The following is a 144,179-nucleotide window of genomic DNA, read 5'->3' as shown; positions in this document are numbered from 1 at the left end:
CAAAGGACGGCAAAAAGAAGAAGGTTAAATCTAAATCCTCCACTAGATATGAGTCTTCTAGTGATGAAAATGCTAGTGATGAGGAAGATAACTTACGCATTCTTTTTGCCAACCTCAACATGCAACAAAAAGAGAAACTTAATGAATTGGTTAGTGCTATTCATGAGAAGGATGATCTCTTGGACACCCAAGAGGACTTCCTTATTAAAGAAAATAAGAAGCATGTTAAGGTCAAAAATGCTTACGCTCTAGAATTAGAAAAATGTGAAAAACTTTCTAGTGAGCTAAGCTCTTGCCATGAAACTATTGACAACCTTAGAAATGAAAATGCTAATTTGTTTGCTAAGGTTGATTCTCATGTTTGCAATGTTTCAACTTCCAATCCTAGAAATGATAATGTTGATTTACTTGCTAGGATTGATGAGTTGAATGTTTCTCTTGCTAGCCTTAGGATTGAAAATGAGAAATTGCTTGCTAAGGCTAAAGATTTTGATGTTTGCAATATTACTATTTCTAACCTTAGAAGTGAAAATGATATATTACATGCTAAGGTTGTAGAATTAAAATCTTGCAAACCCTCTACAGCTACCGTTGAGCACACTTCTATTTGTACTAGATGTAGAGATGTTGATGTTAATGCTATTCATGATCACATGTCTTTAATCAAACAACAAAATAATCATATAGCAAAATTAGATGCTAAAATTGCCGAGCATAACTTAGAGAATGAAAAATTTAAATTTGCTCGTAGTATGCTTTATAATGGGAGACGCCCTGGCATCAAGGATGGCATTGGCTTCCAACAGGGAGGCAATGTCAAACTTAGTGCCCCTCCTAAGAAATTGTCCAACTTTGTTAAGGGCAAGGCTCCCATGCCTCAGGATAACGAAGGTTACATTTTATACCCTGCCGGTTATCCCGAGGACAAAATTAGGAGAATTCATTCTAGGAAGTCTCACTCTAGCCCTAACCATGCTTTTATGTATAAGGGTGAGACATCTAGCTATAGGCAACCAACCCGTGCTAAGTTGCCTAAGAAGAAAACTCCTAGTGCATCAAATGAACATAGCTTTTCATTTAAAACCTTTGATGCATCTTATGTTTTGACTAACAAATCCGGCAAGGTAGTTGCCAAATATGTTGGGGGCAAGCACAAGGGGTCAAAGACTTGTGTTTGGGTACCCAAAGTTCTTGTTTCTAATGCCAAAGGATCCAAAACCATTTGGGTACCTAAAGTGAAGAACTAAACTTGTTTTGTAGGTTTATGCATCTGGGGGCTCAAGTTGGATACTCGACAGCGGGTGCACAAACCACATGACAGGGGAGAAAAAGATGTTCTCCTCATATAAGAAAAACCAAGATCCCCAACGAGCTATCACATTCGGGGATGGAAATCAAGGTTTGGTCATAGGATTGGGTAAAATTGCTATATCACCTGACCATTCTATTTCCAATGTTTTTCTTGTAGATTCATTAGACTACAATTTGCTTTCTGTTTCTCAATTATGCAAAATGGGCTACAACTGTCTATTCACTGATGTAGGTGTCACTGTCTTTAGAAGAAGTGATGATTCAATAGCATTTGAGGGTGTGTTAGAGGGTCAGCTATACTTAGTAGATTTTGATAGAGCTGAACTCGACACATGCTTAATTGCTAAGACTAACATGGGTTGGCTCTGGCACCACCGACTAGCCCATGTTGGGATGAAGAATCTTCATAAGCTTCTAAAGGGAGAGCACATTTTAGGACTAACCAATGTTCATTTTGAGAAAGACAGGGTTTGTAGCGCATGTCAAGCAGGAAAGCAAGTTGGTGCCCATCATCTACACAAGAACATCATGACGACCGACAGGCCGCTTGAGCTACTCCACATGGATCTATTCGGCCCGATTGCTTACATAAGCATCGGTGGGAGTAAGTATTGTCTTGTAATAGTGGATGATTATTCTCGCTTCACTTGGGTATTCTTTTTGCAGGAAAAATCTCAAACCCAAGAGACCTTAAAGGGATTCTTGAGACAGGCTCAAAATGAGTTCGGCTTAAGGATCAAGAAAATAAGAAGCGACAACGGTACGGAGTTCAAGAACTCTCAAATTGAAGGCTTCCATGAGGAGGAGGGCATCAAGCATGAGTTCTTTTCTCCCTACACGCCACAATAAAATGGTGTAGTGGAGAGGACGAATAGAACTCTATTGGACATGGCAAGAACCATGCTTGATGAGTACAAGACTTCGGATCGGTTTTGGGCCGAGGCGGTCAACACCGCCTGCTACGCCATCAACCGGTTATATCTACACCGAATCCTCAAGAAGACATCTTATGGACTCCTAACCGGTAAAAAAGCCCAACATTTCATATTTTAGAGTCTTTGGTAGCAAATGCTTTATTCTTGTTAAAAGAGGTAGAAAATCTAAATTTGCTCCTAAGACTGTAGAAGGCTTTTTACTAGGATATGATTCAAACACAAGGTCATATAGAGTCTTTAACAAGTCCACTGGACAAGTTGAAGTTCCTTGTGACGTTGTGTTTGATGAGACTAATGGCTCTCAAGCAGAGCAAGTTGATCTTGATGAAATAGGTATCGAAGAGGCTCCGTGCATCGCGCTAAGGAACATGTCCATTGGGGATGTGTGTCCTAAGGAATCTGAAGAGCCTCCAAATGCACAAGATCAACCATCCTCCTCCACGCAAGCATCCCCACCAACTCAAAATGAGGATGAAGCTCAAGTTGATGAAGTAGAAGATCAAGCAAATGAACCACCTCAAAATGACGACAATGATCAAGGGGGAGATGCAAATGATCAAGACAAGGAGGATGAAAAGCAAAGGCCGCCACACCCAAGAGTCCACCAAGCAATCCAACGAGATCACCCCGTCGACACCATCCTAGGCGACATTCATAAGGGGGTAACCACTAGATCTCGTGTTGCACATTTTTGTGAGCATTACTCTTTTGTTTCCTCTATTGAGCCACACAGGATAGAGGAAGCACTTCAAGATTCGGATTGGGTGGTGGCGATGCAAGAGGAGCTCAACAACTTCACTAGGAATGAGGTATGGCATTTAGTTCCACGTCCTAATCAAAATGTTGTAGGAACCAAATGGGTCTTCCGCAACAAGCAAGATGAGCATGGTGTGGTGACAAGGAACAAAGCTCGACTTGTGGCCAAAGGATACTCCCAAGTCGAAGGTTTGGATTTCGGTGAAACCTATGCACCCGTAGCTAGGCTTGAGTCAATTCGAATATTATTAGCCTATGCTACTTACCATGGCTTCAAGCTTTACCAAATGGACGTGAAGAGTGCCTTCCTCAATGGACCAATCAAGGAAGAGGTCTATGTTGAGCAACCTCCCGGCTTTGAAGATAGTGAGTACCCTAACCATGTCTATAAACTCTCTAAGGCGCTTTATGGGCTTAAGCAAGCCCCAAGAGCATGGTATGAATGCCTTAGGGATTTCCTTATCACTAATGGATTCAAAGTCGGAAAGGCCGATCCTACTTTATTCACTAAAACTCTTGAAAATGACTTGTTCGTATGTCAAATTTATGTTGATGATATTATATTTGGGTCTACTAACGAGTCTACATGTGAAGAATTTAGTAGGATCATGACACAATAGTTCGAGATGTCAATGATGGGGGAGTTGAAGTATTTCTTAGGTTTTCAAGTGAAGCAACTCCAAGAGGGCACCTTCCTTAGCCAAACGAAGTATACTCAAGATATTTTAAGCAAGTTTGGAATGAAGGATGCCAAACCCATCAAGACACCCATGGGAACCAATGGGCATCTCGACCTCGACGAGGGAGGTAAATCCGTCGATCAGAAGGTATACCGGTCGATGATAGGTTCTTTGCTATATTTATGTGCATCTCGACCGGATATTATGCTTTCAGTATGCATGTGTGCAAGATTCCAAGCCGACCCTAAGGAAGCTCACCTTACGGCCGTAAAATGAATCTTGAGATATTTAGTTTATACTCCTAAGTTTGGGCTTTGGTATCCTCGGGGATCCACATTTGATTTGATTGGTTATTCGGATGCCGATTGGGCGGGGTGTAAAATTAATAGAAAGAGCACATCGGGGACTTGCCAGTTCTTGGGAAGATCCTTGGTGTCTTGGGCTTCAAAGAAGCAAAATTCCGTAGCTCTTTCTACCGCCGAGGCCGAGTACATTGCCGCAGGCCATTGTTGCGCGCAACTACTTTGGATGAGGCAAACCCTTAGGGACTACGGTTACAAATTAACCAAAGTCCCTCTTCTATGTGATAATGAGAGTGCAATCCGCATGGCGGATAATCCCGTTGAGCATAGCCGCACTAAACACATAGCCATTCGGTATCACTTTTAAGGGATCACCAACAAAAGGGAGATATCGAGATTTCTTACATTAATACTAAAGATCAATTAGCCGATATATTTACCAAGCCTCTTGATGAACAAACCTTTAACAAACTTAGGCATGAGCTAAATATTCTTGATTCTAGGAACTTCTTTTGTTAAATTGCACACATAGCTAATTTATATACCTTTGATCATATCTCTTTCATATGCTATGACTAATGTGTTTTCAAGTCTATTTCAAACCAAGTCATAGGTGTATTGAAAGGAAATTGGAGTCTTCGGCGAAGACTAAGGCTTCCACTCCGTAACTCATCCTTCGCCATCGCTCCACGCATCTCTCCATCTTTTGAAGGAGAGTCCAAAGCAAAAGGACTTCATCTTTGGTATAATCTTCACTCATTTATTTATGACCACAGGGGGAGAAAGTAATTCTAAGGGCTCCAATGATTCCGTTTTTGGCGATTCATGCCAAAGGGGGAGAGAGTATGAGCCCAAAGCAAAAGGACCGCACCACCACCAATTTGTAAAATTTTAGCTTTTTCAAAGAGTATTTTCAAATTGGTATCTTACTTGTGATATAATTTCAAATTGGTATACCCTCTTCAAAATCAATATCAAAACCCTCTTGAACACTAAGAGGAGGATTACATTAAGGGGGAGTTTTTGTTTAGTCAAAGGAAAAACATTTGAAACAGGGGGAGAAAATTTCAAATCTTGAAAATGCTTTGCAAAAACTTATTCATTTACCTTTGACTATTTGCAAAAGAACCTTGAAAAGGATTTACAAAAGAATTTGCAAAAACAAAACATGTGGTGCAAGCGTGGTCCAAAATGTTAAAAACAAAGAAACAATCCATGCATATCTTGTAAGTATTTATATTGGCTCAATTCCAAGCAATCTTTGCACTTACATTATGCAAACTAGTTCAATTATGCATTTCTATACTTGCTTTGGTTTGTGTTGGCATCAATCACCAAAAAGGGGGAGATTGAAAGGGAATTAGGCTTACACCTATTTTCCTAATTAATTTTGGTGGTTGAATTGCCCAACACAAATAATTGGACTAACTAGTTTGCTCTAGTGTACAAGTTATACAGGTGCCAAAGGTTACACTTAGCCAATAAAAAGACCAAGTATTGGGTTCAACAAAAGAGCAAAGGGTCAACCGAAGGCACCTCTGGTCTGGCGCACCGGACAGTGTCCGGTGCACCACCGGACAGTGTCCGGTGCATCAGAGGACTCCAACTCAAACTCATCACCTTCGGGAAAATCCAGAGGCGCTCCGCTATAATTCACCGGACTATCCGGTGTACACCGGACAGTGTTCGGTGCTCCAAGGAACGGCGCCTCAGGAACTCGCCAGCTTCGGGAATTCACAACGACTAGTCCGCTATAATTCACCGGACTGTCCGGTGTGACAACGGAGCAACGGATATTTTGGTGCCAACGGCTACCTGCAGCGCATTGAATGCGCGCCAGCGCGCGCCGAAGTCAGGCACGCCCATGCTGGCGCACGGGACACTCTACAGTACATGTCCAGTGCGCCACCGGACATCCAGGCGGGCCCAGAAGACAGTGCTCCAACGGTCAGAACCCAACGGCTTTGGTGACGTGGCTGGCACACCGGACCGTCCGGTGCACCATGCGACAGACAGCCCCACCAAACGGCTAGTTTGCTGGTTGTGGCTATAAATACCCCCAACCACCCACCATTCATTGCATCCAAGTTTTCACACTTCCAACCACTTACAAGAGCTAGGCATTCAATTCTAGACACACTCAAGAGATCAAATCCTCTCCCAAATTCCACACAAAGCATTAGTGACTAGTGAGAGAGATTTGCTTGTGTTCTTTCGAGCTCTTGCGCTTGGATTGCTTTCTTCTTTCTTGATTCTTTCTTGCGATCAAACCCACTTGTAATTGAGGCAAGAGACACCAATCTTGTGGTGATCCTTGTAGGAACTTTGTGTTCCAAGTGATTGAGAAGAGAAAGCTCACTCAGTCCGAGGGACCGTTTGAGAGAGGGAAAGAGTTGAAAGAGACCCGGTCTTTGTGACCACCTCAACGGGGAGTAGGTTTGCAAGAACCGAACCTCGGTAAAACAAATCCGCGTGTCACACCCTTTATTCGCTTGCGATTTGTTTTGCACCCTCTCTCGCGAACTCGATTATATTTCTAATGCTAACCCGGCTTGTAGTTGTGATTATTTTTGAGAATTTCAGTTTCGCCCTATTCACCCCCCTCTAGGCGACTATCACTTGACGACGAGCTTCCAGTAACCCTTGCCAGAATCTCATGTTGTTTTGCCTCATAGTACTGTCGAAGTAGGGGGTTACATTTTGTCAAATCAATGCTCAATATGAGAACCTCCTGTTCCGTGTCCTCCTTCACCTTTTGTCGTTCCATCTTCATCTTCTCTAAATTTAGCTTCTTCCTCTCCAATATCAGTTTCTGCCTCTCCTGTTTTTTCATGAACTCCAACTTCTTCTCCTCAGTTGAAGCTACTGATTTGTAGACAGATAACCGTTCCAAAGATAGCTCACCCATCTGTGTTAGGTACTCGGAATCATTGGATGATGTGTTCTCTGATCTTTGCTTCTTTTCCTTTTCCTTGGCTGAATCACGACCAAGCGGCCTCTTCGAAGTAAAGCTTGATGGACCTGAGTCTTCAGCAGCATCTAAGTCAATAGTATTTGATTGGGTACCAATTGGGTTGGGTGGAGGATTTTGGTTGCCCATGTGCTGGTCCATCCATTTTGGTTGATCCTTCAATATGGACCAACAATGTAAGAAATGGAAGGGCTTCTTTTCAACAGCAGCAAACCGAGTAGCCGCAAGCGAAGTCTGCAAAACAAAAAAAGCATTTCATGAAACACTGGTATGTGGTTAATTACATTTACAAACATTTACGTACCTTATCTGCATCAGTCATGCCACTTGGGTTTTGTCGAAGCATAACCATCATGTATCCAGCAAAGGTAGAACATTGAGTTTTGATACTATCCCACCTGCTCATGAGATTTCGTAGACCTCTCTGGCATTGATCCTCTATGAGAGTTGTATGCCTCTGTAATCCGATTCCAAAATCCTTGACGCTTCTGACCAGTGTTGACAATGGGATCACAACTCATAGCCAACCATGCTTGACAAACCCTCATATCCGCTTCAGACGTGAAATTGGCTAGCTTTGTGCGTTGAGGAGGCTTTTTCACTGGAGGTGCTGCTGGTGAGGCCTGGGCTGGTATATCAGGCGGAGGAGGAAATGCAGTGTTGTCAAACTGAGTGCCATCATCCTCGGATAGGAAACTGCCATACTGTGCCATAACTTGGTTCCAATCCGTACCCATGCTGTACATTGAAGGTACTCACATAAAAAATACATGAGATTAAAATGAATAAGTGTACTACATTTGAGACAAGCATTTCAAATGAAAGCACAACCATGATAAAGTAAACAGGACAGGCACAACAAACTCAGAAGTGCTGAAGACTAGATATATTGGAAAGTTGATAACATTTAACAGAGCACGTCAACATAAACATGTCATCAACATCGCGTCCGGATAGGTGTCGACAACATAAACATGACATCAACTAAACCACTAACTTGTGCCACACATCTGTTGTGTTCCCATACAAAAGACTAGTTCGACTAACATAAACCTAACACATACACATATTCCTTAGGTGCATGCTAATCTAGTAGGGATAGGTGTCGTCGGTGGAGTAGTCGCGTCCATCGTCGTAGCCGATGATATCGTCAGGATTCAACTCTGAATCATAATCAAGCAGAAGTTCATCCTCTGTTTCTGATGATTCAACAATTGGAGAAGGGGCCATGTGCTCCATCTCCCAGTGTTTTTCCAGTGCAAGGTGATCAAGGTCCTTGGCGAGGTCCTCGATCTGAACTAAAGCACGATTCATTTCATTGAGGACTGGTCCGCTAACTGGTTGGAAGGCACCGTGGACGACATCGACGATGTCGGCACAACGCTGCTCCACTACTCTGATTAAATGAGCGAGTGCTCTTCGGAGCTTTGCGTTCTCCGAATCCATGGTCTACATAAAACATATGGTTGTGTTGATATATGTACGTGAAAATTTTATGTATACCGTGTCCTAGTTGCTACATTGATGGTAAATATACTCCGGAGCAGCTAGTATTGCCAATAGGCAGTTGAAATCATCACATGAATTATCAACATCAATTATCAAGATAAAACCTAGTGCTCATGATTCAGTGTGTCAAAAGCATTGGCCAAGTAATTGTGAATACACCTCGATTTCTATATGAACAAAGCTTCTAGCACAAAGAAATTTCCTTAATGTGAACATCAATTATCAAGAGATAGCATAGTGCTCAGGATTCAGTCTGTCTAAACCAGTCGCCATGTATTTGTAAATACACATCGATTACTAGAACATCGAAGCTTCTACCACAACCAAATTTTCTTAATGTCAACAAAAATTATGAACAGAAAACCTAGTGCTCAAGGAATCCTACATCCATCGAATGTATGTTGGGTGAACCTCACCCTAGATCTGGACGAGTTGTAGCATTTCAAGTACTAGAATCATAGAAAGCAAAATGGATCTTCAATGTGTACCTTTTTCTCTTCGGATCTGGACCACCCGACCAAATGGAAGACGATGACGATGGTGGCGTCGAGATGCGCTTGCGTTTCTCCGCACCTTCCTTCGTCGGCGCCGTGGATCTTCTCAGCTTCTTGGCGATGGCGGTTCGACAGCGACGAACACCGACGGTCGCACCCGCTCCTTGGATCTTTGACTCGTCGGCGGCCACCTCCTTGCCTCCAGCCACCGAGAGCGGTCCGCCTCCGGACCCGCTCGAGCACGGCCTCTTGGAGCCCAGCTTGGCCGGCGCCACCGAGGAGCAGCGCCACGAGGCCCCCTCGCCGAGATGGATCGAAGTCGCTAGCGACGGCACAACAGCGCCTCCGGATTTTTCACCCCCACGCGAGCCCGACCCCTCGCCTGGATACCGGATGTCTGCAATTCTCCACATCTAGGGTGCGTGCGGCGTCCTCTAAAATTTAGAGTGCCATATCGAGTACCTTGCTAGGCGCCTAGAGGACGCGTCTAAACCCTACATTTAGAGTACATGACGCTTTATCGTGTATTGCTGGAGGCAGCCTAATGAGTAAGATGTTCTTGAAGGGGTGCCCCCTAGGCCTTATATATTTGACCGTGGGGCGTTACATGTGGATATGATAACCACGTGTTCCTAAGTAATAGTGAACCGACTGAGTTTATCTTCCTATAATCTTGCCGACTTATAATCCTTCGGCTCCGACGTCTGAGGGCGCTGCGCGGGAAAGTCGGATCGATGCTGCGGATAGCGTTTGAGTTCAGCGAACCGCATGGGCTAGAGTTGATCCGTCCTCGTGTTGATCCGTTCTGCTGAAAGTTCCTCCCCTGGCCCACGAAGGGATGGCCTTGCGAAATAATGGGCGTAGGGCCTTTCACGAGGCCTTCTTGCCTTCTAGTGGACTCGGGGGATATCTGTTCCCCACAGTCCCATTCCACCCTCATGGTTGCACTGTTATCCTGGGTGGTCACTCCACGAACAGGTCCTTACGGAGAGGTACTTAGGAAAAAGGTCTGAGCCCCCTAGAGTATCACAAGATCATCAACATAATCAGGATAACATTATCGTATCATAAATAGCCACATTATGTTCATTGATTAAGAAAAGGCAATAGCAAAGTGCTAACCATGATAACCCAAAAGGTAAACAAGGATAAGGTAAATACAGACTAGTCATTCCTTAGGTTTCATAAAGTAATGCAGGACAATGAATTATAAAGTAATTAGGACATAATAGGTCAGAGGACACTTGCCTTCACCAGGTTGTTGCTCAGGGAGGTCTCCAACAACACACTCAGGAACCTCGTTCTGCTCGTTGTCTAAATAAAGCGAGCATGCATTCAATACATTGGGGAAAGTACAAATGAACAGCACACCAAACATGTTCAAGCATAGGAATACACCTTAAAAGACACAATACTAAATAAGGAACAATGAGATTAGAGTGTAACATGAACTATAACATAAACCAACTTACTTTGGAAATAGATTATCATTCTCTAAGTATTACCCACAAATACATAACATAGTCCAATTTATTTTATTGTGTCCTAAAAAATAGACCAGAGATGAATTCATGTAATACACATTATTAATCTCACAAGATTAAACATGTTTAAATCTCTAGAGTTCTTCTTTTATTTATTTTATTAAATAAATAAATCTACCCTTCACTAGTTCATAATTAACCATAAAACTTAGAATATGCAGACAGTGACTGAAACTAATTTATTTAAACAGAGAATAATCCTATGAACATTTTGCAATTTGAATCACTAAATTTGGAGTTCATATGCAAAAGACATGAAATAAACAAGTTCGGGAATTCAAAATATGAAATTAGGTCTAATTCTATGAATATTTAAAAGTCTAGGGTTCAACCTGCAAGAATACAGGGGTCTGCGCGTGAAAACCAGGGACGGCGGGTTGATACCCAACAAACCGAGGGTTTCTTACGCAAAACAACCACGCGAAGGGGTACCGGGTGATTCTAAGCGTTAGATCAGAAACCAACGGCCGAGATTAGCTCTGTGGTCGAGAGCGCGCGCGTGGGTGGGCGAGCTCTGCCAGGCAGGTTAGGTGCGTCAGCGACCGAGGGGGAGAGCGCACTGACCAAGCGGGCCCAGCGCCAGGGAACACGAGCGCTGACAGGCGAGCCAGGGGGCAGGCCGCGCATGCACGAAGCGGTATCCGCGATCTGGGCTGTGCGATCAAGATCGGACGGAGGGGATCAGACCAGGGAGGGACGAATGGCTGCGGGCGGTGCTGCTCCTCTCCGCGGCGGTGAGGTCGCCGGAGTTGAGGCAGGCACATGCTAGGGTGGTTCCGGGGTCGTCGGAGTTGGGCAGAGAGGGAGAGAATGCCACGGCGAACTCAGTGGCGGGGAAAGGCCATGAATCCGTGGACAGAGGGGAAAGAACGGCGGGGAGAAAGCCTCGGGCGGACTAGAGGAACTCCGGTGAGGGATTTCGGCCACAGGGAGGGGGCTTGAGGCACGCTAAGGCTTAGGAAGGCTTCAGCAGAGGGAGGGGTACCTTAGGGACTCACACCGGGGCACTGGACTGGGCTAAATTGGTCAGCCACCATGACCGGGCACTGGCGATGCCAAAATTGGCCTAGCACAGAGCGAAATCAGGGAGATTAGGCACGGGCAAAGGTGTCTCACCTCGGGGCAGAGCTCAGGGTGACTTGGCGCGGTCTCCGGCGAGCTGGATGGTCAGGGACGCGGGCGCGGGTCTTCGGCGGTGTCTGGCGGCGTGGGCAGAGCATGAGAGAGGGAGGAACTGTGCGAAATGAGGCGGGGGAGTGAGTGCAGGCTCCGGTGGGGCTCTAAGAGGGAGCTGGGGGCGTGTGGGTGGGCGTCGTGGCCGAGAATGCCGGCAACGTGCGCGAGTGCGCACGTGTCGGTCCACGGCTTGGGCAGGGAGGGCGGAACTGACAGGGAGGGTCCACGGCGCAGAGAGAGAAAAGGAGGCGCGCAGGCAACGGCTCAGCGCCTGGCAGCGCGGGCCCGTGAGACAGAGAGAGAAGAGGGACGCGCGCGGGCGAAGCAACTGGCGCCGACAGGTCGGCCCCAGCGGGCAGAGGGCAAGAGAGAGAGCGCGAGAGAGAAAGTAGCCGCTGAGAGGCGGGGCCCGCCTGTCATGCGGCGCAGGCGCGCGGGCGCGTGGCCTGGCTGAGCCGAGTTGGGCTGCTTTTCCTATTTCTTTTTCTCTAGAATTTCTAATTCCTTTTCTATTTCTTTTCTCTAGGTTTTTCAATTCCAAATTCAAATTGGGTTTCAAATTCAAATAAATTCAAACATGTGCAACACTTCAAGAATATTTTAAGCTCAGCATGATGCAACATGTCATGATCCATAGTGTTTTGGCAAAAATAAATAATTAAACCCCCCTAACCAAAGCTAATTCTACTTAAAAGGGAAAAAGGGAGAGAATCTAGAGAGAGATAAAACTAGGGTGAGAGAGAGAAGAGTAACACATGAATTTGGGTGATAATTAGAAAGAAATTTTATACCCCAAATTTAGGGTGTTACACAAAGTGCAAATGCAATTTGCGTCACCATTTACTCTTTCTCCATATTTTTCCCACTGGATTTTTGGGAGTTTTAAAGAGGCATGTGTTGGTCGCGGTATTCGCCCAAGGGGGAGTGTTATGTAACCCTAGTTAGGGTTATGTGGGAAAATACTGACTTTGCCCCTGAGGGGTCTCACATCTCTATATAAGGAACCTGTACACCCCTTCATAATACGGAGATGAGAAAGAGGCCAGAGGCCAACCCTATATCCTGTGTATCGTGTGTTTCTTCTATCGTGCTTCTGCGAAGGGAGACGGGTCCTCTACAGCTTCTTGCGCCTAATCTGCTGACGGAAGGGAAGGGAGTGGATCTCGTGATCCATGGTAACGTAGTTCTCAACATAAACAAATAAGAACAAGGCCTCAGACAAGGCCTGCCATAGGAAACTAGGCGTCAGAAGCGATAGCAGATACGAGGCCCAACTAAACTAGATGACGAGCGATAGCATCCTCCGCCACTTCCATTGAGTTCAGGTGCCGTCAATCGTCGGCTGAGGAGGAGCCAAGGAGGAGGAGGCGTGGCTGCGTGGGCGAATGCATGCAGGTTGCTCGTAGGAGCGGCTCGCGAGCCGAGTCGAGCTAGCCTTTTGAGCTCGTTGTCGTAATGATCTGAGATGGGCTGAGCCAGCTCGTTCCGGCTCGTGAGCTGTGCCAAATTACTTAATATGTAGAATAATAATGGATATTAGATAATTTTATAGATAGTCAGTTTGTTCCTTAGTGTTTCATGATATATATGACAATTCATGATTTAGATTACTCATAGTGATGAATGATATCTATATATTTTATACTTATATACTAATAATTTATTATATAATGTTATTATATATATCAGGGTGTGGCTCACGAGTCGAGCTGAGCTGGATCACGAGTTATATTCGAGCCAAGCCTATCTCTCCAGCTTGTGAAATGGGTGAGGCAAGTCGCGGCTCCTTTGCAGCCCCACGAGGAGGCGTGGCCGTGTGGGTGAATGCGCGCAGGTCCTGCCAGGTCATCGTGTTAGGAAGACACGGCATGGGGGTGGGGCGCAGTGCTCCATTCTCACAACTTGTTAGGGTAAGCTAATATATTTTCAGTACAATTGTTCTTTTTTTGATGTACCTGAAAGTTGCCTAGAGGGGGGTGTGAATAGGCGAAACCTGAAATTTATAACTTTAAACACACGCTACAAGTTACGGTTAGCGTTAGAATTAAATTCAAGTCCGAAGAGAGGGAAAACAAATCAACCAAGAAATAAGGCGAGTGAACACAATGATTTGTTTTACCAAGGTTTGGTTCCAAAGAACCTAATCCCCATTGAGGATGTCACAAAGACCGAGTCTATTTCAACCCTTTCCCTCTCTCAAACGGTCACTTAGACTGAGTAAGCCTTCTCCTTAATCAATCGGGTCACTAAGACCCCGCAAGGACCACCACACACTTAGGTGTCTCTTGCTTTGATTACAAGTCACTTGAGAACAAGAATTAGAAAGAAAGAAGGCAATCCAAGCAACAAGAGCGCAAATGAACACAAAAATCTCTCTCTCACAAGCCACTAAGTGTTTGGAATGGATTTGGGACTCGGAGAGGATTTGATCTTTTGTATTGTGTCTTGGAGTGAATGCTAGAGCTCTTGTATTGAATGTGATCTTTAGAAAACTTGGATGCCAAAGGACGTGGTGGTTGGGGGGTTTATAGCCCCAACCACCAAGTAGCCGTTTGGCCAAGGCTGCTGGCGATGGGCGCATCGGACAGGTCCTGTGCACTGTCCAGTGCGCCGCCACGTCAGCTATCCATTAGGGTTCTGGAGCAGTTGACTGTTGGCACCTTTGTCTTCTTGCGGCACCGAACAGTCCGGTGCCCCTCTGACTTCGCTGCTCTGACTTCTGCGCGACACTATTCTTCACTGTTCATCTTGTCAGAGCCGACCGTTGGCGCAGATAGCTGTTGCTCCGCTGGTGCACCGGACAGTCCGATGGCACACCGGACAGTATAGTGAATTATAGTGGAGTGCGCCTTCATTTTCCTGAGATTGGCTGGTTCATATTGGTACGGTCATGGTGCACCGGACACTGTCCGGTGGCACACTGGACAGTCCGATGCACCATACTTCAGCACACTCTAAGTCCTTTGCTCCATTTAAATTGTGGCTCCTAACTGAATTCTTTCTTAGTTTATGTTGAACCTTATGCACATGTAATAGACGAATTCTAGACAAACTAGTTAGTCCACGTGTTTGCGTTGGTCATCAACCACCAAAATTAATTATAGGAAATGGTTAACCCAATTTCCCTTTCAATCTCCCCCTTTTTGGTGATTGATGCCAACCCAAACCAAAGCAAATATGAAGTTTAGAAATGTAACTAGTTTGCAAATATGTCCTACAAGGTTAGTCACAACAATTTTTGGAACCCAAATGCAAGTCTTGTCTCCCTTGCATTTAGATCCCAACTTCCTAGCAACCACTTTTGCATTTTTGCATGAGAGTACAAAAGAAGCATTACATGCATGATAAACAGTAGTAGGACTATTGCATGTTTTCCTAGGCGCATGATGTCGGTGTTTTGGGTCCGACCGCACACCTGGGGTTGCCCCTCAAGGTGTTTTTAGGAGTAGGACGGTGTCGCCGACTGTAGCAAAATGGTTCGTGCTAGATGCACGAGGGACAATGGACAATGTTTACAGGTTCGGGCCGCTTAGAGATGCGTAACACCCTACGTCCTGGTGAGTATGCTTGGTGAATGAGGTTACAAAGGAGCTCTCCGAATTGAGAATGCAGAGAGTTGAAGAGGGTGGCTGAGTAATAAGGTCGATCGTTCTGAAGGGGTGCCCCCTAGGCCTTATATACTCGACCGTGGGGCAATACACGTGGATATGATAACAATGTGTAGCTAAAAGATAGTGAACTGTTTGAGTTTATCTCCCTGTAGTTCTGCCGACCTATCCTCGCATGGCTCCGTTGCATGGGGGCTCTAGCGCGGGAAAGTCGGATCTCTGTTGTGGTCGCTCGCTCGACGTTGTGGGCCGTCCGGGCTGGCATCAATCCGGCCTCATGTCGATCTGCTTTGCTGATTGTCCCTCCCCAGGCCCACGAAAGAATGACCTTACGATTTATTGGGCCCTTGGGCCTTTCGTGAGGTCTTTTACTCTTTTAGTGGACCCGGGGGATATCTGTCCCCCACAAGCCCCCGATCTTTGGGTTGATTTTGAGGTAATCAGCCCAAAGATCCCAATTCCAGCTTGCAGGTAATTTGGGGGAAAACGATTTCTTACTGTCTCCTCCTGCTTTGATCACTCGTAAACTGAAGCTTTGTTTCGTGCTTGTGCCTTAGAGGTCGGCATTTCATCTTGTAGTACCCTGAACTTCATTGGGTGCACCGGAGGTGCACCCAATGGGTGTAGCCCCCGAGCTTCGAGTAGATTTTGGAAAATAATCTACTCGAAGGTCTCCATCAGAAATTACTTTCATCTTACTCTTGTGCTTTGGTTGAGGGTCAGCCTTGTCTTTAATCTTGTCCCATGCCTTAGAAGTCGGCACTATCTTGGCTTGAAATGATGATCCATGGGGTGCACCGAAGGTGCACCCAATGGGTGTAGCCCCCGACCTTCAAGTGGATTTTTGAGGATAATCCATTCGAAGGTCTTCCTTTTGTGTCTTTTTGCTGAAGATTATCCTTTCTGCTTGTAAAAATCGGCATGATGCCATCCGCATTATGCTTTGGAGGTCAGCATTATGTCATCAATATTATGCTTCAGAGGTCAGCATATATTTTGTCTTTTGCAGCCGAGTTCACAATCCCTCCATATCTTGCTAGGTGGTGTAATTTATTTGCTCTGCGACTGATTGGACATTTGATGGACGTTCTCTGTCTAGTCTTCACGTCGCTTCTGTCGGCCATATTTTGTACTTCACCGGCTATATTTGGCTTTCCTCCGATCCTTACTGATATCTCATTTTTGTCTTGAGGTATTCACTGCATGCCCTGCACGGATGTGACAGTTTTAAAAAATATACTGATAATTCCTGGGCGTCCCCCCCAATGGGTGTGGGCAAGGGACGACTTGGTACGCTGAGTGTTTTAGCCGGCTGATTCTGAGTAGTAATGTGATGTGACGGCGGGTGTAATCATATCCTCCGCGCTGTTGACTGGAGTCCCAATGGGTGTTGTGTTGCGTGAAACGGCGTCAGCTGCCTGACGTGTCTTCAGACGGGTTGAAGTGCTTATTGAATGCTTTGCGACTGTTCAGTGACCGCGGTTGGAGGTGAGCGGTTGCCTTCTCCTTCTATAAATAATGTCGTTGTCTCTCCGGCTTTTTCACATCTCTTGCTGTTCTCTGTTGCTTGCTTTTCTCCTCTCCCTTTCGCTTCCACCATGGGCAAGAACAACAAGCGCAAGCGTGAGCCAACTCCTCCATCGGAGGATTTTGGTGACTCGGAGTACTCAGAGGAGTTCTCCTCTGAGTCTGAGGGGTCTCCGGCTCCCATCCCCCTGCGTGCGACTCAGACGACTCCCAGGGGCTCGCGGCGGAGGTCTGGACGTACATCTGGGCCGTCGAGCGCTCCGGGCTCGAGGGCTCGGATGAGTCGGAGTACTCCTCGGATGAGGAGGACTCGTCCGAGGAGGACGGCGGCGGCGACGGCGAGGATGACGACGACGACGATGATGACGACGAAGGCGGTGGCGGCGGTGACGGTAGCAATAGGGCCAGTGGCTAGATGCCACTGGTCCTTAGATGTTAGTATAGTATAGTTAGAATAATGTAGTAGTATTTAGTAGTGTAGAGTAGTATAGTGTAGTGTAGTAGTAGTAGTAGTAGTAATGTAATGTAATGTAGCAGTAGTAATAGGGAAGTATCAACTCATCATGAGTTGATTTGTAAGTATGATATCTTCCCTTTAATGAAGAAATGATGTTGGCTTCTCTGTGATGATTGCTCGTCGATATTCATAACTCAAAGTTCTTGAATCATTACTCTTCCCGCCTTTTTCGTGAAGTTGATTCTCTTGGAATAGTAAGTGAATAACTTGGGCATCATATCGATGCTTTTAGAGGTAGCTGCCGAGTGACTTGAAGACGATGTCAGCGTTTTAGAGGTAACGCCGAGTGACTGGAGGGCGACGTCAGCGTTTTAGAGGTAACGCCGAGCGACTGGAGGGCGACGTCAGCGTTTTAGAGGTAACGCCGAGCGACTTGAAGACGACGTCAGCGTTTTAGAAGTAACGCCGAGTGACCTGAGGGTGACGTCAGCGTTTTAGAGGTAACGCCGAGTGACCTGAGGGCGGCGTCAGCGTTTTAGAGGTAAGGCCGAGCGACTTGAAGACGACATCAGCGTTTTAGAAGTAACGCCGAGTGACCTGAGGGCGACGTCAGCGTTTTAGAGGTAACGTCGAGCGACCTGAGGGCGGCGTCAGCATTTTAGATTTAACGTCGGGCGACTTGAAGACGACGTCAGCGTTTTAGAGGTAACGCCGAGCGATAGCGGGCTGTGTGGGCCACTTTGAGGATAATAGCCGAGTGATGATGTGGCACACCGGTGTTCTGGAAATAATTGCCGGGTGATGACGTGGCACGCCGGTGTTTTGGAAATAACCACCGGTTGCTGACTGGACGCTTTTTGAAACGGTATCTGGCTCGGGAATATCCTATAAGTGCTGCGCTTTTAGCCGCCTCTGCTTTCCGTGCCCTAGTTCTTGCTTTCTCGCTTCCGAATCCTCTCTGCAATTCGCCTTCCACTCTGCTCGCCGGTAGAATCGAGATGGCGCCCAAGAGGAAAGCCTCGAGTTCGTCTGCCGCGGTGATTCCTCCAATCGACCCCAACAGCCAGTTGCCTTTCGCAGGTAACCACATGTTTGTCATCTCCGAGCCCGAACTTCTCCACCTCGTGTCCATCGGGGTTCTTCCCTCGAAGGAGCTCTGTTCTTGGCGGATTTGCCATGACGTCACTGTCCCGACTGAGGATACCCATGAGTCCGTGATTTACGCTCCTTTCCTTCTCCGCGGCCTCGGTCTTCCCATTTCTCCCTTTTTTCCGCGGCCTCCTTGATTTCTACCATCTTAACTTGACCCATCTGAATCCCAATTCTATCTTGCAGATTTCCATTTTCATCCATTTATGCGAAGCTTTTCTTGGCGTGCTGCCACATTTCGGGTTGTGGAAGTACTTGTATCACTGTCGCCCTGGGATGGCCGGGGGACAACATCAGTTGGTTGGGGGTCCTAGCTTGGAGATGCGCCGCGGGAGGAAGACTGAGTATCTCGAAATCCCTCTCAAAGACAGTATCAAGGGATGGCGCTTGGAGTGGTTCATTATTGAGAATTATGGAAACTCTCTCCCCCCTCGGTCGGGAAGATAGCCGGATGTTCGCACCCCAAGCTGGACCGAGTCCCCCACAGATCAGGAGGTAGCTGAGGCAGGTGCTTTGCTGGCTGAAGTTGGATTGCTGAAGGAGAGGGGTCTGACTACTGAAGCTGTGGTTGCTGATTTTGTCTTCAAGAATATTCAGCCGTTGAAAGACAGGGCATACCCGACTTATCTGTATCGAGGCCTAGCCGACTCAACTCGGGTTACCAACAGAAGAATTCCCTCTATGGACTTGGTGAACCGACTTGAGATGATCCTTAGAGGCAAAGTGTCAAATGTTGGTGCCCCAGTGGCATACTCAGCCTGGAACTTGCCTCCTCCCAAAGCCTTCACTCTTTTTGTGTCGAATCCACCTGTCACTGATGGCAGTTTGGGCCTTAGAGTGCGACCCTCTGCTGAAGAAATTAGTGCCTTGGTTGCCTCTCTCGGGGAGATTCCTGATGATGAACGGCAGGTCCATTTTGAGGTGCCCCTGAACCCTAGTGATGCAGAGATAAGCGCTATGCTTGATTTGTTGGCTGAGGACTCTTCTGACACTGCTCCTGCTGGGGCACTGGTGGTGGCGCCCCTCCCAGAGGCTGATACGACCTTGGATACTCAGAAGCCTGCCAGTACTCGCTCGAGGCGCCCTTGCCGAGCCAGTCAACCTGATCTTTCTACTGATGAGCAGAAAAAGAAAAAGAGACGCCTCCGGCGAGTATCCAGTTTGGATCAGGACGTTGGTACCTCGGTTCCTGCTGCTGAAGAAGTCCCTGTGACTGAATTTATTGACGCTGACCCCAATGGGTGTACCCAATCTGCTACCGATCCCAATGTGGGTGCTCCATCTGTTGCTGATCCCAACGTGGGTGCTCCATATGTTGCTGATCCCAATGGGGGTGCTGCCTGTGTTGCTAATGTAGACGACGAGGAGGAGGATTGTCACACCCGGTTTTAGAAGGCAAACCGAATGCGAACCATGTACGTGCCAGGATCAGTTATTCACGTACACAGCAGTTACATAACATGGACATCATCACACAGTGCTCAAAATAGTATTAAAAGGGAATAATAGTAGATTACATCATACGTTTGAGACGTCCATATAGTTCTTACAATAAATTAAAGTGCGGAAAAGAAACGTAGATAATTGCGGCCTTCACAGGCAGCCGACTGGGGGTTGCCGCTAACCCACACCTAGAACTCGTCGTAGTCTTGGAACTCCTGGAAGTCTCCTTCCACAGCTTCATCTTCTCCTGAGCAGTGGTTGCAATGCTGACAACCTGGGGATGGGGGGGGGTTTGGTGTGTAGAGCAAGGGTGAGTACACATCAACATACTCAGCAAGTATCCTGTTTGGCTGTAGTGGACTAGCTTTATGTGGGGATAAGTCAAGCAGTTGCTTTTAGTTGGTCAGATTATTATTTACTAATAGAAAGCCAAGTTTTAGCATTAACCCAAGTTATTAACCCGATGTACCCTTTCCAAACGGAAAGAATACCACTTACCAGCGCCATAGTCATAACCAAAACCATCGATCTCATAGCCACCTGTACCACAATGTCTCTGATCAAGTACCACTAATCACTGGAGCTCCCTTGGTCGCTCATAACCGCGAGCACGGCTGATATATCAGTTTCATAACACTCTGCAGAGGTTGTGCACTTTACCCACAAGCCGTGATTCCCTCTTGCCTCGGGCCGATCAAACCCTTAAACACTACCAAGGTGAATAGGCAGGGTTTCACTACGTAGCCTTTACAAAGATTCCCCGGGACTGTAGCCACCCGTTAGGTTTCCTAAATGCACCGCACTCCTCCCCAAGGGGCGAACCCAAACTTGGCAGAGCGAGCCGCATACACCGAGCCCCATTGACGGCACGACGGCTAAGTGAACTACACCCCGGATCCTCTAATTATTCAGCTAAGGGCACCCCATTCCACCCTCATGGTTGCACTGTTTTCCCGGGCGGTCATCCATAGAACAGGTCCTTACGGAGAGGCACTCGAGAAACCGCTCGAGCCCCCTTGAAGACCACAAGTATAACATCAACATAAGAAAGGGGAAAACAGCGTATCATAGATAATCTCATCATGTTCATTAATTAGAGTTGAGCAATAGCATAAAGCTAAATAATAATAATCCGACCCAAATAGGTAAACAAGGACATGGATAACAAAAAGCTAGTCAATCCTTAGGCATAAGTGTGTAAAGCGGGAGGTGAATTAAAGAATGAATAGGACAGAGATAGGTCAAGGGACACTTGCCTCCACCAACCGACTGCTGCTCAGGGGCTTCTCCTGCGAGTTCCTCGGGCTCTTCGACCGGATCGTTATCTATGCGATTGCAAGCATACATACATTCATCCATTCAAATTGGGAAACAAATAGTACATCATACAAGGGAACAAATAAAGTGAATATGCATCAAGTATGACATTCGATATCGCATTCATTATGGTTGGAAAGAAACGGGAAAAGGTCTCGCAGGGGTTAAAGCTTATGCACTAACGATTAGTTACAATTGGTTCTAACAAAAGAATTTAGTTATATGCACTAATGGGAACCTAGTCATTTTTAGTTGATCAACATTGAACTGGATAAACAATTGATTACATGAATCTACTAGCGTAACGGAATTCTATATTAAGTTTCCTATTTCAATAACATGAACAATGATTAACTTGCCTAAAATAAAATAAATAACAATAATAAAAGAACATAAAATAAAATAAAAAAGGGGGGGGGGGCGGTTGAACCGGCCAGGGGGCGGTTGAACCGGCCCGGGGCAGGGGCGGCGGCTAGGGCAGGGCGCGGGCGCGGGGCGGCCGAGCTGGGGCGGCTGGGCGCGCAGGGGCGGCCGAGCTGGGCGCGCAGGGGCGGTCGAACCGGCGCGGGGCAGGGGGCGGCCGAGGCGGCCGAGGCGGCCAGGGGCGGGGCAGGGCGCGCCGGGGCAGCGGCGGCCGAGCCGGCCATGGGCGGCCGAGGCAGGGGCCGGTTGGGCCGGGGAGGGGGAGAGGAGGGGAGAGGGAAGGGAGGAGAGGGGGAGGGCTCACCGGGGACGGGGACGGGGAGGCCGAGGCAGGGGGCGGCCGAACCGGCGACGAGCAGGGGCGGCGGCTAGGGCGGGGGGCGGCGGCTAGAGAGAAAATGGGAGGAAGGGGAGGGAGAGAGAGGGGTTTTGGGAGAAAAAAAGGGGCGGCATGGGCCAGCTGGGCCCAAAGGGGCGCGCGGGGGGGCGGCTGGGCCGGCCAGGGGCGGCCCACGGCGCGGGAGAGAGAAAGAGGAGGAGAGAGAGAAAGAAAAAGAAAAAGAAAGAAAAGGTTTTCTTCTCCTTTTCGAAATCCGATCTTCGTAAATGAATGCACTTACATTTTTAAGCAATCGAAAGAATGCATGGTTCGGCATGGTGCATCAAACAACATAAAGTAATTTAGGGTTTTTCTTTACACGGGAATTCCAAGCCGAATTCTGTTATAACTTTGGAAAAGATCAAGGTTTAGCGAGGAAATGAGAAAAAGAAAAGGGTAACGCCTGAATTTGGTGAAAGAAAAGAAGAAAAAAATTCTACCCCCAAATTCAGGGTGTTACAAACCTATCCCCCTTAAAAGAATCTCGCCCTCGAGATTTAGGGTTGGCTAGCAAAGAGCTCAGGGTACTTAGCCATCAGATCATCTTCACGCTCCCAGGTTGCTTCTTCCTCAGAGTGGTGATTCCATCTGACCTTGCACATTCTGATGGTCTTCCTTCGGGTGACTCTGTCTGCAACCTCAAGGATTTGCACTGGCTTCTCAACGTAGGTCAAGTCCTCCTGGACTTCAAGACCTTCCACTGGCAACTGCTCTTCTGGCACACGCAAGCACTTCTTCAACTGAGACACATGAAAGACATTATGTACAGCAGACAAATTCTCTGGCAAACTGAGCTGATAGGCCACTTCTCCACGTCTTGCAAGAATCTGATACGGACCAATGTAGCGGGGTGCTAGCTTGCCTTTCACTCCGAACCTTCTGACTCCTCTAATCGGTGACACTTTCAGGTAGACAAAGTCTCCGACTTCGAAACTCAGCTCTCTTCTTCTTGTGTCTGCATAGCTTCGCTGTCTTGATTGCGCTATCTTCAGATTCTCTCGGACCATCTTGATGTTCTCTTCGGCTTCAAGCAGAATGTCTGGCCCAAACACTTGCTTCTCTCCAGGCTGATCCCATTGCAACGGAGTTCTGCAACTCCTTCCATAGAGCGCCTGAAATGGTGACATCTTCAAACTGGCCTGGTAACTGTTGTTATAGGAAAACTCTGCATAGGGCAATCGCTTGTCCCATCCGGACTGATCTTGCAACGCATTGAAATTCAGATGCGTGCCCAAGGCTTCATGCAACTGCTGCCAAAAATGAGAGGTGAACTGCGTTCCTCTGTCCGACACTATCTTCTTTGGCACACCATGAAGGCAAACGATCCGAGACATATACAACTCTGCCAATACGGCACTGCTATAGTTGGTCTTGACAGGTATGAAGTGGGCTGACTTGGTCAAGCGGTCCACTACTACCCAAATGGAATCGTAGCCGGCTCGAGTGCGAGGCAATCCGACTATGAAATCCATACCAATTTTGTCCCATTTCCACTGAGGGATCTGCAACGGTTGCAACAATCCAGCAGGTCTCTGGTGCTCTGCCTTAATTCTTCGACAACTATCGCACATAGCCACATGCTCTGCGATTTCTCTCTTCATTCCGTACCACCAGAATTTCTTCTTCAGATCCTGATACATCTTCTCACTGCCAGGGTGAATCGAATAGGCTGTCTCATGAGCTTCCTTGAGAATCAATTCCCGAATGGACTGGACATTGGGAACACACAAGCGGTCTTTGAACCATATCACGCCTTCTGCATCTTCTCGAAAATCTTTGCCTCTGCCATCTAGAATCAGTCGCCGAATCACACTGATCTTTTCATCATTCTTCTGCGCTTCTTTGATTTCACGCTCCAAGGTAGGTTCCAACTCGACTGTGACTCCTCGCGAATTGTTCAGAAATCCGAGACTCAACCTGTCGAACTCCTTGGCCAACTCATAAGGCATCGGATGAGCGACCATCAGATTGACTTGACTCTTCCTGCTTAAAGCATCTGCCACTACGTTTGCTTTGCCTGGATGGTAATGAATCTCCAACTCATAGTCTTTGATCAACTCTAACCATCTTCGTTGCCTCATGTTCAACTCTGACTGAGTGAATATGTACTTCAGACTCTTGTGATCTGTGTAAACATCGCATTTCTGTCCATACAGATAGTGCCTCCATGTCTTCAGTGCGTGAACCACTGCTGCCAACTCTAGATCATGGATTGGGTAGTTCTTCTCATGAACCTTCAGCTGTCGGGACGAGTAGGCCACAACTCTTCCCTCTTGCATCAACACACATCCCAAACCTGTGTAACAAGCATCACAATACACCGAGAAGGGCTTGTGCACATCAGGCAAGACTAGGACAGGCGCTGTAGTCAACTTCTCTTTCAGCGCTTCAAAGGCCTCTTGGCATTTCTGGGTCCACTTGAACTCAACTTTGTTGCCTAGCAATGCTGTCATCGGTTTCGCAATCTTCGAAAACCCTTCAATGAATCGCCGATAATATCCGGCCATTCCAATGAAACTCTTGATTCCTCGAGCATCTGTTGGCGCTTTCCAGTTCAGAATGTCTGCCACTTTCTTTGGATCCACAACCAATCCTTCTTTGTTGATTATATGACCCAAGAACAGGACTTCACCGATCCAGAACTCACACTTGCTCAACTTTGCATACAACTGGTGCTCTCGCAATCTCTGCAATACCATCCTCAAATGTTCTGCGTGCTCTTCTTCGCTTTGAGAATAAACCAGAATATCATCAATGAATACTACCACAAACTTATCAAGGTAATCCATGAATACACTGTTCATCAAGTTCATGAAAAAGGCCGGTGCATTGGTCAAACCAAAAGACATCACTGTGAACTCATACAAACCATACTTGGAAATGAATGCCGTCTTCGGAATGTCCGAAGGTCGGATCCTGAGCTGATGATAACCTGACCTCAGATCAATCTTGGAGAACACACTGGCTCCTCTCAACTGGTCGAACAGATCTTCTATTCTGGGCAAAGGATACTTGTTCTTGATCGTGACCTCATTCAAAGCTCGATAATCGATACACATCCTTTTGGTGCCATCTTTCTTCTCCACAAATAGGACAGGGGCGGCCCAAGGCGAGGTGCTTGGCCGGATGTAACCTTTCTCTGACAGCTCATCAACCTGCTTCTTAAGTTCAACCAACTCTGGTCCAGATATTCTGTAAGCTCTCTTAAAGATGGGGGCGGTTCCAGGAAGAAGCTCTATGGCAAACTCAACTTTGCGCTCTGGTGGCATACCCGGTAAGTCCTTTGGAAACACATCCGGGAACTCAGACACAACCTTGATACTCTCAATTGGGTCTGCTTCACTGCTATCGACAGCTAGCTGATAACAACTTCTTTTCTTTGGCTCAGCCGGGACTAACTCGGTCACCACTTCCTCTCCTAGTGGGGACACCAACTTGATTGTCCTCTTATCACAACTGATAACTGCCTGATACTTATCTAGCCAATTCATCCCTAGGATGACATCTATTCCCTGAGTACCCATTACTATAAGGTTGGCGGGAAACGCTATCCCCCTTATTTCCACACTTATATTCAAACAAATGCTATCGGCTCGAATTCTACCACCGGCTGAGTCAATTTGAATGGAGGTTGACATGGTAGTAATTGGAAGATTATGTGCTTCTACCCATGATGCAGTAATGAAAGAATGCGTTGCTCCAGTATCAAATAACACTTCTGCAATATGGGAGTCGACTGGGAACATACCTACTATCATGCCGGGGGTCTCCTGACCTGCTTCAGCCTCCAAATGGTTCAGTCTTCCATGATTATAACGCGGCTGAGAGCGGTTGCCTGCTCCAGGCTGAGGCACATTCTGCTTTGCTGGGGCACTGGGGCCTGACTGCTGCTGGGCTGCCTTCTTCGGACATTGCATCACCCAGTGGCCTTGCTCTCCACAGTGGAAACATGCCCTGTTTCCAACCTGAGCTGGTGCTGCCTGACTGTTCTGCTGGGCTGCTGGGGCAGGAAGGCGAGGTGCCTGCTGATTCTGCCTCTGAAACTGACCTCCTGACTGATTGCTCTGACGGTTCTGGTACTGATGCTGAGGATACTGCCTTTGGAACTGCTGATGCTGCTGAGGTGGACGCTGGTTTTGCCTGAACTGCTGAGGTTGATTGCCTGAGAAACGAGGACGACTGCTGCTTCCAGGCTGGGGTCCACTGACCTTGCGCTTACGATCCTCCATCTCCTTACGCTTCCTCTCTGTCATGATTGCTCTGTCAATCAGGTGCTGGAATGTCGGGAAGGTGTGATTCATCAGTTGGTACTGCAGAGGGTCAACCAAGCCTCTCAGGAAACGGTACTGTCGCTTGGCGTCAGTGTTGACATCTTCAGGAGCATAGCGAGATAATTGCAGAAACCTGTCTCGATACTCACTGACAGACAACGGCCCTTGCTTGAGAGCCAGGAACTCCTCCTTCTTCACTGTCATCAGACCTGCAGGTACATGGTACTGACGAAAGCTTCCTCTGAACTCTTCCCAGGTGATGGCGTCAGGGTGGGCATGGGTGGCGAGGTAAGACTCCCACCATGACTGGGCTGCTCCTCTCAACAGACGGGGACCGTACAGGACTTTCTCCCTGTCATCGCACTGAGCGGTATGCAACTCGCGCTCCACAGTGCGCAGCCAGTCTTCAGCATCCATGGGGTCAGAAGAATGAGCGAACGTTGGTGGATGACCTCTCATGAATTCAGCACGCTTGTCTCTAGGCATCTGAGGCTGAGGCTGAGGTGGGCCTGCTGTTGTTGTTGCTGCTGCTGCTGAATGGCGGCCAGAGTCTGACCGATGGCTTGAACTACCTGAGTCTGCATCAGAAACATCTGCTCGATCGACATCGGGGGCGGGGGCGGCAGGTGCTGCTGCTGGGGCACCTCCTCCTGTTGAGCGGCTCGCTCCTGTTGAGCACGCCTTCCTCCTCTGCGCCTGTTCTCTGACATCTGCAGAATGCAACCACACATCAGAACTGATCTGGCAAATCTTGCAGCATAAGAAAAGAGTAGAGGATTCTTCAACAGCACTGAACAGATGAGCATCTTCACTGATCTCCAACACAGACCACACAGCTTCTCAGATAAAGAGGAAAGTGGAATAAAAGGTTTCCCAACTATATAACTAACTTTATTAACATAATAGGTAAACCAAACTGCAGGGGATACCCACACTCTGGTGACAATCATTACAAAGATCCAAACCAAACATAGTTCATCATGACAAACATAAATGCACATGATATAGCAAACTACCCTGTCTAACTAAGACTATCTAAGACCGAGACTAACGCTAAGGCTGAAGCTTCTATGTATATATATTTTGTATTAATTACGAGATCCAACTCTAACGATCTATGGTTCTAGATTTATCTTGGTCTTGCAGTCGGGATTGCCATAAGACTGGTGTCCACGCCGAGGTGAGCGGTACAGGTGCTGAGTCCCGACGGGAGCGGGGCAACCATCCTCCAGGTGACGACGTTCCGCGCGCTCAGCCCGCAGCTGGGCGATCTCAGCACGAGCCCTACTCAGCTCGTCCAATGCATGGTCCAGCTCCGTGTTTAGCACGGCGGCTAGGTTGACTGTGCTGCTCAACCTAGGATTGCCCTCACCGACAGGTGAGACAATCACGCCTCCTGTGCTGCCAGATGAACGGCGGGGGTAATACTTCAGGTCAAGACCGTCAGCTACCCCATCGAAAACCGAGCAGTAGTGCGAAAGCGCACGCCGTGCAGCATCTTGCATGGCTGCCTCAGCTGAGTCCCGCTCAGAGATAGAATAGTGCTCTGAGCAGGCCTCTGCACCCTGGAGACTGTTCTCCGGACGGCGCACCAAGCAGGTTGCCTCCCAGCGGTCCGGGTAGACCCCGCGACAGTGCTGGTAGACAACACAGCGATACTCGATGGACCAAGTATGCCGGTTAAGTGCCCGACGTAGCAGGGTATCGAGCGCATCGTGGAAGTGACACCCGCGAGCAGCGTCGCGAGTGATGGATCGAGCAAACCATCCTTCCAGCTCATGGTTAGCAGAGAAGTCGGTGTCGTGGCTCGAGCTGTCGTCGCCATCTCCGTCGTCTGGGTCTCCTCCAGCAGCTACTCCAGGGGCTGGGACGCCCAGTGGTGGTGCAGGGGGCGCCTCCAGGGGAAGCACAGGGGAGCAGCTCCTCACAGACTCTATCTCCTGCTGGAGCGAGAAGGAAGAGCCCTGCTGCTCCTGCTCCTGTCGTCGACGTTCCTGCTCCTCATGCAGGCGGTGGTGCAGTCTCTCCAAGTGGCTGGACTGTCCGGCCACAGGATGGCGAAGCGGACGCTCAGCAAGGCGGGAGGGTAAGAAGGGGATGACGGACTTTCGTGCAGTGTGTCTAAGACGAGCCATCTACAAAAGACATCGCAAGCAAAAGGGTGAGAACAGAATCAATATGACCAGCAAGTAATGAACCATAAATAAATGAAGAATTAGGATAAAACATGATTTTCAGCAAGGTATAGTATATAGTAGAACATAGGTTTGGTCGGTATGACCAACTTTTGAAGGGATATCAAAGTCAAGGAAGGGACAGAGGTCTATAGTCCTTAGAACGACCATTCTACTCTAGGTTAGCGGTCCTACAGTCAGCACGGCTTTGATACCACTTATGTCACACCCGGTTTTAGAAGGCAAACCGAATGCGAACCATGTACGTGCCAGGATCAGTTATTCACGTACACAGCAGTTACATAACATGGACATCATCACACAGTGCTCAAAATAGTATTAAAAGGGAATAATAGTAGATTACATCATACGTTTGAGACGTCCATATAGTTCTTACAATAAATCAAAGTGCAGAAAAGAAACGTAGATAACTGCGGCCTTCACAGGCAGCCGACTGGGGGTTGCCGCTAACCCACACCTAGAACTCGTCGTAGTCTTGGAACTCCTGGAAGTCTCCTTCCACAGCTTCATCTTCTCCTGAGCAGTGGTTACAATGCTGACAACCTGGGGATGGGGGGGGTTTGGTGTGTAGAGCAAGGGTGAGTACACATCAACATACTCAGCAAGTATCCTGTTTGGCTGTAGTGGACTAGCTTTATGTGGGGATAAGTCAAGCAGTTGCTTTTAGTTGGTCAGATTATTATTTACTGATAGAAAGCCAAGTTTTAGCATTAACCCAAGTTATTAACCCGATGTACCCTTTCCAAACAGAAAGAATACCACTTACCAGCGCCATAGTCATAACCAAAACCATCGATCTCATAGCCACCTGTACCACAATGTCTCTGATCAAGTACCACTAATCACTAGAGCTCCCTTGGCCGCTCATAACCGCGAGCACGGCTGATATATCAGTTTCATAACACTCTGCAGAGGTTGTGCACTTTACCCACAAGCCGTGATTCCCTCTTGCCTCGGGCCGATCAAACCCTTAAACACTACCAAGGTGAATAGGCAGGGTTTCACTACGTAGCCTTTACAAAGATTCCCCGGGACTGTAGCCACCCGTTAGGTTTCCTAAATGCACCGCACTCCTCCCCAAGGGGCGAACCCAAACTTGGCAGAGCGAGCCGCATACACCGAGCCCCATTGACGGCACGACGGCTAAGTGAACTACACCCCGGATCCTCTAATTATTCAGCTAAGGGCACCCCATTCCACCCTCATGGTTGCACTGTTTTCCCGGGCGGTCATCCATAGAACAGGTCCTTACGGAGAGGCACTCGAGAAACCGCTCGAGCCCCCTTGAAGACCACAAGTATAACATCAACATAAGAAAGGGGAAAACAGCGTATCATAGATAATCTCATCATGTTCATTAATTAGAGTTGAGCAATAGCATAAAGCTAAATAATAATAATCCGACCCAAATAGGTAAACAAGGACATGGATAACAAAAAGCTAGTCAATCCTTAGGCATAAGTGTGTAAAGCGGGAGGTGAATTAAAGAATGAATAGGACAGAGATAGGTCAAGGGACACTTGCCTCCACCAACCGACTGCTGCTCAGGGGCTTCTCCTGCGAGTTCCTCGGGCTCTTCGATCGGATCGTTCTCTATGCGATTGCAAGCATACATACATTCATCCATTCAAATTGGGAAACAAACAGTACATCATACAAGGGAACAAATAAAGTGAATATGCATCAAGTATGACATTCGATATCGCATTCATTATGGTTGGAAAGAAACGGGAAAAGGTCTCGCAGGGGTTAAAGCTTATGCACTAACGATTAGTTACAATTGGTTCTAACAAAAGAATTTAGTTATATGCACTAATGGGAACCTAGTCATTTTTAGTTGATCAACATTGAACTGGATAAACAATTGATTATATGAATCTACTAGCGTAACGGAATTCTAAATTAAGTTTCCTATTTCAATAACATGAACAATGATTAACTTGCCTAAAATAAAATAAATAACAATAATAAAAGAACATAAAATAAAATAAAAAAGGGGGGGGGCGGTTGAACCGGCCAGGGGGCGGTTGAACCGGCCCGGGGCAGGGGCGGCGGCTAGGGCAGGGCGCGGGCGCGGGGCGGTCGAGCTGGGGCGGCTGGGCGCGCAGGGGCGGCCGAACCGGCGCGGGGCAGGGGGCGGCCGAGGCGGCCGAGCCGGCCAGGGGCGGGGCAGGGCGCGCCGGGGCAGCGGTGGCCGAGCCGGCCATGGGCGGCCGAGGCAGGGGGCGGTTGGGCCGGGGAGGGGGAGAGGAGGGGAGAGGGAAGGGAGGAGAGGGGGAGGGCTCACCGGGGACGGGGACGGGGCGGCCGAGCGGCGGGGCGGCCGAACCGACGACGAGCAGGGGCGGCGGCTAGGGCGGGGGGCGGCGGCTAGAGAGGAAATGGGAGGAAGGGGAGGGAGAGAGAGGGGTTTTGGGAGAAAAAAAAAGGGGCGGCATGGGCTAGCTGGGCCCAAAGGGGCGCGCGGGGGGGGGGGGGGGGGGGCTGGGCCGGCCAGGGGCGGCCCACGGCGCGGGAGAGAGAAAGAGGAGGAGAGAGAGAAAGAAAAAGAAAAAGAAAGAAAAGGTTTTCTTCTCCTTTTCGAAATCCGATCTTCCTAAATGAATGCACTTACATTTTTAAGCAATCGAAAGAATGCATGGTTCGGCATGGTGCATCAAACAACATAAAGTAATTTAGGGTTTTTCTTTACACGGGAATTCCAAGCCGAATTCCGTTATAACTTTGGAAAAGATCAAGGTTTAGCGAGGAAATGAGAAAAAGAAAAGGGTAACGCCTGAATTTGGTGAAAGAAAAGAAGAAAAAAATTCTACCCCGAAATTCAGGGCGTTACAAGGATGAAGTTCCTTTGACTCGGAAAAACAGTCGGCAGTTCATCGCTAGTGGTGAAAGTAGTGGAGTTCCTTCTCCTGCTTTGTCTGCTCTCATTGGTCTGCAAAAACTGTCCCTGGCCAATTTTGATCAGACTCTTAAGGATATGGTTCCAGAGGATTTGTTATCGGAGCCAGCAGATGATGGTGTGATGGAGGTTTGTGCTGATGTGCTTGATGCTGGGTTGAGGTCATCCCGTGCCTCGTCGACCTTAGAGCGCGATCTCGAGGGTCGGGAGACTGACTTGGATCGTCCTGGTCCCATGGAAGTAACTGAGGGCCCATCAGCCTTAGAGGTGTCTACCGCAGAGAACTTGGACCCCAAGGATGGTGTTGACACGTGCCCAGCCCCCGAGAATGTTGTCGGGGATGACTTGGTTCGGGTGGGAAGTGCAAGCCACTGCCCAGCCCCCGAGGGTGCTGCCGGGGATGATCCGGCTCAAGTGGGCAGTGCAAACTATGACCCAGCCCCCGAGGATGTCCGAGCGGGGTCTCCCTCTTGTACTTCCATGGACGTTCATGCGGGATCGCCTCCGCACTCCGGCTGCATGGTGGTAGCCCAAGCTTTGGACCAAGGTGTCGCCTTAGAGGGCAGCGTCCCCGCTGACCAAGTTGTGGGCTCTGTTGATGGCACTGAGTTGGTTCCGGCTGGTTCGTTGCAAGCTGCTTCGGGTGGCGGCCTTACGCCTGGTCATCAATTGATCTCTCATGATTTGGGGGTCCCTTCGTTCTTTTCCAACCTTCAGGTACTGTGGTATACTTCAGCTTGATTTTTACACCGCATGAACTGCTGTCATTACACTCATCTGCTCTCCTTATCAGGCTTTGGTGGACGGGATGGCTAGCCAGCTGAGGTTACAGGGTGCTCCTGTTCCAGAAGTAGCTTCGTCTCTTGCACGTTGGAATCCAGTGTTACTTCAACATCGTGTCTCTGACTTGGAGGCGACCAACGCTGGTTAGTGCTTTTTTGCTTCTCTTTGTCTTCACTATTAAACTGCTTTACATTCTGACCCCCTTTGTTTGGTTGTCTCCTGCTAGTTATGACTCGACAGATTTCCACTCTTGAAGAAAAACATTCTCGAGATCAGGCTGAATTGGTCCAGCGATGCTCTGACTTTGAAGGAAAGTATTCTCAAAGTCAGACCGAACTAGCTCAGGTCTCTACTGCCTTAGATGACGCCAATGCACTGAGCTCTTCCCTTCACACTCAGCTTAATTCTGAAAAGGTGACTTATGAAATTGTGCCTTGCCTTGTTGTGCTCCTATTACTTGCTTGATGTCTGAGGGAGTTGACTTTTGTTTGCAGGAAGAAAAACGTATCCTTGTTGCTTCTCGCGACAGTCTTGACAGATTGTATCGTGATTCTAGCAACTCGCTGACTATCCTGGAGAGGAGTCATCGCTTCACCATGGAAGAGTTAGACAACCAACGCTGTAAGCTGCAGGAATCCATGGATGAGGTGACCCGGCTTAAGCAGTTGATATCAGCGAAGGACGCTACCATCAAAGAACTTCGAGCTTCCAAGAAATCCATCGCCCAGGAGTTAGAAACTGCTCGGCTGGCTGCCATGGTTGCTGAAGAAACTTCCGTTACCCTCAGAGCCCAGCGCGACAGAGCCATGGACAAGGCTATTCGGGCGGGGCGAATCTTGATGAGGAGACCCGGCGTGGTTGTTCCCGAAGATATAAGGGCTGATGTGAATGCTGCCCCTGATTCCTCGAGTCGTCCTTCCTCATCGATTGCCCCTGAGAAAAATATCACAAAATAGAGAAACATTTTGCGTGCTTTGAGCGCGCGGTTAGCATGGTCAGACATTTGTTAGAGGACGTCATTTCAGTACTTGGACGACATTGTTATTCTCATGTTGTTTCAGAATTCATCAGTTCATAAATTTGCAGTAGTAAAATGATGTGCGATGGTTTTGAAATTTGTTTGCGGGATATAGAAGTCATCCTTATATGAGTAATTGTAAGCACGTCAGATCGCCTTAAGTCGCTGCTGACTTAAGTCGATTGCTTCTGTTAATAGGGCGTAGTGGTCACCCTGAATTGCGTAGGCGCGAGCGTGTTGCACCGGTTTAAGTCGCTGCTGACTTTAGCCGATTGCTCTGTTAGTGGGGTATAGTGGTCACCCCGAGTTAAGTACGCGTGAGCATGTTGCACCGCCTTAAGTCTTTGCCGACTTAAGCCGATTGCTCCGTTGGCAGGGCATAGTGGTCACCCCGAGTTAAGTAAGCGCAAGCATGTTGCACCACCTTAAGTCGTTGCCGACTTAAGCCGATTGCTCCGTTGGCAGGGCATAGTGGTCACCCCGAGTTAAGTAAGCGCGAGCATGTTGCACCGCCTTAAGTCGTTTCCGACTTAAGCCGATTGCTCCGTTAGCAGGGCATAGTGGTCACCCCGAGTTAAGTACGCGCGAGCATGTTGCACCGCCTTAAGTCGTTGCCGACTTAAGCCGATTGCTCCGTTGGCAGGGCATAGTGGTCACCCCGAGTTAAGTAAGCGCGAGCATGTTGCACCGCCTTAAGTCGTTGCCGACTTAAGCCGATTGCTCCGTTGGCAGGGCATAGTGGTCACCCCGAGTTAAGTAAGAATGCAAGTCAATCATGAACAAACTGAGTATCTTTGAAGCCCTTTTTTATTGATGACATATTTCCATTTTACAGAGTACATCGTCGTCCCGATAGCTTTTGAAATACAGCTAGGGATAAAATTTCCTGAGGTGTTCTATATTCCAGGAGTTCCCGACTTCTGTGCCGTCCATCTGAGTGAGACGATATGATCCTGGCCGAGTGACTTCTGCTACTACGAAGGGTCCTTCCCATAAGGGTGATAACTTGTGTCGTCCCTCCCCCGTTAGAATTCGGCGGAGGACGAGATCTCCTACTGAGAAGGATCGCTGTCGCACGGCCTTGTCGTGATAGCGCCTTAGAGTCTGCTGGTACCGTGCTGATTGGATTACTGCATTCAGCCGTTCTTCCTCGAGTATATCAATGTCCTCCAGCCTGGTGGCTTCGACTTCTGCTATGTTTTCGAAGATCAACCTTGGCGCCCCGAACTTGAGATCGGCGGGTAACACTACCTTCGACCCATAGACCATGAAGAAAGGAGTGTTTCCATGCAGAGCTCGGCTAGGTTGGGTTCTTAGGCTCCAAACGACATAGGGCAATTCCCTTATCCATTTTCCTGCGAATTTTTCATTCTTATCGAAGACCTTTTTCTTGAGTGCCTCCAATATCATCCCGTTGGCTCGCTCAACCTGCCCGTTGGCTCTTGGATGTGCTACAGAAGCATACTTGATCTGAATGCTTTTTTGCTCGCAGAAGTCGAAGAACTCTGAACTTGTGAAGTTGGATCCTAGGTCAGTTATGATGCTGTTTGGTATCCCGAATCTGAATATTATGTCTTGTATGAATTCCACGGCCTTAGCTGAGGTTAAAGAAGCAATGGGCTTGAACTCTATCCATTTAGTGAATTTGTCGATTGCTACCAATACATGAGTGTATCCTCCTTGAGCTTTCTTGAAAGGTCCAATCATATCCAGTCCCCAGCATGCGAAGGGCCAAGTTACTGGTATGGTCTGCAGTTACTGTGCTGGTAGATGTTGTTGTTTTGACAAGTATTGGCAAGCTTCGCACCTCTGAACTAACTCGGCTGCATCACTCTTCGCTGTTGGCCAATAGAATCCTGACCTGAAGACCTTCCCGACTAGTGTCCTGGACGCTGCATGTATTCCACATTGCCCAGCATGGACCTCCTCCAGAAGTCGCTTCCCAGTAGATGGGAGAATGCACTTCATGAGGACGCCTGATGCACCCCTTCTGTACAATGTCTCCCCAATGAGTGTGTAGTGAGCCGACTGTCTGGCAATGCGCTCGGTCGCATTTTTGTCATCTGGTTCCTCTTCATTCTTTATATACCTGATGATTGGCCTTCTCCAGTCATCAGAGTCTGACTCGGGTTGATTTATAATATTACACTCCTCTGCTTGATCCATTGAGATGCTCGGTTGTAGTATTTCTTGTACAAAGACTCCAGGTGGGACCTGAGTTCGACTGGATCCTAGCTTGGACAATGCATCGGCTGCCGTGTTTCGATCTCTTTCCACATGATGGAATTCTAGACCTTCAAATTTATCTTCCAGTTTTCGGACGGCAGTGCAGTACTTTCCCATTGAATCGCTTGAACAATCCCACTCTTTGTTTATTTGGCTAATGACTACTAGAGAGTCCCCGTACACCATCAATCCCTTGATGCCCAATGATATGGCGATGTTCAATCCATGGATCAGAGCTTCATACTCGGCTGCATTGTTGGAGGCCAGAAACAGCAACTGGAGGGCATATTTGAGGTGCTCGCCTCCAGGTGCGGTGAAGAGAATTCCTGCTCCTGCTCCCTGCAGCTTCAGCGAGCCATCAAAATACATTCGCTATACTTCTACAGTCTCTGGGTTATCTGGTACTTGCTGTTCAGTCCACTCCGATACAAAATCAACCAATGCCTGAGTTTTAATGGCAGTGCGAGGTCGAAATTCGATGTCATGAGATCCCAGCTCGCAAGCCCACTTGTCTATTCGGCCAATGGCTTCCTTGTTGTGAAGAATATCCCCTATTGGAAAACCAGTAACCACTATGACTTTGTGGTCATCAAAGTAGTGATGTAACTTGCGGGCAGTTAGAAGTACTGCATACAATAGCTTCTGAACTTGAGGATACTTTTTCTTCGAGGGGCCCAGAACTTCACTGATGAAGTAAACAGGATGCTGCACTGGGTAGGCATGTCCTTCTTCTGCTTGCTCGACTACCAACGCGGTGCTTACCACGTGAGTCGTGCAAGAGATATACAGTAGCAGATCTTCAGCTGGTTGAGTTGATGTGGCTCGCCGTGGCGGCTTTAGTACTGGCGGTGTTGTCAAGAATCTTTTCAGTGCATCTAGAGCTTCCTGTGCCTCTGAAGTCCACTGAAACTTATCCACCTTCTTGAGTAGCTTGTGTGGGGGACAGATATCCCCCGGGTCCACTAAAAGAGTAAAAGACCTCACGAAAGGCCCAAGGGCCCAATAAATCGTAAGGTCATTCTTTCGTGGTCCTGGGGAGGAACAATCAGCAAAGCAGTTTGACACGAGGCCGGATTGGTGCAAACCCGGACGACCCACAACGTCGAGCGAGCGACCACAACAGAGATCCGACTTTCCCGCGCTGGAGCCCCCATGCAACGGAGCCATGCGAGGATAGGTTGGCAGAACTACAGGGAGATAAACTCAAACAGTTCACTATCTTTTAGCTACACATTGATTATCATATCCACGTGTATTGCCCCACGGTCGAGTATATAAGGCCTAGGGGGCACCCCTTCAGAACGATCGACCCTATTACTTAGCTACCCACTTCAACTCTCTGCATTCTCAATTCAGAGAGCTCTCTTGTAACCTTATTCACCCAGCATATTCACCAGGACGTAGGGTGTTACGCATCTCTAAGCGGCCCGAACCTGTAAACATTGTCCACTGTCCCTCGTGCAACTGGCACGAACCATTTTGCTACAGTCGTCGACACCGTCCTACTCCTAAAAACACCTTGAGGGGCAACCTCGGGTGTGCGGTCGGAACCAAAACACCGACAGCTGGCACGCCAGGTAGGGGGTGTGTCGACGATCCAAGCTAGCTCAATGGCCGTCACCTTCCACAGCAAGATCACCCTCCGTCCCGGATCTGTATTCTGCTTCGGAACAATCTCATCCGTAGCAGATGAAGAGGGAACTCTACACCGCATTGCGGATCCGCCGGAAAAGAAGTCTCCTCCAACAAACTCCGAACATGTCGGAGAAGCGCAACCTCCAGCTCTTCGGAAAAAGATCGTCTCTGGAAAGTCAGGGGCCAAGGGCCCGCTGACCCGGAGAACTCCACTGTCTACTTCCCCGACAAAAGAATGGACGCAGATCGCGAGGAAGAAGGAGACCAAGGGGAAGCAAGTTGTTCTTTCCGTTCCTCCGCCCTCAAAGGAGAACGGAAAGAAAGTCGCCACGACAGCAGCACCATTCTATCCCGACGTCCTCTTCATCGGGAGAGTGGAGTCGCCTACCATCTCCGACGACGAGCCGACCGCACCCGGAGAGGAACCACCTCAACGAGAATCCCGCCGACGGAGAAACCGGCGCAGGAACGTTCGACGACATCACACGGCCGGAGAACGAGATCCGGAGCAACCTGTCTCGCGAGACGAGGTCTCCGAGATAGGGGAAACTCCGGAGGAACGCGTCTTCAGAGAACGAAGGAACTCCCGATGACGTGATCACCGCCGGGCTCAGGAACAAGCCGAGCAAGATGCAAGGCAACGCCGGGAGAATCCATTCTTTGGGCGCAACCTGAACCCCGACTTCGCCCGAGCCATGAACACACCGAGCGAAGTTGGAGGAGTACTAGATCGGATAGCTGATGGACTCCCTCGGACTCCCGACGCCGAGGGCTACCGACGACTGTTCACCCAGGCAGCCAACCATCTTCTACTGCTTGCTCACCCTCCGAACGATCTACGACACGCCATCAACAGTCGTCGAGACGCGCGAAGCTCCATCAATGCTTCGTGTGAACGACGGCATGAGAACGAGATCCGCCGCTGGGAGGAGTACGACAGGGATCATGGCATCCCAGCTCGGAGCCAGGCCACCAGAACTGAGTCGGCAACGGCCTCAACTGGCGGTACTACCGGGGACGGTCGAGGAACCACAACAACTACTCCCCTCCCCGGGACAGACATCATCCCCGACGACAGGAGGACACATGCGGAGTGTCTGCTCTTACTCCGCGCCTTAGGGCCATCCAATGGCCTCCCAACTTCAAGGTATCTAATGTCGACAAATATGAACCTAAGCAGGATCCAGGGGGTTGGCTAGCCGTCTACACCACCGCTGCTCGAGCTGCCGGGGCGTCCGAAGATGTGATGACCGCGTACATACCCATTGTCCTTGGGCAAGACGTGCTGCAATGGCTACGACATCTACCCCGACACTGCATCGACGACTGGGGTGACTTCAGTCGACGCTTCACCGCCAATTTCCACTCCCTCTCCGACAAACCGGCACAACCATGGGACCTCAAATCCATCAAGCGCCGTGGGGACGAAACTCTCCGGTCGTACCTCAAAAGGTTCCAGACCATGAGAAATCGTATCCCCGAGGTCACGGAGGCGGCCGTGATCCAGGACTTCTACAGAGGATCCAACGACTCGGCTTTCGTCCGAGCCATATTACAGAAGGCGCCGACTACCTCCGAGGAGCTGTTCTGGGAAGCCGACCTCTACATCACCGCCGACGAGCGGGCCCATGACCTCATCGTAGGAGCAAAGCCCGCACCGGCAGCACCACGACGCGACGCGAACCAGCAACCCGACAAACACTGGGAGAAGAGGCCTCGCGAAGAAGTGCACGCCACCAGACCACCTGCCTCTCACGCCCGAGGAGGACCTCGTGGAGGCGAGCGCACACTGGACGACATCCTCAACGCCCAGTGCCCGTACCACAAGGACAAGTGCCACACTCTTCGTAACTGTCGGGACTTCAAGCACTCCGTCGGGCACGGCCGACCCTTCCAACCTCTACCTCCCCCTCCGCCGAGGGGAGGACCAGATGAACCATGACAGCCCCATCAACAGGAGGAGGGAGGAGGAGGAGCCTTCCCGCGCGTTGACAGGGAGGTCAACGTCATCTTCGGCGGACACGGCTCGCAGGAGAACAAAAGACAACAAAAGCTCAACGACCGCCAGATACTGGTGGCGACCACCGGCCCCATACCGGTGGTCGGAGCACCCGATCACTTTCACTCGGGAGGATCAATGGCTCAACTTCGACCATCCAGGCAAATACCCGCTCCTCGTCGATCCAGTGATCCGAGAGAGCCGGGTGAAGAAGGTGCTAGTGGACGGGGGGAGCAACATCAACGTCACCTTCCCCCGGACACTCCAAGGCTTGGGAGTTCACCTCAAAGAGCTCCATGAGTCGGACACTCCCTTCTTCGGCATCGTGCCGACTGAAGGGGAATACCCGCTGGGCCACATCTACATGCCTGTCACCTTCGGAACTCCGGAGAACTACAGAACCGAGTTCCTGAGGTTCGAAGTGGCGAACTTCGACTGCGGGTACAACGCCATCATCGGGAGGCCGGGATTGGCCAAATTCATGGCCATTCCTCATTACACGTACATGATACTGAAGATGCCAGGACCGCAAGGAATCATAACTGTGCACGCCGACTTCCAAGGCGCCACAGAATGTTTCCGAGTGGCCATCCAAGCAGCCCTCACCACCAAGCCGTCGATGATTTCTTCAACACAGGCGAATTCTAAGCCTGAGGAGGACCTTGCAGTACTGGCGAACGAAGCTCAGGCCGCGACCTCTATGCGGCCGACTGAAGAAACTAAAAGGATCAACCTGGGGTTCGCTGATGAACGCAAGACTGCCATCATCAGCTGCAGCCTGGACGACAAATAGGAAAGCGCGCTCGTCCAGTTTCTGCAAGATAACCGAGACGTATTCGCGTGGCAACCTGTGGATATGCCGGGAGTCCCAAGAGAACTGGCCAAGCACAAAGTGAAGGTCTATCCCCAGGCAAGGCCGATCCGGCAAAAACTACGTCGTTTCACGCCCGACAAGAGAGAGGCCATTCGCGCCGAGTTAGCCCGCTTGGTCGTGGCTGGATTCATTAGAGAAGTGTTACATCCCGAGTGGTTAGCCAACCCTGTTCTTGTACTCAAAAAGAATAAAGTGGATTGGCGCATGTGCGTCGACTATACTGATCTCAACAAACACTGTCCGAAGGATCCCTTCGGGCTCCCGAGGATAGATCAAGTGGTGGACTCCACCGCTGGATGTTCTGTGCTGTCTTTCCTGGATTGCTATTCCGGATACCACCAGATTAGTTTGGCAAAGGAAGACGAAGAAAAAACAGCGTTCATTACTCCGTTTGGTGCTTTCTGTTATACCTCCATGTCGTTCGGCCTCAAAAACGCTGGAGCGACTTATCAGAGAGCTATTCAAACGTGTTTAGCCGATCACTGGGGCAAGCGTGTGGAAGCTTACGTAGATGATGTGGTAATCAAAACGGAGAACTCAGAAAACTTCATCGAAGACTTACAGCTGGTTTTCAACAGTCTGAGGCGGTATCGATGGAAGCTTAATCCCGAAAAATGTGTTTTTGGGGTACCAGCAGGAAAGTTACTCGGGTTTATTGTCAGCCACCGGGGAATTGAGGCTAATCCAGATAAGATTGAAGCTATCATGAAGATGGAAGCACCTCGATCACAAAAGAAGGTCCAGCGACTTACTGGATGTATGGCAGCTCTGAGCAGATTTATATCCAGGCTGGGGGAAAAAGGTTTACCATTTTACAAGCTACTCAAGAAGGTGGATAAGTTTCAGTGGACTTCAGAGGCACAGGAAGCTCTAGATGCACTGAAGAAATTCTTGACAACACCACCAGTACTGAAGCCACCACGACGAGCTACGTCAACTCAACCAGCTGAAGATCTACTACTGTATATCTCTTGCACGACTCACGTGGTAAGCACCGCATTGGTAGTCGAGCGAGCAGAAGAAGGACATGCCTACCCAGTGCAACATCCTGTTTACTTCATCAGTGAAGTTCTGGGCCCCTCAAAGAAAAAGTATCCTCAAGTTCAGAAGCTATTATATGCAGTACTTCTAACTGCCCGCAAGCTACGTCACTACTTTGATGATCACAAAGTCATAGTAGTCACTGGTTTTCCGATAGGGGATATTCTTCACAACAAGGAAGCCATTGGCCGAATAGCCAAGTGGGCTTGTGAGCTGGGATCTCATGACATCGAGTTCCGACCTCGCACTGCCATCAAAACTCAAGCACTGGTTGATTTCATATCAGAATGGACTGAACAGCAAGTACCAGATAACCCAGAGACTGCAGAAGTGTGGCGAATGTATTTTGATGGCTCGCTGAAGCTGCAGGGAGCAGGAGCAGGAATTCTCTTCACCGCACCTGGAGGCGAGCACCTCAAATATGCCCTCCAGTTGCTGTTTCCGGCCTCCAACAATGCAGCCGAGTATGAAGCTCTGATCCACGGATTGAACATCACCATATCATTGGGCATCAAGAGATTGATGGTGTACGGAGACTCTCTGGTAGTCATTAGCCAGATAAACAAAGAGTGGGATTGTTCAAGCGATTCAATGGGAAAATACAGCACTGCCGTCCGAAAGCTGGAAGATAAATTTGAGGGTCTGGAATTTCATCATGTAGAAAGAGATCGGAACACAGCAGCCGATGTATTGTCCAAGCTAGGATCCAGTCGAACTCAGGTCCCACCTGGAGTCTTTGTGCAAGAAATACTACAGCCGAGCATCTCGATGGATCAAACAGAAGAGTGTAATATTATAGATCAACCCGAGTCAGACTCTGATGACTAGAGAAGGCCAATCATCAAGTATATAAAGAATGAAGAGGAACCAGATGACAAGAATTCAGCCGAGCGCATTGCCAGACAGTCGGCTCACTACACACTCATTAGGGAGACATTGTACAGAAGGGGTGCATCAGGCGTCCTCATGAAGTGCATTCTCCCATCTACTAGGAAGCGACTTCTGGAGGAGGTCCATGCTGGGCAATGTGGAATACATGCAGCATCCAGAACACTAGTCGGGAAGGTCTTCAGGTCAGGATTCTATTGGCCAACAGCAAAGAGAGATGCAGCCGAGTTAGTTCAGAAGTTCGAAGCTTGCCAATACTTGTCAAAACAACAACATCTACCAGCACAGCAACTGCAGACCATACCAGTAACTTGGCCTTTCGCATGCTGGGGACTAGATATGATTGGACCTTTCAAGAAAGCTCAAGGAGGATACACTCATGGATTGGTAGCAATCGACAAATTCACTAAATGGATAGAATTCAAGCCCATTGCTTCTTTAACCTCGGCTAAGGCCGTAGAGTTCATACAAGACATAATATTCAGATTCCGGATACCAAACAGCATCATAACTGACCTAGGATCCAACTTCACAAGTTCAGAGTTCTTCGACTTCTGCGAGCAAAAAAGCATTCAGATCAAGTATGCATCTGTAGCACATCCAAGAGCCAACGGGCAGGTTGAGCGAGCCAACGGGATGATATTGGAGGCACTCAGGAAAAAGGTCTTCGATAAGAATGAAAAATTCGCCGGAAAGTGGATAAGGGAATTGCCCTATGTCGTTTGGAGCCTAAGAACCCGACCTAGCCGAGCTCTGCATGGAAACACTCCTTTCTTCATGGTCTATGGGTCGGAGGCAGTGTTACCCGCCGATCTCAAGTTCGGGGCGCCAAGGTTGATCTTCGAAAACATAGCAGAAGTCGAGGCCACCAGGCTAGAGGACATTGATATACTCAAAGAAGAACGACTGAATACGGTAATCCAATCAGCACGGTACCAGCAGACTCTAAGGCGCTATCATGACAAGGCCGTGCGACAGCGATCCTTCTCATTAGGAGATCTCGTCCTCCGCCGAATTCTAACGGGGGAAGGACGGCACAAGTTATCACCCTTATGGTAAGGACCCTTCATAGTAGCAGAAGTCACTCGGCCAGGATCATATCGTCTCACTCAGATGGACGGCACAGAAGTCGGGAACTCCTGGAACATAGAACACCTCAGGAAGTTTTATCCCTAGCCGAATTTCAAAAGCTATCGGGACGATGATGTACTCTGTAAAATGGAAATATGTCATCAATAAAAAAGGGGCTTCAAAGATACTCAGTTTGTTCATGATTGACTTGCATTCTTACTTAACTCGGGGTGACCACTATGCCCTGCTAACGGAGCAATCGGCTTAAGTCGGCAACGACTTAAGGCGGTGCAACATGCTCGCGCTTACTTAACTCGGGGTGACCACTATGCCCTGCTAACGGAGCAATCGGCTTAAGTCGGCAACGACTTAAGGCGGTGCAACATGCTCGCGCTTACTTAACTCGGGGTGACCACTATGCCCTGCTAACGGAGCAATCGGCTTAAGTCGGCAACGACTTAAGGCGGTGCAACATGCTCGCGCTTACTTAACTCGGGGCGACCACTATGCCCTGCTAACGGAGCAATCGGCTTAAGTCGGCAACGACTTAAGGCGGTGCAACATGCTCGCGCTTACTTAACTCGGGGTGACCACTATGCCCTGCTAACGGAGCAATCGGCTTAAGTCGACAACGACTTAAGGCGGTGCAACATGCTCGCGCTTACTTAACTCGGGGTGACCACTATGCCCTGCTAACGGAGCTATCGGCTTAAGTCGGCAACGACTTAAGGCGGTGCAACATGCTCACGCTTACTTAACTCAGGGTGACCACTATACCCCGCTAACAGAGCAACCGGCTAAAGTCAGCAGTGACTTAAGTCGGTGCAACATGCTCATGCCTACGCAATTCAGGGGATGACTTCTATATCCCGCGAACAAGTCTCAAAACCGTCGCACATCATTTTACTACTGCAAATTCACGAACTAATTCTGAAACAACATGAGAATAACAATATCGTTCAAATACTGAAATGACGTCTTCTAACAAATGTCTGACCATGCTAACCGCGCGCTCAAAGCACGCAAAATGTTTCTCTATTTCGTGATATTTTTCTCAGGAGCAATCGATGAGGAAGGGCGACTCGAGGAATCAGGGGCAGCATTCATGTCAGCCCTTATATCTTCGGGAACAACCACACCGGGTCTCCTCATCAAGATTCGCCCCGCCCGAATGGCCTTATCCATGGCTCTGTCGCGTTGGGCTCTGAGAGTAACAAAAGTTTCTTCGGCAACCTTGGCAGCCAGCCGAGCAGTTTTATAACTCTTGGGTGATGGATTTCTTGGAAGCTCGGAGTTCTTTGATAGTAGCGTCCTTCGCTGATATCAACTGCTTGAGCCGAGTCACCTCATCCGAAGATTCCTGCAGCTTACAGCGTTGATTGTCCAACTCTTCCATGGTGAAGCGATGACTCCTCTCCAGGATAGTCAGCGAGTTGCTAGAATCACGATATAATCTGTCAAGACTGTCGCGAGAAGCAGCAAGGATACGTTTTTCTTCCTGCAAACAAAAGTCAACTCCCTCAAACACCAAGCAAGTAATAGGAGCACAACAAGGCAAAACACAGTTTCATAAATCACCTTTTCAGAATTGAGCTGAGCGTGAAGGGAAGAACTCAGTGCATTGGCATCATCTAAGGCAGCAGAGACCTGAGTTAGTTCGGCTGGACCAATTCAGCCTGATCTCGAGAATGTTTTTCCTCAAGAGTGGAAATCTGCCGAGTCATACCTAGCAGGAGACAATCAAACAAAGGGGGTCAGAATGTAAAGCAGTTTAATAGTGAAGACAAAGAGAAGCAAAAGGCACTAACCAGCGTTGGTCGCCTCCAATTCAGAGACACGATGTTGAAGTGACACTGGATTCCAACATGCAAGTGACGAAGCTACTTCTGGGACAGAAGCACCCTGTAACCTCAGCTGGCTGGCCATCCCATCCACCAAAGCCTGATGAGGAGAACAGATGAGTGTAATGACAGCAGTTCGTGCAATGTAAAAACCAAGCTAAAACACATCACAGTACCTGGAGGTTGGAAAAGAACGAAGGGATCCCCAAGTCAGGAGAGATCAATTGATAACCGGGCGTAAGGCCACCACCCGAAGCAGCTTGCAACGAACCAGCAGGAATCAACTCGGTGCCATCAACAGAGCCCAACACTCGGTCAGCGGGGACGCTACTCTCTAAAGCGACTCCCTGGTCCAAGGCTTGGGCTACCACCATACAGCCGGAGAGTGGAGGCGATCCCGCATGAACGTCCATGGAAGTACAGGAGGGAGACCCCGCTCGGACACCCTCGGGTGCTGGGTCATAGTTTGCACTGCCCACTTGAGCCGGATCATCCCCGGCAGCACCCTCGGGGGCTGGGCAGTGGCTTACACTTCCCACCCGAACCAAGTAATCCCCGGCGACATCCCCGGGGGCTGGGCATGTGTCAACACCACCCTGGGGCTCCAAGTTCTCTGTGGTAGCCACCTCTAAGGCTGATGGGCCCTCAGTTACTTCCATGGGACCAGAACGATCCAAGTCAGTCTCCCGACCCTCGAGATCACGCTCCAAGGTCGACGAGGCACGGGACGACCTCAACCCAGCATCAAGCACATCAGCACAAACCTCCATCACACCGTCATCTACTGGCTCCGATAACAAATCCTCTGGAACCATATCCTCAAGAGTCTGATCAAAGTTGGCCAGGGACAGTTCTTGCAGACCAATGAGAGCAGACAAAGCAGGAGAAGGAACTCCACTACTTTCACCGCTAGCGATGAACTGCCGACTGTTTTTCCGAGTCAAAGGAACTTCATCTTCTTCCTCCTCGTCGTCCACACTAACAACACAGGCAGCACCCCCATTGGGATCAACAACAGATGGAGCACCCACATTGGGATCAGCAACAGAAGGGGCACACCCATTGGGATCAGCAACAGAAGGAGCACCCACATTGGGATCAGCAGCAGATTGGGTACACCCATTGGGGTCAGTGTCAATAAATTCAGTTACAGGCATTTCTTCAGCAGCAGGAACCAAAGTACCAGCGTCCTGATCCAAACTGGATACTCGCCGGAGGCGCCTCCTTTTCTTTTTCTGCTCATCAGCAGAAGGATCAGGCTGATTGGCTCGGCAAGGCGCCTCGGGCGAGTAATGGCAGGCTTCTGAATATCCAAAGTTGTATCAGCCTCTGGGAGGGGCGCCACCACCGATGTCCCAACAGGAGCAGCATCAGAAGAGTCCTCAGCCAGCAAATCAAGCATAGCGCTTATCTCTGCATCGCTAGGATTCAGGGGCACCTCAAAGTGGACCTGCCGTTCATCATCAGGAATCTCCCCGAGCGAGGCAACCAAGGCACTAACTTCTTCAGCAGAGGGTCGCACTCTAAGACCCAAACTGCCATCAGTGACAGGTGGATTCGACACAAAAAGGGTGAAGGCTTTGGGAGGAGGCAGGTTCCAGGCCGAGTATGCCACTGGGGCACCGACATTTGACACCTTGCCTCTAAGGATCATCTCAAGTCGGTTCACCAAATCTGCAGAGGGAATTCTTCTGTTGGTAACCCGAGTTGAGTCGGCTAGGCCTTGATACAGATAAGCCGGATATGCCCTGTCTTTCAACGGCTGAATATTCTTGAAGACAAAATCAGCAACAACAGCTTCAGCAGTCAGACCCCTCTCCTTCAGCAACCCAACTTCAGCCAGCAAAGCACCTGCCTCAGCTACCTCCTGATCTGTGGGGGACTCGGTCCAGCTTGGGGTGCGAACATCTGGCTGTCTTCCCGACCGAGGGGGGAGAGAGTTTCCATAATTCTCAACTATGAACCACTCCAAGCGCCATCCCTTGATACTGTCTTTGAGAGGGATTTCGAGATACTCAGTCTTCCTCCCGCGGCGCATCTCCAAGCTGGCACCCCCAACCAACTGATGTTGTCCCCCGGCCATCCCAGGGCGACAGTGATACAAGTACTTCCACAACCCGAAATGTGGCAGCACGCCAAGAAAGGCTTCGCATAAATGAACGAAAATGGAGATTTGCAGGATAGAATTGGGATTCAGATGGGTCAAGTTAAGATGGTAGAAATCAAGGAGGTCGCGGAAAAAGGGAGAAATGGGAAGGCCAAGACCGCAGAGAAGGAAAGGAGCATAAATCACGGACTCATGGGTATCCTCAGTTGGGACAGTAACCCCATGGCAAATCCGCCAAGAACAGAGTTCCCTCGGAGGGAGAACCCCGATGGACACGAGGTGGAGAAGTTCGGGCTCAGAGATGATGGACATGTGGTTACCTGAGAAAGGCAACTGGCTGTTGGGGTCGATTGGAGGAATCACCACGGCAGACGAACTCGAGACCTTCCTCTTGGGCGCCATCTCGATTCTACCGGCGAGCAAAGTGGGAGGCGAATTGCAGAGAGGATTCGGAAGCAAGAACTAGGGCACGGAAAGCAGAGGCGGCTAAAAGCGCAGCACTTATGGGATATTCCCGAGCCAGATACCGTTTCAAAAAGCGCCCAGTCAACACCCAGCGGTTATTTCCAAAACACCGGTGCGCCACATCATCACTCGGCTATTATCCTCAAAGTAGCCCACGCAGCCCGCTATCACTCGGCGTTACCTCTAAAACGCTGACGTCGTCTTCAAGTCGCTCGGCGTTACCTCTAAAACGCTGACGTCGCCCTCAAGTCACTCAGCGTTACCTCTAAAACGCTGATGTCGTCTTCAAGTCGCTCGACGTTACCCCTGAAACGCTGACGTCGCCCTCAGGTCGCTCGGCAGTTGACTCTAAAACTCCGACATCGCGTTCAGTCGCTCGGCGTTACCTCTAAGACGCCGACGTCGTCTTCAAGTTACTCGACAGTTATCTCTAAAACTCCGACATCGTGTTCAGTCGCTCGGCGTTACCTCTAAAACTCCGACGTTGTCTTCAAGTCGCTCGACAGTTATCTCTAAAACTCCGACATCGTGTTCAGTCGCTCGACGTTACCTCTAAGACGCCGACGTCGTCTTCAAGTTACTCGGCAGTTATCTCTAAAACTCCGACATCGTGTTCAGTCGCTCAGCGTTACCTCTAAAACGCCGACATTGTCTTCAAGTCGCTCGGCAGTTATCTCTAAAACTCCGACATCGTGTTCAGTCGCTCGGCGTTACCTCTAAAACGCCGACGTTGTCTTCAAGTCGCTCGGCAGTTAACTCTAAAACTCCGACATCGTGTTCAGTCGCTCGGCAGTTACCTCTAAGACGCTGACGTCACCTTCAAGTTACTCGGCAGTTATCTCTAAAAACTCTGACATCGTCTACAAGTCGCTCGGCAGCTACTTCTAAAAGCATCAGTATGATGCCCGAGTTATTCACTTACTATTTCAAAGGAATCAACTTCACGAAAAAGGCGGGAAGAGGAATGATTCAAGAACTTTGAGTTATGATATCAACGAGCAATCATCACAGAGAAACCAACATCATTTCTTCATTAAAGGGAAGATATCATACTTACAAATCAACTCATTATGAGTTGATACTTCCCTATTACTACTGCTACATTACATTACATTACTACTACTACTACTACACTACACTATACTACTCTACACTACTGAATACCACTACATTATTCTAACTATACTATACTAACATCTAATGACCAGTGGCATCTAGCCACTGGCCCTGTTGCTGCCGCCGCCGCTGCCGCCCCTGTTGCTGCCCCTGCTGCTGCCGCCACCGCCGCTGCCGCCCCTGCTGCCGCCGCCGTCACCGTCTGTGACAGCCCTCCCAAGTTATCAGGCCCACATGCACCAATCCTTGCCTTACTGGCCTCAGATGGCTGTGCACGTGTACCGGGTAACTTAACAAGGCTATCGAGTTCGCCAACTGGAACTCATCATCCCAAGGATCTCCCACATAACAGGTATATTACAGTAATCACATTTGATACACACACATTGGAGATAGAGCGGAAGACTTTTACAAAGTACACTTTACATTCCAGAACTCAAGTTTTACATGGTAGAAAGAGATGTATTTATTACAAGTCCTGATAGTACTCGAAGGGCATAACTTAACTACAATAATTGGAAGGGTGAAGCCTTTCCATAAGAGATATATATAAAAACCTTCTAAGCTTCAAGTCCTCCACATGAAGTAACTAACCCAAAGATAAGGGAATAAAACTTCTCCTACAAAAACAACAAGGGATAAAACCCTGAGTACGCAATTACTCAGCAAGACTTACCCGACTAAAGAAAAGACTCTCAAGGGTATGCTGGCTTTTGGGAATCAAGGTAAAGCTCATCAAAGTTCAAGGACTCATTTTGCAGAAAAGCTTACTAGAAGTGGGTCCTTAAGGCCAAGTTTTATTTCACAAGTTAGTTTATTACCTGAATCTTCTAGCCTGAATCTAGCAGTTTCCTAATCTAGATCATTCACTTGACCTGCACTAGGTTGCTTTTAAAATCCAAATTTTGTTTTGCTTGTTATCTACGATGAAGGGCAGCGATCCAGTCTTCATATCCGAGAAGTAACGGCGATCCGAATCGATTAATACCCAGCTGGGGATCTCCAACCACACGACATATGTAGCACTTAACCCTTGCATATGTCAACCATTCCCACGGATCCTCCACTACATGAACTGGTCCGCGCTACCCGGGAGCACATTACCCTACCATTCAGCCTCTTGCCAGGAGGGTAACTGCTACTCCCACCATCTCCCACGCCCAGTGCGCGGTTGTCTTTTCACGTATGGAATAGCCGGGTTCAGGCTTACCCATGACGAGGTATGTGGCCAGTTAAAAGGTCCTGGATCATCAGGCCAACAATCGGTACGGTCCTTAATCGACACAGACGGGCGACCTTTCTTGCTCAGCGTCTGGTCCCATTTTAAACTATTTCAAAATTTTGGCGCCTGACAGAGGGGCCATGCCTGGATAATGAATTTATCAACGTCTTGATGCCTTCATTATCCCAAGCCCATTTTCTTTTTGTAAAAACATGAGTCATAGATAAAAAACATTTTTCTTAGTCTATCAGTATGACTAAGCATCTCTAGCTTTTATAAAACAGGTGACAAGGTATGGTAATCAATCTTTCAAGGATGGTAATGCATCAATTGTTTAATCAATCAACTCCTATCACCTAATGCAGCATATAAGTGATAAAATTTTGTAAACACAAGGGAGGTGGCAAATGCACCGGGGCTTGCCTTTGTTGAAGTGAAGAGGTTCTAGATACTTCTACCCCATAACCAGTTAGATAGCTCAATCACTTGATCAGCAGACACTGGAGTAGACTCCTCTTCAGAATCTCCTTCTTGGCACTCTACATGAAATGTATGTCCATGAATGCTTATACTCACGTTATGAAAGTGCAACTTGTAAAGAGGACAATATTAAGCACTTCCCACTACACCTTCCCACAAGGTGCACAAAAAGATTAACAAAATAATAGGGGATCTAGTAACACCAAGAATCCAAAGTCTACACCTTCAAGCTATGACCACCAGGGGACTAGAACACACTAGATTTCATCCAAAGATCAAGATCTCATTTGATAAACTTGGCTCTACATTCCCAAGCTCTAATCCATTCTTGGATTAGGGATTTATCTTATCTATTATGGACCTTGCAAAGTTTTTCTGAGAAAATTGCTTACAAACAGCCTCAAACTTTTACCACAAGCTCAAATGACCAAAACAAGGTTACTCAGAAATTTCCATAAGTTTTGGCACTGTACTTTTATTTCTAAAATCCAAACAGTCCTTCCAAGAGCACTTTTAAATCCCTTAATATTTGGTAACCAACCTAAAAATTCGAAAACCAACTTTACCAGAGAGCTTTTGATTTTATACAGCCACTAAACTTTGTCCCATGTTTTTTAGAATTTTCTATAGCACCAGACCAACTTAGTTGGCCAAGCCTGCTCCCAAACCATAGCACTACCAGTTTGCTACAGTAGTCCAAGGTCAAAATCATACAAAACACAAGCTATGGTGCACCAAAACATAACAAAAACACTGAAACATTTCAATTTTAGAATCTAAAACAGCACATGTTTAATCTGACAGAGAGTTTTTCAACTCCTTTTTCTCTAAATTCTTTACAGTAGCAAGCCAACTCTCTGTATGACACTTTCTCTCCTTGAAATGGTCTTTCACTTTGCTATAGAATTCTTACCCCAATTCTTCTTGGATTAATTACCACAAGGACCCAAATTTGAATAAAAACACACAAATTCAGACTTAAATATTATTCTAAATCTGAATCCCAACACCTGACAGTCCATCTTTTGGCTACTTTTACTCCCAAATTTATGTGGAATCAGGTCCATCTCACTTTAGCAAACTTGTTCACTTTACTATGGTCTACAACTTTGCTATGGGACCCTTAATCCAAAACCCCATGAATCAGTCACAAATGAATTCCAAACTAGGCATACTGCTGCAATTCAGTTCATAGAACTGAATAAAAAAATTCAGTTGTATCCAGCCTGACAGTCCAACTTTAACCAACCTTTTCTCCAACTTTTACACATCAACAGACCAAGCTCACATTACCAAAGTTATTCCTTAGATATAGCTCTACTACTTTGGTATAGCACCCCTATGTTGAAAACATTTAGAACAATTTTTACGAAGCACCAAAGTGGAGCTCAACACACTAAAACCTAGTTTCAGCCTTATGCACTAAGTCTGGGATCCAGAAATCTGACAGCCTATGTTTGAGCAAATTTCACACCTAGTTCCAGGCAACCAATAGTGGTAGAGTTCAAGCAGTAAATGGTGTGAGCTTCACTGACCTGTGAGAAACAAGGAACGGGCACAACACGGCCGAGACAATCTCCACGAACCCTGGCCATGGTGAGGTTAAGAACGGGTGGGCGTGGTCACCACTGGCAGGAAGATGGCGTGCAAGTTTCTGTGAGGGGCAAAGTTTGGTGACTGGGGAGTGGTGAGTACTAGCGGGAACACAGGAATTCCAGCACTTACGCAGTGGTCTCGAGCTAAAACCTGAGGGCAAGGGGAAGCTTTACTGAACCCAAGCGAAGGGCACTGGATATGGACAAGTACAACTGAATGTGTAGGCAGGGTATAGAGCTCAACTCAGACCTGATGTAGGAGAACCGTGGGAATACCAGCACTGCATGACCTATTGTACGTGGCTCCCATGCACCCACACCACATAGGCTCATAACCACAGCTCAAATACACCGCATTTAGTCTATCTCACACAGACAAAATATCCATCCCTTCGTTCGGTAAACAGATAGGAAAGGGAGTAGATAAGTCTCCCACTTGGGTATGCACTATGGTCCAAAACTTGATATTTGCTACTGGGGTGAAGGCGTGAAACCACTGGATTTTTGCTGTCTAGTTAATTCCACCACAGATCCAACAGATAAGGCCTCACTGCCCACCAAAACAGTCCAAATCTGCTATTTTCCCAGCAGCAAATAAGGCCCCTAGACCCATAGTCATGTATCTCAACCTTGACTCCATCCAATACTCGAGTAACCTAACAGAGAGGAAGTGATCTTCTTCAGAATTCGAATGCCACATTGAACTCAATTGTATCAGCCTGCTGCTTCATTCCATTCCTCCCAGTTCAGGCCCTCTGATCTCCCAATTCTTCATAGCAACAGACCACTATCTCTTCACCAAAGTTATTCTATATTCATAGCTATATGTCTTTTGTATAGCAACCCATAACTAAAAGCATATAAAACAAAAGTTATGGTGATCCAAAGTTAGCCAAATTTCACTGAACCTGGTTTCAGTTCTCTGAACTCAGCCCAGAGTTAACACAGACTGATAGGGTTTCTCTCTGAGAATTTTAATCTAATTTCTGTTTGGCACCAGGTCTATCTCACTTTATGAAACTTATTTACCATGCTATGATATCCAACTTTGTCATAGTTTCCCTGTACCAAACGTACATGGATCAAAAGCTATATTGCTCTAAAGTTTGCCTCATTTTACTGATCACAACTTCAGTTTTCTGAATCTAGAAGAAGTTCAGTCTAGACTGACAATAACATGTCTTAGGACATTTACTCCAAAGTTTTTATAGCACCACACTAACATCGCTTAAGGAGATTTGTCTTTCTATATATGGCCTTTCACTTTACTAGAGAACCCTCAGTTCAAAACCCCATGATTTGGTCACAAAAGTAGCTCCAAACTGGGACTCACACACTGATTGAACTACAGACAACAGAACCAAATTCAGACCACTCACAGCCGAACATGGAAGGTTGGGACCCATTTTACTCCTATTTTTGTGTAGCATCAAGTCCATCGCCTTCTAGGAAATTTGTTCCTCTTACTTCGGTCTACCACTTTGCTATATAAAGCATGACCTACAACGCCCTAGAATAGTCTCAAGGAGCCATCAAAGTTGAGCCAAGAAAACTGAACTCAGACTTGGTTAATCTGAACCTTGCTAAGTGCATCACTGCCTGATAGCACAACTTGGAATAGCTTTTTCTCCCAAATTTGTGTAGCACCAACCCAGCAGTGCTTAAACAAGTTTGTTCTCCTAGATATAGTCTTCCATTTTGCTATAAAGTTCTTTGTCCAAAACTACCAGGATTTGGCACAATAGAGCTCTAAACTTGGTACCATTCACTGATGTTCAAATTTTTAGCTCTGAATAAACTAAGTCAACAGCAATCTGATAATCCAAATTTGGGAAAGTTTTTCTCCACATTTTGTATAGCATCGTGTCAATCATACTTAAAGAACGTTGTTCACCAACATATTTTATTCAATCCCTTTATGGACCCCTTAGCCCAAATCCTTAGGGATTAGTCACAAACAAGCTCCCAAAACTACTATCAAACTCTGAATTCAGTTCCAATTACTGTTTTCAATCTGAAAATTCAGAAATCTGACAATCAATGTTTGGACTATCCTTTCTACCAGTAGCATATAGTTTTGGGGCTATATCACTTAATACGATTTGTCCTCCTATCATTGCTCTACAAGGTTGGTATAGTGGTCATTAACCAAAACCTCCTGGATTCCAAAATATCAAAGCCCAAAGTTGGATCCAAATACTGAAATTCAGCCTCTGAACTCTACTAAGTCTGAAATCCACAATTTCTGCGAACCCTACTTTGGACCGGCTTTTATCCAAGTTTCAAATAGTTTTAGAGCTAGATGACTTAACCAAACTTATACTCCTCATGTAGCTCTATGACTTTGTTATAACGAGCATCTTCAAAATGGTTCTAGATCAAAAGTTACAAAGGACTAAAATTGCCTAGTTGCTGCTATTTTCAGGAACTCCAAAACTGAACCTTTGTGAATTTCTCCAAATTTCTCCACACAACTTGGAAATCTCCAAATAACAAAATTGTGCAACTTTGGAAATCCTACCAACTTGGTATTTTTACCTCTTGCAAAATGTGGCTAGATCTCCAAATCCACTTTTGGGCTCCAGTTTAGGGGTTAGAGATACTCAACCACCCTAAGTAGTTCACCACTTCTAATCCACATATCAAAAGCAAACTTATCCATCCTCCTAAAGAAAAGTTGCTTCTTAATCTCAAATTCAACTTTATCTTATAGGACTCAGATCCAAAGTATCCTTGGTTTAGGAGTTGTTTGCTTACACATAATTGCAAACAAACTTTCAACCCTTACATTAAGGTTTCTAAGTTGATCCTTGAGCTCAAGTATTCCTTCCACTTGATCTCCCTTTGAAAACAAATTTGCTCTAGGTTCTAAGTCTTACATTTAATACCTTAAATTCCAAGCCAACTTATTACTTGCTCAAGAGACGACTTCTCTTCCCATGTCTTAAACAAAGTTCTTAATCTGAGCCCTGTACTCTAATACACAACACCACACTTTTGAATCGAAAATTTTAACCTAGTAAATGCATTCTAGGTGTAACAAGCAAGATAATGCAAATGTTTATGATGACATGTCAGAGTTTTAGTTCACGTAACACCAGGGGTGTTACAACCTTCCCCCCTAAAAGAAATCTCGTCCCGAGATTTAAAACTCTAGGCTTAGTAACGGAAAAGGAAATGCGTCACTGGCTTATTTCCCCAATACTCCTACAAAGCAGGGGTGTGCCCCTATTGGTTCAAACCAAAGACAAACTGCACAAAACCTAGGACTTACAAGAACCTAGGAACTCAAGCACATGTTCTTCCAAATACTCCTTCGATTCCCATGTGGCTTCATCTTTCGTGTGTATTGGTTCCACTTTATCTCGTAAAACTCGATAACTTTTCTTCGAGTGACCTGATCCTGTTGATCTAACACCTTTATGGGATATTGCGAGGAGGTTAAACCTGGTTTATGGCTAACATCTGAAATCTCAATAACATATTTGGGGACTCGAAGACATTTCTTTAACGGAGACACGTGGAACATGTTGTGCACTATTGGAAGATCTTCTGACAATTGTTCCTTATAAGCCACAGGTTCACCAAAACCTTTGTTTCGAAGCTTGGTAGTCTTCATGAACAGGAAATGGTAGCATAGAAAGGCAAAGACAGATAGCAGGAATAGGGTGGATGAAACATGTACTAATACTGCTACATAGGGGGCTTAATTTAAAATTGTATGTCATGATGCATGCTCGTCCTATTCGTCCTCACAATTCTTGCCAACATATAGTGGCTTTCATGTTCTATGGCGGTGGCATACCTACTCACTCGTTATTTATCACTAGTCGCACTTTCCTAGGGTTTAGTTAGTGTACCTGCACAAAATTGCATTATAGTTGTGGGTTAGTGGTTAGCATCCTAAACTAAGCCACCTTATAGTCTTTAACTTAACTATATACTATTTGCACTTCGACTATCAGGATTTGATCATATTCTTAAGTTTTTCCAAAATAGTTTGGACTCAAAATCCTTTTGAAGTTTATCAAAGGATTACTTTAATATCCATGATAATGGGGGATCGCTCCGATACCACGCTGTGACAGCCCTCCCAAGTTATCAGGCCCACATGCACCAATCCTTGCCTTACTGGCCTCAGATGGCTGTGCACGTGTACCGGGTAACTTAACAAGGCTATCGAGTTCGCCAACTGGAACTCATCATCCCAAGGATCTCCCACATAACAGGTATATTACAGTAATCACATTTGATACACACACATTGGAGATAGAGCGGAAGACTTTTACAAAGTACACTTTACATTCCAGAACTCAAGTTTTACATGGTAGAAAGAGATGTATTTATTACAAGTCCTGATAGTACTCGAAGGGCATAACTTAACTACAATAATTGGAAGGGTGAAGCCTTTCCATAAGAGATATATATAAAAACCTTCTAAGCTTCAAGTCCTCCACATGAAGTAACTAACCCAAAGATAAGGGAATAAAACTTCTCCTACAAAAACAACAAGGGATAAAACCCTGAGTACGCAATTACTCAGCAAGACTTACCCGACTAAAGAAAAGACTCTCAAGGGTATGCTGGCTTTTGGGAATCAAGGTAAAGCTCATCAAAGTTCAAGGACTCATTTTGCAGAAAAGCTTACTAGAAGTGGGTCCTTAAGGCCAAGTTTTATTTCACAAGTTAGTTTATTACCTGAATCTTCTAGCCTGAATCTAGCAGTTTCCTAATCTAGATCATTCACTTGACCTGCACTAGGTTGCTTTTAAAATCCAAATTTTGTTTTGCTTGTTATCTACGATGAAGGGCAGCGATCCAGTCTTCATATCCGAGAAGTAACGGTGATCCGAATCGATTAATACCCAGCTGGGGATCTCCAACCACACGACATATGTAGCACTTAACCCTTGCATATGTCAACCATTCCCACGGATCCTCCACTACATGAACTGGTCCGCGCTACCCGGGAGCACATTACCCTACCATTCAGCCTCTTGCCAGGAGGGTAACTGCTACTCCCACCATCTCTCACGCCCAGTGCGCGGTTGTCTTTTCACGTATGGAATAGCCGGGTTCAGGCTTACCCATGATGAGGTATGTGGCCAGTTAAAAGGTCCTAGATCATCAGGCCAACAATCGGTACGGTCCTTAATCGACACAGACGGGCGACCTTTCTTGCTCAGCGTCTGGTCCCATTTTAAACTATTTCAAAATTTTGGCGCCTGACAGAGGGGCCATGCCTGGATAATGAATTTATCAACGTCTTGATGCCTTCATTATCCCAAGCCCATTTTCTTTTTGTAAAAACATGAGTCATAGATAAAAAACATTTTTCTTAGTCTATCAGTATGACTAAGCATCTCTAGCTTTTATAAAACAGGTGACAAGGTATGGTAATCAATCTTTCAAGGATGGTAATGCATCAATTGTTTAATCAATCAACTCCTATCACCTAATGCAGCATATAAGTGATAAAATTTTGTAAACACAAGGGAGGTGGCAAATGCACCGGGGCTTGCCTTTGTTGAAGTGAAGAGGTTCTAGATACTTCTACCCCATAACCAGTTAGATAGCTCAATCACTTGATCAGCAGACACTGGAGTAGACTCCTCTTCAGAATCTCCTTCTTGGCACTCTACATGAAATGTATGTCCATGAATGCTTATACTCACATTATGAAAGTGCAACTTGTAAAGAGGACAATATTAAGCACTTCCCACTACACCTTCCCACAAGGTGCACAAAAAGATTAACAAAATAATAGGGGATCTAGTAACACCAAGAATCCAAAGTCTACACCTTCAAGCTATGACCACCAGGGGACTAGAACACACTAGATTTCATCCAAAGATCAAGATCTCATTTGATAAACTTGGCTCTACATTCCCAAGCTCTAATCCATTCTTGGATTAGGGATTTATCTTATCTATTACGGACCTTGCAAAGTTTTTCTGAGAAAATTGCTTACAAACAGCCTCAAACTTTTACCACAAGCTCAAATGACCAAAACAAGGTTACTCAGAAATTTCCATAAGTTTTGGCACTGTACTTTTATTTCTAAAATCCAAACAGTCCTTCCAAGAGCACTTTTAAATCCCTTAATATTTGGTAACCAACCTAAAAATTCGAAAACCAACTTTACCAGAGAGCTTTTGATTTTATACAGCCACTAAACTTTGTCCCATGTTTTTTAGAATTTTCTATAGCACCAGACCAACTTAGTTGGCCAAGCCTGCTCCCAAACCATAGCACTACCAGTTTGCTACAGTAGTCCAAGGTCAAAATCATACAAAACACAAGCTATGGTGCACCAAAACATAACAAAAACACTGAAACATTTCAATTTTAGAATCTAAAACAGCACATGTTTAATCTGACAGAGAGTTTTTCAACTCCTTTTTCTCTAAATTCTTTACAGTAGCAAGCCAACTCTCTGTATGACACTTTCTCTCCTTGAAATGGTCTTTCACTTTGCTATAGAATTCTTACCCCAATTCTTCTTGGATTAATTACCACAAGGACCCAAATTTGAATAAAAACACACAAATTCAGACTTAAATATTATTCTAAATCTGAATCCCAACACCTGACAGTCCATCTTTTGGCTACTTTTACTCCCAAATTTATGTGGAATCAGGTCCATCTCACTTTAGCAAACTTGTTCACTTTACTATGGTCTACAACTTTGCTATGGGACCCTTAATCCAAAACCCCATGAATCAGTCACAAATGAATTCCAAACTAGGCATACTGCTGCAATTCAGTTCATAGAACTGAATAAAAAAATTCAGTTGTGTCCAGCCTGACAGTCCAACTTTAACCAACCTTTTCTCCAACTTTTACACATCAACAGACCAAGCTCACATTACCAAAGTTATTCCTTAGATATAGCTCTACTACTTTGGTATAGCACCCCTATGTTGAAAACATTTAGAACAATTTTTACGAAGCACCAAAGTGGAGCTCAACACACTAAAACCTAGTTTCAGCCTTATGCACTAAGTCTGGGATCCAGAAATCTGACAGCCTATGTTTGAGCAAATTTCACACCTAGTTCCAGGCAACCAATAGTGGTAGAGTTCAAGCAGTAAATGGTGTGAGCTTCACTGACCTGTGAGAAACAAGGAACGGGCACAACACGGCCGAGACAATCTCCACGAACCCTGGCCATGGTGAGGTTAAGAACGGGTGGGCGTGGTCACCACTGGCAGGAAGATGGCGTGCAAGTTTCTGTGAGGGGCAAAGTTTGGTGACTGGGGAGAGGTGAGTACTAGCGGGAACACAGGAATTCCAGCACTTACGCAGTGGTCTCGAGCTAAAACCTGAGGGCAAGGGGAAGCTTTACTGAACCCAAGCGAAGGGCACTGGATATGGACAAGTACAACTGAATGTGTAGGCAGGGTATGGAGCTCAACTCAGACCTGATGTAGGAGAACCGTGGGAATGCCAGCACTGCATGACCTATTGTACGTGGCTCCCATGCACCCACACTACATAGGCTCATAACCACAGCTCAAATACACCGCATTTAGTCTATCTCACACAGACAAAATATCCATCACTTCGTTCGGTAAACAGATAGGAAAGGGAGTAGATAAGTCTCCCACTTGGGTATGCACTATGGTCCAAAACTTGATATTTGCTACTGGGGTGAAGGCGTGAAACCACTGGATTTTTGCTGTCTAGTTAATTCCACCACAGATCCAACAGATAAGGCCTCACTGCCCACCAAAACAGTCCAAATCTGCTATTTTCCCAGCAGCAAATAAGGCCCCTAGACCCATAGTCATGTATCTCAACCTTGACTCCATCCAATACTCGAGTAACCTAACAGAGAGGAAGTGATCTTCTTCAGAATTCGAATGCCACATTGAACTCAATTGTATCAGCCTGCTGCTTCATTCCATTCCTCCCAGTTCAGGCCCTCTGATCTCCCAATTCTTCATAGCAACAGACCACTATCTCTTCACCAAAGTTATTCTATATTCATAGCTATATGTCTTTTGTATAGCAACCCATAACTAAAAGCATATAAAACAAAAGTTATGGTGATCCAAAGTTAGCCAAATTTCACTGAACCTGGTTTCAGTTCTCTGAACTCAGCCTAGAGTTAACACAGACTGATAGGGTTTCTCTCTGAGAATTTTAATCTAATTTCTGTTTGGCACCAGGTCTATCTCACTTTATGAAACTTATTTACCATGCTATGATATCCAACTTTGTCATAGTTTCCCTGTACCAAACGTACATGGATCAAAAGCTATATTGCTCTAAAGTTTGCCTCATTTTACTGATCACAACTTCAGTTTTCTGAATCTAGAAGAAGTTCAGTCTAGACTGACAATAACATGTCTTAGGACATTTACTCCAAAGTTTTTATAGCACCACACTAACATCGCTTAAGGAGATTTGTCTTTCTATATATGGCCTTTCACTTTACTAGAGAACCCTCAGTTCAAAACCCCATGATTTGGTCACAAAAGTAGCTCCAAACTGGGACTCACACACTGATTGAACTACAGACAACAGAACCAAATTCAGACCACTCACAGCCGAACATGGAAGGTTGGGACCCATTTTACTCCTATTTTTGTGTAGCATCAAGTCCATCGCCTTCTAGGAAATTTGTTCCTCTTACTTCGGTCTACCACTTTGCTATATAAAGCATGACCTACAACGCCCTAGAATAGTCTCAAGGAGCCATCAAAGTTGAGCCAAGAAAACTGAACTCAGACTTGGTTAATCTGAACCTTGCTAAGTGCATCACTGCCTGATAGCACAACTTGGAATAGCTTTTTCTCCCAAATTTGTGTAGCACCAACCCAGCAGTGCTTAAACAAGTTTGTTCTCCTAGATATAGTCTTCCATTTTGCTATAAAGTTCTTTGTCCAAAACTACCAGGATTTGGCACAATAGAGCTCTAAACTTGGTACCATTCACTGATGTTCAAATTTTTAGCTCTGAATAAACTAAGTCAACAGCAATCTGATAATCCAAATTTGGGAAAGTTTTTCTCCACATTTTGTATAGCATCGTGTCAATCATACTTAAAGAATGTTGTTCACCAACATATTTTATTCAATCCCTTTATGGACCCCTTAGCCCAAATCCTTAGGGATTAGTCACAAACAAGCTCCCAAAACTACTATCAAACTCTGAATTCAGTTCCAGTTACTGTTTTCAATCTGAAAATTCAGAAATCTGACAATCAATGTTTGGACTATCCTTTCTACCAGTAGCATATAGTTTTGGGGCTATATCACTTAATACGATTTGTCCTCCTATCATTGCTCTACAAGGTTGGTATAGTGGTCATTAACCAAAACCTCCTGGATTCCAAAATATCAAAGCCCAAAGTTGGATCCAAATACTGAAATTCAGCCTCTGAACTCTACTAAGTCTGAAATCCACAATTTCTGCGAACCCTACTTTGGACCGGCTTTTATCCAAGTTTCAAATAGTTTTAGAGCTAGATGACTTAACCAAACTTATACTCCTCATGTAGCTCTATGACTTTGTTATAACGAGCATCTTCAAAATGGTTCTAGATCAAAAGTTACAAAGGACTAAAATTGCCTAGTTGCTGCTATTTTCAGGAACTCCAAAACTGAACCTTTGTGAATTTCTCCAAATTTCTCCACACAACTTGGAAATCTCCAAATAACAAAATTGTGCAACTTTGGAAATCCTACCAACTTGGTATTTTTACCTCTTGCAAAATGTGGCTAGATCTCCAAATCCACTTTTGGGCTCCAGTTTAGGGGTTAGAGATACTCAACCACCCTAAGTAGTTCACCACTTCTAATCCACATATCAAAAGCAAACTTATCCATCCTCCTAAAGAAAAGTTGCTTCTTAATCTCAAATTCAACTTTATCTTATAGGACTCAGATCCAAAGTATCCTTGGTTTAGGAGTTGTTTGCTTACACATAATTGCAAACAAACTTTCAACCCTTACATTAAGGTTTCTAAGTTGATCCTTGAGCTCAAGTATTCCTTCCACTTGATCTCCCTTTGAAAACAAATTTGCTCTAGGTTCTAAGTCTTACATTTAATACCTTAAATTCCAAGCCAACTTATTACTTGCTCAAGAGACGACTTCTCTTCCCATGTCTTAAACAAAGTTCTTAATCTGAGCCCTGTACTCTAATACACAACACCACACTTTTGAATCGAAAATTTTAACCTAGTAAATGCATTCTAGGTGTAACAAGCAAGATAATGCAAATGTTTATGATGACATGTCAGAGTTTTAGTTCACGTAACACCAGGGGTGTTACACCGTCCTTGCTGCCGCCGCGTCACCGTCCTTGCTACCGCCACCGTCACCGTCACCGTCCTTGCTGCCGCTGCTGCCGCCCCTGCCGCTGTCGTCACCGTCACCGCCGCCACCGCCTTCGTCGTCGTCGTCGTCGTCATCGTCCTCGTCCTCGCCGCCATCGTCCGAGTCCTCCTCATCCGAGGAGTACTCCGACTCATCCGAGCCCTCGAGCCCGGAGCGCTCGACGGCCCGGATGTACGTCCAGACCTCCGCCACGAGCCCCTGGGAGTCGTCTGAGTCGTCAGACGACTCACGCAGGGGGATGGGAGCCAGAGACCCCTCAGACTTAGAGGAGAACTCCTCCTCTGAGTACTCCGAGTCACCAAAATCCTCCGATGGAGGAGTTGGCTCACGCTTGCGCTTGTTGTTCTTGCCCATGGTGGAAGCGAAAGGGAGAGAAGAAAAGCAAACAACAGAGAATAGCAAGAGATGTGGAAAAGCCGGAGAGACAACGACATTATTTATAGAAGGAGAAGCCAACCGCTCACCTCCAACCGCGGTCACTGAATAGTCGCAAAGCATTCAATAAGCACTTCAACCCATCTGAAGACACATCAGGCGGCTCACGCCGTTTCACGCAACACAACACCCATTGGGACTCCAGTCAACAGAGTGGAGGATATGATTACACCCGCCGTCACATCACATTACTACTCAGAAGCAGCCGGCTAAAACACTCAGCGTACCAAGCCGTCCCTTGCCCACACACATTGGGGGGGGACGCCCAGGAATTATCAGTATATTTTTCAAAACGGTCACATCTGTGCAGGGCACGCAGTGAATACCTCAAGACAAAAATGAGATATCAGTAAGGATCAGAGGAAAGCCAAATATAGCCAGTGAAGTACAAAATATGGCCGACAGAAGCGACGTGAAGACTAGACAGAGAACGTCCATCAAATGTCCAATCAGTCGCAGAGCAAATAAATTACACTACCTAGCAAGATATGGATGGATTGCGAACTCGGCTGCAAAAGACAAAATACATGCTGACCTCTGAAGCATAATATTGATGACATAATGCTGACCTCCAAAGCATAATGCGAATGGCATCATGCCAATTTTTACAAGCAGAAAGGATAATCTTCAGCAAAAAGACACAAAAGGAAGACCTTCGAATGGATTATCCTCAAAAATCCACTTGAAGGTCGGGGGCTACACCCATTGGGTGCACCTTCGGTGCACCCCATGGATCATCATCCCAAGCCAAGATAGTGCCGACTTCTAAGGCATGGGACAAGATTAAAGACAAGGCTGGCGCTCAACCAAAACGCGGGAGTAAAAATGGAAAAAATTTCTGGTGAAGACCTTCGAGTAGATTATTTTCTAAAAATCTACTCGAAGCTCGGGGGCACCCAATGAAGTTCAGGGTCCTACAAAACGAAATGCTGACCTCTAAGGCACAAGCGCGAAACAAAGCTTCGGTTTACAAGTGATCAAAGCAGGAGGAGACAGTAAGAAGTCGTTCTCTTCAAATTGCCTGCAAGCTGGACCTGGGATCTTTGGGCTGATTACCTCTAAATTAACCCAAAGATCGGGGGCTTGTGGGGGACAGATATCCCCCGGGTCCACTAAAAGAGTAAAAGACCTCACGAAAGGCCCAAGGGCCCAATAAATCGTAAGGTCATTCTTTCGTGGTCCTGGGGAGGAACAATCAGCAAAGCAGTTTGACACGAGGCCGGATTGGTGCAAACCCGGACGGCCCACAACGTCGAGCGAGCGACCACAACAGAGATCCGACTTTCCCGCGCTGGAGCCCCCATGCAATGGAGCCATGCGAGGATAGGTCGGCAGAACTACAGGGAGATAAACTCAAACAGTTCACTATCTTTTAGCTACACATTGATTATCATATCCACGTGTATTGCCCCACGGTCGAGTATATAAGGCCTAGGGGGCACCCCTTCAGAACGATCGACCCTATTACTTAGCTACCCACTTCAACTCTTTGCATTCTCAATTCAGAGAGCTCTCTTGTAACCTTATTCACCCAGCATACTCACCAGGACATAGGGTGTTACGCATCTCTAAGCGGCCCGAACCTGTAAACATTGTCCACTGTCCCTCGTGCAACTGGCACGAACCATTTTGCTACAGTCGTCGACACCGTCCTACTCCTAAAAACACCTTGAGGGGCAACCCCGGGTGTGCGGTCGGACCCAAAACACCGACAGCTTGTAAAATGGTAAACCTTTTTCCCCCAGCCTGGATATAAATCTGCTCAGAGCTGCCATACATCCAGTAAGTCGCTGAACCTTCTTTTGTGATCGAGGTGCTTCCATCTTCATGATAGCTTCAATCTTATCCGGATTAGCCTCAATTCCCCGGTGGCTGACAATAAACCCGAGTAACTTTCCTGCTGGTACTCCAAAAACACATTTTTCGGGGTTAAGCTTCCATCAATACCGCCTCAGACTGTTGAAAACCAGCTGTAAGTCTTCAATGAAGTTTTCCGAATTCTCCGTTTTGATTACCACGTCATCTACGTATGCCTCCACACGCTTGCCCCAGTGATCGGCTAAGCATGTTTGAATAGCTCTCTGATAAGTTGCTCCAGCATTTTTGAGACCGAACGGCATGGAGGTATAACAGAAAGCACCGAACGGAGTGATGAACGCTGTTTTTTCCTCGTCTTCCTTTGCCAAACTAATTTGATGGTATCCAGAATAGCAATCCAGGAAAGACAGCACAGAACATCCAGCGGTGGAGTCCACCACCTGATCTATCCTCGGGAGCCCGAAGGGATCCTTCGGACAGTGCTTGTTGAGATCAGTATAGTCGACGCACATGCGCCAATTGACTTTATTCTTTTTGAGTACAAGAACAGGGTTGGCTAACCACTCAGGGTGTAACACTTCTCTAATAAATCCAGCTACGATCAAACGAGCTAACTCGGCGCGAATGGCCTCTCTCTTGTCGGGCGTGAAACGTCGTAGTTTTTGCCAGATCGGCCTCGCCTGGGGATCGACCTTTAGTTTGTGCTCGGCCAGTTCTCTTGGGACTCTCGGCATATCCGCAGGTTGCCACGCGAATACGTCTCGGTTATCTTGCAGAAACTGGACGAGCGCGCTTTCCTATTTGTCGTCCAGGCTGGAGCTGATGATGGCAGTCTTGCGTTCATCAGCGAACCCCAGGTTGATCCTTTTAGTTTCTTCAGTCGGCCGCATAGAGGTCGCGGCCTGAGCTTCGTTTGCCGGTACTGCAAGGTCCTCCTCAGGCTTAGAGTTCGCCTGTGTTGAAGAAATCATCGATGACTTGGTGGTGAGGGCCGCTTGGATGGCCACTCGGAAACACTCTGCGGCGCCTTGGAAGTCGGCGCGCATAGTTATGATTCCTTGTGGTCCTGGCATCTTAAGTATCATGTACGTGTAATGAGGAATGGCCATGAATTTGGCCAATCCCGGCCTCCCGATGATGGCGTTGTACCCGCAGTCGAAGTTCGCCACTTCGAACCTTAGGAACTCGGTTCTGTAGTTCTCCGGAGTTCCAAAGGTGACGGGCATGTAGATGTGGCCTAGCGGGTATTCCCCTTCAGTCGGCACGATGCCGAAGAAGGGAGTGTCCGACTCGTGGAGCTCTTTGAGGTGAACTCCCAAGCCTTGGAGTGTCCGGGGGAAGGTGACATTGATGCTGCTCCCCCCGTCCACTAGCACCTTCTTCACCCGGCTCTCTCGGATCACCAGATCGACGAGGAGCGGGTATTTGCCCGGATGGTCGAAGTTGAGCCATTGATTCTCCCGAGTGAAAGTGATCGGGTGCTCCGACCACCGGTATGGGGCGGGAGGACCGGTGGTCGCCACCAGTATCTGGCGGTCGTTGAGCTTTTGTTGTCTTTTGTTCTCCTGTGACCCGTGTCCGCCAAAGATGACGTTGACCTCCCTGTCAACGCGCGGGAAAGCTCCTCCTCCTCCCTCCTCCTGCTGATGGGGTTGTCGTGGTTCTTTTGGCCCTCCCCTCGGCGGAGGAGGAGGTAGAGGTTGGAAGGGTCGGCCGTGCCCGACGGAGTGCTTGAAGTCCCGGTAGTTCCGAAGAGTGTGGCGCATGTCCTTGTGGTACGGGCACTGGGCGTCGAGGATGTCGTCCAGCGTGCGCTCGCCTCCGCGAGGTCCTCCTCGGGCGCGAGAAGCTGGTGGCCCGGCGGCATGTACTTCTTCGCGGGGCCTCTTCTCCCAGCGTTTGTCGGGTTGCTGGTTTGCGTCGCGTCGTGGTGCCGCCGGTGCGGGCTTTGCTCCTCCGATGAGGTCCTGGGCCCGCTCGTCGGCGGTGATGTAGAGGTCGGCTTCCCGGAACAGGTCCTCGGAGGTAGTCGGCGCCTTCTGTAATATGGCTCGGACGAAAGCCGAGTCATTGGATCCTCTGTAGAAGTCCTCGATCACGGCTGCCTCCGTGACCTCGGGGATATGATTTCTCATGGTCTGGAACCTTTTGAGGTACGACCAGAGAGTTTCGTCCCCCCGGCGCTTGATGGATTTGAGATCCCACGGTTGCGCCGGTTTGTCGGAGAGGGACTGGAAATTGGCGGTGAAGCATCGACTGAAGTCGCCCCAGTCGTCGATGCAGTGTCGGGGTAGATGTCGCAGCCATTGCAGCGTGTCTTGCCCGAAGACAATGGGTAAGTACACGGTCATCACGTCTTCGGACGCCCCGGCAGCTCGAGCAGCGGTGGTGTAGACGGCTAGCCAGCCCCCTGGATCCTGCTTAGGTTCATATTTGTCGACATTGGATACCTTGAAGTTAGGAGGCCATTGTATGGCCCTAAGGCGCGGAGTAAGAGCAGACACTCCACACGTGTCCTCCTGTCGTCGGGGATGATGTCTGTCCCGGGGAGGGGAGTAGTTGTTGTGGTTCCTCGACCGTCCCCGGGTAGTACCGCCAGTTGAGGCCGTTGCCGACTCAGTCCTGGTGGCCTGGCTTCGAGCTGGGATGCCATGATCCCTGTCGTATTCCTCCCGGCGGCGGATCTCGTTCTCGTGCCGTCGTTCACGCGAAGCATTGATGGAGCTTCACGCGTCTCGGTGACTGTTGATGGCATGTCGTAGATCGTTCGGCGGGTGAGCAAGCGGTAGAAGATGGTTGGCTGCCTGGGTGAACAGTCGTCGGTAGCCCTCGGCGTCGGGAGTCCGAGGGAGTCCATCAGCTATCCGAGCTAGTACTCCTCCAACTTCGCTCGGCGTATTCATGGCTCAGGCAAAGTCGGGATTCAGGTTGCGCCCGAAGAATGGATTCTCCCGGCGTTGCCTTGCATCTTGCTCGGCTTGTTCCTGAGCCCGGCGGCGATCACATCGTCGGGAGTTCCTTCGTTCTCTGAAGACGCGTTCCTCCAGAGTTTCTCCTATCTCTGAGACCTCGTCCCGCGACTCCACTCTCCCGATGAAGAGGACGTCGGGATAGAATGGTGCTACTGTCGTGGCGACCTTCTTTCCGTTCTCCTTTGAGGGCGGAGGAACGGAAAGAACAACTTGCTTCCCCTTGATCTCCTTCTTCCTCGCGATCTGTGTCCATTCTTTTGTCGGGGAAGTAGACAGTGGAGTTCTCCGGGTCAGCGGGCTCTCGGCCCCTGACTTTCCGGAGACGATCTTTTTCCGGAGAGCTGGAGGTTGCGCTTCTCCGACATTTTCAGAGTTTGTTGGAGGAGACTTCTTTTCCGGCGGATTCGCAATGCGGTGTAGAGTTCCCTCTTCATCTGCTACGGATGAGATTGTTCCGAAGCAGAATACGGATCCGGGACGGAGGGTGATCTTGCTGTGGAAGGTGACGGCCATTGAGCTAGCTTGGATCGTCGACACACCCCCTACCTGGCGCGCTAGCTGTCGGTGTTTTGGGTCCGACCGCACACCTGGGGTTGCCCCTCAAGGTGTTTTTAGGAGTAGGACGGTGTCGCCGACTGTAGCAAAATGGTTCGTGCCAGATGCACGAGGGACAATGGACAATGTTTACAGGTTCGGGCCGCTTAGAGATGCGTAACACCCTACGTCCTGGTGAGTATGCTTGGTGAATGAGGTTACAAAGGAGCTCTCCGAATTGAGAATGCAGAGAGTTGAAGAGGGTGGCTGAGTAATAGGGTCGATCGTTCTGAAGGGGTGCCCCCTAGGCCTTATATACTCGACCATGGGGCAATACACGTGGATATGATAACAATGTGTAGCTAAAAGATAGTGAACTGTTTGAGTTTATCTCCCTGTAGTTCTGCCGACCTATCCTTGCATGGCTCCGTTGCATGGGGGCTCCAGCGCGGGAAAGTCGGATCTCTGTTGTGGTCGCTCGCTCGACGTTGTGGGCCGTCCGGGCTGGCATCAATCCGGCCTCATGTCGATCTGCTTTGCTGATTGTCCCTCCCCAGGCCCACGAAAGAATGACCTTATGATTTATTGGGCCCTTGGGCCTTTCGTGAGGTCTTTTACTCTTTTAGTGGACCCGGGGGATATCTGTCCCCCACACGAGACACAACATGATTACGCCTAGACATATTTCTACTATAAGCATAAGTAGAGCTCGATGCAAACATTGCATGTGAATCATGATAAATAGGTAAAGCAGCATGATTATAAATTTTATCATGATGAGAAACCTTTTTGACATGAGCATAAAGATAAGCATGGTTCTTTTGATCATGTACAGAATATGAACTACTAGCCATAGGAACCTTCCCTTTCCCTTGTTGAGATCGGAAGTCCTTTGGCTTGTTAAGTTCTTAGTTTCCTTTCGAAAACCATGTCCATCCTTAATTGAGGGGTGTCTACCAACGGTGTAGGCATCCCTAGCAAATTTTAGTTTCTCATAATCATCTTTGCAAGTCTTAAGTTGATCATTAAGACTTGCAACATCATTATTTAGCTTAACAATAGTAGCAGCATGTTCATCAAAATCAACATCTTTACATCTATTGCAAATAACCACATGCTCTACACATGAACTAGTTGCATTTACTTTCTCTAGCTTAGCATTCAAATCATCATGTAAATTCTTTAAGCTAGAGATAGATTCATGACAAGTAGACAACTCAGAGGATAGCATTTCATTTCTCTTAATTTCTAAAGCAAGAGATTTTTGAATACTAATAAATTTATCCTGCTCCTCATACAAAATATCTTCTTGCTTTTCTAGCAATCTATCCTTTTCATTAAGAGCATCAATTAATTCATTTATTTTGTCTACCTTAGTTCTATCTAATCCCTTAAACAAATTAGTGTAGTCTACTTCATCATCAGATGATTCTTCATCACTAGAAGTAGTATATTTAGGAGTGTCCCGAATACATACCTTCTTCTCCTTAGCCATAAGGCATGTAAAGCGTTTGTTGGGGAAGAGCGAAGATTTGTCGAAGGCCGAGGCGACTAGTCCTTCATCGTAGAAGTCGGATGAGGAACAGTCGGAGTCCCATTCCTTTCCAAGGTGCGCCTCGCCCTTCACCTTCCTATAGTTCTTTTTCTCCTTCTTCCCATGCTTTTATTGTGCCTGATCATTCTCATTATCGGGACATTGAGCTATAAAATGAACAGTATTACTGCATTTGAAGCAGGAGTGTTTTCCCCTTGACTTGTTCTTGTTGGGGGTACTCCTTTCGTCCTTTTAGTGCGGTCTTGAAGCGCTTGACAATGAGCGCTATCTCATCTTCATTTAGCCCGGCAGCCTCCACTTGTGCTACCTTGCTAGGTAGCGCCTCCCTACTGCTAGTTGCTTTGAGAGCAACGGGCTGCAGCTCATAGACGGGGAGTGGACCATTCAAGGCGTTGTCCACATATCTTGCCTCCTACTCCATCATGCGCCCGCTTATGAATTTTTCGAGGATTTCCTCGGGCGTCATCTTGGTGTACCTAGGGTTCTCACGAATCAAATTTACAAGATGGGGGTCAATAACTGTAAATGACCTGAGCATGAGTCGGACGACGTCATGATCCGTCCATCTTGTACTTCCGTAGCTTCGGATTTTATTGACCAGGGTCTTGAGCTGTTGTAGGTCTGTGTTGGCTCCTCTTCCCTGATCATCGCGAACCTCCCCAGCTCGCCTTCCACCAGTTCCATCTTGGTGATCATGGTGGCGTCATTGCCCTCGTGAGATATTTTGAGGGTGTCCCAAATCTATTTGGAGCTGTCCAAGCCACTGACCATGTTATATTCATCCCTGCATAGAGATGCTAGCAAAACAGTAGTGGCTTGGGCATTTTTATGAATTTGTTCATTGATAAACACAGGATTATCAATACTATCAAAATGCATCCCATTTTCTACAATTTTCCAAATACTAGGATGAAGGGAAAATAGATGACTACGCATTTTATGGCTCCAAAATGAGTAATCCTCTCCATCGAAGTGTGGAGGTTTTCCATGTGGAATAGAAAGTAAATGTGCATTTGAATTGTACGAGATGCGAGAATAATCAAACGAGTAATTTTGGTTAACTGTTTTCTGTTTGGACGAGGAGTCATTGTCGTCGTCGTCCCTTGGTGAAGAGGAGGAGGCATCACTGTCATAGTAGATAATCTTCTTGATGCGTCTCTTCTTCTTTCTGTCCCTCTTCTTATGACTCGAGCCTGAGTCAGTGGGTTTGTCGTCTCTTGGCTCGTTGAAGAGGGACTCCTTCTCCTTGTCATTGATCACCATCCCCTTGCCCTTAGGATCCATCTCTTCGGGCAGTTAGTCCCTTAGATGAAGAGTACGACTCTGATACCAATTGAGAGCACCTAGAGGGGGTGAATAGGTGATCCTGTGAAATTCAACACTAAATAGACAACATTCGGTTATGAAATGTTAGTGCAATTAAAACCAAGTTTCTAAAGTCTGAACTTTAGAAGAAAACCAATCACAAAGAAGATGGACACAAGACACAGTGATTTATCCTGTGGTTCGACCAATGCCTACTCCACGTTGTGGTGACCTCCTTCGGTCAAGGATTGCACTCAATCCCTCTCAAGTGATCCAATGATCAACTTTGAGTACCACGGTTATCTTCCTCAGTAGTCTTTTCCCGTTTGCGAGGAATCTCCACAAGTTGGATCCTCTCACCCTTACAATGTTTGATCACAAGAGAAACACAAGAGTAAGGGAGGGAAAGCAACACACGCAAGACTCAATTCGCTGCACACACATGCACACAAGCCAAGACTTGAGCTCAAAACACAGCGCAGGGAGTTCACAACTCAAATGGAGCTCAAATCTCTAACACAACGATCCAAATGTGTGGAGGAGGAGTCTAGGTGTCTTAGGATGTTCAGAGAATGCTTGGTGTACTGCTCCATGCGCCTAGGGGTCCCTTTTATAGCCCCAAGGCAGCTAGGAGCCGTTGGAGATCCAATTGGAAGGCAATTCTTGCCTTCTGTCGGGTGGCGCACCGGACAGTCCGGTGCACCACCAGACATGAACAGTAGCAGTCCGGTGCCTGATCTCCTTCCTTTTCTGGCGCAGTCGATCGTTGGCCCTTCGGTCTCGTTGGCGCACTGGACAGTGTCCGATGTGACCAACCGACCGTTGGCGCGGGCCACGCGTCGCCCGATGATTGTGCAGCCGACCGTTGGCCGCGAGCGCCGTTGGCTCACCGGACAGTCCGGTGAATTTTAGCCGCGGCGTCTTAACTTTTTCCCGAGAGCGACGAGTTCATCGCTGGGGTCTTGAGCGTGGGCGCTAATGGCTCACCGGACAGTTCGGTGCACCACCAGACAGTCCGTGATTTATAGCCACGTCACCCCCGCCAATTCCCGAGAGCAGCGAGTTCGCCGCCAGGCCAACCTGGGCACTGGACACAGTCTGGTGCGCCACCGGACAGTCCGATGCGCCACAGGCTAGTGTTGGTTTGGCTGTTCACAGCCAATTTTCCTCCAACTCTTTTCCTATTTTCTTGGCAATGTCTCTAGTAGTTAGATAAACATGTTAGTACCTAAAAACAATTTACTAAGTCTAGAAACATACCTTGTTCTTTGATGTGCACTTCTCACTTACTTAGCACATATGAGTTTAAAACAATGTGTTGGCCATCTAATCACCAAAACAATTATAGAAATGGCCCAAGGGCACATTTCCCTTTCACTTTGGCCACAAGTCGGGCTTTGTTCCTTATCACCACACCATGCTCATCTTGCTTGTTGCGGAATACCTATTTGGTACCTACAACATTTTGATTAGGACGTGGAACTAAATGTCATACCTCATTCCTTATGAAGTTATTGAGCTCCCACTACAACACAAAAACCCCTATAGCAACACATACATTGCAACAAAATGGTTTATGCGTTGGAAGAAATTAGTTGGCAACGGATGCTAGCAACACAAATATTTATATGTTGCAAGAAAAACAACTGGCAACGTTTACCATGCATTGCAATTATCATCCGTGGAATATCTAAATTACTTGGCAACGTTTGTTATGCGTTGCAAGGGTCATTCTTAGTATTTATGTCACCAAACAACATTTGTCATGTGTTGCAAGTGTCATCCATAGTATTTATGTTACCTAGCAACACTTATCATGCATTGCAAGCATTATATGGAATATTTATGCAAATCAGTATATTGGTTTTGATACTTACAGAGTACTCCCTTCGTCTCAATTTATAGATCGTTTGATTTTTTTTGACACCAAGTTTGACTTTCTCGTCTTATTCAAAAAAATTCATAATTACTATTTGTTTTTATTGTGGTTTAATTTTTTCATACTTTCACAAATTTTTAATAGGACGAGGTGGTCAAATTTGGTGTGAAAAAAGCCAAACAACCTATAAATTGAGATTGGGGGAGTGTTTTTATTGGTTCTAGTAATTCGAAAGAAAAATATACTAGTATTTCCTATGTTTCTGCCTTTCCATGATTCTATATCATCTTTATGTACCCAGTTTGATTTCTCTCTATTATTTGGTAGAGTCTAGTAAAAACTTGTAATCCCACAGTATATTAACCATGGGAGCAAATTAAAGCTGCCTCCCGAGATGGTACATTTCTCCTCTAAAATTATGACCATAAGATTGCTCGCCAATGGTACACAAGCCCTCTCTGCCCTCATCCACGCACCACGCGAAGTCTCCATCCCACTCCCACGATAGGGCGCGATGCTTCAAGATGCCATAGTGGCCGGGCCGCCACGAGGAACCCCAAACTCAATCTCCCCCCTGCCCATCGCTCCCCTCCATGCCTCCTCAAACATCATCGTGCTACTCAGGCCACCGAGCCCCAATCTCCCCCAACCCGCTTCATGCTGGCGGCTCCGAGCGGAACTTCATCCCCCTACCCCAAGACACCACCCACCTCAGCACGAACAGTCCGACGCGGCAGGAGGGCCCAGCGCAGCTGCCTGGCTGAAGATGTATTAGGTGCCAGTTCTGAAAGGGAAATGTGCCCTTGGGCCATTTCTAAGTATTTTGGTGATTGAGTGCCAACACAAGTGGACTCATGTTAATCTATGGATAAAGTGCAAATCAAGTAAAAATGTATGTTTCTAAGACTTAGTACATTGTTTTGGAGACTAATGTATTGTGTCTAAGTGCTGGAAACAGGAGAAATCATGTTGGAAAAGAGATGGCTTTGTTCAGCCAAAGGCAGCTCGGTTTGGGTGCACCGGACAGTGTCCGGTGCGCCAGGCCGGTGTCTGTCAACTGGCTGCTCTCGGGAAGCAATTAACGGCGTACGGCTATAAATCACCGGACTGTCCGGTGGTGCACCGGACTGTCCGGTGAGCCAACAGTCGGCCGGGCCAACGGTCGGCCGCATAATCCACGCGCGACGCGTGGCAAGTGCCAACGGTCAGAAGGGGCACCGGACTGTCCGGTGTGCACCGGACAGTGTCCGGTGCACCAACGGCTCCAAAGCGCCAACGGTCGGCTTCGCCAAAGAAGGAAAGAAATCCGCACCGGACAGTGTCCGGTGGTGCACCGTACTGTCCGGTGCGCCAGGCAACAGAAGGCAAGAATTGCCTTCTTGAAATGCTCTCAACGGCTCCTAGCTGCCTTGGGGCTATAAAAGGGACCCCTAGGCGCATGGAGGAGTACACCAAGCATTTCTTGAGCATTGTTGATCACTCACACTTCATTCTTGCGCACTTGTTCGACATTCTTAGTGATTTGAGCTCTGTTCTAGTGAGAACCTCGAGATATTGTCTTGAGCTCAATTCTTGCTCTTGTGTGTGTGCGTATTTGCTGTGGATTTGAGTGTGTTGCTTCTCTCCCTTACTCTTGTGCTTCATATTGATTCTTATTGTAAGGGCGAGAGACTCCAAGTTGTGGAGATTCCTCGCAAACGGGAAAAGAGTAAAGTAAAAAGAACACAGTGGTATTCAAGTTGATCATTGGATCACTTGAGAGGAGTAGAGTGCAACTCTCGTCTGTTGGGACGCCACAACGTGGAGTAGGCAAGTTTTGTACTTGGCCGAAACACGGGATAAATCCTCGTGTCTCTTGTTCTTGTCCTTATTGTGTCTATTGTGCTTTACAAGAGTTCTCCTCTCTACTCATTTGATTTCATTATTCTAACTCTTAATCAAGTTTGTGGTGTTAAGTTTGAAGTTTTACAGGATCACCTATTCACCCCCCCTCTAGGTGCTCTCAATTGGTATCGGAGTCGTTCTCTTCAAGAAAGGGACTAATCGCCCGAAGAGATGGATCCTAGGGGCAAGGGGATGGTGGTCAATGATAAGGAGAAGGAGTCCTTCGTCAATGATCCAAAGGATGACAAGCCTACTGACTCAGGCTCGGGCCACAAAAGAAAAAGACGGGAGGAAGAAGAAAACAAGGCGCATCAAGGAGATAGTCTACTACCACAGCGACGAATCTTCCTCTTCCCAAAAGGACGACGACAACGACTACGAGAAAAAGAAAACGGTCAATTCAAACTTTTCTTTTGATTATTCTCGTATTCCGCAAAGTACAAATGCTCATTTACTCTCCATTCCACTTGGTAAACCTCCTCACTTTGATGGAGAGGACTACGGATTTTGGAGTCATAAAATGCGTAGTCACTTGTTCTCTCTCCATCCAAACATATGGGAGATAGTAGAGAGTGGAATGCAATTCGATAGTACTGATAGTCCTATGTTTATCAATGAGCAAATTCACAAAAATGCACAAGCTACTACTGTTCTTCTAGCATCATTGTGCAGGGATGAATACCATAAGGTGAGTGGCTTGGATAACGCCAAGCAGATCTGGGACACCCTCAAAATCTCACATGAGGGGAACGACGTCACCATGCTCACCAAGATGGAGTTGGTGGAGGGCGAACTTGGGAGATTCACAATGATCAGGGACGAGGAGCCAACCCAAACATACAACCGGCTCAAGACCCTCGTCAACAAAATAAGGAGCTATGGAAGCACACGATGGACGGACCATGACGTTGTCCGCCTAATGCTAAGGTCCTTTACTATCCTTGATCCACATCTTGTGAACAATATTCGTGAGAATCCTAGGTACACCAAGATGACGCCCGAGGAGATACTTGGAAAGTTCGTTAGCGGGCGGATGATGATCAAGGAGGCTAGATACGTTGATGATGCGTTGAATGGCCCAATCCATGAGCCTCAAACCGTGCTCTCAAAGCAACGAGGAGCAAGGAGGCGCTACCTAGCAAGGTGGCACAAGTTGAGGCTGCGGGGCTCAATGAGGAAGAGATGGCCCTCATCATCAAGCCTTCAAGACGGCGCTAAGGGGTCGCAAGGAGCATCCCAACAAGACCAAGAAAAGGGGAAGCGCTCATGCTTCAAATGTGGTAAGATTGGTCATTTTATCGCTAATTGTCCCGATAATGATAGTGACCAGGAACAAGGGAACAAGAGGGAAAAGAAGAAGGCTTACAAGAAAGCTAAGGGCGAGGCACACCTTGGAAAGGAGTGGGACTCGGATTGTTCGTCGTCCGACTCCGATAACGAAGGACTCGCCGCCACCGCCTTCAACAAGTCGGCCCTCTTCCCCAATGAGGATCACACCTGCCTCATGGCAAGGGAAAAGAAGGTAAGCACTCGTGATACTAGTACTTACGCTTCCTCAAGTGATGAAGAATCTAGCGATGATGAAATAGACTATTCATGTTTATTTAAGGGCCTAGATAGAACTAAGGTTGATAAGATTAATGAATTAATTGATGCCTTGAATGATAAAAATAGGTTATTAGAAAAGCAAGAGGACCTTTTGTATGAAGAACATGATAAGTTTGTAGAGGCACAAAAATCCCTTGCTTTAGAAATTAAAAGGAATGAAATACTTTCTTGTGAATTGTCTACATGTCATGACTCTATTTCTAGCTTAAAGAGCATAAATGATGATTTGAGTGCTAAGTTAGAAATAGCTAATAAATCAACATCTTGTGTAGAACATGTTGTAGTTTGCAATAGGTGTAAAGATTTTAATGTTGATGCTTGTAGTGAACACCTAGTTTCAATTTCTAAATTGAATGATGAAGTGGCTAGTCTTAATGCCCAACTTAAGACTAGCAAGAGTGATTTTGATAAACTAAAATTTGCAAGGGATGCCTACACGGTTGGTAGACACCCCTCAATTAAGGATGGTCTTGGCTTCAAGAGGGAAGTCAAGAACTTAACAAGCCATAAGGCTTCCATCTCCGCCAAGGAGAAAGGGAAGGCCCCTATGGCTAATAGTGCTCAAAAGAACCATGCTTTCATGTATCATGATAGGAGACATTCTAGGAATGTTTATAGAAGTTATGATGCTTCTGATTCTCATGCCATGATTGCTTCTAGTTCTTCTATTATGCATGATAGAAATGTGGCTAGGAAAAATGTTGTTCATCATATGCCTAGAAGAAATATTGTTTATGTTCCTAGGAAAGTAATGAATGAACCTTCTACAATTTATTATGCTTGCAATGCTTCCTTTGCTATTTGTAGAAAGGATAAGAAGGTAATTGCTAGGAAATTAGGGGCCAAATGTAAGGGAGACAAGACTTGCATTTGGGTCCCTAAAACTATTGTAACTAACCTTGTAGGACCCAACATGAGTTGGGTACCTAAGACCCAAGCCTAAATTTGCCTTGCAGGTTTATGCATCCGGGGGCTCAAGCTGGATTATCGACAGCGGATGCACAAACCACATGACGGGGGAAAAGAGGATGTTCTCTTCCTACATCAAGAACAAAGATCCCCAAGATTCAATCATATTCGGTGATGGGAACCAAGGCAAGGTGAAAGGGTTAGGAAAAATTGCTATTTCATCCGAGCACTCTATTTCTAATGTGTTCTTAGTTGAGTCGCTTGGATATAACTTGTTGTCTGTGAGTCAACTTTGTAATATGGGATATAACTGTTTATTCACAAATGTAGATGTGTCTGTCTTTAGAAGAAGTGATGGTTCATTAGCTTTTAAGGGTGTACTAGACGGCAAAATTTATTTAGTTGATTTTGCAAAAGAGGAGGCCGGTCTAGATGCATGCTTAATTGCTAAGACTAGCATGGGCTGGCTGTGGCATCGCCGTTTAGCACATGTGGGGATGAAGAACCTTCACAAGCTTCTAAAGGGAGAACATGTGATAGGTCTAACTAATGTAACTTTCGAAAAAGATAGACCTTGTGCAGCTTGTCAAGCAGGTAAATAGGTGGGAAGCTCTCATCATGCCAAAAATGTGATGACAACATCAAGACCCCTGGAGCTACTTCATATGGACCTCTTTGGACCCGTCGCCTATCTAAGCATAGGAGGAAGTAAGTATGGTCTTGTTATAGTTGATGATTTTTCCCGCTTCACTTGGGTATTCTTTTTGCAGGATAAATTTGAAACCCAAGGGACCCTCAAGCGCTTCCTAAGGAGAGCCCAAAACGAGTTTGAGCTCAAAGTGAAGAAGATAAGGAGCAACAATGGGTCCGAGTTCATGAACCTTCAAGTGGAGGAGTATCTTGAGGAGGAAGGAATCAAGCACGAGTTCTCCGCTCCCTACACACCACAGCAAAATGGTGTGGTAGAGAGGAAGAACAGGACGCTACTAGACATGGCGAGGACGATGCTTGGTGAATTCAAGACGCCCGAACGGTTTTGGACGGAAGCCGTGAGCACGGCTTGCCACGCCATAAACCGGGTCTATCTTCATCGCCTCCTCAAGAAGACTTCATATGAGCTTCTAACCGGTAACAAACCCAATGTGTCTTACTTTCGTGTATTTGGGAGCAAATGTTACATTCTAGTGAAGAAAGGTAGGAATTCTAAGTTTGCTCCCAAAGCTGTAGAAGGGTTTTTGTTAGGTTATGACTCAAATACAAAGGCGTATAGAGTCTTCAATAAATCATCGGGTTTGGTTGAAGTCTCTAGCGACATTGTATTTGATGAGACTAATGGCTCTCCAAGAGAGCAAGTTGTTGATCTTGATGATGTAGATGAAGAAGACGTTCCAACGGCCGCAATGCGCACCATGGCGATTGGAGATGTGAGGCCACTGGAACAAAAGGAGCAAGATCAACCTTCTTCCTCAACAACGGTGCATCCCCCAACTCAAGAAGATGAACAGGTTCATCAAGAGGAGGCGTGTGATCAAGGGGGAGCACAAGATGTTCATGTGATAGAGGAAGAAGCACAACCGGCACCTCCAACCTAAGTTCGAGCGATGATTCAAAGGAATCATCCCGTCGACCAAATATTGGGTGACATAAGCAAGGGAGTAACTACTCGTTCTAGATTAGTTAATTTTTGTGAGCATTACTCCTTTGTCTCTTCTATTGAGCCTTTCAGGGTAGAAGAGGCCTTGCTAGATCCGGACTGGGTGTTGGCCATGCAAGAGGAGCTCAACAACTTCAAGAGAAATGAAGTTTGGACACTGGTGCCTCATCCCAAGCAAAATGTTGTGGGAACCAAGTGGGTGTTCCGCAACAAACAAGACGAGCACGGGGTGGTGACAAGGAACAAGGCACAACTTGTGGCAAAAGGTTATGCCCAAGTCGCAGGTTTGGACTTTGAGGAGACTTTTGCTCCTGTGGCTAGGCTAGAGTCAATTCGCATATTGTTAGCCTATGCTACTCACCATTCTTTTAGGTTGTTCCAAATGGATGTGAAGAGCGCTTTCCTCAACGGGCCAATCAAGGAGGAGGTGTACGTGGAGCAACCCCCTGGCTTTGAGGATGAACGGTACCCTGACCACGTGTGTAAGCTCTCTAAGGCGCTCTATGGACTTAAGCAAGCCCCAAGAGCATGGTATGAATGCCTTAGAGACTTTTTAATTGCTAATGCTTTCAAGGTTGGGAAAGCCGATCCAACTCTTTTTACTAAGACGTGTGATGGTGATCTTTTTGTGTGCCAAATTTATGTCGATGACATAATATTTGGTTCTACTAACCAAGAGTCTTGTGAAGAGTTTAGCAGGGTGATGACTCAAAAGTTTGAGATGTCGATGATGGGCGAGTTAAGCTATTTCCTTGGGTTCCAAGTGAAGCAACTCAAGGATGGGACCTTCATCTCCCAAACGAAGTACACGCAAGACTTGATCAAGCGGTTTGGGATGAAGGACGCCAATCCCGCAAAGACTCCAATGGGAACCGACGGACACACCGACCTCAACAAAGGAGGTAAGTCCGTTGATCAAAAGGCATACCTGTCTATGATAGGGTCTTTACTTTATTTATGTGCTAGTAGACCGGATATTATGCTTAGTGTATGCATGTGTGCTAGATTTCAATCCGATCCAAGGGAGTGTCACTTAGTGGCTGTGAAGCGAATTCTTAGATATTTAGTCGCTACGCCTTGCTTCGGGATCTGGTATCCAAAGGGGTCTACCTTTGACTTAATTGGATATTCAGACTCTGACTATGCTGGATGTAAGGTCGATAGGAAGAGTAAATCAGGGACGTGCCAATTCTTAGGAAGGTCCCTGGTGTCGTGGAGTTCTAAGAAACAAACCTCTGTTGCCCTATCCACCGCTGAGGTCGAGTATGTTGCTGCAGGACAGTGTTGCGCACAACTACTTTGGATGAGGCAAACCCTCAGGGACTTTGGCTACAATCTGAGCAAAGTCCCACTCCTATGTGATAATGAGAGTGCTATCCGCATGGCGGATAATCCTGTTGAACACAGCCGCACAAAGCACATTGACATCCGGCATCACTTTTTGAGAGACCACCAGCAAAAAGGAGATATCGAAGTGTTTCATGTTAGCACCGAGAACCAGCTAGCCGATATCTTTACAAAGCCTCTGGATGAGTCGACCTTTTGCAAGCTGCGTAGTGAGCTAAATGTCTTAGATTCGCGGAACCTGGATTGATTTATAGCATACATGTGTTTTATGCCTTGATCATGTTCCTTAATGCATTTCATTGTTTATTTATGGTGCTCAAGTTGTACAAGCACTCCCCGGACCTCACAAGTCCATTTGCAAGTGATGCATATATTTAGGGGGAGATGTGCTACAACTTGACCCTTTGAGACTAACTGTGTGCTTGAGTTTGCTTAATTTAGTCTCAAAGGAGGTTTGAAAGGGAAAAGGTGGACTTGGACCATGCAAGACTTCCACTGCACTCCGATGAAAGGGTAACTAACTCCAAGTTCATCTTTGTACTCCTATTGCCTTTTTACTCTTAGTTGAAGATTTTGGTGAGGCAATGGGGTTAAAGGGCCAAAATTGATCCCATTTTGGTGCTTGATGCCAAAGGGGGAGAAAATAAGGCCAAAGCAAGAAATGGATCAGCTACCACTTGAGAATTTTGAAAAAGTAGAGTTAGAGTTTTTGTTTGTCAAAATACTCGTGTTTGTCTCTTATTGTCAAAAGTTGATCTCTTGTGGGGAGAATATTTGATTAAGGGAAAAAGAGGGAGTTTTTGAAATCTTTGATCAATTTCTATTGGAACAATTCTCTTTATGTCTCAACAAGTGTGTTTGACGTAGAGATAGGAAATTGAGTGTAATTTGCAAAAACAAACCAAGTGGTGGCAAAGAATGCTCCAAATATGCCAAATTTGAATCAAAACAATTTTGAGTTCTCATTTGTATTGATGTTGCACTTCCTTTAGTTGTGTTTTATTGTGTTGGCATAAATCACCAAAAAGGGGGAGATTGAAAGGGAAATGTGCCCTTGGGCCATTTCTAAGTATTTTGGTGATTGAGTGCCAACACAAGTGGACTCATGTTAATCTATGGATAAAGTGCAAATCAAGTAAAAAGGTATGTTTCTAAGACTTAGTACATTGTTTTGGAGACTAATGTATAGTGTCTAAGTGCTGGAAACAGGAGAAATCAAGTTGGAAAAGAGATGGCTTTGTTCAGCCAAAGGCAGCTCGGTTTGGGTGCACCGAACTGTCCGGTGGTGCACCGGACAGTGTCCGGTGCGCCAGGCCGGTGTCTGTCAACTGGCTGCTCTCGGGAAGCAATTAACGGCGTACGGCTATAAATCACCGGACTGTCCGGTGGTGCACCAGACTGTCCGGTGAGCCAACAGTCGGCCGGGCCAACGGTCGGCCGCATAATCCGCGCGCGACGCGTGGCAAGTGCCAATGGTCAGAAGGGGCACCGTACTGTCCGGTGTGCACCGGACAGTGTCCGGTGCGCCAACGGCTCCAAAGCGCCAACGGTCGGCTTCGCCAAAGAAAGAAAGAAATCCGCACCGGACAATGTCCGGTGGTGCACCGGACTGTCCGGTGTGCCAGGCGACAGAAGGCAAGAATTGCCTTCTTGAAATGCTCTCAACGGCTCCTAGCTGCCTTGGGGCTATAAAAGGGACCCCTAGGCGCATGGAGGAGTACACCAAGCATTCCTTGAGCATTGTTGATCACTCACACTTCATTCTTGCGCACTTGTTCGACATTCTTAGTGATTTGAGCTCTGTTCTAGTGAGAACCTCGAGATATTGTCTTGAGCTCAAGTCTTGCTCTTGTGTATGTGCGTATTTGCTGTGGATTTGAGTGTGTTGCTTCCCTCCCTTACTCTTGTGCTTCATACTGATTCTTATTGTAAGGGCGAGAGACTCCAAGTTGTGGAGATTCCTCGCAAACGGGAAAAGAGTAAAGTAAAAAGAACACCGTGGTATTCAAGTTGATCATTGGATCACTTGAGAGGAGTTGAGTGCAACTCTCGTCCGTTGGGACGCCACAACGTGGAGTAGGCAAGTTTTGTACTTGGCCGAACCACGGGATAAATCCTCGTGTCTCTTGTGCTTGTCCTTATTGTGTCTATTGTGCTTCACAAGAGTTCTCCTCTCTACTCACTTGATTTCATTATTCTAACTCTTAATCAAGTTTGTGGTGTTAAGTTTGAAGTTTTACAGGATCACCTATTCACCCCCCCTCTAGGTGCTCTCAGGTTCCGCTCGTTGAAGATTCCAAGAATTTGCTCTATTCAAAATACTCCTCAAGAAGAGAAATCCATGGTTCGTGCTTCTCCAGACAACTTAGGGCCATCGAAATACTCATCAATTTGTTTTAGGTTCTTCCATCTGGTGGCCATCTCTTGTTGCTTATGAGCCTTCTATTTCTGCAGCAATGCTCTACTGATGGTAGGAAAGAGGAATTAAATGGTCAAACATCAGTACTGGGTGATGATATTAATGCACAGCTAGAGATCTCAATGGTACTGATTATGATCCTAACAACATTAATATGTTCTGGATGCTTAGAATTCTTTGGTTTTCGGGTTACTTATGTAATTCTTATGTAAATTGTAATTTCTTTCAGCATGAGTCAGCACTTTCTCAATAGTTACCAGTGAAATAAGTTCGTTAATGTTGTCTTCTAATTTATTGTTTCTAAAAATGTGCTGGTAGTATCTGACAGGCTGTTACTTTCCATAAGCAAAACAAATGCTAGGTCAAAGGCATAAAGCTATCGCCCAAAATGAAATCTGTACCTGACTCGATCCTAGAATCAATATGGCTTTCTTGAGATGAAGTGAGAAAAGAATATGAGGATTGTGAATGTAGAATTTTCATTTTCATGGTATATTGTTATTGCTATACGCATGTATTTTTTTAATTATTTGTCTATGGGGTTTTTGCCTATTTACTATTATGCACTATCATTTTATCAAATAAGTTATGTGCTGTTACAACGTACGGGCACCTAACTAGTATTTAAATGAAGAACTCTTAATCGAACTGGGTTCAAGTGATTTACTGTCAATTTAAGGTTTCTTGATTATCAATGACAAATATGGTTTCATGGTCATGGCACAACAAGGCTTGGTAGTGTAAATTTGCACACATATAAATTTCTAATTTGATGATAACAAACAGATCTGAAGCATTTTCTTGTTACGTTTACTAGGATGCTACGGTTACATTAGGGACAGAGGCATGGCGAAATCTGCAGACACCATATGCATGGCAGGCATTGGTGGCAGATCTGAGTCTCACTCTGTTTAATTACTACTTCTGCAATCCAAGAGCAACTATGCATCAATAGAAACTGAACATGTTCTTGCGTGTTGTGCTTGATTCCTTCCCCTATTTTTTTGTTCTTGCCGCAGGTCATAGTAGGTCCTGTAGGTTCTTTTAAACGGGTCTTCCATTGTTGCTGTTGCCATTGTTCAGGTATGTCCCTGGACTATGTTTATCTCGCACGCTGCAGCTATGTTTTAGTTTGGATCCCATGTGTTGTGATGGTCTTTGCATGATGCATTTCTGTTTCAGTTTGGATCCCATGTGGTGTGATGGTCTTTGGGTACTACTTGAAGCAGTACATTTATTCCTGTGTACATGGCTCCGATCGGCATTTTTAACTTGTAGCATGCTTTATGCATCTCCATGTACACATCTAGTCTAATTATATAGAGATGATCTATTGATCTTCTGACAGAAATCCTTCCAATAGTCATATCTAGTCAATATTATAGGATGCATAACGGCGACAGAATTATAGAACGATAGTAATTCATTATCATGAACTTTCATACAATATTAAAGTTTTATGAATCTACTATCTATATTCAATATAGGGGGAGCAAGATGATGATGAGTTCTAGGATCTGCATGAAAGCTACAGAAAAGAATTTGTTATGTTCAAGTTCAACTTGGTTCATCCTTGTGGCTACCTCACAATTCGATGATGGTAGACTTTTAATCTTGTTTGTAAGAACTATATTCATATCATGATATATTTTTCCTAATCTTTGGCCTATGCATTAGGTTGGCAATTATGTATTCATAAAGAGTTGGAGATATAAAAACAAGAATATTGCCTTAGTGACAGTACTTGGTATTGACCCAAATCAGAAAGTTGAGGCCATAAGTTAGGCAAAGAATTTTTTATGATGGTTGTTGGTATTGTATATGTGCCCAATGAACTACTGGTACAGCCATATGGCAACTTCAAGGTTATTGGAGATGTTGGCGGTAACCTTATAGTGTGGCCTTGAACGTGTGTATGTTCTATCACCTTACTTAAATAGATAATGTTTCTCCTAACAATAGTTCTATTATATTATAGTATTCCAATTTTATATGCAGGTTCAAAAGCAGAAAAGAATTGATCCCAGAAGTTGAAGAACAATATGAGGATTCATTTTCAGTTTGGAAGGATGTGATGGCTTGGTTTGGAATGACTGCTTTGCTTCTAGTTTTATTTGGTTCATCAGCAATGAGTATGACTTAGTAGGAGTTCTATATGTATATGTTTTTTTATAGAAAAAGTGCATTGAATGCACATTACATAATGGATTAATATTTGGATGGTACTTTGTAATGAATATGCTATTTTTAATATAGTATTGGGTCGTGCTCATTTGCAATGTGTGGATGGTCCAAAAAATTTCAAGTGCATTTATGACCCAATTAAATGATCAATTATAAATTCCATGATTTATTTCTTGAAACACATATAGGCGTTGTGATAATAACATTCCAAGTGTTGCACCAAGATATAGAGGTTTATGGGTGATGGGTGACACAAACACATGTAACCGTTGCAATAGGGAAGACATACGTGTTGCAGGTTACCAACACATATTAAAAGGATTTTCCAACGCTTGTATAAGCGTTGTAAAAGACCCTTGCAACGCCAGCATAGGCAACACATAATTATGCGTTGGTAAAGCCCCTAACAACACTTTTAAAGGCTTTTAGCAACACATATATGCATTGCTATAGGGGGTTCTGTTTGTAGTATCCTCTTGCATAGCCATCACCCAATCCAAATCTCTTAATGCATCCTCTACCCTGTATGGCTCAATAGAGGAAAACAAAAGAGTAATGTTCACAAAAATGTGCAACCCGAGATCTAGTGGTTACCCCCTTATGAATGTCACCAAGGATGGAGTTGACGGGGTGATCTCGTTGAATTGCTTAGTGGACTCTTGGGTGTGGCAGTCTTTGACCCTGAACTTCTTGATCATCTTCCTTGTCTTTATTATCTTCATCTCCCCCTTGATCATTGACCTCTTCTTGACGTGGCTCATCCTCTTGATCTTCATTTTCATCATCTTGAGCCTGATCCTCATCTTGGGTTGGTGGAGATACTTGGTTGGAAGATGATGGTTGATCTTGTGCTTGTGGAGGCTCTTCGGGTTCCTTAGGACACACATCCCCAACGGACATGTTCCTTAGCGTGATGCATGGAGCCTCTTCATCATCTAGCTCATCAAGATCAACTTGCTCCACTTGGGAGCCATTAGTCTCATCAAACACAATGTCATAAGAAACTTCAACTAGACCAGTGGACTTGTTAAAGACTTTATATGCCCTTGTGTTTGAGTCATAACCAAGTAAAAAGCCTTCTATCGCTTTAGGAGCAAATTTAGATTTTATACCTCTTTTAATAAGAATAAAGCATTTACTCCCAAAGACTCTAAAATATGAAACATTGGATTTTTTATCGGTGAGGAGTTCATATGATGTTTTCTTAAGGATTCGGTGAAGGTAGAGCCGGTTGATGGAGTAGCAAGTAGTGTTGATTGCTTCCGTCCAAAACCGGTCCGGAGTCTTGTACTCATCAAGCATGATTCTTGCCATGTCCAGTAGAGTTCTATTTTTCCTTTCCACTATACCATTTTGTTGAGGTGTGTATGGAGAAGAAAATTCATGCTTGTTGCCCTCATCCTCAAGAAATCCTTCTATTTGTGAATTCTTGAACTCTGTCCCATTGTCGCTTCTTATCTTTTTGATTCTCAATCGAAATTCATTTTGAGCCCGTCTCAAGAATCCTTTGAGTGTATCTTGGGTTTGTGATTTTTCCTGCAAAAAGAACACCCAAGTGAAGCTAGAATAATCATCCACAATAACTAGACAGTACTTACTCCCGTCGATGCTTATGTAAGCTATCGGGCCGAATAGATCCATGTGGAGTAGCTCGAGTTGCCTGTCGGTCGTCATTATGTTCTTTTGTGGATGATGAGCGCCAACTTGCTTTCCTGCTTGGCACGCGCTACAAAATCTGTCTTTCTCAAAATGAACATTTGTTAGTCCTAAAATGTGTTCTCCCTTTAGAAGTTTGTGAAGATTCTTCATTCCAACATGGGCAAGTCGGTGATGCCAGAGCCAGCCCATATTAGTCTTAGCAATTAACCAAGTGTCAAGTTCAGCTTTGTTATCATTAAAATTAACTAAATATAGCTGACCTTCTAACACTCCCTTAAATGCTACTGAATCATCAGTCCTTCTAAAGACAGTAACACCTACATCTGTAAATAGACAGTTGTAGCCCATTTTGCATAATTGAGAAACTGAAAGCAAATTGTAATCTAAAGAATCTACAAGAAAAACATTGGAAATGGAATGGTCAGGAGATATAGCAATTTTACCCAAACCTTTGACCAATCCTTGATTTCCATCCCCGAATGTGATAGCTCGTTTTCTCATAGGAGGAAAACATTATCTTCTCCCCTATCACATGGTTTGTGCACCCGCTATCGATTATCCAACTTGAACCACCGGATGCATAAACCTACAAAACAAATTTAGGCCTTGTTCTTATGTACCCAAATGGTCTTGGGTCCATTCACATTAGAAACAAGCACCTTGGGTACCCAAACACAAGTTTTGGAGCTCTTGTGTTTGCCCCCAACATATTTGGCAACTACTTTGCCTGATTTGTTAGTTAAAACATATGATGCATTAAAAGTCTTAAATAAAACATTATGCTCATTTGATGAAGTAGGAATTTTCTTTCTAGGCAATTTAACATGAGTGGTATGCCTAGAGCTAGATGTCTCATTCTTATACATAAATGCATGATGAGTAACAGTGTGAGGTTTTCTAGCATGAATTCTCCTAATTTTATGCTCAGGATAGTTAGCAGGATATAAAATATAGCCCTCACTATCCTAAACCATGGGAGCCTTGTCCTTAACAAAGTTAGACAATTTTTTAGGGGCAGTAAGCTTGACATTGCTCCCCTGTTGGAAACCAATGACATCCTTAATGCTAGGGTGTCTACCATTATAAAGCATGCTACGAGCAAATTTAAAATTTTCATTTTCAAGTTCATGCTCGGCAATTTTAGCATCTAATTTAGCTATATGATCATTTTGTTGTTTAATCATAGCAAGTTGATCATCAATAGCTTCTACATTAATATCTCTACATCTAGTACAAATGATAACATGATCAACATTAGATGTAGATGGTTTGCATGCATTCAATTCCTCAATCTTAGCATTTAATTTAATATTCTCATCTTTAAGACATGAAATAGAATCATTGCAAACATTCAATTCTTTAGCCTTAGAAATTAAACTAGCATTTTTAGTTCTAAGACTAGAGAATGAATCATGACAAATGCTAAGCTCCTTAGTCAAATTTTCACATTTTTCTACTTCCTGAGCAAAAGCATTTTTCAATTTAACATATTTTTTGTTTTCTTTAAGGAGGAAGTCCTCTTGGCTTTCCAAGAGTTCATCCTTCTCATTAATAGCTTCTATTAATTCATTTAATTTTTTCTTTTGGTCCATGTTAAGGTTAGCAAAAAGAGACATTAAATTATCTTCATCATCACTAGAGCTACCCTCATCATTAGATGTTGTATATTTGGGGGTGGCTCTAGAGTGTACCTTCTTCTTCTTGCCATCCTTAGCCATGAGACACTTGTGGCCGACGTTGAGGAAGAGGAGGCCCTTGTTGACAGCGATGTTGGCGGCGTCCTGGTCGGATGAGGAGTCGGTGGAGCTCGGAGTCCCATTCCCGACATATGTGGGAATCGCCACCCTTCTTCTTGTAGTACCTCTTCTTCTCCTTATTCTTCCCTTTCTTGTCGTCGTCCCTGTCACATCCACTAGAGTTTGGACATTTAGCTATGAAATGACCGGGCTTACCACATTTGTAGCACACCCTTTTGGAGCGGGGTTTGTAGTCCATCCCCTCCTTTGCTTGAGGATTTGGCGGAAACTCTTGATGATGAGTGCCATCTCCTCATTGTCGAGCTTGGAGGCGTCGATTGGAAGCCTACTTGGTGTAGACTCCCTCTTCTCTTCTTCCGTCGCTTTGAATGCGACGGGTTGCACCTCGGGTGTGGAGGTGACGCCTTACTCCAAGTTGACAATGTGTTTGGAGTCTTTGATCATTAGCTCAAAGCTCACAAACTTGCCAATCACTTCCTCCGGAGACATTAGTTTGTATCTAGGATCTCCACGAATTAGTTGCACTTGAGTAGGATTACAAAATACGAGAGATCTTAGAATAACCTTGACCATTTCATGGTCGTCACATTTGGTGCTCCCGAGGTTGCACACTTGGTTCACCATGGTCTTTAGCCGGTTGTACATTGCTTGTGGCTCTTCTCCTTTGTTGAGGACGAATCGACCAAGTTCGCCCTCGATTGTTTCGCGCTTGGTGATCTTGGTCATTTCATCTCCTTCGTGCGCGGTTTTGAGAACGTCCCAAATTTCTTTGGCATTCTTTAACCCTTGCACCTTGTTATACTCCTCCCGACACAAGGAAGCGAGTAGTATAGACGTGGCTTGGGAGTTAAAGTTCCTAATTTGGGCGGCCTCGTCCGAGTCGTAGTCTTTATCCCCTACCTTTGGTACCTGCGCTCCGTACTCAACAATATCCCAAATGCTTTTGTGGAGTGAGGCTAGATGGTGCCTCATTTTATCTCTCCACATAGAATAATCTTCACCATCAAAATATGGTGGTTTGCCTAGTGGAACGAAAAGTAATGGAGCGCGCTTTGAAATGCGAGGATAGCGTAAATGCATCTTACTATACTTCTTGCGCTCTTGGCGCTTAGAAGCGACAGACGAGTCGGAGCTTGATGTGGAGGGTGACGAAGAGTCGGTCATAGTAGACCACCTTCTTCATCATCTTCTTCTTGTCACCCTTCCGATGGTACTTAATGGAGGAAGAGGATTCCTCCTTGTGTTTGTTGCCGGACTCCCTTGAGAGAGTCCTCCCCGAGCTCGCGGGCTTGTCACCGGTCACGATCTCCCACTTGGCGTGTTCTCCAGACATCACTTCGAGTTGGTTAGACTCTTAATAAAGCACTGGCTCTGATACCAATTGAAAGTTGCCTAGAGGGGGGAGTGAATAGGCGAAACCTGAAATTTATAACTTTAAACACACACCATAAGCCGGGGTTAGCGTTAGAATTAAATTCAAGTCCGAAGAGAGGGAAAACAAATCAACCAAGAAATAAGGCAAGTGAACACGATGATTTATTTTACCGAGGTTCGGTTCCAAAGAACCTAATCCCCGTTGAGGTCACAGAGACCAGGTCTATTTCAACCCTTTCCCTCTCTCAAACGGTCACTTAGACCGAGTGAGCCTTCTCCTTAATCAATCGGGTCATTAATACCCTGCAAGGACCACCACACACTTAGGTGTCTCTTGCTTTGATTACAAGTCACTTAAGAACAAGAATGAGAAAGAATGAAGGCAATCCAAGTAACAAGAGCGCAAATGAACACAAAAATCTCTCACACACAAGCCACTAAGTGTTTGGAATGGATTTGATCTTTTGTATTGTGTCTTGGAGTGAATGCTAGAGCTCTTGTATTGAATGTGATCTTCAGAAAACTTGGATGCCAAAGGATGTGGTGGTTGGGGGTATTTATAGCCCCAACCACCAAGTAGTCGTTTAGCCAAGGCTGCTGGCAATGGGCGCACCGGACAGTCCGCTGTGCCACCGGACAGGTCCTGTACGCTGTTCGGCGCGCCGCCACGTCAGCTATCCGTTAGGGTTCTGGAGCAGTTGACCGTTGACGCCTTTGTCTTCTTGCGACACCGGACAGTCCGGTGCCCCTCTGACTTCGCTGCTCTGACTTCTGCGCGACACTGTTCTTCACTGTTCATCCTGTCAGAGCCGACCGTTGGCGTAGATAGCCGTTGCTCCGCTGGCGCACCGGATAGCCCGATGAATTATAGCGGAGCGCGCCTTCATTTTCCCGAGAGTGGCTGGTTCATATTGGTACGGTCATGGTGCACCGGACAGTCCGGTGCGCCATACTTCAGCACACTCTAAGTCCTTTGCTCCATTTAAATTGTGACCCCTAACTGAATTCTTTCTTGGTTTATATTGAACCTTATGCGCCTGTAATAAATGAATTCTAGACAAACTAGTTAGTCCACGTGTTTCGTTGGTCATCAACCACCAAAATTAATTATAGAAAATGGTTAACCCAATTTTCCTTTCAGTACCAATACTAAGAACTGGAGAAAAATAATTATTTACGAGTAATGGATTGTAACATAGAGTATTATTTACTAGGACAATGTAAAAAAGAATTGTTAGTCCCTGAGACCCATCCCATTACTACTAAGATGTCGTTTGGTTCACAAAATGTAATATAAATAGTAATAATAATGATTCACACTTCAATACCGGTGGTAACAAATTTGAATAAGGTGATATCCATTTGTAGTGTGGTATCGATTATGGTTCGACTTAAATAAATATGATTTAACGTTATCGGTTATCCATTACGTTACCAATATGTGAACTAAACCGCACATAAATGGAAAAGGATCGATTTTCTGCTGTCGTAAGATACATGGGCTAGGAAGAAAGATTTCTGGAGTTAGGCTGTCTCTAATATGTATATAGATGTGTAAAACACTGCACACTGTTTATAGTATGATGTTTGAAATGGAGAGTAAGATAGATGTGAGATAGAAAGGCTATTAGATACATCCTTAGGAAATACCCCAAAATTGTAAAAGTTTGTCAGCCTTTTCTGTAGCAAAAAACACAAATGCTAACTTCACCAAATTATTCTACAATCTATATTATCCACGGATTCAACAAACACCATACGTCCATACAGAAACAAGCTCACAGATATAAAAATCACATAGCACAGATTCACAGGTCTCATGTACAGTCAGTTATCAAAAAAGTTGGTGCACTGTTGCAAAACCCTGAAAATTCAGAGTACAATATGATATGGTTAAACATCTAACGAGCCTCAAGTGCTGTCAAGCTCATGTCAGTGGAGACCTCCCTGTGGTCTCCAGCCTTCCGGGGCTTGTAACCCCTTTGTGCAAAATATGAAGGTTGCTTCGGTGTTGGCAGTGGCGTAGTTCTGTTTTCCAGCATGAACACAACCACTGCCATGACAGGTCTGGAGCCTGGATCATCTTGTACGCACAAGAGACCTATTTGGACGCATCGCGAAACTTCATCAAGAGGGCAATTACTCTCCACAACAAATGAGTCCACCATTTGTTCTGATTTCCCATCTTTCCACAAGTTCCATGCCTGAATCGACAAATATACAATTTTATAGTGACCACATATTCATTTTCTCATGGTATCTAGTTCTGAATTCTTAGCATATCACGAAACTTACATATGCTATAAGGTTAGGGAAATCCATGAGAAGGTGCGGTGAGCTGATCTTTAATCCACTTACAATCTCCAGCAGTATTACACCAAAGCTGTAGGTGTCAGATTTGACCGAAAAGGATCCTTCCATGGCATATTCAGGAGCCATGTAACCGCTGTGTAAATTATTCCAACAAAAAGGTTTGTGTAGTCTTAAAACTTATGCAAATAAGTTCTATCTAAATAATTCGTTCTGAAAGAGTTACTTACTATGTCCCTACAACTCGGTTTGTATTTGCTTGGAGCTGCTTGCCAAAGAATATCCTCGCCATGCCAAAATCTGATATCTTAGGGCTCATCTCCTTATCTAACAAGATATTGCTTGTTTTCAGATCTCTATGGATTATAGTCAGTCTTGAGTCCTGATGGAGATACATGATTCCTCTAGCAACCCCCTGGATTATCTTGAACCTTGTCGTCCACTGAAGCACTGATTTTTTTGATGAGTCTGATAAGAAAAACATGAAACACGGTATATATCACAAGGCGCATACAGATATTTATATGTTGGGTTTTATTAACAAATATGACAAAGTGGCAATTGAATGTACCGAATAGGAAGTAATCCAAGCTTTTGTTGGGTAAGTACTCGTAAACCAACAACCTCTCATCTTCATAAATACAGCAACCAATAAGCTTAACTAGGTTCTTGTGCTGCAGTTTTGCAATCAGGACCGCTTCATTTTTGAACTCCTCCATTCCTTGAACAGAACCCTTACTAAGTCTCTTCACTGCTACTTCCTTGGTACCTCCTAACACTCCCTTGCATGATTCCATCATTCTTTATCAGGAAACCTTAGTAATAACCTATTTTTCTATCAATATGATTATCAAGCGAAACTTTTCAAAGAACCATTCTCAAGTGAAAGTTTGGTAGTACCTTGTAAACTTTGCCAAAACCTCCCTTCCCAAGCATATTGGAGTCAGAGAAATGATCTGTTGCTGCAGCAATGTCTTCAAAGCTAATAAATGGGAACTCTATATTCTTATCCCCCATTTCATCCGGAGACCTCAAGTATTCTAGCATCACTCTCTTCTGAACCTTCTTCTTTTGTCGTCGACCTGCTCATAGAAACACCAATGGATTCTCTTATTTTCCCTAACAATTACACAACTACACTACGTTTGTGAAAATAAGGGGTCTTTTTCTTTGTACCTCTTCTTTTACATGTCCAGACTAGGGCTGTGAATGTGAGTGGCAGCACAAAGGCTATAATCGGGAGTAAAATCTTTGTCAAATGGCTCTTCTTCTTCTTCTTTACTGTACATGGAAATATATCCATCAGAATTTACATCATCAAGCATCATTTGCTATAGTGTGAGTTTACTTGCAAAGGACTATCCCTAGTGATCCTTGACTAACTTATACAGCAGCATAAAGTACGAAAGATGGTATTTTGATGGTACAGTTTATTTGATGTCTGTTTGCCTGCAAAAACATCTTACACCTTATTGGTGTTCACACAACTGATGCGCAAATGTCGCTGCGGGTGAAAGGAACATGAGGTAGACTGGAAAGTTGCGTACCAGGAGATCCAGCAATCCGGAGGTACAAGTTACCATGGAAGCTGGCCTTCTCCATGTCAATGAGGTCCCCAGTCCAAACTAAACACCTCGACGTGTCGCCATTACTGTCACCTAGGCTCAAGGTGTCATAAGCGTAAGCTACACATGAGCAGTTTCTGCTGCACTCGGCTGCGCACTGGTCGAAGCTTCTGTTGCGCAAGTACAAGAACTTATCAGGAACCTTCATCGCTGGCAAGGTGACGAAGCTGTCTTCTTTCCCGCATCTCAGTGCCTCCTTTCTCCGGCATCCTCTCGAATAGTTGACACCATCGATGGGCTCGAACCCTTCAGGACACCGGCACGTTGGGACATCGCCTGTGCTATCGCAGAAACCGAATGGACCACACTGGGCATAGAGATCGCAGCTAGAATGGGGGCGTTCAAAAACGAGCATCCAAGATGATGTGTTGCTGTTCCAACTCTGAGTCCTCATCTTACCGGTGTAGTCAAGCCAGATACGTGTGTAGGGTGATCCTTCAGAGACTGTGTATATATAGTAGAGCCTGTTCCCTGTGTCGACAATGGCTTGGTATACAATGGAGGCACCACTGCTGAGGTACATGCCACTGGACATAGATGCATCGTTAAGCGCATTTGAGCGGCTGTACGGCAAGGTCCCGTACCAAGTGAAGAACTGAAGGTTCCAGTTGGGACCAATTCCATAGGAGAAATTCCCAGTGGATGGGTCATCAGGGCTCTTCCAAGAAATGATGCGAGTTGGCACTTGACCCTTGTGATTGAGCAATAACCTCATGGTTAGGAGTAAGGTATCAGTTGGGTAATCAAAGCTTTGCCATATGGTCTCGCCGGTTGGCGTTTGAAGGACAAAGTTACCCGAGTTGAGTAGCACGGCAAAAGCGTCAGCGCCCCCAGCTGCGGCGCTGTTCGTCGTCGTCCAACGGATGCGTCCTTGGGAGTCAGACAGCACCAGCTCTGGTTTTCCGGTGATGGCGAGCTTCGCTCTGGAAGGGGCGATGACTGGGCTGTCACGGTTGGCGACCCACACCACGGTGTGCTCTGGCACCTTGTTGTACCATATGCCGACGTATAAACTCTTGTTATAGTTACCTGCGGAGAAGAAGCCGAGAGCAAAGGCTCCGTCCTTGGAGATGAGCACGTCGCCGGGCGAGAGTGGGTTAGCTTGTGTCAGCTGGTCGCTGGATTGTTGGCACAACGATCTCGATTGGTGGCTTTCATGACACCGATTGGTGGGAGGGATGTTGGAAGGAAGTATTCAGTATAAAAAATCTGGCAACACATATGGACTTTGACCGAGGAAAGCACGGCAGACCAGACGAACTGTGTGGCTTCAGATCAATGGAACATCATGTTTATACCATGGTTCAGTGTGCACAAGTATGAATGCATATGGGTTTGGTGACTTTCGGGGCTAGCTAATTAAAGGGTGTTGGTTTATAGTGACTAATTTTTAGTGCCTTCATTTTGTTCTAATTTAGAACCTAAATTAAAATAGAGTTTTAATTTTTGTATTTGACAATTTAGAGGCTAAAATGAAATAAAATCGAGTGACTCAAAATTACACCTAAAAACCCAACAGCCCCTAATTGTGGTGGAACGACATTTCAGTTCAAATTTCTTTTTCTTAAATTAATTATAAGTTGCTTGCTACTAAAATTCAGCATTGTTTTAAATTAAAAGACATAGTACTAAAAAGATACTTTTATTATAAAACATCTTTGTACCGTCCCCCTGGTACAATGCTTGGGGTCAGCACTCAAGGCGCCACTGATGGCTTAGAAGAGATTGAAACATGGTCTCGGTCAAAAAAATCCTCGAACTCTGACCTCCCATCAGTAGCGGGGTCGTCACCGTCCACTCTGCAACGCCCAGCCGAAGGATGGCGCACAGGACATAACTTGAGAGCGGGCGGAACACAACGAAGAGATTTTTTAATCAAGCTAGAAACTCACCCCCGAGGAAGATCGAACCCAATTTGGAGGTGCTACTTGGAACCCCTTAACCACTAGACCAGAGGCTCTTTTGCTCTTTGGATAGAATTAAAATAAAATAAAATTTTAAATAACTTAGTGTCAACATCTATGTAATTCTCCAATTAATAGAGAGCAAAAACAATTATACGCAACAAAACTTGGCTAAAATTTATAAACTTAGACTTTGAAAAACTCGGTGAGCACTACATAAATTTTCTCAGTATTTATTGAGCTAAAACAGTGTACAAATATTTGCATAATTATTTTCCTCAAGAAAATGCAGTAAACAAAATAAAATAATAAACTGAAAATACTGTGCTGCACTGTTCTTGGAGGTCTTGCCCGTTTATGTTCAAAAAAAATTGTGCTATTTCTCACTTGAAAATATGTGCTCGTTCCTGCAACTGATTCTGCTGTTGTGTTCATATTCCTTGGTGATGCAGGTTCAACCAAAGTTGGATTTACTATGCGTGCTCTTGGAGGTTTGGACTAAGGAATGCCGGGCTTTTGCTTCAGCTCATGCCTCATGCTGGAGACAGCCTTGGAACTGAACATGCATTGATCATTTGTTTCCTTTCCCAAAAATTGACCCTGTGGTCAAGGCGGTTTTAAGTTTACTTCGATCTGAACAAGGTCGTCCACTTTCATATTTGTTCCCATGGAAGTTGGAACTGAAAAAGAAATGTTGGAGTTGTGGTTCAGTTTAATTACACAAGGCTGGTCATGAGGCGAATGAACTTTGATCAGGTTCCGATGGCTCTTGCGCAAAGTCACGTTAATTCAAGAGATTCTGTTATCTTTCCTGAAAGTGAACTGTGGTTAGGTTCTGAAGAATGGACTCTGTGGCCTGGGTTCCAGTCTGACTTGAAAGTTGAAATAGGTTATCCAAGCTGGCAAATTGTGGTTCTCGTAAAAGTTCGCGTTTCTTAAAATTCGATGAAATAAGGCATTACTGGAAGACTGCGTTTTTGTCTTGTTTTACTTTCCAAAAAATCATAACCGTCTTTGCTGAAAATTAACTCTGGTCAATTACAGGTTTGACATGCGCAATATTTTTCCAAGTTATTACGCATGCAGCCTAAGAGGAGTGTGGTTATGGTGGTCAAGGAATTTTTAAGCATCTTTGGGAGGCTTCAGGTCTGGTCACAAACATAAACAAGTGCAGTTTGACTCCTATTCATTGTGATGAGCAAGATCTTAGTGCTACACAAGACCCATTCCCCTGCAATGTTGTGGACTTTCCATGTAAGTACTTGGGATTACCTCTTTCTATTAAGAAGCTACCTAGTAGTGCTTTGCTGGAACTCATTGACAAGGTGGTTGTTAAGTTACCTGATTGGAAAGTTGCATTAATCCACCCTGTAGGGAGGGCGACATGGTTAAATTAGTGCTTACGGCAATCCCTATCTATCATCTCATAGCACTTCAATGCCTCAAATTGGTTATCAATGTTAAGTTTGTGATCTAAATTCTGTATATGGAGGCCGTGTTGGTGAGCAGAGTGAATGGCCGTCATCGGGAGGCTTGGGCTGACCCCAATTAAGGTTTGCCGCGCGTCATCATTTTTAATCCTCTTGTAAGCCACCGTCTACGGACGGCGTTCTGTAAACACTCCACATATAGTGAAGGTTTCGCCTAGCTAGTGCCCGTGATTTTTCTCTTCATATTGAATGGTTTGCCATGTAAATCCGTGTGTCATCCTCTATGATTTGTTGGTTGATCTACTTCGTTTTTCTTGCCGTTTCTGCTAACAGTCAAGGCAGTAGATAAAATTCGGAGATGATTTCTATGGAAAGGAAGATTTGATATCAAAGGAGGTCATTGTGTTGTTGGTTGGGCTAAGATATGCAAACCAGTGAATCAAGGAGGTCTGGGTATGCACAACTTGGAAGTTCTTGATTGGGTACTAAACTGGAAGTGACTTTGGCTTAAAAAAAACTCAACCGGACGGACCCTGGACAGAATTTGATATTCAAATACATCTAAATGCAGCAGCCCTTTTCTCAGATTCTGTGTGTTCCATTGTTGGTGACGGATCTTCAACTCTATTCTGGACTGACACTGACTGTTGGCTCCATGGGCAAATCCATTAAACAGATTGCTCCAACTCTGATAAGCCATATTTCCAAAAGGATTCAGAATAGCAAAACAGTCTAGGAAGCTTTGATAGAAAACGGATGGTGAATGATATCACTGGTGTCTACCGGTACAAGTTCTATCCGAGTACTTCAAGATTTGGGATTTGATTCAGGGGTACAGCTTCATCCAGGGACTCCTTATGCATAGATGGCTACCAACATCCTCAGGGGAATACTCTGCAAAATTAGCATATGAGCGGTTTCTAGCTAGGTCAACTTTGTTTGAGCCAACTGAAAGGATATAAAAAAGTTGGACTCCTTGGTGATGTAAATTCTTTATAGTGTTGGACAGCGGACAAATTAGAAAAAAGAGGGTTGTCCCACTCAGATGCTTGCCCCCTCTATGATCAAGAGTCAGAGACAACTCAACACATTTTGACGACCTATGATTTTTCTCGACAATTTTGACATAGTATTTTGGCCCCCTTCGGGATGGGTCATCTCACTTCTGGGCAGGACGAGGTGTCCTTTGCGGAGTGGTGGCAGAAGGTGTGTAACAGGATGAAAAAGAAAAGAGAAAAGGAATGAATAGTGCTATTAATTTGGGAGCATGGTGTATTTGGCGGCACAGAAGCCATATTGTTTTTTAGGGAGATTCACCGGCTGTCAGCAAAGCGTGGCACTATTTTTTTGGATGAGCTCACCTGCTGGATCTAGGCCGGTGCCTGCCATCTTAGAAGCTTAGGAATAACTCAAGGTCTTAGAGCGTTTGGGTTGGGTATTGTTACTGAAATATAATCTATCTTTTCAGTTTGGCTTCGGACCTTGCTCAAGTGTCACACTCGGATTCAAGGTTAACCCCGTATGCATCTCAAATGTGCGTTAGGATGAAGTTTCACACATATTGGGAACTTGTTCTTAAATGCTGAGTTAAGAATAAGACAATACAAAATGTTAATGGTCAAAGACCTTCGTCTTTCGAAACATTATCTCTCTTAAGATATAATAATTTTCAGACGAAGATTATGAAGGACATACCTTCTTCATCTCAGTATGTAATAATAAAAGTAGAAACATATGAAACATAGAAAATAACATTAACAATCACATTAAATCGTCAGATTATTTATATTCTTATTATCTAATCATGGACAAACATTAATAACAGTAAATTACATTTGTACTTTCGGCTTAACAGAAGGTATGAATCCAAGAGTGACGTGCGAGTGAATACAAGCCAGCGTGAACAATACGGGGGTACTGTTCATCTATTTATAGGCACGGGACGCAGTCCGGACAAAATTACATTTGTGTCCTTGATAACTAATCATAACCATGACACAAGTTATCATGGACTAAACAGTCTTTTACTCTTTAAGTCGGTGCTGCCATTCGTCTCAAGGCGCGTCGTCATGCCGAAGCTCCCTGGATTGTAGCTTCGGCATATACCTTCGTGTTGTGTCTGCTTGCATATCACCCTGCCGAAGGTGTTTTTGCTTAGAGGACCTTCGGCGAAGAAGAAGGCCTCCAACAGTAGCCCCTTCGCGGTGCTAGATCGTTTTTCGTAACGAGCTCGATCCGCGAAAAATCTCAATGGCTTCAGAATGCCAAAGGTCCGAAAACACCTTCCCTGAGCTCGTTGCCGAGAAACGATTAATTAAAAGACTCCAAGCGTCGGGTGGTCCACCGTTCAGCGAATACAAGCGATTCCCCTTCCAAGCGCCGAGTGGTCCACCGTTCAGCGGGTGCAGACGATTTGGCGGTTCACCTTCCCACCTGCAACAGAAGGGTTGGTGCAGAGTTACCACAACATTCATTGCCATTGCACTGTTGTGCTGTTAAAAAATTTAACCATAGCCGAAGCTTTTTCACTGCGCTCTCAAGCGAACACTTCATCATTTAGAGTTAACTTCGTCAAAAAAGAGAGCTTCATCAAAACTGCAAAAAGAAACATCAACTTCGTTAAAACCGCAAAAAATCCATCAGATGGCTAGAGTGCGTTCGACTGCAAGGGTGACTCGTGAAGGAGAAGAGACCGAGGCCATCGGGACAACACCAATTTCCGAAGTCATGAAACAATCAGGTCTAGTTGTGACAGAGGAAAAAACTGACGAAGGTACTGCTGTTGCCGAAGCTGAACAGACCGTTGTTGAAGAAGAAGATATTGAAGAGGATGAAGAAGATTATAGTATTTTGATCCCATCAAAACCCAGCCATCTAGATTTTGAGAAATCTACTGTGTCTGAAACTGACATGCCCATGATGATGAAGCTAGGCTACTTTGGGGAAGCTGAAAGGAAACTTGTCCGATTTGCCAGATAAGAAACCACCCCAGCGCAGAAGGATGATGAAGTAGTGGTTTTCAAGAGTTTTTTCAAAGCAGGACTGCAACTTCCTCTGAACGAGATGATAGGGGAAGTCCTGAAAAATTTCGAAATATATCTTCATCAGCTGACCCCTAACGCCATTGTTAGGCTTAACGTCTTCATATGGGCCCTCCGAAGCCAAGGGATGAGCCCAGATGCCGAAGCATTCTGCCGAGTGCATGAGTTGCACTACCAGACGAAGGCCAGGACAGACGGTCTGCATGAAAATTTTGGCTGCTACAATTTTGTGTATCGCAAGGATACGAATGCTCCAATCCTCAGTTATCGCACCAAATGGCCAACCGGCTGGAAAGGTGAATGGTTTTACATCAAGGCTGATGAGAAGAAGAGATGGAAACTGATGACGATGGTCATGTGACCGCTGTCCTTAAACTTTGGAATGACCAAGCCCCTGTGCAACATGCAGCTAGGGTCAGCATGCCAGCTGGCCGAGGTGGAATTCAGAGTGGTGGCTGAACAAATCGGCACTAGGGACTTGGTGCAGGAATACCTAGCCAACCAGACATATCCAACGTCTAGTGACTAGGAGATGCCAAAGATGAAGGGAACAAAGAAGAAATATGAACTTGTTCAATTACCTTATCGCTTCAAATTTGAAAAACAGTTCAAGCAACCTTGCTAAGAATGGCTAGAAATTATTGAAACTATGTGTAATGAAATACTAGGAAACTATACTAAAAAAGAAGACCAATTGATGACAGCAGCCTTCGGCACCCGGCCAAAACGAAGGTTAAACCGGGTGATGGATGCTCTAAAATTTGAATACCCTGATTATGAGCGGCTTAGCAAGGGTGCCGAAGGGGCAAAAAGGAAAAGAATTGTCAGCGTCTTGAACAGACAAGCTACCAGAATGGTGAAGGAAGATGAGAAAATTTTAAAGAAGAGAAAATCCAGTCCTGAGCCAAAGGTGGCAGCTTTGAAGAAAAGAAAAGCTGCAACTCCAGAGCCGAAGGTGACTGAGGTAGAAGAGGAGACTCCTTCGACACCTCCTGCTGCCGAAGTGGTAGAAATTTTAAAGGTAATGACTGAATCTCTACCTATCAAGCTGCTAAGTCCTCTAGGACCGGAACTGACGAAGCTTTTACAGAAGAAGGACAAGCCTTCAACTACAAAAAAGGTGGATGGACAGAAAAAGAGAAAGATCGACACCGTAATGGAAGCCATTGAACGGACACCACCATCGGCCCCGGCCACTGCCGAAGCAAACATTTCTGTCGAAGCTGCAACTGCCACCGAAGCTGCCAACTTGGAGAGCACACTATCTGTAATTGATAAATTGCTATTGGGTATGCCTACAGAAGAAACAGCTGCGGCTGCAGAAAAGGTCATGGCCCGAGTGCCTGACAAAGGAAAGAAAATTACCGATGCTGCTTCGGAGGAAAAAGACTTCGACCTTCAAAACCTGGTCGGGCAAGAACTATCTGAGGCCGAAAAGAAGGATCTATAGGAATATAGCATTTCCTGTGGCTACCAGCTAGGAGCCATGCTCTTTGGTGGGATCGATGAAGAGGCCTTAGGATGCGTTCGCGACCGCACCGCGGCGAAGATAATCGACACTCTATCGAAGAGTGTCGGTTTTCTGAAGCTCGAAGCCGATATTAGCAGCTACCAGCAACAACATATCGTCAGCAGTTTGTTTTATTCCAACTCCAAGGTAAAATTCTTATGATGAAGCAAAATTTTTATTTTTATTTTTGCGATGATGCAAATTTGCTGATGAAGGTTTATTTCTACAGAGTATGTTGCTAAGCAAAGCACTGTAAATGCAGCAAGACCTCGAAGATAAAAAGAACGGAATTATAATCGAGGGTTTAGAAAACAAAATTAAAGAGTACGAAGCTTCCCTTGAGAAGAAAGATTTTCTGCTCCAAGCAACGGAGGGTTCCCTTGCAGAAGCGCAAGCCGAAAATACTAGATTAAACGGGGAACTTCTCCAAAAATCAGAGAGCTTCAAACAAGAGAGAAAAAACTTGCAGACAAAATACGAAGCTGAAGCTGTCGAAAATACGAAGCTATAGCAATCTTTGAAAGAGCTTCGGAACATGTGTTTGGGTTTTGGCAGCCGATGCGTACAGCGATTGAAAAAGGTTTTCAACTCGGTTGGAGCCAGTGCTGAAAAATTTAACTCTTCGGCCGAAAATATATCAAGCACCTTCGAACACATTGAAGGCGAAGTCGAGGCGCTTGATGAAGTAATAGCGGGGCACGGTGACTTCTGTGCCCTGCTAGCTTCTCGCGGCATAGCTGCAGCATTTATAAAAGCTGGTTGTACGCACGCAAAGATTGTGAATAGACCAACCTTCAGCCTATCTTGAACAGATTTGGTTGATATTCCCAGCGAAGCCCGAAGCATAGGGAGCAGATTTATAACACAAATTTGGGCGAAGGGTGGTCGGGATTTGGCTGGTGACGAGGCCCGAAGCTTGCTTAAGCAGGTATGAAACTTATACATGTTGCTTACCTTTTCTTGTAATTACTTTTTACCTTATACTGTTTTGTTGTGTGTAGGATGATGATGCCGAAGATTGATAGTCCGAAGCACATTTCGAAGGCTGAAGCTATTTTTTAGGCCTGCCTGCATAGAGCTTAGAAGCATTTTGTATTATCTTTGTAAAAGACATTGTAATCGAGAATTGATCATTTGTATATTTGTCCATACCTTGTAATATATTTTTACCTTTTCATCCATGTGTAAATTGCTTTGTTGTGGACGAAACTTGTATCTTTTGAGCCGAAGGCGAAAAACACCTTCCCTTCTTTTCGTTCACAACGAAGCATATCTTTGCTTCTTCGTGCTCAACGAAGCATTGATATCAAAGCTGAAGTATTTCTGTTTGTGCTTCATGTTATGATGATGATGACCCTATGAATGTCTACATAAATGTTTATGAATGCAATGAATGATGTGATATAATGTGCAAGTGAATGTCCCGAACACACACACGAAACCACACCCAGACTCTGCATCCCCTTAGGAACGACTTTTGAGTCTTTTAAGCTCTGCATCCCCTTAAGAATGACTTTTGAGCTTCTTCACCTTCTAGTTTCGTGGCATTTAAGTTCTGCATCCCCTTAGGAACGACTTTTGAACTTCTTCACCTTCTATTTCGGTGGTATTTGGCTCTGCATTCCCTTTGGAATGACTTTTGAGCAGAAAACTTACTCTGCGCTCCCTTAGGAATGACTTTTTTGCAGCTTCATCATGCTTTTGGCTTTGCATTCCCTTAGGAACGACTTTTGAGCAGAAAACTTACGCTGCGCTCCCTTAGGAACGACTTTTTTGTAGCTTTGTCATGCTCTGCATCCCCTTGGGGACGTCTTTTGAGCTTCTCCCTGTTTTTCTTTTTTGCACTCAATGGTGCAGGCTCAGATTTTACATGTTACATCTTTGGGGGATTCGACCCTCGTAGGGCTAAATAGTAATGAAAAATTACAAGCTATGGCCCCATTAAAAATCTTTCTCCCCTCTTGAAAGGAAAAGGGTGCCATAGAAAAAATGAAAAAAAAATTACATCAGATTACACATAGTATCGCCGAAGCTCATCCGCATTCCAAGATCTGGGTATATCGTTGCCGTCCATATCCTTCAATCTATAAGAACTGGGTCTTGACGAAGATACTACCTGAAAAGGACCTTCCCACTTCAGTTGCAACTTACCCACTGTATCTGGGTTGGCCACTCTCCGAAGCACCAGATGCCCTGGCTTGATGTTTTTCAATTGAACTTTTCTATCATGCCACTTTATTGTTTCAGTCTGATATTTATTGATGTGCTCTATAGCCTGAAGTCTGGTCCCTTCTATAGTATCTTTTGTTACTTGATAATCAGCTTCGTCTTCTGCCGAAGCTATTGTTCTTATTGACCCTGTCTTTGATTCTTCTGGAGTTATTGTTGCTTCGTCACCAAATAAGAGCTTCAAGGGTGTAAATTCTGTTGACCTTGACGCAGTTGTGTTGTGGCTCCACACCACTTTAATCAGCTCATCTGGCCACTTTCCTCTGGGCTGGTTGAAGATTAGCTTCATTACTCCTGTCATTATAATGCCATTTGCTCTTTCTACCAGCCCATTTGATTCTGGATGCCTAACTGATGCAAAATGAATCTTCGTACCAATTCGGTCACAAAAATCTTTGAATGCTTTGACATCAAATTGTGTACCATTGTCCACAGTTATTGCCTTCGGCACACCGAAGCGACAAACAATATTTTGCCAGAAGAATTTTTGGACCATGACCAAAGTTATTGTAGCTAAGGGCTTCGCCTGGATCCACTTGGAAAAATATTCTACTGCCACTACAACATACTTCAAGTTGCCTTGTGCTGGTGGGAGTGGACCCAACAAATCTAGGCCCCATCTTTGCAATGGCCAGGTTGGCTGTATTAACTGAGTTAGCGACGAAGGTTGTTTCTGGTGTCTTGCACATTTTTGACAATTTTGCACTTCTAAACCAGATCTGCTGCATTCGAAGCTGCCTTCAGCCAATAAAAACCTTGTCTAAAAACTTTTCCCAGCAAAGGCCTAGACCCAATGTGAGATCCACACAAACCTGCATGTATTTCCTTCATTAGCTCTATACCTTCGGTTCTGGATAAACACTTGAGAAGTGGAGAGCAGACTCCATGTTTGTATAACTCCCCTTCTATTATGACATATGGTCTTGTCCTTGCTTCCATTCTTTTGTTATAAACTTCGTTGTCCGAAAGGTAGTTATTCTAGAGAAAAGATATGATTTCAGTCCTCCAATCTTCACTATGTACAGGTGATATTGCAAGCACTGCTCTCTCCAGAAGTTCGACCGAAGGTGCTTTTATTGTTTCAAAGAATACTTCCGAAGGTAAAGGGAGCCCATGTGCTGCTGACTTAGCTAGTAGATCTGCATGTTCATTTTCCCCTCTTGGAATATTTTTTACAGAAAAACCTTCGAAGGAAGCCTCCAACCTTTGAACTGTGTCCAAATATTTTTCAAGCTTCGGATCCCTTGCCTTGATGCTTTTATCTACATGACCAGCAATGACCTGAGAATTAGTTTTGAGGATTGCTCTTCTTATTCCCATTGCTTTTAGCTTCCGAAGCCCCAACAGAAGGGATTCATACTCAACAATGTTATTTGTACAACTAAAGTCCAGTTTTGTTGTATAACATGTTCTGACTTTAGAGGGCGCTACTAGAACAGCAGCCGCTCTTGCGCCGAAGGTTCCCTAAGAACCATCACAGAAGACTGTCCAGGCTTTGGCGTCTTTTGTTACTTCTTCTCCCTGAGCCCCTGGCGTCCAATCAGCAATGAAATCCGCTAACGCCTGGGACTGAATTGAGGATCTATGTACATAATCAATAGAGAATTCATTGAGCTCGACAGCCCATTTTTCGATCCTCCCAGTAGCTTCTCTATTCCTCATTATGTCCTTTAGAGGTTGTGATGAAGGAACAATTATATGATATGCTTGAAAATAATGCCAAAGCTATCTTGAGGCCATCAATACAGCATATAACACCTTCTCCAATTCTGTATAATTTTTCTTGGATAAACTTAGAACTTCGGAGACGAAATATACTGGACCTTGTCTTTTGTCTTGACCATCCTGCTTCTCCTGTACCAGCGCCGCACTGACTGCAGAGTGAGAAGCTGCTACATATAGGAGTAATGGAGCCCCTGGCGAAGGTGGAGTTAGAGTTGTCAAGTCTATCAAGTATTGCTTTAACTATTCGAAAGCCTTTTGCTGAGCCGGACTCCATTGGAAAACTTCGGCTGACTTTAGTATTTCAAAGAATGGTAGATTCCTTTCTGCTGAGCTTGATATAAATCTATTTAATGATGCCAGCCTTCCTGCCAACCGTTGAGCCCCCTTCTTTGAATTTGGCAGCTCCATCCGAAGGATAACTTCGATCTTATTTGGGTTAGCTTCTATTCCCTTCGTTGATACCAGACAACCAAGGGACTTGCCCTTCTTTACTCCAAAAACACACTTTTCTGGATTTAATTTGAGACCAGCTTGCCTGAAATTGGCAAATGTCTCTTGCAAGTCAGCAATATGATTCTCTTGCTTCGTGCTTTTCACTATAATGTCATCAACATAAGTCAACACATTCCTGCCTATTTGAGAATGAAGGACCTTAGCTGTCATTCTGCTGAAGGTTTCTCTAGCATTCTTGAGCCCCTCAAGCATCCAAAGGTAGCAATAGGTGCCACTAGGAGTTATGAAGCTAGTCTTTGGCTCATCTTCCTTCTTCATCCAAATTTGATGATAGCCTGAGTAGCAATCCAGTAAACTCATGAGCTTCGAAGAAGCTGCTGCATCTACAAGGGTGTCTATTCTTGGTAATGGGAACTTGTCCTTTGGACATGCTTTGTTGTGATCTGTGAAATCAATACACGTTCTCCATTTGCCATTAGCCTTCTTCACCATAACAGTGTTGGCTAGCCATTCTAGATATGTTACTTCTCTGATAACACCAGCACTGAGAAGTCTCTTTACTTCGTTCCGGGCACCTTCAGCTTTATCATCAGACATCTTCCGAAGTCTTTGCTTCCTTGGCCTGAAAGATGGATCCACATTAAGTGAATGCTCGATGACATCTCTGTTAAAACCATAAAGATCATTGGTTGTCCAAGCGAAGACATATTTGTTATTGAACAAAAACCTTATTAGATTTTTTTCTTGCTCATCAGATAGCTGAGATCCAAGCAGTACCCTTTGATCTGCTACATCTTCACATAGGAGCATAGGCTTTGGCTGATCTGCCGAAGCAGCCTTCTCTCTTTTATGCTTATATTGTTGACAAGCTTTGGCTCCATCTATGTTGTGGATTGCCTTTGAATCTGTCCAACTCCCTTCAACCCTTTTGGCAGCTTCTTGACTTCCATGGACAGCAATGGGCCCTTGTTCCGAAGGTATCTTCATGCATAAGTATGCTGGATGAAGTATGGCTTCGAAGGCATTAAGTGTCCCTCGACCAATGATGGCATTGTATGGATAATACATGTCGACAATGTCAAAAACAACTTGCTCAGTTATTGTGTTGTGGACATAACCGAAGGTAATTGACATTGTGATTTTGCCAAGTGCCACAATCTGTCGTCCTCCAAAGCCACAAAGAGGGTGTGTAGCATCATGAATCTTGTCCTCTGGTTCTTGCATCTGCCTAAAAACCTTTGCAAATATAATGTCCGCTGCACTGCCTGTGTCAACCAGAATATTGTGGACCAGAAATCCCTTGATGACACAAGATATAACCATAGCATCATTGTGAGGATAGTCTTTTAGCTGAAGATCCTCTTGGGAGAAGGTGATTGGGATGTGGGACCACTTGGACCTGAAGAAGGGTCCTTGCACCCCAACATGCTGCACTCTTCTCTGCGCTTCCTTCTTCTACTTCTTGTTGGATGGCTCTGAACTTGAACCACCCGTGGTTGGGAGCACCAGCTTTGTAACCGAAGGTGCTACAACTTGGTTGTTGAACGAAGCCATCAGCTCAACAATGGAAGTGAGTTCATCGGAGGTGGGCGCCAATGTTGGGGACTTGTTCTTAAATTCTATGAGTTAAGAACAAGACAAAACAAAATGTTAATGGTCAAAGATCTTCGTCCTTCGAAGCATTATCTCCCTTAAGATATAATGACCTTCAGACGAAGGTTATGAAGGACATACCTTCATCATCTCAGTATGTAATAATGAAAGTAGAAACATATCAAACATAGAAAATAACATGAACAATCACATTAAATCGTCAGATTATTTATATTCTTATTATCTAATCATGGACAAACATTGATAACAGTAAAGTACATTTGTACCTTAGGCTTCACAGAAGGTATGAATCCAAGAGTGACGTGCGAGTTAATACAAGCCAGCGTGAACAGTACGAGGGTACTGTTCATCTATTTATAGTCACGGGATGCAGCCCGGACAAAATTACATTTGTGTCCTTGATAACTAATCATAACCATGACACAAGTTATCATGGACTAAACGGTCTTTTACTCTTTAAGTCGGTGCTGCCCTTCATCTCAAGGCGCGTCGTCATGCCGAAGCTCCCTGGATTGTAGCTTCAGCATATACCTTTGTGTTGTGTCTGCTTGCATATCACCCTGTCGAAGGTGTTTTTGCTTGGAGGACCTTCGGCGAAGAAGAAGGCCCCCAACAACACATATGATGACTCATGGTACAAAAATCAATGTCACATTTTTATTGCATAATAGAACTTCCATACAAAATAACTAAGTAAATACATCATATGACGACAAAGATCCGCCGCAACCATAGTTGACTGGGAGACGACAGCCTAGACCTCTCTCAACTCAACGTAACATCCTTCATGTTCCTCCAGCGGTACCTGTTTTTGATCTGGCATGATTATAACAACGGTGAGCTCTCATACGGTCATCGCTCAACAAGTGTGGGGAATAATGTGTATGAGCTCACTTATGGTGGGGCTTATGTGTATTGTAAAGTTACCAAGGAAAATGGTTAAGGCTAAGCATTGCTTTTAAAAGGTTGGTCAAAATCTTATTAGCAATTACTAGGTATAAGTATATACCAACCCAATCAAATAATTGATCACAATGATGAATAAATCCCACAATGCAATACAAATGATAGGTTAATTCTAATTCCATAATTTAATCATGCGAGTCTTGAGCCGCTCTTGATCGTGAGCATGACTGATATATCAGTTTTATACTCTGCAGAAATTGTATCATTTACCCACAAGTCATTTTACCTATTTGCCAAGGGGTCTCGAATCCCATTCATCTATACCAAGGGGATGAGACAGGGTCCCATTATGAGGCCTTTACAAAGTTCTACTAGTTTGAGAAAAATTGCTACGGTTTTTGCGAGAAGGGGGTGATATAGGAATCCCTCGTCCGAAAAGCTATCACAACATGATCGTTCGAGAACCTCCCTACACCGGAAGCTCCTCACATCGCGGTTTGCCCTTTCGGGTAAGGTAGTCCTCCACTAGCTTTCATAATTAGTTAGTCTTGGGCGTTCCATACCACCCTTGTGCTAGCACTGTTATCTCAAATTAAGCTCCATGTTCCAATTAACAAAAGTGATATTATCATGAACAATAAAGAATCCATTGACAATAATAATAGAGCATGATCATAGTTCATATATATCATAAATCCCAAAACCAGGTGGAGCATAGCAATACTACCTAATAATTCATTTGTATGGAAGGTGTAGGGTAAACAAAATTAGGTAACCCATTAGGTCCTATCAAGTTAACCTGAACATGTCACGGTGATTATCATGAACATTATTAGGTAAAGAAGAGATCAATTACACAACTTGCCTTATACTTGCGATAACCTTGTTGTCCAGATGCTGCCCCAAAACTTGGGCTTCCGGTTCCTCATGACCTCACTTCTATGTGTAGCAATACATATAGATAGACATATAATAGGTAAAAATAATATTACACCAAAGATGGAAACAAACTTCACAATAATATTCTACGCGTCGCTACGAGATCATGAGTTCGAAAACTACTAATATCGGAGTTAAAACGAAAAAATGGATAGAACAAGATTTTTTGGCGCAATTGATCTAACAGATATTACATTTAAATTAAGCAGATATTAAATTAAAATATTTGAGTTGGTATTAATCACTTTAACAATTATTTATAAAAAATATAGGTTAGAACTATAAATTAGATTAACTAAATTGCATAGCTAATTAACATTAATTAAACAATTAATTATTGAAAACACTTGAAATGATGTAACAATATTTTTAATACGTGGACAACATAAATACGAATCTAAGGCAACTAGGACGGAGTAAATTGGATTTATAACGCAAATGATGTCATGTAATTTATAAATCTCGAATTTATTGATGTGGTGTGTTCTATTGGTAGTAAGGTGGCCACACAATGGGTCACACATTTTGCAGCCGCGAGGATCGAGAGGTGGATCAAACATGCATATCTCTTTCTTTTACACTAGTCATGAACAGCCAATGAGGCATCCCAGGGGCAAGTTCCACCGGCCTGATACACAAAGGGAGGGGGCGAGCCCCCGCGGCCTGGCAGTAGGGGCGAAGGCGCACACCGTCATAGATCTTGCCGGCGCAGCGTATGCCGCCTCGGGTGACCGTTGCTGAGTTCTATGGTGGTACAATTCGCCTCTTGCCCAAGCGCGACTATAAATATGCAGGTCCATGTGTGTGGGGTCGGGCTTCTGCTTGTCGCTTTCTCCAGCTAAGAAACACTGCTCGGCTGTTGTTCGCTTCTTTGCCGACGACACTGTCACACCCGGTTTTAAGAAGCAAACCGAATGCGAACCATGTACGTGTCAGGATCATAAATTCACGTACACAACGATTACATAGTTGGACATCATCACACATTGCTCAAAATAAATAGCGGAAAAGTACTTTATTACAACAAGATGTTCAAGACATTCACAGAGTCATTACTTAACAGAGTCATTAACATTATCAAAGTGCGGAAAAGCGAACGTAGCAGATAAGGCCTTCACAGGCAGCTGATGGGGGGTTTGTCACTAACATAACTAGAACTCGTCGTAGTTCTAGAACTCCTCAAAGTCCACCATGTTGCCTGCATCTCTTCCTGAGTACTGAATACAGTGGGGACAACCTGGAGTGTGGTGGTTTTTAAAGCAAGGGTGAGTACACATCAACGTACTCAGCAAATGTTCCATTTGGCTAAAGTGGACTAGCTGTATGTGGAGTTAAGGTTAAAGCAGTTGCTTTTAGTTGGTCAAGTATTTATACAAATAGTAGAGCCATGTTTTAGTAATTAACCCAGTTATTACCCAAAAGTACTCCCTTCAAGAGGAAATACCAGAGATTGGAGTTATAACCATCAATATTAATCAACATCATATAAGTATTCCAAGTTCATCTAATTAAAGAGGATCTCAAGGCTGTTCTTAACTGCGAGCACGGCTGATATACCAATGTCACACCCGGGCTTTAAAGAACAAAGCCGGGTGCATCTCATATATGCGCCAGAGAAGACAACACATATAATAACAGAGTGCATAGAGATAAATGTCATAAATATCATAAATGTACTTATTACATAGCGAAAGTCTTACAAAAATAAATGATAAAGTAAAACGAACTAAATATTATTCCCTGGTGCCACAAAGCTGACTGGGAGACGCCACCTAGATCAAGTCAAAAGCCTCAGTGTTAGGTGGCTCCTCTTCAACCACCTGTTCTTCTCCTGTGGGGGGTGTAAGACAACAAGAGTGAGCTCACACATGTTCATCGCTCAACAAGTTGTGGGGAATAATGTGCATGAACTCGCCAAAGGTGGGAGTTCATGTGAAGTGTAAGGCTGACCAATAAGATAAAGGTTGAAGCTGAGCATTGCTTTTATATGTTGGTCAAAATTTTATTAGCAGTTACTAAGTGTAAGTAAATACCAAACCATAGTAATAATAAGTAAAAGTAATAATAAAATAATCCCAGATGCAATGAAATGACAAATTGAGTTTAAGTTCCATAAATTAATCATGTGAGTGTCCGAGCCGCTCATGACCGTGAGCACAGCTAGTATACCAGTTTTACACTCTGCAGAGGTTGCGCATCTTTACCCACAAGTCGTGTTACCCATTTGCCACAGAGTTGATCAGACCTCATACACCTCTACCAAGGAAGCGCTGCAGGGTACCACTATGAGGCCTTTACAAAGTTCCACTAGCTTCAGAAAACCCGCTACAGTTATAGGAAGCTCCAGTACAGGAATCCCTCACCTGACCGCCATCGCAGCAAAATCAACCCAAGGACCTCCCTACACTGACCACTCCCTTACTGCCCTTGCCCCTTTCGGGTAAGGTAGTCATCCACTAGCTTTCCTAGTTAATCAGCCAAGGGCGTCCCATTAAACCCTTGTGGTCGCGCTGTTTTCCCAGGTGGTTCTTCATGTTCCCATTAACATAATGATCTTATCATGAACAGTAAATAATAAACAGATAATAAAAAGTGTAATCATGAGTAATGAATATCTCTATACCCAAAACCACATAATGCAATAGCATGTACTACCCAAAAATTCAGTAGTAAAACCAGTGGTGAAACAAGGTATAAAGATAGTCAAAATCTAGGGTAACCTATTGGGTCCCATCAAAATTAACCTATGCAGATCATTATGATTAATAAGAACATGACTGGGTAAAAGAAGTGATCAAGGGCACAACTTGCCTTCAACGAGCTCCTGCTCAGCAGTCTCTACCAGTTGAACCCCAGGATCCTCAATAGTTTGCTCGTCTACTCGCATCAACACAATACATACATAGTATAGAAAAAATTAACATCACATCAAACATGTAAATAAAATACATCATAATAATCTAGACATTAAAATAAGATCATAAGAACTAGAATCATTAAATTTGGAGTTATAGATTTTAAGTTATGAATTTCCAAAGGTTTTATGTATTTAATACAAGATTAATTACTAGATAAATTTTACCGAGTCTTTCATGCCAAAACAGAGGCACTAATGGAGACAATAATATTACAAAATTATAGGAACTGGAATGGATTAATTTGGAATTCATATGAATTTTCTACAAATTAAACAAGTTCTAACATTTATTTTTGTATTAAAAATCAAATTCTAAAATTAAATAACTGCATTCTGAAAGCTATGGATTGGGCGCACTATTTACAGGAAACACAGGGACCTCGGGGCAAGACTCCACAGACACTGTGAACAGTCCCATGTGGATGGCGGGTTAGTTTCCTGGAATCTCAGGGACTATTTACCAAAGCTACACGACGAAGGGGTATGGCATTTTATAGACCGTTGGATCTGAGTTCAGCGCTAAGGATTAGATCTGATCTTTATTGAATCGGTACACGATATGGACTGTTGGATCTAGATCCATCGGCCAGTGTTTAATGAAACCCAGAATCTCCTTCCACCGTTGGATCTAACATCCGTGGCCACCAATTGCTCGGGCAGCGCATCACGCGATATCTAATCCCAGCCGTCCCTGGTGTATCCGATGGCCAGGAACACGTCCTCAACAGCCGGCACCAGCGGAGGCGCTGCTAGAGTTCTCCCGGCAGAGGATCATCGGAGCCTGCCGGATTGGCGCGCTGGTGCATCTCGACCCTAACCAACTAGCGATTCGCCATAGGAGTAGTAATGCGGACCTGAGGGAGAAGCTCACCGTCGATTGAAGCTTCGGGAAAGGCTTGGCCACGGGAAGAAGCGGACAACGGTAAAATTGGTACGCCGCTGTGCGAATTGAGGATGGCTAGAAGGTCTTCGATGACACGAATGGGTGGGAGAGGTGGCCGCAGAGCTCGCATAATTATGCTCCTATCATCCGGTCAATTAGCGCACGTTGGCAAGTAATCGTGCGGATTACGCATCGGCCGTTGCCGCGGCGCTACCCGCGCGTGGCCAGCAGGGAGTGCACACTCGTGTGCACGGGAAAAGGGGCGGTGGCGTGGAGTCATCGCCCGGCATGCAGGGAGTCCCAGAATCGCGCGATTCCGTTGAAGCTCAGTCCACGACGGATCTGACACCATGGCCATGCGGCGGCGCCCAAGAAGATTGGGCTGACACCCTCGCCCCACTGGCAGAGCCTGAGCACACCCAAAGTGACTGGTTCGCGAGCCCAAAGTGACAGTGAGAAAGCGGCAGGCCGTGCGGGATTTTGCGCGGTTGGCGTGAGACTGTAGAGTGGGGCCCGCACGCCGGAGTGGCTGGGCGCGTGGTCATGGGCCAAGACTGCGGTAGGGTTATTGGGCCAATTATCTAAGGTTTCAGCCCATGCGCATGTTTCTTCTTTTTATTTTCCTTTTTCTTGTTTATAGTTTCCCTTCTCATTTGAGTTCAAATTTCAAACTCAAATTCTTTGGTAAATTCTCCTCAGATTGAAAGTATAATTTGAACATTCTAGTCTTACTTTTATTTATACTATTTATTTTATATATACTTTCCTTTTTAGTAATTCTTTTCCTCCCTCTCCACATTTCTTTGGAGTTTTGTTTTCCAAAGTAGAATTTAAATTCCATGTGTCTATTAACATATTAATAATACCTTTATTTTATTAGTCATAAATGCACAATCAAGTAAAAACTCAGCATGATGCATGGTTTATTTAGGTGTTATTGATTATTTAATCCCCTTCTGATGGTGTTTATTCACATGTGATAGTAACTAGACATGGTACACACATATAGATAAAGGAAATATTCTCTTATCATATGATTTACAAATTTAGGTATTACAAATCCTACCCCCCCCCTTAACAAGAATCTCGTCCTCGAGATTTAGGAAGGACTAGGGAAAAGATGGGGAAAATCTATGCGAAGCTCTTCTTCTCTCTCCCAAGTAGCTTCATCTTCTCCATGGTGACTCCATTGTACTTTGCACATCTTTATCACCTTATTTCTTGTAACTCGAGTCAAAGTATCAAGAATCTTGATAGGGTCATCTTGAACACTAAGGTCCTCCATTGGTAGCTGCTCCTCAGGTACCCTGAGGCACTTCTTTAGTTGGGACACGTGAAAGACATCATGTACATCTGACAGGTGATCGGGTAGTTCTAGTTGATATGCAACTTCTCCCACTCGCTTTAAGATCAAGAAAGGTCCGATGAAGCGAGGGGACAACTTTCCTTTAATTTTAAATCTCCTCATACCCCGGTTCGGTGACACCTTCAGATACACGTTATCACCCTCCTTAAACTCCCGTAGTCTTCTCCGGGTATCAGCATAGCTCTTCTGTCTTGATTGTGCAATTCTCAAATCCTCTGTTATCATTCGCACTTGTTCTTCTGCCTCTTGAATAAGTTCAGGCCCAAAGAACTATCTTTCTCCAGTCTGATCCCAATATAGTGGAGTCCTACATTTTCTGCCATATAGAGCCTCAAACGGTGACATCTTCACACTGGCCTGGTAACTATTACTATAAGAGAACTCTGCATATGGTAAGCTCTTATCCCAACTTCCACCATGTTTAAGAGCACAAGCTCTTAACATATCCTCAAGTACTTGATTAGTCCTCTCGGTCTGCCCATCAGTTTGAGGATGGTAGGCCGAACTAAAATTCAACTGTGTATCCAAGCTCTCATGCAACTTCTTCCAAAACCGAGAAGTAAACTGTGATCCTCGATCTGACACGATCTTCTTAGGCACTCCATGTAGACAAACTATCCGAGTCATATACAATTCTGCTAGCTTGGCTCCCGTGTAATTAGTCCTCACCGATATGAAATGAGCCACTTTTGTCAATCTGTCCATAATCACCCAAATGGAATCATACCCTGCAGGAGTGCGGGGTAGTCCAACAATGAAATCCATGCCTATTTCTTCCCATTTTCACTCGGGTATCTTAAGCGGGTGCAATAGTCCAGCTGGTCTTTGATGTTCGGCCTTAACTCTCTAACACACATCACACTTTAGCCACATGTGCCGCAACGTCTCTTTTCAATCCATACCACCAGTATTTCTGCTTCAAATCTCGATACATCTTAGTGCTACCAGGATGGATAGAGTAATCAGAATCATGGGCTTCTTTCAATATAGTCTCACGAAGGCTATCAATCTCTGGAACACATATCCGATCCTTGAACCATACAGTGCCTTGCTCATCCTCCGTGAATTCTGGACCTCTACCTTCAGTAATTAGATCCTTAATCTCTTGAATTTTAGGATCACCAACTTGACCCTTACAAAATTTTTGCTCCAAGGTAGGTTCCAATTCGATGGTGACTCCTTCAGTATGTGCAACTATTCCTAGGTTGAGTCTCCTGAAATCCTCAACAATCTCATCAGGTAGCTAGGCAACAATAGCGGAATGAACGTGCTCCTTCCGACTCAAGGCATCTGCAACCAAATTCGCCTTGCCTGGGTGATAGTGAATCTCCAAATCATAATCCTTAATAAGCTCCAACCAACGGTGTTGCCTAAGGTTGAGATCCTTCTGAGTGAATATGTACTTCAAACTCTTATGATCCGTGTACACTTGGCACTTGGTTCCCATGATATAATGTCTCCAAATCTTAAGCACATGCACCACGGCTGCTAGTTCTAAGTCATGAGTGGGGTAGTTCAACTCATGTTTCCGCAACTGACGAGACGCATAGGAAATCACGTGTCCTTCTTGCATAAGCACACATCCCAAGCCCTGGCCACATGCATCACAATAGATGTCAAATCCCTTCTATAGATCTGGCATAACCAACACTGGTGGTGACATCAATCTCTTCTTTAATTGATCAAAGCTATCTTGGCATTTCTCATCCCACTTAAATTCTCTTCCCTTCTCTAGAAGCGAGGTCATAGGCTTAGCAATCTTAGAAAATCCTTCAATAAATCTCCGATAATATCCTGCAAGTCCCAAGAAACTCCGAATCTCTGTAACTGTAGTGGGTACGCTCCACGCCATTATCTCCTTGACTTTAGCAGGATCCACTGATATCCCTCCATTAGAAATGATATGTCCAAGGAATGGCACCTCGTCAATCCAGAACTCGCATTTGCTAAACTTGGCATAAAGTTGATTATCTCGTAGCTTCTATAGCACCAACCTCAGATGTTCCTCATGATCACTTTCACTCTTAGAATAGATAAGAATATCATCGATGAACACCACGACGAATTTGTTCAGATACTCCATGAACACATTATTCATCAAATTCATAAAATAGACCGGTGCATTAGTTAATCCAAACAACATAACCGTGAACTCATATAATCCATATCGGGTTGAGAAAGCTGTCTTGGGAATATCCGATGGTCTAATCTTCATTTGATGGTATCCCGATCGGAGATCAATCTTCGAGAACACCCTTGCACCTCTCATCTGATCAAATATATCCTCAATGCGGGGTAACAGATACTTGTTCTTCACAGTAACATCATTAATGGACCTATAATCCACACACATCCGCTATGATCCATCCTTCTTCTGTACAAATAGTACCGGCGCTCCCCAGGGTGAGGAACTCGGACGAATGTATCCAGCCTCTTGTAACTCCGTTAACTGCTTCTTAAGTTCTTTTAATTCTTCTACGGACATCCTATATGGTCGTTTAGGAATAGGAGCAGTCCTAGGTAAGAGATCAATGACAAACTCAACTTCCCTATCTGGTGGCATCCCTGGCAACTCCTCTGGAAAGACATCCGAAAAATCCCTAACCACACGGATGTTGTCACCAACAAACTCCTTAGCTATAAAGAACATCGCCCGTTTGGAAGAGGTGGTTACTGCAATTTGAACTTGAAATCTTTCTCCTTTAGGGCTGGTGAGTTCTACAGTACCCCTACCACATTGTATAATGGCCTTTGCCTTCCTTAACCATGACATACCAAGGATCAGATCTATACTGCTTGCCTCTAATATTATAGCAGTAGCTCCAAATTCTCTTCCCATGATTGTTAATGTCAATCTATGTGTCATATGATTTGCCTCAACAGGCCCTTTAGGTGTAATTACTATCATTGGTTTTCTCATATTTAGCAGTGGTATCTCATTTGTGTTGGCATATCGAGCAGACATAAATGAATGTGTAGCACCAGAATCAAATAATATGGTTGCATGAATTGCATTAATGTAAAACATACCAAGTGCGATGTCAGCACCATCAGGAGTAGCATCTGCGCTGACTTGATTAACCCTGGCTATAGAATATCCCTTGCTAGGAGTCTGTTGCTTGTTCTGAGCTGGTGTACCAGAATTCCCTACCGGACAAGCATTAGCATAGTGCCCAATTTGACTACACTTGAAGCATGTAGGGCCTATCTTCTGTCCTACAGATCTTGTCAGGGTGCCAGTGGGAGCAGCCTGACGAGTGGGAGGTGTCCGTGGAGACCCCTATGGAGCGTACTGAGCTGGGTGTGGTCCTCCTCCTGGACGAGTTGGTGTACCCTATGGCGGAACGTAGCGAGGACGAACACTGCTGCTACCCTGCCCCTGTGAGATAGCCTTCCTCTTCAAGTCTCCCAGTTGAACACGCTTGTGTTCAATAGCAAGAGCCTTATCCAGCAGTCTCTGAAATGAAGGAAATGTGTGTGCCACAAGTGCATATTGTAGGGGTCCATTAAGTCCTTCAATAAAGTGCTCCTGCTTCCTCTCATCCTCAGCAACTTCATCTGGAGCATATCTGGAGAGCTGAATGAACTTATCGTGGTACTCGCTGACTGACATGTTGCCTTGCTTCAATGACAGAAATTCCTTCTTCTTGATCTTCATCAATCCAGCAGGAATGTGGTAGTTTCTGAACTGAGTTGTGAACTTCGCCCAAGTAATAGTATCAGTAGCATCATGGGCAGCAACATAAGAATCCCACCAGTCAGCAGCAGGACCCGTCAGATGACCAGAAGCATAAAGAACTTTCTCTCGGTTAGAACATTGGGCGATGTTGAGCATCTTCTCAATTGATTTCAGCCAATCATCAGCATCTAGTGGATCTGGCGAGCTAGCGAAGGTCGGCGGCTTGTGACTCATAAATTCCTGGTGCTTGTCCCGGGGTGGAACTGGTGGTGGTGGGGGAGGCAGTGGTGCCTGCTGCTGTTGCTGTTGCAGCTGCGCCCTTCTCTCCTGGCATATCTGCTCTCTCTCCTGGCGCATTTCCTGGTGTATATCCTCTCTCTCCTGGCGCATCTCTTGGCATTCCTACCGCATCTGTGCGTGCATATCCGCCATGGTATCTGCCATCTGTTGCATCATCCTCATCTGAGCTGCAACTGTTGGGTCAACTCCGACTAGTGGAGGCTGTGGTGGAGGGCCCATCTCTGCTGGTTGTGGCTGGGGTTGTCTAAATATCCTTCGAGTGTGTCGATTGGGAGGTAGATCAATTCCACCACCCTTCCTGGTATTGACCATCTAAGTTAGAAAAATACAATAAGAAAGAATAGTAGACAAGGTAGGCGATTACGAATCATGTTACTTTAGGGGGGATTTATTAGCTAAGCAGATTAGTGTTTTACCTACTATATCTAATTCATTACCTTATGGTGGTACATGCTAAGATGCTCGTCTATACTATTTCAATCAATCAAAGAAGCAAATCAGGCATTGATCATCAGAATATTCAACCAACATTTTTAAATAGAGAAAATAGTTTTAATTTTTTTGTCTTAGGTCTCCTATCACTTAAAAAGGTCATAAATGTAGGATTCCAAGGTGTGAAATCCATCTTGTCTTAGAATAGAAAAGATAAGAATGATCAGAGTGGAACGGTAGAAGGTGAAACAGGATTGAGATAAGTATAGAAAGAATCAGAGTAAGGTAAGTATAGAATGAATCAGAGTAAGATAAGTAGGTAAGGATTTGTCCATTTCTATCTAGGTTTCGTCCTATAGTCAACATTTCCTCTGATACCACTTCTGTCACACCCGGGCTTTAAAGAACAAAGCCGAGTGCATCTCATATATGCGCCCGGAAGACAACACATATAATAATAGAGTGCATAGAGATAAATGTCATAAATATCATAAATGTACTTATTACATAGCGGAAGTCTTACAAAATAAATGATAAAGTAAAACGAACTAAATATTGTTCCCTGGCGCCACAAAGCTAACTGGGAGACGCCACCTAGATCAAGTCGAAAGCCTCAGTGTTAGGCGGCACCTCTTCAACCACCTATTCTTCTCCTGTGGGGGGTGTGAGATAGCAAGAGTGAGCTCACACATGTTGATCGCTCAACAAGTTGTGGGGAATAATGTGCATGAACTCGCCAAAGGTGGGAGTTCATGTGAAGTGTAAGGCTGATCAACAAGATAAAGGTTGAAGCTGAGCATTGCTTTTATATGTTGGTCAAAATTTTATTAGTAGTTACTAACTGTAAGTAAATACCAAATCATAGTAATAATAAGTAAAAGTAATAATAAAATAATCCCAGATGCAATGAAATGACAAATTGAGTTTAAGTTCCATAAATTAATCATGTGAGTGTCTGAGCCGCTCATGACTGTGAGCACGACTAGTATACCAGTTTTACACTCTGCAGAGGTTGCACATCTTTACCCACAAGTCGTGTTACCTATTTGCCACGGAGTTGATCAGATCCCATGCACCTCTACCATGGAAGCGAGGCAGGGTACCACTATGAGGCCTTTACAAAGTTCTACTAGCTTCAGAAAACCCGCTACAGTTTATAGGAAGCTCCAGTGCAGGAATCCCTCGCTTGACCGCCATCGCAGCAAAATCAACCCAAGACCCTCCCTACACTGGCCACTCCCCTACTGCCCTTGCCCCTTTCGGGTAAGGTAGTCATCCACTAGCTTTCCTAGTTAATCAGCCAAGGGTGTCCCATTAAACCCATGTGGTAGCACTGTTTTCCCAGGTGGTTCTCCATGTTCCCATTAACATAATGATCTTATAATGAACAGTAAATAATAAAAAAATAATAAAAAGTGTAATCATGAGTAATGAATATCTCTATACCCAAAACCAAATAAAGCAATAACATGTAATACCCAAAAAATCAGTAGTAAAACCAGTGGTGAAACAAGGTATAAAGATAGTCAAAATCTAGGGTAACCTATTGGGTCCCATCAAAATTAATCTATGCAGATCATTATGATTAATAAGAACATGACTGGGTAAAAGAAGTGATCAAGGGCACAACTTGCCTTCAACGAGCTCCTGCTCCGCAGTCTCTACCAGCTGAACCCCAGGACCCTCAGTAGCTTGCTCGTCTACTCGCATCAACACAATACATACATAGTATAGAAAAAATTAACATCACACCAAGCATGTAAATAAAATACATAATAATAATCTAGACATTAAAATAAGATCATAGGAACTGGAATCATTAAATTTGGAGTTATAGATTTTAAGTTATGAATTTCCAAAGGTTTTATGTATGTAATACAAGATTAAGTACTAGATAAATTTTACCGAGTCTTTCATGCCAAAACAGAGGCACTAATGGATAGACAATAATATTATAAAATTATAGGAAGTAAAATGGATTAATTTAGAGTTCATATGAATTTTCTACAAATTAAACAAGTTCTAACATTTATTTTTGTATTAAAAATCAATTTCTAAAATTAAATAACTGAATTCTCAAAGCTATGAACTGGGCACACTACTTACAGGAAACACAGGGACCTCGGGGCAAGACTCCACAGACACTATGAACAGTCCCATGTGGATGGCGGGTTAGTTTCCTGGAATCTCAGGGACTATTTAGCAAAGCTACACGACGAAGGGGTATGGTGGTTTACAGACCGTTGGATCTGAGTTCAGCGCTTAGGATTAGATCTGATCTTTATTGAATTGGAACGCGATATGGACTGTTGGATCTAGATCCATCGGCCAGTGTTTAATGAAACCCAAAATCTCCTTCCACCGTTGGATCTAACATCCGTGGCCACCAATTGCTCGGGCAGCGCATCACGCGATATCTAATCCCAGCCGTCCCTGGTGTATCCGATGGCCAGGAACACGTCCTCAACAGCCAGCACCAGCAGAGGCGCCGCCAGAGCTCTCCCGGTGGAGGATCACCGGAGCCTGCCGGATTGGCGCGCTGGTGCATCCTGACCCTAACCAACCCGCGATTCGCCATAGGAGTAGTAATGCGGACCTGAGGGAGAAGCTCACCGTCGATTGAAGCTTCGGGAAAGGCTTGGCCACGGGGAGGAGCGGACGGCGGTAAAATTGGTACGCCGCCGTGCAAATTGAGGATGGCTAGAAGGTCTTCGGCGACACAAACGGGTGGGAGAGGTGGCCGTAGAGCTCGCATACTTATGCTCCTATCATCCGGTCAATTAGCGCACGTTGGCAAGTAATCACGCGGATTACAAATCTACTGTTGCCGCGACGCTACCCGCGCGTGGCCAGCAGGGAGTGCACGCTCGTGTGCATGGGAAAAGGGGCGGTCGGTGCGGAGTCATCGCCCGACATGCAGGGAGTCCCAGAATCACGCGATTCCGTTGAAGCTCAGTCCACGGCGAATCTGACACCATGGCCATGCGGCGGCGCCCAGGAAGATTGGGCTGACACCCGCGCCCCACTAGCAGAGCCTGAGCACACCCAAATTGACTGGTTCGCGGGCCCGAAGTGACAGTGAGAAAGCGACAGGTCGTGCAGGATTTGGCGCGGTTGGTGTGAGACTGTAGAGTGGGGCCCGCACACCGGAGTGGCCGCGCGCGTGGTCATGGGCCGAGAGTGCGGTAGGGTTATTGGGCCGATTATCTAAGGTTTCAGCCCATGCACCCATTTCTTCTTTTTATTTTCCTTTCCTTTTTCTTGTTTATAGTTTCCCTTCTCATTTGAGTTCAAATTTCAAACTCAAATTCTTTGGTAAATTCTCCTTAGATTGAAAGTATAATTTGAACATTCTAGTCTTACTTTTATTTATACTATTTATTTTATATATACTTTCCTTTTTAGTAATTCTTTTCCTCCCTCTCCAAATTTCTTTGGAGTTCTGTTTTCCAAAATAGAATTTAAATACCATGTGTCTATTAACATATTAATAATACCTTTATTTTATTAGTCATAAATGCACAATCAAGTAAAAACTCAGCATGATGCATGGTTTATTTAGGTGTTATTGATTATTTAATCCTCTTCTGATGGTGTTTATTCACATGTGATACTAACTAGACATGGTACACACATTTAGATAAAGGAAATATTCTCTTATCATATGATTTACAAATTAAGGTATTACAACCAGTTTCTAACACTCTACAGAGGTTGCACACTTTACCCACGAGTCGTGATCCCTTTCCAGCCTGGGTTGTACAGACCCGATCTTCACTACTGAGGTGAATGGCCAGGGAAACGCTACGTAGCCTTTACAAAGATTCCCTAGAGGTCATAGCTATCCGTTAGGTTTCTCCAGTTTGATAAACACATTAGTTATCCCCACAGGAAGGGTGACTAACAAAACCAAATCGAAAGAACCTCGACAACCAGCCTCGATAGAGCAAGTACTGTGCCCGGACCCCATCGACGGCCCTACGGCGAAGCCAACTACACCTCAAGTTCCTCTAATTAATCAGCTAAGGGCGTCACATTCCACCCTCATGGTTGTACTGTAATCCCGGGTGGTCACTCAACGAACAGGTCCTTACGGAGAGGTACTCAGGAAACAGCCTGAGTCCCCTAAAGTATCACAAGATCATCATCGGGATAACATCATCGTATCATATATGTTCACATCATGTTCGTTAATTAAGGTAAAGCAATAGCATAAAGCTAACCATGATAACCCAAAAGGTAAACAAGGATAAGGTAAATGCAGACTAGTCAACCCTTAGGTTTCAATAAAGTAATGCGGGACAGTGAATTATAAAGTAAGTAGAACATAATAGGTCAAAGAACACTTGCCTTCACCAGGTTGTTGCTCAGGAAGGTCTTCAGCAACATACTAAGGAACCACGGGCTGCTCGTTGTCTAAACAAAGCAATCATGCATTCAATACATTTGGACAACGAAAAATGAAAAATACACCAACCATATACAATCAAGTGAACACAAGTTTGATAGAACAGTGTAAACACAAAAGGTAAACTTAGTTTCTAGGGTGAACTAGGACACTTAGAAGTTTGTGATTCTCTAAGTATTATCTATCTCCATAGATTACATAATTTAATTCTACTTATTTTAATAAGACACAAAAATTATACTAGGGATAGATTCATACTTTAGAAATTATTAATCTCACAAAGTTAAACATCTAATTACCATTAGGGTTTTCCTTTTCATTTTTCTTATTAATAACTAAACCATTACCTAAACTAACCTATAGTCTAGGCATAAAATTAATATGTGCAGACAGTGAATGATTATAATTTACATATATAGAGAATAATCTTATGAACATTTTGCAATTTGAATCACTCAATTTGGAGTTTATACGCAAAAACTATGAAATAAACAAATTTGGAGTTCAAAAATACAAAATTAGGTCTAAATATGTGATTAATTAAAAGATCAGGGATCTATCTGCAAGAATACAGGGGCCTGCGCGCAAAAACCAGGGATGGCGGGTTGTTTTCCGGAAAACCGAGGGTTTCTTTAGCAAAACTGCCGCGCGAAAGGGTATCGGGTCTCCTCGGCCGTTAGATCCACAATCAACGATCGAGATTAGATCCGAGCACAAGCGAGGACGCGCGGCGAATGCTGTCAGGCAGGCCAAGGGGCATCAGCGACCTGAGGCAGCGCTGACTGGTCGGGCCCAACTGCAGGGGCACGACCGAGGGCACACACCTGAGCGGCCGAATCTGAAACGGACGGTTGAGATCGGGCTGGGTTAAATAGAAACCAGGCCGTCAGAACCCAGATGGATGCCTGAGATCTGATGGCAGGCTCGAGCTAGGTGGCTGGCCTGTTCGCGGCGCCGCCGCCTGTCTCTGCGGCAAGGTTTCGCCGGAGGCGAGGGCACGACCATAGCGAAAGTATAGGGCACTAGGGAAGGGCTCAGGTGCACTCGAGGTGACACGGCAGACTCAGCCATAGGCACGACACCGGCGTGGGGGCACCAGACGGCGCAGTCCACTACGGAGCGGCCCAACGGCCGCGCAGACCCACTCCTGCGAGCAATTGTGCGAAAGACATGGCAACACATGGCGAAATAAGGGCGTGGGGGAGTTTCTCACCTTGAGTGGAGACTCTGGAGCATTTGAGCAACGGTGGGGACGCAGGGAGGCCTCGGGTCGACGACGGTGGAGCTCCGGCTGCTGTTGGGGACTTGTTCTCAAATGCTTCGTCTTAAGAACAAGGCAACATAAAATGTTAAATATTAATGTCCTTCGTCCGCTGAATCATTATCTCCCCAGGGATTTAATGAGCTTCAGACGAAGGCCATGAGCAAAACATCACGAAGGTCACACCTTCCTGATGAGTCTTATAAAACAATATGAAATAAAATACAAAGCATGAAACATTATAGAAGGGTATATTAAAAATAAATAACATTATTCACATATTTTATTATACAAACTCAAATATTAGAACATAATATTTAAATTCATTTATACCTTCATCTTGACAGAAGACAATGATTCCAGCGTAATGTGTCAGCCGTTACAAGATTGTGTGAACAGTACAGGGGTACTGTTCACCTATTTATAGGCACAGGGCACAGCCTGTGTAAAATTACATTTGTGTCCTTTACAATCGACTACAATAATGATACAAAACATCTTGGGTCTTTAGGTCATTTCATCTTTAAGTCGGTTCACCCCTTCGTCTCGAGATCTACTATTGTGCCGAAGCTTTATAAGTGATAGCTTCGGCGCTGCTCCTGATAGGATCTGCCAAAGGTGTTCTCTTTCTTTAGGATCTTTGGCTACGAAGCATACCCCCTACAGTAGCCCCTTCGCGGTGCTAGATCATTTTTCGTAACGAGCTTGATCCGTGAAAAAGTCTTCTAGGCTTTGGGATGCCGAAGATCCGAAAAACACCTTCCCTGAGCTCGTTGGCGAGAAACGATTAAAATAATCCGCGCGCGCGGTGGCTCTATCTTGCAGCATTTACGCGCGCCCTGGCGATTCACCTTCTCGGACCCTATGGCCCACCGTTCAGCGAGTGCGGGTGACTATTTCTTCGGTGCGGGAGACCTTGACGATTCACCTTCCCACCTGCGGCACTATATAAACAGACGGGTAGCTGTGAAGTTACCACAGCATTCATTGCTATTGCACTATTTTGCTGCCGAAAATTTAACCATAGCCGAAGCTTGTTCATCGTGCTCAAACGAAGCGCTGTTTTTGATTCTGCTTCGTCACAAGAGGAAGAGCTTCGGGAAAATCAAAAAAGTCAACAACAAAAATTTCAAGAAATTCATAATCAAATGGCAAGAGTTCGTTCCACTGCCAGGGTTGGTCGTGAGGGAGATGAAACCGAAGCTACTAAGACTGTTCTGATTTCCAAAGCGATGAAGCGGTCTAGGCTGGTAACATCGGAGGATGCACCTGTAGCTGAAGCAGAGCAGGCTGACGTTGAGGAGGCTGAGTCTGAAGATGATTACAGCAACGCGGTGCCAAGTAAACCTAGCCATCTGGAGTTTGGAAAATCCACCATCTCCGAAGGTGATTTACGTAAGATGTTGAGTTTGGGCTATTTAAGTGAAGCAAAGAAAGAGCTGATTCGCTTTGGTGGGGAAGAAACCACCCCGAAGCCAGGAAAAGATGAAGTAGTGATCTTCAAAAGTTTCTTTAAAGCTGGTTTAAGATTCCCTTTGAACAAGATGATTGCTGATGTGCTGAAGAAGTTTGGGATCTACCTTCATCAGCTAACTCCTAACGCTATCGTTAGGCTTAGCGTTTATATTTGGGCTCTCCGAAGCCAAGGGGTGGAACCATTTTCCGAAGGTTTCTGCCGAGTGCACGAACTTCATTATCAAACCAAGGCTAGGGGAGATGGGCTACATGAAAACTTCGGCTGCTACAATTTTGCCTACTGCAAGACTACAAAATTTCCAGTGATCAGTTACCGAAGCAAGTGGTCAGCTGGCTGGAAATCTGAATGGTTCTACGTCAAAGTTGACGAATAGAAGGAGAAGCTAGTGCAGAGTCCGCTAGAGTTGATCTTCGGAGAAACCAGACCACCGTGCAACATGACACTAGAGGGTCCAACACAAATTGCTCTAGCTGAATTTAGAATTATTGTGGAGCACATTGGCACTAGGGACTTAGTGCAAGAATTCTTAGCTTTTAAAGTGTTTCCAACTATGAAAGAGTGGGCCATGCCGAAGCTTGAAGGAAAAAAGAAGGAAGGGGAACTTATTCGGTTGCCTTACCATTACAAATTCAAGAAACATTTCAAAGTGCCTTGCCAAGAGTGGCTGGACACAATCGAGGTGATGTGCAATGAAATACTCAGAAATTATTCTAGAAAAGAAGACCAATTGATGACTGCGGCCTTCGGCACCCGTCCGAAGCGAAGGCTAAACCGAGTGATGGATGCTCTGGGTTTCGAATATCCTGACTACGAACGGCTAGACAAGGGTGCCGAAGGCCAAAAAAGAAAAAGAGTAGCTAGTGTTCTGAATAAAGACGATGAAGAACAACCAAAGAAGAAAAAGCTGGAGTCTGAGCCAAAAACAGGTGTTTCAAAGAAGAGAAAAACTTCGACTCCGAAGCAAAAAGCAATTAATGAAGAAGAAGGAACTCCTGCAACACCCTCTGCTACCGAAGTATAGGAAATCTTAAAGGTAATGACTGAATCTTTGCCTGTCAAACTAAGTCCACTGGGGCCACATCTGACGAAGCTTTTTTAGAAAGAAAAGGAGCCGACAAAAACGAAGGCAGCTAGGCCAAAAAAACAAAGAATTATTACGGTGACAGAAGTCATCGAAGAAACACCACCAGGAGCTTCAGCTCCGAAGGCGCCGGCTATTGAAAGCACGACAGCTACTGAAGCTGCACCTTCGGGTGCTGCCGCAGAAGAGGCCAGAGTCGAAGATATTAATTTAGAAAGCATGGTTGCTGATATAGACAAAATACTACTAAACATGGCCGCAGAAGAAGCCACCGCAGAAGAAGCTGTCGCAGCCACCGAAGAGACTACGACCGCAAAGCCCGAGAAGGAAGAAATGGTCGAAGACACTTCGGAAGATGAAGCTTTTAGCTTTCAAAACTTAGTTGGTCAAGAGCTGACAAAAGCTAAAAAAGAAGAACTAAAAGAATATGCTATATCTTGCGGGTACCGGCTGGGAGCGCTTCTCTTCGGTGGCATTGATGATGAAAGGTTGGGCTGCGTGCGGGATCAGACCGGCGCGAAGGTTATCGGTACTTTATCAAAGAGTGCCGGTTTCCCGAAGCTCGAAGCAGATATCAGCCGCTACCGACGACAGCACATCGTCGGCAGTTTATTTTATTCCAATTTCAAGGTAAACAACTTTTCTCTGACTTTATTGTTTTTAATAACGAAGATGTTTTCTAACGAAGGTTGTTTGTGTGCAGAGTATGCTGCTGAGCAAAGCTTTGAAAATGCAGCAGGACGTAGAAGATAAAAAGCACGAAGTTATAATTGAGAATTTAGAGAGCAAGATAAAAGAGCAATCAGTTGCTATCGAAAAGAAAGACTTCGAGCTTCAAACAACTGAAGGCTTATTAGCAGAGGCTGAAGCTAAAATAACAGAATTAAATTCGAAGCTTCTCTCTCAATCAGAAAACTTCGAACAAGAAAAGCTGAAGCTTAATACAAAACTTGAGGCCGAAGTCCAAAAAAGTTCAGAGTTGAAAAAATCATTAACAAGCCTTTAGAATAAATGTCTAGAGTTCAGCAATCGATGCATTCAACGGCTGAAGCAGGTGTTCTATTTTGTTGGAGCCAGCAGCGAGAAATTTACTCCTTCGGCTGAAGACCTGCCAGGTGCCTTCGAGCATATTGAAGGTGAAATTGATGATCTTGACGAAGTTATAGCTGGACATGGTGACTTCTGTGCCCTGGTAGCTTCTCGGGGCACAACTGTTGCCTTTCTGAAGTCTGGCTGTGAACACAGAAAGATTATCAATAGACCCAATTTCAACTTATCACCAGCAGATTTGGATAACATTCCCAACCTTGCCCGAAGCATAGCCAATAGATTTATAAAATTAGTATGGACAAAGGGTGGACGAAGCAAAGCTGGTGATGAAGCTCGGAGTCATCTTAAGCCGGTAACAAAAATCATACCTTGTGCTTACCTTTTCCTCCAAACTTGAATTTGGCTTATAATACGTTAATGCGTACAGGACGACGAAGCCGAGGCCGAAGCTTGAAGAGTAAAAAGACGAAGCTCCACGTGAACTGACGAAGATTGAATAGTCTGTAGAAAGAGCTCAAAAAACTCTTGAAATAACTTATGTAAAGAATGATGTAATTAAATTTTACTTCGTGGACTTTGTCCATACCTTGTAATATATTCTTACCTTTCCATCAATGTATAAAGTGCTTTGGTGTTAACGAAATTAACATTTTTGAGCCGAAGGCGAAAAAACACCTTCCCTTCTTTTCGTGCAGAGCGAAGCATAAAACTGCATCGTTTCCTTTTTCCGAAGCCTTCTCCTTAGAACTGAAGTAACTGTTTATGTTATGATGATGATGATCCTATGTATGTCTAAATGGATGTTTATGAATGCAAATGTATGATGTAATGTACCATGCAAATGAATGTCCACACCCACACATACGAAGCCATAACCAAAGCCTTCGTTCCCTTAGGAACAATTAAAGTCTCTTTGCCGTTTATTTTTCGGCTTCACCGCTTAATTTTTGGTGTATCAGCGCTGACTTTTCGCTGTAAGTTCTACATTCCCTTAGGAACGTCTTTCGAACTTCTTCGCCTTCTATTTCGGCGGTATCACGTTGACTTTTCGCGCTTCGCCTTATATTTCGGCGGAATCAGCGTTGACTTTTCGCTATAAGCTCTGCATTCCCTTAGGAACGACTTTTGAGCAGAAAACTTACGCTGCGCTCCCTTAGGAACGACTTTTTGTAGCTTCGTCATGCTCTGCATCCCCTTAGGGATGTCTTTCGAGCTTCTCCCTGTTTTTTCTTTTCTCTTTGCACTCGATGGTGCATGCTCAGCTTTTTACATTTACATTTTTTGGGGGATATTGCTCTTGTAGAGCTGAAATAAGAAAAAGAGAAATTACATGCTATGGCCCCATTAAAAACCTTTCTCCCCCTTTGGAAAGGAAAAGGGTGACATAGGAAAAAATAGAAAAAATAAAAAAGATTACATCAAGCTACACATAATATCGCCGAAGCTCATCCGCATTCCAAGATCTAGGGATGTCGTTGCCGTCCATATCCTTCAATCTATAAGAACCGGGTCTTGACGAAGATACTACTAGGAAAGGTCCTTCCCATTTTAACTGTAGCTTGCCTACTGTATCTGGGTTGGCAACTCTCCGAAATACCAAGTGTCCTGGCTTGATATTTTTTAACCGAACTTTTCTGTCACGCCATTTTATTGTTTCGGCTTGATATTTATTGATATTCTCCACAGCCTGAAGTCTGATCCCTTCTATAGCATCTTTTGCCATAGAATAATCAACTTCGTCCTCCGCCGAAGCCACTGTTCTTATTGATCCTGCTTTAGCTTCTTCTGGGGTTATTGCTTCATTACCAAACAACAATTTGAATGGTGTAAAGCCTGTTGACCTTGACATTGTTGTGTTGTGGCTCCACACCACTTTGATTAATTCGTCTGGCCACTTTCCCCTAGGCTGATTGAAGATTAACTTCATTATTCCTGTAATTATAATGCCATTAGCTCTTTCGACAAGTCCATTCGACTCTGGATGCCTAACAGATGCAAAATGGATCTTCGTGCCAATTTGCGTACAAAACTCTTTAAAAGCTTCGACATCAAACTGTGTTCCGTTGTCCACAGTAATAGCCTTCGGCACTCCGAAGCGACAAACAATATTTTGCCAGAAATTTTTTTGAACTGTGACCAAAGTCATTGTGGCTAAAGGCTTCGCCTCAATCCACTTAGAAAAATACTCTACTGCCACCACGACATATTTTAAATTTCCTTGTGCTGGTGGAAGTGGGCCTAGCAAATCAAGGCCCCACCTTTGCAACGGCCAAGTGGGTTGTATTAACAGAGTTAGAGACGAAGGCTGTTTTTTATCTCTTGCACATTTTTTACAGCCTTCGCATTTTTGGACTAATTCTGCTACATCCGAAGCTGCCTTCGACCAATAAAATCCTTGACGAAAAACTTTTCCTAGCAAAGGCCTAGATCCGATGTGAGAACCACACAGGCCTGCGTGTATTTCCTTCATCAATTCTATACCTTTAGCTCTGGATAAACATTTGAGCAATGGAGAACATACTCCACGTTTGTATAACTCCCCTTCTATTATCACATATGGTTGGGCTCTTGCCTCTATTCTCTTATTATAAGCTTCGTCATCTGAAAGGAAATTGCCCTAAAGAAAAGACATGATCTCGGTTCTCCAATCTTCACTATAAACAGGAGATATATTGAGCACTGCTCTTTCAAGAAGTTCCACCGAAGGTGCTTTTATTGTTTCAAAGAATACTTCCAAAGGTAAAGGCAGCCCCTGTGCCGCTGACTTGGCTCGCAGATCAGCGTGCTCATTTTCTCCTCGTGGGATATTTTTGACAGAAAATCCTTCAAAGGAAGCTTCAAGCCTTCGAACTGTATCCAAATATTTCTCCAGCTTCGGGTCTCTTGCTTTACAACTCTTGTCAACATGACCAGAAATAACTTGGGAATCGGTTTTGAGAACCACCCTTCTTATCCCCATTGCCTTTAACTTCCGAAGCCCCAAAAGTAAAGCTTCATATTCAGCAATATTCACTACACGACGGTTCACTTACAGCGACCTACGGTTGGTTGCTAAAACGGCCTTCAGCGACCTACGGTTGGTTGCTAAAAACTTTTAGCGACCCATAAGGATGGTCGCTGTAAGTGCCGTCGCTAAAGGCTTTAGCGACCGACATCTTTTTAGCGACCGACCGTCCGTTTCTAATATTGTATATTTAGCGACCAACCGTGAGTTGTTGTACTATAGATTTAGCAACCAATCGTGAGTCGTTATACTATACATTTAGCAACCAACAGAAAATTGCCCCTAGTTATAGTCGTTAATAATGATAATATACCATTAATTAGCATTCAACAACTGTTATATATAATCACATAGATATACAAATTTAATTAGTATTTCACAGTGATAGATCCACATCACATAAACCATCAACAAGCACCACAACAAAATCATTCACAAAACCTACATATGTTATTATGTTTTGCACATATTTGCAAACACTTTACAAAATCATTCACAAAAGTCCTAACGCTTCAAGTGATTCGCAAAATCCTTCACAAAAGCACTCCAACTTCTTGTGTATCCTCTTGTTTTAAGGCACAAGCTTGTAGGGGTAGTGATGTCGCCACTTACTTGATGCTAACAAGACATTTCCTTCACCAAAGCCATCTTCAACATTTCGCCCATAAAAAAGATCAATTCTCTTTTTCAATTGTTTGTCTGCAAGACAAGTGATAATTTCAATAAGTAACATGATATGTTAACCACAAGTGTCTGTCTGCAAGAGAAGTATCTCGTGTTCACCTATTGATAACAGGTATGAGACTGCCTAATTGCACACATAATATTTATCCCTTTATAGACTGTTGGTTGTCTAAACCTCCCTCCCTCTCCCTCTCTTTTCTAAAGATACAATCTGAGACTTACTTGTTCAATGCGCTTAACAGCAAAAGCAATTATCCTCCCTTTCCTAAGTAATTGGATTTTGTCAACAAGCCAGTCATCAAACGTGTCTCCCATTCCGAATTGCAGTATTTGCTTTGCTACCCAAAATGCTTGACGCCTACAAAAAACAGAAATTCATTGTTAAATCTAGACTTTCCAAACTATCGGGCCTGATGAAATTCATTCAATGCTTTTATATTTTTCCCATTTGATCTTTCATCTAAACTGACTGCAAGATAATAGGAATTCAGCATTAAACAATGCAAAAAACGAAGAACTAGGCATTCGGGCCAACAAACCTGACAATGTTTGGATAACTGAGAGAGTGTCTGTGAAAATATATGTCTGCAAAGAGACATTCCCCAATTTATTAAACGCCAGTTTTGAAAATATTGAGATGATAAAGAGTTAAATAAGGAAACTAACCTGTGAATCCACACTCAGAAAATCCCAGACTTCTATGCAGCTTGAAACAATAGGAATTTGCAGAAGGTTCTGTAGAATTAATAGGTCGATAGAGTTATTATGATGTAAGTTTTTTTTCTAAACGAAACTGCTAACATCTGTATCACAGATCATGAAGCGCAACAAAATGATCTAACAGAAAATGCATACTTCAAGGTTAGCCTACCATACTGCAACACAAAAACAGAAAGAAAATCTCACTGATGTTTACTAAATACATAGTATATGATCCACTAAAGATCAAGATGCTAATTACGTGAATGTTACAAAATAAAGTAATACACACCAATCCCTGAATACATAAATAACGACTCGTGTCTTTCTTGAGCAATTGGAAGGAGCACAGCACCCATTATAGTCCTAAGCTAAAACAAAGAAAATGTCTGTTTCTTGCAAGATTGCTCTGCAGCCTGCACCTTGTTAGCCCCTGATGAAGCTGTTCTAAACTGACTAAAATGAAGCAGGCCCAAGAAAAAAATTGAGGTGCGGCTGAGAGCTCACCGGAGAGGGGCGGCTGACGGAGCGTGGGGGCGAGGCGACGGAGGGCGGGGTGGCGAAAGGGGTTGCGCGCGGCTCTGGGTGTCAGTGTACCGGTGGTAAGCCAGTCCCAGGCGCCAGTGTTGGCCATTCCAAATTTTGCTAAACCATTCACCATCGAGACTGATGCCAGTGGGGGCGGAGTTGGGGCTGTTTTGCAGCAGGAAGGACATCCAGTGGCCTATATCAGTCGAGCTTTAGGTCCCAAGAATTTGGGCCTCTCCATCTATGAAAAAGAATGTTTAGCCATTGTTTTTGCTGTCGAGAATTGGCGTCCCTATCTTCAACATGGTGAATTTATCATTCAAACAGACCACCAGAGCCTGACTCATTTGGATGATCAGAAGTTGTCTACACCATGGCAGCAGAAAGCTTTAACTAAGCTGCTTGGGTTACAATATAAAATCCAATACAAACATGGCAGTGAGAACCGGTTTGCTGATGCCCTGTCCAGAAGACCCAATATGGATCAAGATACGGTCACTGCACAACTGAATACAACATCAGTATCTACTATTACACCTGATTGGTTGCTGCAGGTCACTCAAGGTTATGACCAAGATCCGATAGCCCAGAAAATATTAACTCAGCTAGCTGTTGGTGGGCAATTGGCACACTACACGATCACTCAAGGTGTTATTCGGTTCAAAGGAAGGATTTGGCTGGGCAGTAACCAAGAGATGCATCAGAAGGTGATGTCGGCATTACACGATAGCGCAGTTGGAGGTCATTCTGGATTTCCGGTTACCTACAGAAGGATTAAATCTAATTTTGCCTGGCCAGGCATGAAGCGCCACGTCCGTGAATTTGTTCAAGGGTGTCAGATCTGTCAACAAGCTAAACCGGAAAGGGTTAAGTACCCAGGATTACTATTACCGCTTCCGGTTCCGAAACAAGCATGGCAAACGGTTAGTCTTGATTTTATTTCCGGACTTCCTCCAACAAGCAAAGGAAATTGTATTCTGGTGGTTGTGGACAAGCTATCCAAGTATGCTCACTTTATGGTTTTGAAACACCCTTTCACTGCTCTGACGGTGGCTAAAATATTTTTGGACCACGTATACAGGCTGCATGGGTTGCCGACAGCTATGATTTCAGATCGTGATCCTATTTTTACCAGTCGCTTGTGGCAAGAACTTTTCAGGCTCACTGGTACTCAATTGTGCCTTAGCAGCTCATATCATCCGAAGTCGGACGGACAAACAGAGAGGGTCAATCAGTGTCTTGAAACCTATCTTCGCTGTTTTGTTCACTCTTGTCCACGCCAATGGCCCATGTGGTTATCGCTTGCGGAGTTTTGGTACAACACCTGCCATCATTCATCTCTTGGCAAGTCTCCATTTGAAGTGCTTTATGGTCATTTGCCAACACAAGTGGGACTGGTCGCTGCTGAACAGTGTGAAGTTCCGGATCTTCAACAGTTTCTGGAAGACAGACAAAATGTGCTGCAACAAGTTCGCATGCATCTGCAACGAGCTCAAGCACGAATGAAAAGGCAGGCTGATCAGGGCAGAACTGAACGTTCTTTTCAGTTGGTGACCAAGTGTTTCTAAAATTGCAGCCATATTGTCAGTCGTCGGTAACTGAGAGGCAGAACCAGAAACTTTCTTTTCGGTTCTTTGGTCCTTATACTATCAGCAAACAGATCAATCCAGTGGCTTATGAACTGGCGTTAGCAGCTGGCAGTTCTATTCATCTTGTCTTTCACGTTTCTCAACTCAAGGCGGTCATAGGATCTCGTATTCCGGTGAGTCCTGTGTTACCTGATTTGTCTCATAATCTTCAGGTGCCGGTTGCTGTGCTTGATACCAGACTGAGGCGTCACGCGGGGAAGGTCCAGAACCACTTGCTGATTCAATGGAGCGGATGGCATCCGACATTAGCCACCTGGGAGGAAGAAAGCGACATCAAGCGGCGTTTTCCATTCGCACCAGCTTGGGGACAAGCTGGCATTTCAGGAGGGGAAAATGTCAGTGTACCGGTGGTAAGCCAGTCCCATGCGGATGAAGACGCAAGTTTCAGCGCGGGAGGAAGACGTGAAGCGAAGACAGGCACGCGCGCTGATGGACTCAGACGGAGCCAACGGGTGACACGGCCCAACGTCCGGCTCTTGGGCCGTGAGTGGGTGAAGTGATTAGGCCCAGACGTGTGATACGGAGGGGAGAGGAATATTTGCGGCGGCTGAGAGGAGGAGAGGACAGACTGGCATTTGGAACCTGAACCCGGCTGCGTCCGGCGAACCGACGGTGTGCCGTCGTGTAACCATCGTACCTTCTACCTCCATAAACTTCGAGAGAGGATTCGAGCGCCGGGAGCGGTGCTCAACTCATTCCCATCGAAGTTTATGGAGGTAGCAGGTACGATGGTTACACGACGGCACACCGTCGGTTCGCCGGACGCAGCCGGGTTCAGGTTCCAAATGCCAGTCTGTCCTCTCCTCCTCTCAGCCGCTGCAAATATTCCTCTCCCCTCCGTATCACACGTCTGGGCCTAATCACTTCACCCACTCACGGCCCAAGAGCCGAACGTTGGGCCGTGTCACCCGTTGGCTCCGTCTGAGTCCATCAGCGCGCGTGCTTGTCTTCGCTTCACGTCTTCCTCCCGCGCTGAAACTTGCGTCTTCATCCGCCTGGGACTAGCTTACCACCGGTACACTGACACTGGGCGTCGAGTCTTCGGCGCGGGTTGCAGGGGCGCTGCTCCTGGCAGGCAGATGCAGAGGCGGGGCGCCTGGGCGGTTTTCCAGGCGCGGTCGCGTCGGGTGCACGCCGGCAGGGGCTGTACGGCCAGGTCGGGTGGGGGCTCGGGGTGGCCGGGCGGTTCGACGGGTGCGCAGGTGCGGGGCAGGGGCGCTGGATGGCAGCTTCTGGCGGCTGCTGAACTCCTGGTGGAGCTGGATGGCAGCTTCTCACGGCTGCTTGGGAGAGGGAGCAGGTAGTGGCGGCTAGGGTTGGGGGCATGGCCAGTTTCATGGGCCCTGGTGGGCCGGCTAGGTTAGGTTAGGTTAGTTTTTTTATTTCTTTTCTAATTCCTTTCTAATTTCAAAATATAATTTTAAATAACCATAAAATTTATAACAATTAACCCAAAACTATTTATAAATAAAATATTTATTTTTGGGACTAATAATTATATTATTAATTTACTAGGATTTTCATTTAACAAGAAATATTTGTTAAATATCCAAAAAAATCAATTATAAGCAATCAAAAATCATTCTAAAGGTAAATAAATAACAAGCACTTTTTTTAAAAAATTGATTACTATAAATATCATTATTAACTAAATGTATTATTTTTATTTAATGATTTTTATAGTGTTACACCTGGGCAGCAGCTTCTGGGATGAAGACGAGAAGGCGGCTGTGGGGGGAAGGAAACGGCGGTCAGGTACATCGAAGCGGCCACTGGAACCGAGACTGAGCGCGCGGCGGCGGCGGCGGCTGGGAGAGAAGCTAGGGAGCGCGCGACTGCTAGGGTTAGGTAGATGGTCCCCTAGTGGGCCTTATGGTTAGGGAGGATTTTCTTTTTTTATTTCGAAATGCATTTTTAAATTACTCAACAATTCATAAAAAAGCTAGAAAACCATTCACCCTTGTTTATAAACCTTTGTCTCCCTAGAAAACCATTCACTTGTGATCCATGATTTATCCATACTCTTTATGTAGGATTTGAAACGACTTTCAACTCGAATCTAATATCATATAAGCACAAAGAACATAGTTGCATACTGTAGTCATGTCCATACATAAACAAACCAGTAAATAAACATACAAGCAATATAAAAAAGAAATAAATCACCACGCAATTTAGCGATCAATGTTTACTTGTTTTAATTAATTTTTAGTCACTAACATCTACAGGTACGTTCAAGCTATAAGATTTGATAGTGATCCTTGCTCTATAGCGACCCACCGCTAGTCCCCGACGACATCTATAGCGACCAACCATAAGTTGTTAAATTTCTAGACTTTTAGCGACCAACCGACCGTTGCTACAAAAGGATTTAGCGACTGACCGTCGGTCCCTAACCTTTAGCAACTAACAGTTGGTACCTAATAAGGGTCGCTAAAGATCAACCGTCGTGTAGTGATTATTTGTGCAGTTGAAATCAAGTTTCACTGCATAACATGTTCTAGCTTTGGAAGGTGCAACTAAAACAGCAGCTGCACCTGCCCCAAAGGTTCCCCAGGAACCGTCGCAGAACACTGTCCAGGCTTCGGCATCTTTAGTTGCTTCTTCTTCCTGAGCCCCTGGCGTCCAGTCAGCGATGAAGTCTGCTAACGCCTGGGACTGAATCGAGGATCTGTGCACATAATCAATGCTGAATTCGTTGAGTTCCGCAGCCCATTTTTCAATTCTTCCAGTAGCTTCTCTGTTCCTCATAATATCCTTCAAAGGCTGTGATGAAGGAACGATTATATGGTATGCTTGAAAGTAGTGACGAAGCTTCCTGGAGGCCATTAAGACAGCATATAGCACCTTCTCCAATTCTGTATAGTTTTTCTTTGATAAACTGAGAACTTCGGAGACAATGTACACTGGGGCTTGCTTTTTAGTTTGTCCTTCAAGCTTCTCCTGGACAAGCGCCGCACTCACTGCAGAGTGCGAAGCTGCCACATACAGCAGCAGAGGAGCCCCTGGCACTGGTGGAGTTAGCGTCGTTAGATCGATCAGATACTGCTTCAGTTCTTCGAAGGCTTTCTGCTGAACTGATCCCCATTGAAAGACTTCGGTCGATTTCAGCATTTCAAAGAATGGTAAATTTCTCTCTGCTGATCTGGATATAAATCGATTCAAAGATGCCAACCTTCCTGTCAGCCACTGAGCCCCCTTCTTTGTGCTTGGCGGCTCCATCCGAAGAATGGCTTCAATTTTGTTTGGATTAGCTTCGATTCCTTTTGTTGAAACTAGACAACCAAGGAATTTGCCCTTCTTTACTCCGAAGACACATTTTTCTGGATTCAACTTCAGGCCAGCTTGCCTAAAGTTAGCAAATGTTTCCTGTAGATCAGCAATGTGATTTTCTTGCTTCGTACTTTTTACTATGATGTCGTCAACATATGTTAGCACGTTTCTGCCTATCTAAGAATGAAGGACTTTGGCTGTCATCCTGCTAAAGCTTCCTCCAGCGTTCTTGAGCCCCTCAGGCATCCGAAGGTAACAATATGTACCACTGGGGGTGATGAAACTTGTTTTTTGGCTCGTCTTCCTTTTTCATCCAAATTTGATGATAGCCTGAATAACAATCTAGTAGACTCATGAGCTCTTACGAAGCTGCTGCATCTACTAGAGAATCTATCCTTGGTAATGGAAACTCATCCTTCGGACAAGCCTTATTGAGATCAGTAAAATCGATGCACATTCTCCATTTACCATTGGCCTTCTTCACCATGACAGTGTTAGCTAGCCATTCTGGGTATTTTACTTCTCTGATGACTCCAGCACTAAGAAGTCTCTTCACTTCATTCCGAGCACCTTCGGCTTTGTCATCAGACATCTTCCGAAGCCTCTGCTTTCTGGGTCTGAAGGACGGATCGACATTGAGCGAGTGTTTAATAACATCCCTGTTGACACCACAGAGATCATTAGCTGACCATGCGAAGACATCTTTGTTGTTGAACAGGAACCTTATTAGGGTTTTCTCCTGCTCCTCAGTCAATTGAGATCCCAGCAGCATCTTCTGCTCTGCTATATCTTCACATAAAAGCATGGGCTTTGGCTGATCAGCCGAAGAAGCCTTCTCCCTTCTGTACTTGTATTGCTCAGAAGCTTTGGCTCCATCTATATTATGGATTGCTTTTGAATCTGTTCAGTTTCCTTCGGCCTTTCTGGCAGCTTCCTGACTTCCATGAATAGCAATGGGCCCTTGATCCGAAGGTATCTTCATGCAAAGATATGCTGGATGAAGAATTGCTTCAAAAGCATTTAGTGTCCCAAGACCAATGATTGCATTGTATGGGTATTCCATGTCGACAATATCAAACACAACTTGCTCAGTCCTTGTATTGTTGACAAATCCGAAGGTCACCGACATCGTGATCTTGCCGAGCGCTACAATCTGCCTTCCTCCGAAGCCACAAAGAGGGTGTGTAGCATCATGAATCTTATCCTCTGGCTCTTGCATCTGTCTGAAGGCCTTAGCAAATATAATATCCGCTGCACTGCCTGTATCAACCAGAACATTGTGCACCAGAAATCCTTTGATAACACAAGAAATAACCATAGCATCATTGTGAGGGTAATCCTTGAGCTGAAGGTCCTCTTGGGAGAAGGTAATTGGGATGTGGGACCATCTTGACTTGATGAAGGGTCCTTGCACCCCAACATGTTGTACCCTTCTCTGTGCCTCCTTCTTCTGCTTCTTGTTGGCTGGCTCTGAGCATGAACCACCTGTTATCGGGAGTACCAGCTTCGGAGCCAAAGCAGCTCCAGCTTGATTGTTGAACAAAACCATCAGCTCAAAAAGGTGGAAGTGAGTTCACCGGAGGTGGGCGCCAATGTTGGGGACTTGTTCTCAAATGCTTCGTCTTAAGAACAAGGCAACATAAAATGTTAAATATTAATGTCCTTCGTCCGCTGAATCATTATCTCCCCAAGGATTTAATGAGCTTCGGACGAAGGCCATGAGCAAAACATCACGAAGGTCACACCTTCGTGATCAGTCTTATAAAACAATATGAAATAAAATACAAAGCATGAAACATTATAAAAGGATATATTAAAAATAAATAACATTATTCACATATTTTAGTATACGAACTCAAATATTAGAACACAATATTTAAATTCATTTATACCTTCGTCTTGACAGAAGGCAATGATTCCAGCGTAATGTGTCAGCCGTTACAAGATTGCGTGAACAGTACAAGGGTACTGTTCACCTATTTATAGGCACAGGGCACAGCCTGTGTAAAATTACATTTGTGTCCTTTACAATCGACTACAATAATGACACAAAACATCTTGGGTCTTTAGGTCATTTCATCTTTAAGTCTGTTCACCCCTTCGTCTCGAGATCTACTATTGTGCCGAAGCTTTATAAGTGATAGCTTCGGCGCTGCTCCTGATAGGATCTGCCGAAGGTGTTCTCTTTCTTTAGGATCTTCGGCTACGAAGCATACCCCCAACAGTTGCCGAGTGAAGAAGCCGGTGATCGCGGACCAGGCGAACCAGAGGGGCTAGGGGCGAACCAGGAGGTGTCCCACGTTGCTGGTGAAGGGGCAGAGCTCACCGAGGCAATGGGCGCGATAGAAACTCAACAGCAGCCACAAAACGGGCGGCGGACCATGACAAACTTTGTGGGCGCGCGCACAGAGAGAGAGGACGAGGGTGCTCGGTTGAGGGCGCAATTGAGCAAGGGTGGGTGAGTGAGTGTGGGCGGGCTCCAGAAAAGGCTCGGGCGCGTTGGGGCATGGCCTGGAAATGCGCGGTCATGGGCGCGTCCATGGCAGAGAGCACGGGCGGTTCGGGGGGGCGGTTCTGACAGGCGGGGCCCACCGAACAGAGAGAGAGGGCGAGCGAACGGGTAGCCGGGCTGACAAGCGGGGCCCGCAGGACAGCGAGAGAAGGCGTGCGTGCGCAGAGGAATCCGGCGCCGATAGGTCGGCCCCACCAGGCAGTGAGTGGGAGAGAGAGAGCGTGGGGGTGGCGCTGAGAGGCGGGGTTCGCCTGTCAGGGAAGGGCGGGTGCGCGCGAGGCTGGTCCGAGATGGGCCTGCTGGGATGAAATAGGTTTTCCTTTTCCCCTAGAATTTCTAATGTCATTTCTATTTTATTTTCTCTATGGTTTTCAAGTCAAATTCAAACCAAATTCTAATTCAAACAATTTCAAACATGTGCATCAAACAAAAGAATAATTTAGGCTCAGCATGATGCAACAATTCATGACTCACATAGTTTAGAAAAAATAAATAATTAATCCCTCACCTAATTAACCTAATTCTAATCAAAAAGGAAAAGAGAGAGAGTCTAGAGAGAGACAAGACGTTACATCTAAATTTGGTAGGCATTTAGAGAAGAAATTTTATACCCCCAAATTCAGAGTGTTACAGACACAGTCACAACGGTAAGCTTGACGCTGTGGTGTGGAACGTTGTCCCGCCTGAAGACCACCGGTCGCCGCCGTCCCTGGTACACCGCCATGTCTCCTCCAAGTGGCGGTAGCGAGGCGGCAGCGTCGAGCATCGCCGATGCCCCGATGGGCATCGTGTCTTCCTCTGCTAGGGTTAGCTGTGCTGGCAGGCTGGGCCAAGTGAATTATGATTTGGATCCTTCGAAGATGTCATGGTGTAGGGTGAAAGAAATGGAGTCCTTAGGGTATTTCTTGTGGTTTGTGACCGGGGCACCGGAGCGGAGACTATTCCTAGTCCGAACGATAAAGTCTTGGTCTTTGAGAGTTTGTTCCTTGTCGGTCTTCACCTTCCCTACCATAATTTTCTGATTGCGGTCCTCAACAATTTCAAGGTTTAGATTCATCAACTGACACCGGACGTGGTGGTGGCTTTAAGCAAATTTGTTTCGGCGACGACCACATTTTGCGGAGAGCCGTCCGCCAGAGGTCTTCGCCAAGCATTATTGCTTGCATTGGCTAAAAAGGACAACAGACGGATGGGTTGAACAGTTTGGGACTTGCACATTTACCCCAAAGATGGGGGAGACAAAGGAGAATGTTGTTGAGCTATTCCCCTGTGCCAAAAATAAGTCGGTGGGTGGACGGAGAACTGGTTTTATGTGCGTTGTGCTAGAGGTGAAGGCTGGCCTCGACCCATCATAATGTCTCCATTTGAGTTTGAGGCCTTCCCGCGCTTTGCTGTCGATGAAAGGACCGATGGGACCATGCTTTCAGGATTGTTGCAGTTACTTGTTGTGGTAGAGACTTGGTGGAGGAGTTTTTGTCTTATGGCGTGCGCCCGCTTAGTCGTGGGTGTTCAGTCGTGGCTATGACTCGCCGAGACTTTGATGGTTTTGACAAGCAAATTTTAAGTCTAGAGTTTGTTGTTGATTTGGGCGAGTGTTCCCATGAGCTATTTGTCGCGGAGATGGAGACGAAGGAAGAAGACCTTGTTGGTTCAGTGACAGAGGCTGAGCTTGAGTAGGATGCTGCTTTACATGGGGGCTTCGTCCGCCTCAACCATGTTTTTAGCTTGGTGGGTCTTGAGTATGCAGAACACAAGGCCAAGCCTAAGAGGGGGAGAAAAACACCGACTGGGGTCTCCGCCTAGTTGCAAACATTGACTAAGACCCCGTCAGCCTACTCGGGAGAGCTTGATGAGGCCACTGCCTCAGAAGCCTTTGCCGCGGATTTCGTGGCTATGAGCCATCTGATGCAGTTGGGGAATGACGCGGAGGCCTGAGCCGTGGAGGACTTCACCGAGAAAGTCACTAGGGGTAAGTTGGGGAGAGATTTGATTCCAATGAGGGTTGGCTCGGGTAGCGCGAAACGGTGGGTGGTGAGGGATACAACCACGACGTGTGGCTGCGAGGATGTTGCATTAGCCCGTATGGCGAGGGAACAACTTATTTTCCCTTACTCGCATAACATCCCCGATGTCATTACTGCAGCAATTGATCCGAAGGAGAAGGCCTCTGCCCAGATATATGGTGTGGTGAATCTGGTTGGGCGATCAAAGAAGTGGAAGGCTCGACCATCCGAGGCGTCTACCCCCACAAGGCCCCTTAAAGAGGTAAAAAAGGGCTCCGTTGCTAATGTTGCTGGGGCAACCGACGGTGGTGTTGTGCCCCTGACCGTTGAGGACTTTGATCTTGATGATGTGGAGATGCTTACGAAGTCACCCCTGACGGTGCCGCCGCTGAGTAGGAATGGTGTTTGGTGTCGTGGGGCCTTCAGGTGCCTCCGCATCGGTGGCTGCGTCAAGGGAGGTTGACGTTTCGAAGATCAGCGAAGTGGCTTTGAAGGTGGCCGCTGGGCACCTTCTCTCAGTGAGGGCCGCCATGATGTAAATTTTTTGTTTTAGGTTATGGTTCGGGATAATTGTGTACTTTTTCAAATTGCTGCTATCGCGGACGCTGTAGCCCCCTTAGTATAGAACATGGATGAAGTGGCTGCGGTGAAAATGGAGAATTTGTCTCTCAAAGAGCAGTTGAAGGACATGAAAAGGGAGGTGAGGGAACTGAAGCAGCGAGCGAAGTCTACTGAAGCTGAGGTTGAATTCTTGAGGAAAGAGCTCGAAAGCACCTTGGGGGACCTATCGGCCGAGCACCTTAGCTCTATAGGTTTCACCCAAATATATACCCATGGGAATTAAAACCTTATACTCTAACCCTAAGGGCTAGTTTGTGAACTCCATTTTTCCAAGGGATTCCTATTTTCCTAAGAGAAAATAAACCAATTTCAATTGAAAATGGAAATCCCTTGGGGAAATGAGGTTTCCATACTAGCCCTAATAGAGGAATTCTCCATAGATTATCAAGTATCTGTTGAGCATCACAATAGACGATCGGACGGTCTGGCCCTAGGGTCGGACGGTCTGGCCATAGGGTCGGACGGTCCACGGTCTGGATGGTCCTCACTGATGGTGCGGACGGTCCACTCGCGTGCAGATCCAATTAGGGTTCCAAGTTTCTTGTTATGGTTGTTAGCTAAATTTGCAGGATTAGCCCGGGAGATTGGTTTGTAACTGATCCAGCCCCCTCCTCTATAAATATAGAGGAATACAGCCGATTAATCATCAACAATCGAATCAATACTCAGTTTATCTCTCATTTTACTTTAGGTATTAGGAGTAGTTCTAGTTTAGTCTCTCAATCCTCAAATTGTCCGCTTCTCTTCGGCTCTACGTCGATTAGAGGTGTCTAGGTCGACCTGCTGACCCTAGACAACACCTAGGATCTCTCCTCCCCAACGCGGTCCCTCCCAGGAGCGAGATTCAGGCGCCGTCGGCGAACTCCTACGCCCCTGCGCACGTGCGGACCGTTCGGCCCGTCAGGCAGGGAACCCGAGCCCTACGTCAGGTCATGGACCATCCACGGCTGTGCAGAGAGCACTGTCGCCGGTTATCATCGCAATGATTAGCGCCCGGATCAGCGCCAACACACTTTTTGGCAACTCCGCTGGGATAGCACGTATAGACCCATCAAATTGCCCCTCATTGGCTAGTTCAAGGGATAACTCTAACATCTCCCGCAACAATATCATAGAGCCGACTTGGGAAACCTTGCCGGCTGACGAACAGCTCCAGTTCGAGGAGCACAAGGAGCAGCTGATCCAAGAAGAAAAGGTGAAGTTCCTGGCCAACTTCAAGGTGGACAGGAACAACAAGGTCATTCGGCAATGGGCGACTGATCTGGCTTCGCTCCGACCCACAACGGATACCCCCAATGTAAGTAACACTAGCGAGCT

The 144,179-nt window shown here is 45.4% G+C and overlaps 1 protein-coding gene across 1 annotated transcript; it reads right to left on the bottom strand.

Annotated features, from left to right (window-relative positions):
• Window positions 1-91,114: 91,114 nt before the first annotated feature.
• On the bottom strand, window positions 91,115-94,476 carry LOC103630934 (G-type lectin S-receptor-like serine/threonine-protein kinase B120; the record flags this gene model as incomplete). The annotated part of the gene is made up of 7 exons (XM_020539885.1): window positions 91,115-91,553; window positions 91,645-91,795; window positions 91,890-92,127; window positions 92,231-92,441; window positions 92,560-92,741; window positions 92,836-92,940; window positions 93,207-94,476. Coding segments are annotated over 7 exons (2,460 nt in total), but the record flags the coding sequence as incomplete, so codon positions are not given.
• Between the last annotated feature and the right edge of the window lie 49,703 nt (window positions 94,477-144,179).

This window comes from Zea mays, chromosome 6 (assembly GCF_902167145.1).
Source record: "Zea mays cultivar B73 chromosome 6, Zm-B73-REFERENCE-NAM-5.0, whole genome shotgun sequence".
Classification (NCBI taxonomy): Eukaryota; Viridiplantae; Streptophyta; class Magnoliopsida; order Poales; family Poaceae; genus Zea; species Zea mays.
This window is presented reverse-complemented; position numbering and strand designations above follow the sequence as displayed.